At 44.5% G+C, this 144179-nt stretch overlaps 1 protein-coding gene across 5 annotated transcripts; it reads left to right on the top strand.

Annotated features, from left to right (window-relative positions):
• Positions 1-44885: 44885 nt before the first annotated feature.
• Positions 44886-105634, top strand: KCTD15 (potassium channel tetramerization domain containing 15). 5 transcript variants are annotated; one of them, XM_063313239.1, is made up of 5 exons: positions 44886-45049; positions 50620-50798; positions 74896-75040; positions 85265-85570; positions 104382-105634. In XM_063313239.1, exons 2-5 carry the CDS (start codon positions 50635-50637, stop codon positions 104535-104537), a joined length of 771 nt encoding a protein of 256 aa, XP_063169309.1. In that variant the 5' UTR covers positions 44886-45049; positions 50620-50634; the 3' UTR covers positions 104538-105634. The 5 variants fall into 5 exon arrangements, with proteins under 5 accessions (XP_063169309.1, XP_063169310.1, XP_063169307.1 ...); XM_063313240.1 differs by lacking the exon at positions 44886-45049 and adding an exon at positions 45444-45596; XM_063313237.1 differs by lacking the exon at positions 44886-45049 and adding an exon at positions 45920-46035.
• Positions 105635-144179: the final 38545 nt, after the last annotated feature.

Here is a 144179-nt window from a genome sequence, read left to right as displayed (position 1 = left end):
CATGGCCTGGGAGAACAAAACAAAGCAGGACATAGGCTGATAGAATTTTGCCAAGACAACTCACTCTGCATAACAAACACTCTCTTCCAACAACCTAAGAGACGGCTTTATACGTGGACTTGACCAGGTAGACAACAGTGAAATCAGATTGACTACATCCTTTGCAGCCAAAGGTGGCGGACATCTATACAGTCGGTAAAAAAAAGACCTAGAGCTGACTGTAGTTCAGATCATGAACTTCTTATTGCACAATTTAGGATCAGACTAAAGAGATTAGGGAAGACCCACAGATCAGCTAGATATGAGCTCACTAATATTCCTAAGGAATATGCACTGGAGGTGAAGAATAGATTTAAGGGACTGGACTTAGTAGATAGGGTCCTGGAAGAACTCTGGACAGAAGCTGGCAACATTGTCCAGGAGGCGGCAACAAAATACATCCCAAAGAAAGAGAAAACCAAGAAGGCAAAATGGCTGTCTGCTGAGACACTAGAAGTAGCCCAAGAAAGAAGGAAAGCAAAAGGCAACAGTGATAGGGGGAGATATGCCCAATTAAATGCAAAATTCCAGAGGTTAGCCAGAAGAGATAAGGAATTATTTTTAAACAAGCAATGCACGGAAGTGGAAGAAGACAATAGAATAGGAAGGACAAGAGACCTCTTCCAGAAAATTAGAACCATTGGAGGTAAATTCCAGGCCAAAATGGGTATGATCAAAAACAAAGATGGCAAGGACCTAACAGAAGAAGAAGAGATCAAGAAAAGGTGGCAAGAATATACGGAAGACCTGTATAGGAAGGATAACAATATTGGGGATAGCTTTGACGATGTGGTCAGTGAGCTAGAGCCAGACTTCCTGAAGAGTGAGGTTGAGTGGGCCTTAAGAAGCATTGCTAATAACAAGGCAGCAGGAGACGACAGCATCCCAGCTGAACTGTTCAAAATCTTGCAAGATGATGCTGTCAAGGTAATGCATGCTATATGCCAGCAAATTTGGAAAACACAAGAATGGCCATCAGACTGGAAAAAATCAACTTATATCCCCATACCAAAAAAGGGAAACACTAAAGAATGTTCAAACTATCAAACAGTGGCACTCATTTCATATGCCAGTAAGGTAATGCTCAAGATCATGCAAGGTAGACTTCAGCAATTCATGGAGCGAGAATTGCCAGAGGTACAAGCTGGGTTTAGAAAAGGCAGAGGAACTAGGACGAAATTGCCAATATCCGCTGGATAATGGAAATATCCAGGGAGTTTCAGAAAAACATCTATTTCTGTTTTATTAACTATTCTAAAGCCTTTGACTGTGGACCATAACAAATTGTGGCAAGTTCTTAGTGGTATGGGGATACCAAGTCATCTTGTCTGCCTCCTGGAGAATCTGTATAACGACCAAGTAGCAACAGTAAGAACAGACCACGGAACAACAGACTGGTTTAAGATTGGGAAAGGAGTACGGCAGGGCTGTATACTCTCACCCTACCTATTCAACTTGTATGCAGAACACATCATGCGACATGCTGGGCTTGAGGAATCCAAGGCTGGAGTTAAAATTGCTGGAAGAAACATTAACCATCTCAGATATGCAGATGATACCACTTTGATGGCTGAAAGCGAAGAGGAACTGAGGAGCCTTATGATGAAGGTGAAAGAAGAAAGTGCAAAAGCTGGCTTGCAGCTAAACCTGAAAAAAACCAAGATTATGGCAACCAGCTTGATTGATAACTGGCAAATAGAGGGAGAAAATGTAGAAGCAGTGAAAGACTTGTATTTCTAGGTGCGAAGATTACTGCAGATGCTGACTGCATTCAGGAAATCAGAAGACGCTTAATCCTTGGGAGAAGAGCAATGACCAATCTCGATAAAATAGTTAAGAGCAGAGACATCACACTGACAACAAAGGTCCGCATAGTTAAAGCAATGGTGTTCCCCGTAGTAACATATGGCTGCGAGAGCTGGACCATAAGGAAGGCTGAGAGAAGGAAGATCGATGCTTTTGAACTGTGGTGTTGGAGGAAAATTCTGAGAGTGCCTTGGACTGCAAGACGATCGAACCAGTCCATCCTCCAGGAAATAAAGCCAGACTGCTCACTTGAGGGAATGATATTAAAGGCAAAACTGAAATACTTTGGCCACATAATGAGAAGACAGGACACCCTGGAGAAGATGCTGATGCTAGGGAGAGTGGAAGGCAAAAGAAGAGGGGCCGACCAAGGGCAAGGTGGATGGATGATATTCTAGAGGTGATGGATTCGTCCCTGGGGGAGCTGGGGGTGTTGGCGACCGACAGGAAGCTCTGGCGTGGGCTGGTCCATGAAGTCACGAAGAGTCGGAAGCGACTAAACGAATAAACAACAAATCTTCCCAGAGAAAAATATCCCTCACTTCACAATCACGCCTTATTCATGACAACGCTTTTTGGCAGTATGTACATTTGTGAGCAACTATTTTCAAGGGTGAAACACGCGGAAAGTAAAATTAGAATTAAAATTTCTGACGAGCGCCTTGAGAACCCATTGAGAATTGCAACCCCTTTCATTGAACCAGACACTGATGCATTAGTTTCACAAAAACAAGGTCCCACTAGTTTTATGTTGCCCTCTTTTTTAAAAAACCTGTAATAAAAAACTGTATTAAAAATAAATGAAGTTTTATTAGTTATATACATTGACTACATTATGTATTTTATGTGTGGCCCAAGACAATCCCTCTTCACTCAGTGTGGCCCAGGGAAGCCAAAGGGTTGGACACCCGTGTCATAAGCCTCTTTATTGCCGTGGGAGATGTGGCTCCGTCCCAGAGTCCATGGTGCTTCCAGAGCCTCCGGGCTGAGGACCTGCAGTTGGAGGCGGCTCTTCCAGCTCTCAGACTGGGCTGAGTGTTGTGATTAGCAGGCCCTGCAGACTCTTCCCTCCCCTTCACGGTCTCCATGAAAGACGGTCGCACGCTTCTACGGTCTCCTTTTTCTCCATCACAAGACAATTGTAGACAGCTTCCATTAGAAATGAGCAAGCCAAGAAACAAAATAAAATGGCATGAGGGAGGGAGGAAGAGGGAGTATTTTTATTTTATTTATTTATTCAATTTATATAGCCGCCCATCTCAAACCAGTGAGTCTGGGTGGCTAACAGTCATAAACTGCTAAAGCATCTGTGCTTTGTGTCCGGGGGGGTGTTTTTGTCTGTGTGTGTTTAATCCGTTCAATCATGTCCAATTCTCAGAGACTGCATGGATAGGTCCTGGCAGTTTTCTTGGCAAGGTTTGCCACTGCCTCCTTCCCAGGGCTGAGAGAGAGTGACCAGCCCAAGGTCGCCCAGCTGGCTTCGTGCCTAAGGCGGGACTAGAGCGCACGGTCTCCCGGTTGCTAGCCCGGCGCCTTACCACCACACCAAACTGTCTGTCTGTAGCTGTTCACAAAATGTGAAGCTGTTCAAGTTGATGTGGCAAGGGAGGTAGTGCCCTATGTTGGTATTTCAGGGTATTTCTGCTTGGAGTGAGACTCAAAGACACCCTGGTTACCATGGTAACAAATCACTTAGGCAGGGTGAGAAGGTCAGACTTAACTGTCCTCAGGTTGGGGTGTGGAAAGGATGACCAAATAAGAAAAAGCTGCTACTTGCCTGGGGGGGCTTGCCTGGACTTGCCGCCAGAAGTTTCAGTTTCTGTTTGCAGGCTCTCTTCCAGCCCAGCTCAGCAGCCCTCCCTTCCTACTCTGCATGTGTGCAGGAGCTTGTAAAAAATGATTCTCTGTATTTAAGGACTTGCCTATCCAGGGCTCTGGATAAGGAAACTATTTGTGTTTTATGCATTCTTTAAATACACTTATTTTTATATAAATGCCTGGTGTGTTTTTTCTGATCTCTCAGGCCCAACGCTTTCCAGCACTCTGCAACGCCCTATTTCCACAACTTGGCCAAGTTAATTTGTTGGGCAGAGAACAAAAAGGGCTTTAACTGACTCAGTCAACTAAGCCCAAGGGGCCCAGTCATGCAGAGTTAAACTAATTCCAGCCAATCAGTCACGTCACTGATAATTGATAGATAAATTATATGTCATCAAGTCAGTGTCAACTCCTAGTGACCATACAGGTTTTCTCCAGGACCGTCTGTCCTCCAGGGCTTCCAATGGTGTACTCATTGCTGCTGTAATCAGATCCATCCACCTTGCTGCTGGTCATTCTCTTCTTCCCTTTTCTTCCGCCTTTCCCAGCATTACAAACATCTCAAGAGAATTATGTCTTAAAACTTGTCAGTTGACCTGACAAATACTACCAGCTTGGCCACACCTCCTGAAAACTGATTGGCTGCAGTGGCTGATTCATACCTATTGTTGCCTGACCAAGGAGGAAAGAGCTAGTGGTACTGTAATGCCTTCCTACCATCTTCTTGGAGCAAACATTAATGGGATGTCCGTTGTTTTCTGAAGAAAGTACCGTACACTGCACACTGTACTTTTCAGCCAGTAAAGTAGCTAGTTTCTGACCCATGAACCCCTTCTTTTAGAATTAAAATCCACTAAGCTAAAATGAAACCTACAGGATAATTTAATCTAGTTGATAAACCTTTATTGTCACTGTTATATCCTGAAGTGTTTATTACTGTGTTTATAAAGAAGGAATTGACACTCAACTTTCTATTTTTATTGTACATTTCTAGAATTCCAGTGTTGAATGGTGGTGGAAGGAAACTGTAGAAACTTTCTTGCATCTTTTCTATTATTTGCAGCAATACAGAATCACAATACAGTATTCTACCCTTCGCAGAAACTGTTCAAAATGCTTTAATTCCTTCCCCATCATTTTTTACCCTCTACAGCTGCATCCTTAACTGTGTCAACTGATGGCGGTTCATTCTCGCACCCAACTCCTTCCTCATTGCTTCACATTAGGAAAAGCTCTTCCACCTCTCCTCTTCCTTTTCCATCATGCTCATTTTTCCAACGGAAGAGACACAGATTTTGCTACAGGATCTCTTGCGGAAGATGAGGGAAGCAAAATATTTCTGGAGCTGTTCTCTCCTTTTTGGAAGAGAACGGGCATCCCTCTGTCACAGCGATTGCATTTTTCCACAATGTGCCTCAAGGACCCAGAGCTGGCTTGCAAACGCACATTGTATACATTGTCATGAGGCATTCCTCCCATTATTTTGTACATCTGGCTTTATTTTTTAATGATATATGGTTGATTTTTTGTTTGCTTGTCTAATGTTTATTTTGTTGTATGATGCCCAGAGTCACATTAGTTAAGTTGGATAGCTTTCTAAATGCTTAAAAAAAAAAGAATAAATAGTCTCTATCACAAAACTCCAAAGCAGTCCTTTCCCAAATCTCTTGTGGTGTTATGGATCAGGAAGAAAACCTGGGTATTTAATCAAAAATAAGGGAAGAAAAAATGTACTTCATATTACCAAGGCATTCTAGTGTTAAATCTGAAGCAAGAGTGGCATCCAGTGGCGCCTGTTTTTAATAAATACCATTGAAAGCAGTTTAAATGATTGCTCTCACTGGCTGCCTCCACACAACACCCTCCCCAAGTTGCTGAAATAACCCCCTTTTCACTTTGCACAATTTCGGAAGCACAACCTAAGCCGCCAGCCTTCCTGGCTCTCCATGGAGGGGGGTGCAGAGAAAGGTGTCAAAAATGTCAAGATTGTCTGCATGTAGAAACAGGCTGGGTCTCCAATCTTATGGTTGTGGCTGCCCTCTTGACCTTTTTGACGCCCCCCTTCCTGCAGACCCCCTGTCTCCATGCAAAGCCACTACCCAAGGTTAAAACTGTTTTTAACTGATCTGGTTCAATGTATTGTGTGAACACAGCCATTATGTCACTTCTGCTGGCATGGTGCTATTCTCAAAAGCCCTGAAGACTTTTTTGGACACATTTAAAGCTTGCAACTTTGCAGAGCAGGGACTTTAGTAAAATGCATGACCCAGGAGATGCCAATAACACCCAACCAAGTGCAGAGTTTGTGCAAATTCAAGGCAGCCCAAGTTTGATCCTGTCATTGCAGCTAATCATTGCAGCCAACCAGTCCTAAGATCCTGATTGGTTAACCACATGGCTCTGCTGCTTGCCTACTGCTATTGAAAGTGCAAGGCTTCAGGCTGCCGCCTTGGCATCAGAAACTGTGGGAGCCTCAAAAATCTTTACAGAGTTGTTTCCTATATTTGCATTAATGCATGCTGAGAGTTCAGTTCCCCTGCAGAGATCCCTGCTGAGACCAGTGTGGACAGATGGCTAGAAATCCTGGATTGTAAACAGCTGGGAGAGGCTTGGATAGCCAATCAGCCCGACGTGCAGCTTGGGCCTATCCTAGCATTTGAGAGAACGAATGGTCATTTGGATAGGTGTTGGCAGCAGGGGTGTCCATAAGTGAGAAAAAATCTAGGGCCATGGCCATCACACATACAAAAAGAGTGAGGCTTCAACTGTATGTCACAGCTGCCATCTTGACTCTTGTTTACCTCCCACCTACCCAACCACAAAGGCCCCTGGCTGAGAGGATATTTTGCCTGAAATATCCATTCATCCACTTCATTTATATCTTCCAGATGAAACCATAGTTTGCTCTAACCTAATATAACCTAATATTTCCTTATCATTATTTTGTCTTTCATTCCAGGGTTGGTGTGATAACAATCTGGGATTCTTATGTTGTTTTGGGAGAATATGAATTAAACGAAGGGAGGATGGGGAAAAGTATGGGTGAAAATCATCTATTTATCAATGGGGACTGTTTAAATTTTCTAAGCACCATTATTAAGTGCTTTAAACAACATCTCTGTTAATTCCATGTTGCCATTCTGATGCCATTCAGTGGAGCTAAAATGCTGGAGGTTATGTGCTTGTTAGTAGGAATCAGTTTGTTTTATTTCTTCATTTCAAGATTTATAAGGCTACCCAACTCAGTGTTACTCTGGGCAGCATACAACATAAGGGGAGACTCCCGGTTTTCCTTCACCCTCTTCCCCCCCCCCCCCAGCCTCACTTTTAGCTGGGGCCCTGGAGGAGACTCTTGAGGGTCCCTGGCCATTGTACCAGATGGGTTGGTGCTGGATGGAGCGGCGGAGGGCGATGGGCCTGGGTGAGTCCTGGTGGCACGGTGGGTCCCAAAGATTTGGCGGCATGACAGCAGTGCAGCAGACCCTGGGGGATCTCAGCGGCATGGAGAGTTTCAGCAGCGCAGCATGGGGAGCTTCAGCAGCACGACCCTCAGAGGCATTGGATGGTGGGCCTGGAGTGGTCAGGCAGCTTGGAGGCGCGGTGGAGCGGTTTGACGGCACAGCAGACCAGTGGCATGGCGAACCAGCTGACCAGCCTCAGAGGTCCAGCCCGGTGGAGTGGGTCGGCGGCACAGCAGACCAGAGGTGCAGTGGACCAGTGGACCAGCCTTGGAGGACTAGCCTGGCAGAGCGGGTGGGCAGTGCAGCAGACCAGCAGCCCAGAAAACTGACAGAATGGCTTTGGAGGGCTGGCCTGGTAGAGTGGGTTGACAGCCAGCAACGCAGCAAACTGGCAGACCAGCCTGGGAGAGCCTGGGAGAGCCGACCGGGCAATGCGACAGACCCAGGGGTACAGGCCTTGGCATGGCAGGCCTTGGTGATGTGGAGCAGTGAGCTTGGCATTGAGAACTTGGCCATCCCCTCCCAACCTGCCCAGAGGTGGTGGAGAGCTGTTGGGGCCCCTCCAGTATGAATGTGGACTCCCTCCTGGGGGTGAGAGATGAGGGGAGTCTCCAGGGGGTGCAGGGCGGGTTATACTATTGAGGTGGTGACGGGTAGGGGACGCTATGGTGGGAGCCAGAGGGCAGGCCATCTTCGGGGAAGACACCCCCGGTGTCTGTTACCGGTGGCGTGTTCCGGCCCTCCGAGTTCAGACCCAGGCCCTGGTCAGCAGACCCACAGGGGCCCTGGTCTCCGGCTGCTGCTGCTTAATGCCAGGTCAGTTAACAACAAAGCCCCCCTCATAAGTGACTTGATCACTGAGGAGGGGGCAGGCCTGGCATGTATTACCAAAACCTGGCTGGGCCCTGAAGGGGGGGTGCCCCTTTCAGAAATGTGCCCGGCCGGGTTTACAGCATGGCACCAGCCGAGACACCAGGGCAGGGGAGGAGGGGTGGCAGTTGTCATCCGGGAGTCTCTGGTGGCCTTCAGCGGCCCCGCACCACAAGTGGCCGGTTGTGAGACCCTGTTCTTTAAGTTGGGTGCCTGAGAGCAGTTGGGAGTGTTGCTGCTGTGCCAGCCTCCCTGCTGCGTGGCAACCTCCCTGCCTGAGCTGCTCGAGGCCGTCTCGGGGCTGGCAGTGGAGTTCCCCAGGCTTATGGTTCTGGGGGACTTCAACCTGCCGTCCCTGGTACATGCCTCGGAGGCAGCTCGGGAGTTCATGGCCACCATGGCAGCCGTGGGCCTGACTCAGATTATTCGGGACCCGACTCGAGACAGTGGCCTCACCCCGGACTTAGTTTTCTTGTCGGAGCAGTGGCAATGGGGCCTGAGGGAGAGTTACAGCTGTCCCCTTTGTCATGGTCAGATCTTGCCCTGGTAGCCCTGAGATTCTCTTATGTCACCCCCCCCCCTCCGCAGGGAGGCAGGACCCATTCGATTGGTCCGCCCCTGGTGACTGATGGACCCGGCAGGGTTTTAGAGGGATCTGGGGGTTATTCCTGAGGATCTGCTGCACGGTCCAGCGGAGGCCCTGGCCGCCACCTGGAATAGGGAGGTGGCTGGGGCTTTGGACAGGATAACGCCTGTGCCTCTCTTACCCGATTGACACTTCCCATGGTTTATGGAAGAGCTGAGGGTTCTGAAGAGGATTAAGAGACATCTATAGTGCCACTGGAGGAAGACAAAGATCAAATCCAACCGAACACCGGTTAGAGCCACTATTAAGGCCTACCTGGTGGCGATAAGAGTGGCGAAGCATCAATACTTCTCCACCCTTATCATGTCCGCAGAATGCCACCCAACAGCCCTGTTTAAAATCACTCAATCCCTTTTGGGGAAGGTGGACCCAGTGACCCACCTACAGGGCCATGCAGAGGAGTTTTCGGAGCATCTGCAGGATAAAATCACCCAGATCCACTCTAAGTTAGACTCCAAGCATGAGGCATGATCCGTGGAGATACCAAGGGAGCATACTCACCAAGTTATCTGGGAACAGTTTGATCCTGTTGGACCTGAGGAAGTAGAGAGGATCCTCCAGACAGTAAATGCCACAGTAAATGCCACCACTAGACCCATGTCCCTCCTGGCTGGTGAAAGCAGCTTGGAAGGTGACACGTGGTTGGGTCCAGGCGAAGGTTAACACCTCCTTGAGGAGGGGGGTGTTTCCAACTGCCTTTAAGGAGGTGCTGGTGCAGCTGCTCCTCAAGAAACCATTGCTGGACCCTACTGTACTGCACAATTTTCGTCCAGTGTCCCACCTCCCCTTTTTTGGGAAAGTGGTTAAGAAAGTGGCGGCATCACAGCTCCAGAGGGTTCTGGATGAAATGGATTATCTAGACCCCTTTCAGTCAGGATTCAGGCCCGGATATGGGACAGAAATGGCATTTGTCACACTTATGGATGATCTCTGGCAGGAGTGGTATGGTGGCAGTGCATCCATCCTAGCTCTTCTTGACCTCTCAGCTGCTTTCAATACCATCGACTGTGGTATCCTTTTGGGGTGGCTCAGGGAGTTGGGGGTAGGCAGCGTGGTTTTGCGCTGGTTCACCTCCTTCCTCTGGGGCCAGTCCCAATCGGTGTTGATAGGGAGCAAGAGATCCAACCCTCGACCCCTCCTTTGCAGGGTGCCGCAGGGTTCGGTTCTCTCTCCTCTCCTATTCAACATCTACATGAAACCACTGGGCTAGATTATCCATCACCACGGGATGAGGTATCATCAATATGTGGATGATACTCAATTGTATATCTCCATCCCGGGTGAGGTAAGTGATGCTATGACTGCCCTCTCCAGGTGCCTGGGGGCTGTGGGGGCCTGGATGGGGAACAACAGGCTTCAGCTGAACCCTGGCAAGACGGAGTGGCTGTGGGTTAAGGGCTCTTCCATATCTGGGATTTTGTCATCTTTGGTTCTGGATGGGGTTGCACTGCCCCAGACAGACCCAGTGCATAACTTGAGGGTCCTCCTGGACTCACGGCTCCTGCTGGAAGAGCAGGTGGCAGCCGTGGCCAGAAGGGCCTTTGCGCACCTGTGTGTTGTGCACCAGTTATGCCCTTTCCTGGATCGGGAGGCCCTTCGGACAGTCACTCATGCCCTGGTCATCTCCTGTATAGACTACTGCAATGCGCTCTACATGGGGCTACCCTTGAAGAGTATCCGGAAGCTTCAGCTGGTCCAGAATGCGGCTGCGCGGGCAATTTTTGGTGCCCCTAAAAGGGCGCATATAACACCTTTGCTTTGTGAGCTGCACTGGATACCAGTTTGCTTCCGGGTCCAATTCAAGGTGTTGGTTATCACCTCTAAAGCCCTACATGGCATGGGGCCAGGTTACCCGAGGGACCGCCTCTTCCCCATTACATCAACCTGTCCCACCTGATCTTGCAGAGAGGGCATGCTGCGGACCGCGACTGCAAGAGAATTCCATCTGGCGGGGTCCAGGAGGCAGGCCTTCTCTGCAGTGGTCCCCTTCCTCTGGAACATCTTGCCCCCAGAGGTGAGATCAGCCCCATCGCTCCTAACCTGCCGAAGGAATTTGAAGACCTGGCTCTGCCAGCTGGCCTGGAACGGGGAGGAGAACAGTCATGCCTGGGGTTGGCTAGTGCCCTAAAGTATCCCTTCCATGCAAGGACTGAATGAGATCGTAGCCATCTGGACTTTATTTTTATCTATACTTTTATCTATTTGTAATTGTTTCTTATAGTGCACTTTTATATTTTGCAATTTTATTATATATTTATTGTTTTACTGGCTGTTTCATTGTAAACTGCCCAGAGTCCCTCTGGTGGGAGGAGATGGGTGGTGACAAATTTGATTAATAAATAAATAAACAGATCATCATCATCGTCGTCGTCATCTAGCAACAAAGAACCAATATATAAATGCAAAAGCTAAAAGCTGCAATGCAAATGGCAACCAAGCACCGAACAAAACAAACCTCGGAGGGGGATTCCCACTCAACCAGCCCCTAATTCCTGGGGGAAGAGGCAGGCCTTCGGGGCTTTCCTAAAGGCAAGGACAGTTGGGGCCTGTCATATTCTGGGGCGGGGCGGGGGGTTCATCCCAGAGAGCAGAGGCAACCACAGAAAAGACATGCTTCCTAGGTCCTTTAAGATGATACGACTTAAAGGAAGGGACCTGAAGCATTCGCTCCCTGTGGGAGTGTTTGGGGCCGGCAGATGCTCTTGGGACAAGGGAGTCCCTCAAGTAACTTGGCCCTATACCATGTAGGGCTTTAAAATTAACCATCAGCACCTTGAATCACACTTGGAAGCCCAGAAGTCTTTCTTTCCCACTGATGGCCACAAGATGTCAGCAGACACATTATCTGTGTGTGGAAGATAAAAAATAAAAGTATAGTAGTTGCAAATCTGCCTGCAAAGAAGGAAAATATTTTCTCTTTAGTTTCGCACTCATATTGTACAAAGAAAGCCGTTAAGGAAACTGGCTGTGGCACATGCAGTGTAATCCTGGCAGCCTTCAGGCTCACTTGCAGTTATACGGTTAGAAACAAATAAATTTTTCCCTTCAAACAGTCAAAGGCTGTTCAACAGTCAAAGTTGTTCAACTTACATCTGGACTGAGTCTGAATTACAAACCACCTGCTTGATCCATAGAAACAAAAACAGAACTCCGTTAAGAGGTCTTGAGGAACTGCACACTTTTGAAGTATAAAGAGTTCTTAAAAGTCAAAAGTTGGCTTTGTGCAACTTGACTTGGTCAACTGGAAGTGTTGCCACCGTGGGTTTCAGAATTTTCTTGTGGCCAATGTGCTGCTTTATAGCCTTTCTGCTAAAGGCTACCTACAAGAAGGATATTGCACCAACCTGCTGAGATAGGAGGGTCCATTCTCTCCCTCAGCTTGTGTTGGTTTGACTTTGACTACCAAGAAAAGCAGCCCACATTATTCTCTCTTTCTACCAGCCCAGGAATCTGTGCATCTTTCTAGGCTAGGAACAGGTTTTAATTTAAAAGCTGGAATTTATACTATCAGAAATGCTGAGTTTACCAACTTTTGCTTAGATTTTTTTCCAGCAAACTTTGGAAGAACCCACATTGCAGCCTAAAACTACCCTTCATCATTTGTACGTCTGAAAGCTTCCTATCAAACCCTTTAGGGTTGCAGTGTAGCTGTCAGTGGGTTTTAAGCAAGTTGCTTTTTTCTTCTCCTCATAATCAGCTTGCTTGCTTCTTGCCTCTGTCCTGAAGAGAAGGAAGAGGACTTTTAAAAGGGTCACAAAGGAGAATGAAGGAGTGTGAAGGAGATGAGAGCTAAAGTAGCATTTTTCTCACTCCTTCCTGTTGAAGGATGTGACCCAGGAAGAGAGAGAAGAACACCGGAAGTCTCCAGCTGGTTATGCAGATGATCCCAAAGGGAACCATTCTGATCTTCTGATACTGAGGTGGGATTCCAAGTTGAGGGACTCCTTGCTAGAAGAGGGGAGCCCTTCACAGGACTGGGAAGATGGTGTTTGGAAGGTGTCTTTTTCCAAAGCTGATCTGGAGGGTTTTAAACTAAATCCTGTAGTGGGGAAAAGGGGACCTTAGAAAATAGGGTTAGAAAATAGTACTGAGAAGGGGCTATGGGGGGTATACAAGTTGAACGGGCACAGAATAATAAGCACTGGAATTCAGGAAGGAATGGGTCACACTACTTGTGCCTCTAAACAGATTCACAGGGCATGAGTACAAATAAGTGGAACTTAACACAGAAAGGTGAATAGGATTTAGCAGGTACCATTGAAACCTGCTAAGATGGAACTCCTGAGTAGAATGCAAGGGTTGAATGAAGTTACTCATTCAAAAGGCATAGGGGGGAGGGGGGGAGAGAAAGCGACCTTGTCAACTAGGGGTTGAAGTTATTACTAATGTTTTTATAAATGTTCAACATATTTATAAATGAATGAGGTTAAGAGAGATGATTACCATATGCAGATGATACAAAGATGGGAGGGGGACAAACAACTTAGAGAACAGTGTCAAGGTTTAGGAGGATCTGGACAAATTGGTAGATGCCAGAAAGATTAATTTCAACAGGGACAAATAGGTCACAGATTGAACATGACCCATCAGTGTGACATAGCTGCAACAAAAACAAATGCAATCCTCAGCTGCATCAGTAAAAGTATAGGGCCAAAATCAAGATAATTCATCATTCTTCTCTATCCAGCACTGGTCAGAGCACACCCAGAGTCCTGCATTGTATATGTTTAGCGTGAAGGACAGAAGACTCCAGAGAGACTTATCAGCCATCTTCAGGTATCTAAAAACTGGTCATGTAGAAGGGGCAGACGTTTTCAGGGTTGTTCCAGGACAAATTTCTTCATGGTCAGATCTGTTCAGCAATGGAGCAGACTGCCTCAGGAAGTACAAGAGCACATTTGGAAAGTGTAGTGTGGCTTTATGCCAAGCAAATGGCTTTTTCTTCAGAAAGTCCTTAAGAATGTAGGAATAGGAAGAAATTTTTTTTGTTTTGTTTTCTATTCCCAGTATCAACTGGGCTTTCCCTAGAACATGCTTCAATGCCCTTCCCTGTGCAATCATGGATGTTAGATATAATCAGACGCCCTTTTTGCAGAAAAGATGCCCCTTTACCTCTGATGAGATTGAAACCTTATAACATGTCTTCCTGAGGTATAGATTTTCTAAGGAATGGAGCTCTCAACGAATCCAACCCTTAACTGCTTGGCTCTTCAGACCAGTGGGGTCCCCTCGAATATAGCAGAGGGCATTTGTTGCATCCAGAGTTTCGTTAATGTTGATCAAAGAGAGGGGCTAGTGATATATTTTAAATATGGCTCACATTCCGCCGTTTTTTTATGATTGCATGTCAAGAGGCAACTTCGTTATTTGTAATTGTGCTTAGATGGGGGTTCCTCAACAAGGGTTCCGTGGCACCCTCGGGTTCCACAAGCAGGGCCGCAACTGGGTTAGGGTTAGAGCACTGGGGGGGCACCAAAATGAGCACTGGGGGGGCACCAAAATGGGCATGGAATCTATGTTTGCCCCAGGTGACACAGACCCTTGTTGCGGCCCTGTCCGCAAGAGGTCACTAGGGGTTCCCTGGGAGATCACAATTAATAAAAAAATTATTTCAAATTTGGGCAACTTCCACATTAAAGAAGTAAGTTTCATTCTTTTTATTTATTTATCATATTTCTTCACTGCCCATCTTGTGTCACAATGACAATTTTCAGTTTGAGAACACCGTTAATGTATATATACAGACCTAACAACAACAACCCGTGAAAGAATATAATAATTTTGTAACTTCTGGCCTATCTTTGAGCCTGAATGTGCAGGGCTTCCCTGAGGCCTGAAAAATATTTCCAGGTTTCCTCCAGGGTCAGAAAGTTGAGAAAGGCTGGCTTAGATCAACTTGTGTGCAAATATCTGTTTCCCTTTTCTTCAAGGACTGGCGAGCTATCGATTTGTCTTGCGAGCATGAACCTCTGGTGAGTATCTGCATGTGCAGATGTCCCCTCAGGCTTGTAAACCAGTAGGGCTGTTTCCTAGTGGTATGTTTCATTTGTTTGATCGAAGTGTGGGTAGCTGAAAATCTTCAAGATGCTTGAGCTTGACCCGATATTTAAAAGTTCGAAGGGTGTGAGAGATATTTAGGTAGGTTGAATGCCTGTCTCTGCTGGAGCAGGCTATGGGAGTGCCTTTGGGGACTGCCAAGATGGATCTTAAAAAATTATTTTGAAATTATTCAAGATTAAATACTGGAGAAGCTTCTAGCTTCTTTTTTTAGCTCCACCCCATATAGGAAAAAAGGGGGGGGACTTCATTTTAAGATGTGCTGAGGGAATTAAGCAACCACCAGCAGAGTGCTGTACCACCATCTGAATAATACATTTAATTGCTGAGCTGTCTTAATTTTGGGGGTGCGGTGATGGGTCTGCCAGCTGCCTGATGTCATAGATAAGAGACAGGGGTACCAATAGATGGTTACTGGCTCAACAGAAGGAGCGCCCACTGTCCACTTATGTCTGGGAAGATACTGGCTGAAGACTGTTCATTTTGTTTTTCTCAGGATAATGATCACAAAATTTTTTGAGGAGCATTGATCTCAACAAGACAGCAATCTACATAAGCCAATGTATGTAGTGGACAGCTTTTGATATGGTCAATTGACTGATCAATAAAGTTATATTCTATTCTAGTGGACAGCAAGATTAGATTGTCAACATAGAGGACAGCAGACAGTTCTCTGTCAGCAATTTTAACCGGGAAGAACTTTCAGGACAAAAATAATGCCATTAATAGACAGACTGAATAACAGTGGAGCTAGAACGCAACCCTGTTTAACACACTTAGTAGAAATAACGGAGTCAGTTAGAAAGTCTGTTGACAAGTATCTAACTTGAGTGAAGAAGGGATTTGTGTAGAATCTCATGCCTAAAGTTTTGAGTTGAAGCTATTGTTTGTTTCAGTCTATACTAGAATCAAAGGCTGAATAGAAGTCCAAATTTTTTTACTGTAAACTGCCCAGAGTTCCCCTTTTGGGAGAGATGGGCGGTAATAGAAATTTGATAAATAAATACATAAAATGCAGTATAGTTTTCTCTTGGCAGTGTTAATGTACTTATTAATCAGATGGAACAGTACAAAACAATGATAAAATATGCAGGGACATTTTTCTGCTTGATTATAATTTAAATCATTAAATCACCATACTCTAAAATTATCCAAATGCAGACTGGAATAGGGAATTCTTTACAGCTCTTTGGGATTTATTGAGGAGACAGTTAATCAGAAGCTGCTGATGCTTTCCTCTTCCTTTTCACTCTCGCTTCCTTCATGGGCTTCTTTTCCTGCTTATTATGGCAGTGGCCTATTTTTAGATACCCATCAGCATGACTGGGAACGTCACTTGATAGAATACCATCCAGAAGATTCAACTCCATCAGAAACGTGTACAGCAAACTGGTACCTAAACGTTGCCTCGAAGACCTGCTTTCCTGTCTGTTCCAGGATGAGAGAAATGAAAATAATTACAAATGAAGATCAGCTGGTCCCTGCTGCAGTTGTGAGGGAAGGCTGCATGAGGGAGAGAAAAAGAGACAGAGAGGTACAGGGCTTCCCCAAGTCCAGGTCTCTCGCTTAGCAGGAGGCGCTTCTTCCAGCTCCCAAGCGGAGTGAGTATGAAATGTCATCATATATATCCATGCGCACACACACACTACCACACAAACATTTCACTCTAAGGCTGCCCAAAAGATAAAGCAAATGCCTACTGGAAAATACTTTTCTTTTCTTTTCTTTTGTGCCTTTGAGTCAGTTTTTGACTCCTGGCAACTGCCTGAACCCTAACCCTGCAGTTTTCTTGGCAGGTTTTTCAGAAGTGGTTTGCCATTGCCTCTTTCCTAGGGCTGGGAGTGTGTGACTGGCCCAGGGTCACCCAGCTGGCTTTGTGCCTAAGGTGGGACTGGAACTCATGGTTTCTAACCCGGTCCCTTAACCACTGCTGTGACTCCCACTGTAACACTGGCACCTCCTATAATAATTCTCATATCCAAAGCAGGATTTTGTTATTTTACTGCCACTTACCGTTTGTCTTTCTCCACCTTGTTGGTTGCTTTCCAAGGCCAGTTTGCCAGAAGCTGCAGGAGTTATGACTTCAGCAACACTGTTTTCTGTCTGCTTCAAACACATTTCTTTAAATGTAGAAGACTTTGATATATCTGTTTTCAGCTCTAAAAAGATGATGCCAAGTCAGTTACTAATGTGCCCTGGATTGACTAAATTGCAGTCATTTGGGTAACAAGGTATGAGGTCTGCAAACCCTTATCTTCTCCTTGCTTCATACAGATGATTAGCACAGTTTGAAATTCACAAACTTGAGTCACCATTGGATCCCTGTTAACAGTGCTTATTTGGAAGGAAGACCTCAGGGGTGTCTACAGGGTATGGCGAAAAAGTCAAGATGGCAGCCGCAGTGGCGTGATTGAAGCAGCACACATAAAAAGTAGGCAGAGGTCTAAGGCTAAGGAGGGGCATTATAGTAATCTCCCAGTACTTGAAGGGATATCACAGGGAAGGGGGTGTGGATTTATTCTCCAGAGCCTCCAGAGGTAGGACAAGGACAAACAGGCGGAAGCTTTGTAGAGGGAGAGCCAAACTCAAAATAAGGAAAAATTTCCTGACCATGAGAGCTGTTAAGCCACAGAATAGCCTGCCTCTTGATTTATGGAGGCCCCATCACTTGTTTGATTTTCAAACAAAGGTTGGAAAGCCATTTGTCTGGAACATTCCGAGGATTCTTGTCCTGGACAGGAGTTGGAAGGTCTCCAAGGTACGTTCCAGTCATAGGATTCTATGATTTTATGTGGCAGCAGCACAGGTGCCCCAGTCAAATGGGGAGCAGCCATCTCTCACAGCTTCCCCGATGCCAGAAATATTTCTCAGAGCATTTTTAAAAAACTAATAAAAACTTAATGAAATCTGCAAAAGCCTGATCAGTGTCAGCACCATCTTAGATAGACTTGCTCATCCAACTCATCTTTCCCATTTTTCATTCTTCTTCACATGCAGCCAGGGAGGTGTGTAAAAAGTAAAACAGAAGGAGTGATGGAGTTTTTGTGAGCTATAGGATTTCATCTCTGTTCCAACAGTGGGACAGGATTAACCCTCCATAATCACTCTTGTCCCAGTATGGATGGCACAACCAAGAAAACTCAGTTCTAAACAAGCCTAGACGTGCTTTGATTACAACTCACTCTTGTAAGGACAAGATCAGATATGTGAGAAATGAAGAGCCTGAAACCAGACGGTGCTGTTAAAATAACAAACAGAGATGCCCAACCACTCTTTCTGCTGAAGAACAAATGGCTCTCGGGAGCCAGGTGAGAGACATAAAGAGACATCAACCTTAACCTTGGATTTACTGAGAGAAAGAGAGAGAGAGAGAGATGGTTTGAGTCTTACAGCTCAGCTTGCAGTTGCCAGTTTTCTACATTATTAACAGCCTTTCTACAATAAACCCATTTTATGAAGGGTGTGGTGCTCCTAGGTCACCTTGCCTGATGGCACCACCTCTTGTCGATGCAAAGATTTGCATGTTTAGCATGATTAGGATGGGGGAACGGCATTGGCATTCCCTAAATCTTCACACCCAAAGCCAGTGCCTCAGTATAAAGCTGGCCCTGCCGACTAGCAATAAAGATCTTTTTGGAAATCGAAGTGGTTCTCATTTTCTTAGTCTGCCAGCCGCACAAGACTTGATAATGCCAGAGCCCCACTAGAGAAAGGAGGTGGTGGCACCAAGGAAAAACTAGTTTTAATTCGATTTCCATTTACAAACCACAGCTGTGATTATACTTCCCCGCAATACAGATGTACACATAAGTAAGTTCCAATGGACCAAACAGGATTTACTTCTGGGTAGGCAGATGCCAGGTTTTGTGGCAAGGTGCTCTTCTAAACTGCCCAGTGTCAGGCTCGGCCTGCTACCCAATAAAACGCAGACGCTAATGTAGGCTTTAGGATCTGGCTTTAATCGAGTATAGAATGCATGCCTTAGGAAAAGCTGAGAGTGAGTGGAGCGCACCGGGACGGGATTTAAATAGCCCGCGCCGGTCAGCGCTCCACCCCTCCTTACTGTGGGTGTGCCCCGAGCCCCGATTGTCCCGTTGCCGGTGGGTGAGGAGTCGTGGAGCCCCCTCCTGTGCCTCGGGTGGTTTCTTGATCGGTTTCCCCGGCCGGTGATGGGTCATTGCCGGGCGATTAGGTTCGTGATTCTTTTTGACAGCTCGGGCATGCCTCGTGGTCAGGTGTTGTCAATTACCTTCTTTGCAACATTGTATCTCTTCCTTCCGCATCTCCGGCTAGAGTCATTACTTTGTTGCCAGCACCTGTTGCTCTCTTTTGTTAACCAGTTGCCTTTTCCCTTAATCCCCCGGCACCCATTTCCCTGTATTGTTATGTGAGTCGTTGCACTGTCACAAGCATCACAACGGTGATCATGACATACTGCCCCCCTTTTGGAAGTTTAAGCCGCGGGTTTTGCGGGGTAGGCGGTGTGGAATGTGCGGACCAGGTCAGGAGCCTGAACGTGACGGGCAGTGACCCATTCGGGGTGTGGAAAGTGTTTCCACTTTACGAGGTATTGGAGGGAGCCCCGCTGCTTGCGGGAGTCAAGCACCTCTTTTACCTCAAAGTGTTGCTGTCCGTCTATCATCACAGGCGGGGAGGGGGCGTGCGTGGGTGCCACCGGGAGGGATCACTTGCCGGCTTAAGTAAGCTGCAGTGAAATACCGGGTGCAGTCTCTTTAAATTATGTGGTAGGTCCAGGCGTACCATGACTGGGTTCACTATTTGTGTCACCCGGAATGGCCCAATGTACTTGGGGCCCAGCTTCTTTGACGGTTGCGGCGACTTTATGAATTTGGTAGACAGATAGACCATGTCTCCCACCTGAAATGTTGGTTGCTGTCGCCGGTGCTTGTCCGCTTGCGTTTTGTATGCTGTTTGTGCTTCTTTAAGCGCGTCCTTGATGACCGGCCAGGAGTCTGCGATTTTCTTACCCCAATCACAAGCGGCCATTGTTGGGGATGGAGGCTGAGGTAGTTCCGGGATGGGGGTGAACTCTCGACCCGACACCACCTCAAATGGGGTTTTTCCGGTGCTCTGGTGTATTGCGTTGTTGTATGTGACCTCTGCAAATGGGAGGAGGTCGACCCAGTTGTCTTGGTGATAGTTTATATAAGAGTGGAGGAATTGCTCCAGTGTGGCATTAAGGATCTCTGTGGATCCGTCCGTCTGGGGATGCCAGGCAGTTGACAGGGCTTGTTGGGTACCGATCAGTTTTAAAAAAGCCCACCAAAACCTCGAGGTGAATTGTGTGCCCCTATCGGTCACCAAGCGGGAGGGGCATCCGTGTAGGCGGTACACATGGACTAGGAACAGTTTCGCCAGCTGTTGGGCTGACGGAATCGAGGCGCAGGGGATGAAATGGGCTTGTTTAGAAAAGTAGTCTTTTACCACCCAAATGACCATTTTCTTTTGGCTGGGTGGTAAGTCAACTATGAAGTCCATTGAGATTTCCTCCCAAGGGCGGGAGGGCTCTGCTACGGGTTGCAGCAGCCCCTGGGGTTTGCTCGTCGGTCGTTTGGCCATCGTGCAGACTGGGCAGGATGCCACATACATCTTGACGTCCTTTCTCAGTGAGGGCCACCAAAACTGCCTCCGAGTCAGGTATAGGGTTTTCAAGAACCCGAAATGCCCAGCCTGTTTGCTGTCATGCGATCTATTGAGGATTGCCTGCCATTGTGAGTCGGGTACATATAGTCTACCCATGCTAGGTCCTGGTCCATAGTAACCTTGTTGGGGTTGGCGAGGAGCCAGGGGTCAGATTTCAATGCTGTTATGAGATCTGCCCGTATCCCACCTGGCAGTTGAGGTTGCCTGCATCTGGTGGCGGGTTGCATCGTAGTCGTTTGTGAGGGGGGGGCGGGCTGTCCCTGCGCGCGACCCCGGGTGATCGCCGCCATACCCAGCTGGGAATCGGAAAGCACCGTCCCTACAATGTCGGAGATGGGCTCCGTGTCCTGGGGCAGTCGGGAGAGCGCGTCTGCCAGGAAGTTCTTTTTGCCTGGTATGAACTTCAGCTGGAAGTTAAACTGGCTGAAGAACTGAGCCTGTCTTATTTGCTTAGGGCTGAGGCGTCGGGGCGTACGGAGCGCCTCGAGGTTGCGGTGGTCTGTCCAGACCTCAAATGGGCAGGTTGTCCCTTCCAGAAGGTGACGCCAAGCCTCCAGTGCCGCTTTAACCGCAAACGCCTCCTTTTCCCATACGTGCCATCGCCTCTCTGTCTCTGAGAATTTCTTCGAGAGGTAGGCGCATGGCTTAAGGATTCCTGCGGAATCCTTTTGCAGCAGGATGGTGCCTATTGAAAAGTCAGAGGCGTCCACCTGTACCACAAAAGGTCGTTCAGGGTCCGGGTGCGCAAGGATTGGCTCCGCTGTAAACAGCGTTTTCAGCCTGTCAAATGCCGTTTGACAGGCGGGAGTCCAATTAAGTACGGCCCCTGGGTTTTTTACCTTGCGCATCTCCCTGACGCCCTTGGTCTTGAGCAAATCCGTTAAGGTGAGGGCTATTTCCGCGAACCCCCTGGCGAAGGACCTATAGAAATTCGCGAACCCAAGGAAGCTTTGAAGTTGGCGCCTGGTGCGTGGGCGTTCCCAACTCAAAACTGCCTGGATCTTCGCGGGGTCCATTTCTACGCCTTTGTCAGAGATTCTGTACCCTAGGTAGTCCAAGCACAATTTGTGGAATTCGCACTTGGACAGCTTGGCGTAGAGTTTGGCTGTTCGTAGTTTAGTGAGGACTTGCCTCACCAACCTTTTGTGTTCCTTCTGCGTCCTCATGTAGATGAGGACATCATCTAGGTACACTAGCATGCCCTTGAATAGATGCTCATGCAGCACCTCGTTTATGAGTTGCATGAAGACCCCCAGAGCCCCTGCAAGGCCGAATGGCAGTACCTTATATTGAAAGGAGCCCAAGGGACAGTTGAATGCCATTTTCCACTCGTCCCCTTCCCTGATGCGGATTCTGTAATATGCTTCGTGGAGGTCGAGTTTGGAGAACACCCTGCCCTTTGACAGGTGTGCTAGCATGTCCTTCACGAGGGGTAGTGGGTATTTATTGGATAGGGAAGTGGAATTTAATCCGCGGTAATCGGTGCATAGTCTTAAGGTGCCATCCTTCTTTTCTCGAAATAGGATGGGTGCTCCAACCGGCGAGTTCGCTGGTTCTATGAAGCCCCTGGAAAGGTTCTTGTCCAAGAAGTCCCGCAGAGCCGCTAATTCTCTCTGGGTCATGGGGTAGATTTTGGGCTTGGGTAATGGGACATCTGGGAGCAGCTCAATTGTGCAATCCGTCTTGCGGTGGGGGGGTAGTTGGTCCACCTCCTCCTCTCCGAAGACATCTGCAAAGTCTGCATATTGCTCTGGCAGTCCTTCTGGGGGGGGGTCGTCGTGGGCGACAGTCTCTGCCCTCCCCACTGTCAGAGTAGGTGGTTTGTCTGGTGTCGGTGCCTGGTAGACGCCATCTTTGAACTTGATGGAGCGTGTCCTCCAGTCGATGTGTGGGTTATTGCGTGTTAGCCATGGGATCCCCAATACTATTATGGGTTTCCCTATCTGGGTCACCACAAAGTTTATTGATTCCTTGTGGGTGCCCATTGTCAGGGTGACCATTTCGGTCCTCTGGGCGGCTGGTCTCCCCCCCGCTGTGGAGCCGTCTAGTTGCTGGAACACCAGCAGTTTAGGGAGGGGGGAACAGGGCAGTTTGAGTGCGGTGACAATGTTAGGGTGGATCAGATTTCTGGAGCACCCAGAATCCACCAGAGCTTCGGCCGCAATGGCTCTGGGGCCATAAGCGAGTTTGATTGTCCCTGCCAGGATGGAGCAGTCGTCACTCACCCTGGGGTTGTTGCACCCCTTCTTCACCACCTGCCCATCGGCGCTGCTTAGAACAGGTGGGGAGCGTTTCCCGCTGGCTGTTCTTGGGCATCGCTCGCGTCCCCTGCGAGGTAAGCGCCTGCGTCCTCGTCTGGGGTTGCTAACGCTCCTGTCAGCCGTCGGGGGGGGGGGGTTAGATGGTTTGTGCGGCGTCTTCGGTGCGGGTCTGGGCAGGCGATCCGTTGCTCTGTTCGTGAAGCAATCTGCCACTCGGTGCCCCGTTTTCCTGCACTTAGTGCACTGCCCGCGGGCAAGCCTCCATTATTGGTCTGCGTGCCAGGTTGGCCCCGGCTGTGGGACTGGTCCTCTTGTGCTGGGCTGGATTTTGTCTTCTGCGGTTGCGAGCAGGAACGTGCATTGCGCGTGTTCTGCTTTGCCGGCTAGACAAATCCACCCGTGAAGGGAGGCTGGGTCGTCCCTGTAGAGTGCCCATTGGAGCACCTCCCGGTTGAGGCCACGTTTGAACATGTCGATCAGGGTGGCCTCTGACCATTCTGTGATTTTGCCCACAAGGACTTTGAATTCAAGGGCGTAGTCGGCCACCGTTCTTTTGCCCTGCCGCAGTGCTAGGAGTGTGCACTTTGCCCTTTCCTTCGCCAGGGGGTCCTCAAAGTAATGTTTCAGCTTGGCAAGGAAGTCATGAAAGTTGGTTAAGGCTGGGACTCCGGACTCGTACATCTGTACGTACCAGTCCGCAGCCCTATCCTGGAGTCTGGTGGCCACCGCCGAGATTTTGGCAGCTTCTGTGCTGAAGTAATGTTCGTATTGGGCCATGTAGTCCCTTGCGTTGGTCAAGAAGGACAGTTTCGTGGGGTTCCCGTCAAATTGCATGGTGAAGTCTTTTGCGAACCTCCCGTGTTGCGGGTCCCCCCCTCCCCCCCCCCCGTGGGTGTTGAAGGATGGCTCCCACTGGCCTGGGGGCGCGATCCCCTGAGGTGGAGTCTCGAGCTTGGCCCCTCCCGCTCGGGGTTGTAGATGGGGTGGGTATGTTGCCCCGGTCCCCTCTTACCCCCTGTGCTGCCTCGGTCTTGGAGCGCTCGCTGACGATTGTTGCCAGGGACTGGAGCATGTGTTCCAGGTCTCGTACCTTGGCTTTCAGGGTCATGTCCTCATCTGCTGCTGGCGGGGACAGGAGCAGGTGCTCAAGGTATCGTACCCGGGCTTCTAGGGCCGTGACCCTGTCTGCCGTGCCCTGGTCGTCTGACGTCGGTGCTGCCAGATGCTGTCCAGTACGTAGTCTTGCGCCTTCCTGCTCAGGTGTTTCGGGGTAGCGGAGCCTCCAGCTGGGGTAGGGTGTTCCTGTCCGGGATCCTATTCCGTCGGTCCAAGCGAGGAGTTGTTGGTCCACGACTTCGTCTTCCGTCAGGGTTCCCCCATCTGGGTTGGGGCTCCAGGTCTGGAACTGGGGTGCGGTGTGGGCAGGGAGGGTGTCCGCAGTTCCTGTGGGGTGTGCTGCCTCCAGCTGTCGTCGGGTCACCTCTGCCTCTTGCGGGCTGTCCTTCACGCCTCTGGTGCGAAGTGCTGGCTCCATTGCTGTCCCCGGTTCCATTTCTTGCCAGTTGGTTCCTCCCGCGGAAAAATTTTCGTCCGGTGGAGCTTGGCGATGTTGGTTTGGTGACTCTCAGCTTTATGTCAGGCTCTGCCTGCTATCCAATAAAACGCAGACGCTAATGTAGGCTTTAGGATCTGGCTTTAATCGAGTATAGAATGCATGCCTTAGGAAAAGCTGAGAGTGAGTGGAGCGCGCCGGAACAGGATTTAAATAGCCCGCGCTGGTCAGCGCTCCACCCCTCCTTACTGCGGGTGTGCCCCGAGCCCCGATTGTCCCGTTGCCGGTGGGTGAGGGGTCGTGGAGCCCCCTCCTGTGCCTCGGGTGGTTTCTTGATCGGTTTCCCCGGCCGGTGATGGGTCATTGCCAGGCGATTAGGTTCGTGATTCTTTTTGACAGCTCGGGCATGCCTCGTGGTCAGGTGTTGTCAATTACCTTCTTTGCAACATTGTATCTCTTCCTTCCGCATCTCCGGCTAGAGTCATTACTTTGTTGCCAGCACCTGTTGCTCTCTTTTGTTAACCAGTTGCCTTTTCCCTTAATTCCCCGGCACCCATTTCCCTGTATTGTTATGTGAGTCGTTGCGCTGTCACAAGCATCGCAACGGTGATCATGACACCCAGAAGGACAGACCAAACTCCTCTCTGCTCTCTGTGTAGCCCCTGAGACCATGATTTTACTCTCAGGCAAAGGCCGTTCTTGGCTCAGGCCTTTCTCTTCCACTGATAGTCAGTTGTTTTTATCTTGTTGTATTTCATATGCCCGCTAAGGATTGGTTTAATGACAAGTGTTTTTGAAAAAAAGAATTGTGTTTCTAAATTGTCAAACATATATTTTCTTTAACAATCCATTTTGCAAGGAGCTATCTTGCAGCAAAGGCCTCTCTTTTTTTCATCCTGCATACTGTGGGATATTATTGCAGTCGAAACAAACAATTCAGGTCTCGCTAGATAGGCAGGTAAAAGGAGGTGGAGGCTCACGGAGATTTCCTGAGTAATTGACTAGAGAGAACTCTGTGAGATCCCTTCCTCCTCCTCCACCAGGCATCCGATCTGAAAGCACGTGGATGTCTGAGCTCTGCAGCTCAGACTCCATTTTGGGCCTAGATGTTCTACTTTAGTAACTTGGTACTTTAAATCTGCCTTGACTTTACTACCGCAACTGCTGTTTCGAAACCTAGATTATGTGAGTAAATATTACTTTTACTTCTTCACAAAACTGTGTGATTGTTATTTTAAGAGGGATAAAAGGGGCAATACCAGGAAAATCCAGTTTGCCTAAAAGCATCCTGGATTATTGTTTTCTGGAAGGTCAGACCAACCTCGTCTTACGCTTGCAAGTCTATGCTGCAAAGGATGGTACTCTGCTAATCTCACTCATGTGACCAAGAGAGGATGATAACTAAATAATATATCCTCTCTTAGTATCAAAATCCATTCCTTCACATACCCCTCCAGGAAAAAAGAACTGAAGGCTGATGTGAGTCATGCAACACCAAAGACCGGGATGCTTTCCTTCCTGGTTTGCTTTGATGTTACAAACCTATTCCCAGTGCTTCTGACCTGCAAGTACCTTTCAGGGCTGCATCTTCACAGCCCTATTTTGGCCCTGCCAACACTGGCTCATGGAACCCCTAACTACCTCCACAAGGGAGGACCATCTGCTTTACCACTTTTGGGACATTCAGCTTCATGTTTGCAGAAAGCTCCTGACATTGTTACTTGGCCACCTGCAGTGTGAAGGACCTCTCTGCTTTCACCATCATCCTAGAAACCAGAAAAGCTGCAAAATCAAAGCTATTTTAATGGCTTTGGGTACAGCTACCATCCATTCTCAGTTAGTTATTGATTATATTTTGTGTCATATCCTTTCCATTTGGTTCCATTTCTTACTCCAATCTGTTTCTTAGGGCTTGTTACAGCTGCTACTGATGGATGGAGATTAGATAACTCCCTAAATATTTCATTACAGAGTCATCTAATCTCCATCCTTCAGAAGAGAGCCCTCCTCCCGCTGGAGAATCCAGACAGATTGTCCTGACCCTTCCACTCTCTCCCTCTTCTAATCTCCACTTATTTTCTTAAGAGGGAGCTTTTCAAGTTCCAGCTACCTCTGGTTAATGTTCTGGAGAGCTTTTGGTTCTGTTCCTTTCTTAGAGGAAGGCTGGTCTGTGGTTCAGACACCCCCTCCCTCCCTCCCTCCCTCCCAGTGTGTTCTTCTCTGGTACCTCTCATATGATTTGTGGCTGCCACCACAGCATTTGTCAGAGATGCATCAAGCCTGGAGTTGTGCTGATGAGACAAATGTAATTTCAGACTTTTGCCAATAATGTACACTGGAGGTATACAATCTGAGGCTTCAGAACCACATGTGATGCAACAGCATTCAAACCTGTTCAGAAAATGCCATCAAACTGTAATTTTAGATGACACACAGGGAAAGTGAAGAGTAATCATTAACTAAATTTAACTCTAAGTTTAAGCATAGTCTTTGTCCTGCGTCCACTTCTTTTTTTTAGTACTGTAGGTCTCTGGATTGCTTCTGAAACATCAGGTGCCTCAACATCAGGTGTGTCCCTCTTTTATAGTAGGCTTTGGTCATTTGGGCTTACACTCATCCATCCAGCTCCCTTCTCCGACAACCATCTATTTCACTTTCCTAGTGAAATTTTCACTTTTGCCAGCATGTCCCTTATGTGAAAATTGAGAAGGGTTTACTTATTTGTAACCAGAACCCTTTGGCAGATCATCTGCACAGGCTTACAGCCCTCTTGCCATGTCACTGCAAGTTGAGATCAACTCTCCCACTAAGTGGGAATTCCTGGATTTCCTTGTAATGGATATCTGCACTGGGCCTGGGCATAATCTGGGCAAAACCATATTTAATTACAGTTAAACATCTGTAAGCAAGAATGCAACAACTGCTGCCAATCCAGCAAGGGTCCAGAGACAGCTGGGAACTTTCTGTTTTCAATCCTCATCTTCTATGTGGCTTGCAGATTCTCTCTCTATATAAAACAGTCTTCCATTATTTGGACCCTACTGACTTGGCCGCCTGGAAGTACTGTCTCTTGACAGTCAGTGGGCACTACTAGAGGGCATGGGGCTTCCCACTACTATAGACTGGCCTCCTCTTTTTGTCCTTGAGGCCCAAGAATGAGCATCAGAGATAAGGCAGGCCGTAAGAGGTGATCAGAAAGGTTTTTAGGGGCCACAATCCACTTTGGGCTGACTTGGTGTAATACTGGTATTTGTAATACTCAAATGTGTAGAAACTCCTTCCTCTTCTTCTGAAGAGGCTTCCTTAGGTGGCTTTTTTAGCCTTACATTGGCAAAATTTGGAAGAAATGGGACACCAGGTGAGTATGCAGGGAAAAGAGAACCACACTGTTCCATTCTGGAAAATGTTCAGTGAATTCTTGCTTTCTTACCAGAATCCATCTCAAGTTTCCATGGTCACAATTCTGCCTTTCTACACAGCAGGATCCATTTGGTATCCTGGCCAGTCCAGGAACTTCCAGCAGGCAGCAACAGTGCGCATTTGCAGAGATTTTCTGTGTTTACAGGACCAACTGTTTCATTGCAGCAACAGGTTTTCTGTCTCCTATATGAAAAGGATGCTACTCTACAATGGGGGTCAAATGTCCTATAAGTTGCAAGGAAATTTCCTATAAGTGAGGTGTTTTTCCTACTATCCAAACTAAATCGGGTTGATGAAAAGAAGCTTCTCAGTTAAACGGATGGAAAGGTTTTCAACTCCACACTTCTGAGCAATTAGAGAGTGTTTGAAGAGGTTTTCATCCAACATTGTTTATGGTACAGACATTATGGCACTCCCTTCCTGGTGTACTTTCGAATTAATTAAACTCCAAAATTGAGCCAGTGCAGAATATTTTAATGAGAGGTCACAACCAGGTGACCCATTCTTCCGTGAACTCTCTCCGCCAGTACCACTACTTAAGCATTCCTTTTCCAACAGGTAATTTAATCTAAGCAAAGCCATTTGACCTGCAAGTCATCTGTGTCTCTAACTTTCCATGTTCTCTTGGCCCAGGAAACTGAGCTTTTGAGGCACAACAGTTGCCTGCTCTCAGTACCGCAACACAGTGGCTCCTAAAAAGTTGGCCTGAGGCTGAATTTAGCGCCAGAAGGGCTGCAGTTTGCGTTTTTCTGAGACACGCATGGGAGACAAATGGTCCTCAGGATTTCAGGAGAGAGATCCTCAGAATGGTACTGGCTGATTTACTTACAGCTCAGTTTGGAAACAGGCTCAGCAACTCACAATATGCAAAATTGGGGGGGAGAAGGCATTGTGCATTATAGAACAGAGTCTCTACGAACATTATTTTTTCAGCCAATAATACAGAGTGGGTTTGCATAACATGACAACAGTCTGGAAAAATAGCACAGCAGCAGAATTAAGCCTGAGGTGCTTAGTTTGTATTTTTACCAAGATAACCTATCAAGTCTTCCCGCCAGGCATGGCCATAAAATTCTCTCTCTCCTCTCTACATCCCTGAGCAGATGCAAGAAGGTGGGTTAAGTCGCTTTATTGCAGATATTTAGCAGCACACAGGAAGCCTAATACTTACATTAGTCTGTAGAAAGTCACTGGTTATAGTCCCCAAATGAATTTCCTGTGTGACTTGAACCTGAGTCAGTCTCTCTAATCTTGTTTCATCACATCAACCTAATATTTTGATTGGGTATCCCTCTTAGCTGATTGTTACAGGAAATCAGTTTTCATTCAAATGTTAAGGAAAATGTACACAGTAAAAGTAGTTTGATAGTTGAGCAAATAACCAAGATGCAGTGAACTCTCCTTTCCTGAATAAATTTAAGTAGACCGATACTAGACTGCCTTCAGTTGAGAATGTTTTAAACTGAATGTTTTAAACCTGCACTGACTAGCAGGTTACGCCTGATAACCAAAGGTTAGGTGTCCATGATTTTCTGGCCTTCCCCATTGCTCTTATGCCATACTGGGGTTCTGAACTTTGAACTGCAAATGAGCGTATTTGTGTGAAATACTCAATTTTTAAAAATCACAATATTAGCAATACAATCAGGTTGCAACTAAAGCATCTACCAGACTAGGGCATTTATTGAATTAAAATGACTTCAGAGTGACAACTAGATCACAGAATGCCAGTTTGTGCCAGGCCCTCAGCTTTACAGAGGCAATTCCATAACTGGAGCACCACAGTGTTATATAGTGACAGGTGACTACGTCCTAGTTCCAAAAAAATTATTCTTCAGCAAATTTACAAGTTTGTTAGGAAATGTCCAACTGGTAAATATCCAAAGGTGGAGAAAAACAGAATCTTCTACATCTAAATCAGTTCATTGGGCCTTTCTCTTCTGGGGGAAAGAGTCTTGAAGGTTGCTCTGCCATCACCTAGCCTTTTCTCATGGACAACTACAAGCTTTCATTAGCATGGGATATCTAGCACACTATTCACCTCAGCACCTCCACAAAGATGGAGAGAAAATTAAGGGTCACTGATGGAGAACAAGCAACATTCTAACAGGATACTTGGTCACTTTAAATCCACTTTATACATAAAGGAACATCTTTTATATCAGAAAAATCAATCTCCATTCCTATCCATCAGGAAATCAAAACTGTAAGAAGTTAAACTGCGCCACAGTTCACTTCATTTTAAATTTGGCCTCCATGCCATGTAGGAAGGAACTGGTATAATGTTGTTAGAATGGATGGAAATATTTCTGTAAAATGGTTACCATAAGCATTCTTCAAGCAAGTGCCTAATACAAGGAACAATGGAATACCAAATCATTTTTATTATAAACTGAATTTAACTGTACAGTTCATAGACTATTCCTGAGTTCCATAATTCAGACTATTACCCAGTTAAAATGGAATATGAGAATATTTTTGTTTGAATAAGCTACTACAGAAATGTTTTGATTGACAAGACTGCCCAAAAGATGACCTTATAGTAAAATATAAATATAAAGAGCTAGAAAGAGAGGCACTAACAAAAAAAATTATCTGCAAAACACAGTGACTTTTATTATTATTTTTTTCCTTTCTCAATGCTTTTCTCTCGAATGTTGAGCAAAGGCAGGTATATGGGGAAAGATTAGAATGCTTCATGCATATTTAGACTTAGGAAAATGAAGAAGTCTTTGATCTATTCTACGCTGTCTATGAAAAGTGTACATGGTTTGACATGCAAGGAACTGGAAAGAAAAGAGAAGGAGAAGAGAGGAAAAAAACTGACTGCACAAAAGCATATGCTAAAGGCCCATCGTGTTTCCAGTTAAAAACATCTCTAGGAGCATTATGTGTTGACAATTTAAATAGATATTATAAACATCTATTCAATGATAAAATAAAAGCTGTCTTTTGCATGTCTGCACACCACAGGAATGAAACAAACTATAAAGAAGAACCACAGAAACTTGGTATTTTAGTATAATAGGACAAGACATACAGGGACAAAATGCATTTACAGAAGAAGTGAACTATTTTCAGCTATGAAATTCAGCTATGTAATCCACAAAGGCAATACTTGGAAAATTGTTTCCCATTCTAATGTAACAAATACTCTTTATTTCTGGTATGAAAACCAAATCAAACAAGGTCCCATTGCTGAATCCTGGACAAGGCAGTCTGAGGGTTATGTCCTATGTCAAAGTAAGTGGACAGTTCAGCTTTTCCAAAGCTGGTACCTCCCAGATTTATTGGAGTTTCCTTCAATTTGGCCATGCCAGCTCAGAATGCTGGGAATTGTAGTCACAGCTCATTTATGAGTAAAGGCTTCTGCAGAGGTTAAGAAGGTGGTCAACTGGGGACAAATAAACAAACAAATAACAAGTGATGGGGACCAGGACTTCTCAGTGGTGGCACTCTCCAATCAATTCTTCCCTGAGCAATTACTGGATGTTCAAAAGTTTATCTTCTGAATCTGCTCTTGAAAAAAGCAGATGAAGCATTTCATTTAAAAACTGTTTATTGCTTTTCTTGAGAACTTCAGTGAGTTATAATCACATCTGTCTTTTACCCTTCGCTCTTTGATATTTTTGCTGCTACTTTCTTTTCTCTACAAGAGCCAGTCTGGCCTATTGGTTGAGGGGCCGAAAAAAGAGCATCACACAGCTGAGTTCTCTTCTGGGATTCAGCACAGGAGCCGGTGGGGCAACCTTGGGCCAGTCTGTCCAGGAAGAAGGCGAAAAGGTTCACACTTGTCCATGGAGGCACCGGAATCATGACCGACTCAAAGGCACTTGCTTTGTTCTGCAAAAGACTTGGACTTTTAATTGAGAAATGAATTCATTTCATACGCTGTACTATTCAGAACATGGTGTAGATTTTGGCTTAAGGTAACAGTTTGATTTCTCCCTTGGTGAGAGTTTAAATTCTTCATAAATTTGAACTTGAGAATAAAACAATTGAACTGAGAAAAAATTAAAGTTGTTCCTCCAGTAGTTGTTCATAGGCCCAGCCAGGAACCGTGCTGGTTGCCTTCCCCAACCTGGTGCCCTCCAGTTAGCTATAAGGGTTGGGAATTATGGGAATTGACTTCCCAAAGAGCTGGGAGAAACCAGGTTAGGGAAAGTTAAAAAGAAGGAATCACTGCACTCTGACCTATACTAAAAACAAAACAAAACAAAACAAAAGAGGCAGATCTAATTTTGAATATGCAAAAATGTTGATGTCTGATAGAAATTTCAGTGAAATATGCCCAGATTTTCAGTGGGGTTATTACACTAAGGATGGAACTTGTGGATTAATTTGGAAGGTATGGATTATTATTTCTGATATGTCATTATGAGTTATTATTGTTGAATATTTTATGGTTATAGTGCTCTGTGTAATTATGCTTGCAACATTTATATGTTGCTTAATTTTACATTGGAGGGGTTTGGCTGTGATAAACTTGCAGACAGATTGAATCACTTCACCAATGCCTGAGAGGTGATATTTTTCAGTCAAAATATAAAATATTATAAAAAGAATCCTAAAATTCTGGAAATGTCTAATAAGATTTACAGGGTTTTAAAAAAAAAATTCCTTCTGAAACTATTGCAACAGGAAGCAAAACATACAACCTCCTTCAGCTGGGAACTAGCACCTGGCTATATAGGATTTCACACATCGTATGTCAGCATCCCAAAGAGGCACTGGTGCTGCAAGGAAACTTTGTAGGTTTGTGAGAATCCCTTGAGAACCTCAGTGTCTCTAGCAAATAGAAGACTAGATCACACCCTCCATATTTGCCACTCTTCGATTGTGACTATATGCGTCTTTTGTCTTTGAATGTGTATCTGTATATCTATCTCTGTATATAAACAGAGCTGATATTAATTATCACAACTCTAATTTGATTAAAATGGTGTTCAAGCAAACTTCCCATTCAGTGCAATGCCTGCAGATTAGAGGAACAGTAGCACAGGAGCTGCTGCAACAATGGCGACTGGAAAAGTGGAATCTAGCTGTAACAATCCACACACGCTTGAGCATTCACTCAAAGACAGTTCTGAGACTTGGATCCTAGTAACTGTTTAATGAAACGAAGCGTCTGGTACAAAGCAATGCAAAGTTGCGAATGGCTCCTTTCCCGCACGGTCTACAATTTAAAATTCGCATTCTCTACTCCCCCACACCTTCTACCCATCAAAGCATGTATTCCGCCTTTGCCACCAGATGGTCCGGATGGTGCTCAGCTCGATGGCCTTGGCAATAAACACCTAGTCTAAACAACCAAATTCACACTCCAAAGCAACACCCCCTCCCTTCTGGTGCCTCTCTGTCTGTTGACACGGGTTCAATAAGAAATGGATGTGAGTCAGATCAGGATGTTCTGAGGACATTGTGATCGGGGAGTATGACACTAGCCTTTTTCAACCTGGGTCTCCCCAGATGTGGAGATTTGGAGGACTCAAGACTCACATATCTAGAAAAACTGTCCTAGTTTCCACTACATTCGCACATCACTTTGTATGTTGTATATTCCTTAGACTTCTTAGCTCTTTCTTTCTGAGGATCTCATAAACTACATCCAGTCAAATCTTCCTTGGTCTTCCACTTTCTAAAGTCCCTTCACTCTTTCCATACATTTGTAATCCAGTTCTCATTCATTATGGGACCAGACAGCCTCAGTATGTTTTTTCCTAATGGTCATTCACTTCTGTATTCAATCCACCTTCATTCATCAAACATTCATGCTTGACTCAATCCTCCTTTTTTTTACCATCTGCACTTCTTGATCACCCCAATCCTACTGTATTCAGCTCTCATTTCCATATAATAAAGGGGATGGAATCTTAGACAACCCATTTTGCTTATTCCAACAAACATTTGTTCTTATTTTATTATTTATTTTTCAAATTTCTATCACATCCTTCACAACCAACCACATATTACACAATACCTTTCTACCAGCATTTATACATTTATAAATTTTCTTTATCCATTTTTCCATATTTAGTAAATGCTCTACCAACATACACAAATTCACCTACCTGCTCAAGTTTTTCACCATTTATAGATAAACTGCAATTATTCCATTTTCCCTGTCAAGCACAACTACCTTGTCTTCAATATATTAATTTTAAATCCATGCTCCTCATTGCATCATACAATCTTCCTTATATATTGTAAAAACATTTAGAGTTTTCAGTGAACATGGCATTCTGCATACACATACATACATACATACATACACATTTATGTCCCAAATCAACGTATCTCTAACTTCATCACAAATATCCATAAATAAATTTTAAAAACCGAGAGAACATCACACACCATTGCCTTACTCCCTCTCAGTTTTGAACCAATCACTAAGTGCATCATTTATTCTTGTGCATATTTCCTTTCACCTTTGTGTGAAACACCTGCTTCAAGTCAACGTGGATGCCTGGCAACTGTCTGGACAAGCCCCTGCAGCTTTCTTGGCAAGATTTGAGAAGCGGGTTGCCATTGTCTCCTTCTGGGAGAAGGAGAGGCTGAGAGAGAGGGACTGGCCCAGGGTCACCCAGGTGGCTTTGTGCCTCAGGCAGGACTAGAACTCATGGTCTCCCAGCTTCGAGCCTGGGGCCTTTAACCACTACACCAAACTGGCTCTCACAACCTGTAGGTAAAGGTAAAGGTTTCCCTTGACATTAAGTCCAGTCGTGTCCGACTCTAGGGGGCGGTGCTCATCTCCGTTTCAAAGCCGAAGAGCCGGCGTTTGTCCGTGGACACTTCCGTGGTCATGTGGCCGGCATGACTAAACGGAACGCCGTTACCTGCCTGCCGAAGCGGTACCTATTCATCTACTCACATTGGCATGTTTTCGAACTGCTAGGTTGGCAGGAGCTGGGACTAGCAACGGGAGCTCACCCCGTCACGCGGATTCAAACCGCCAACCTTCCGATTGGCAAGCTCAGCAGCTCAGCGGTTTAACCCGCAGCGCCACCACGTCCCTCTGTCACAACCTGTACTACTCAAATATTGCTCATTTTCACCTCAGAATTTTGCCAAATGTCTTCCCAGGGCCACTTAACAAATGAACCCCCTACAATTTTTGCATTCACTCTTGCTGCCTTTCTCTTCCTGCAGGAGAACCGTTACAGCACAGCGTTCTTTCAGTCATCAAGCACAGATGCAACCTTGATGCATACATTAGACGAGTGAACAAGCAAGCCAACTGCTTCCACATAGCACCATTTCCACTTACAGCCTTATAGTTTTCTCACAGCATATCCTTTTCTTCCCTTTTTCTTGAACGTGAGCATCTATAGTATTTGTTTCAATTCCACTTTTCCATGTATATATAATCCCATATTAGTCTCTAAAGTGCTACTTCCTACTTCCTCTCACTGGGTTTATCTCAAATTATCTCATTGCTTTTATTTTTAATTCCATTCACTTTGCTAGAGGCTCCTTATTTAGCCCTCTTCACACACTTCCCAGGTTTTTTTTCCCATCAAAATCATTTTTTTTCTTTTAAACATTCCTTGATCTCCTTGACTACATTTCTCGCAACTTATCTTTTTCTGTATGTATGTACGTATGTATGTTTGTATGTATCACCTTGATTGACCAGACTGTCACTGGACAGAGTCCTGCTGGCTGCAACTCACTTTCCATTTGTCTCAAATCCTGGCTTTCCTTGTCTGTATTTGTGTGTGTGTGTGTGTGTACAGTATATATAGAGAAAGCACGCAATATCTTTCCCTGATCATTTTTGCAGCATTCTTTCTTCATTTTTTCTTTATCCACAGCTTATTTTACTTTAATGTACCACCAAGCAAGCATTCTTTTTCACACTTCCCATCAGTGTAACTCTGCACACTTCTGTGGCACTTTTTCCCTGTCTTCCCAGCAGCTTCCATATCCTCTTTCCTTACATCCAGTTCCCATTCAGTTGGGAAATTAAGCTATCTTCCAATATGTTTCATCTGGGATTCTTACTTTCTCTTCCTCTGTGCTCAGTTTTTGTTCTCCTTTTCTTCAAAATTTTCCTTTTCTTCCAGGTCTGTTTTTTTCCCTAAGGTTCACTCTTGACAGTATCAAAACATGTTCTCTCTCACACAACCTTCATGATCCATGTATCCCTCATTAATTGTCTCAATGTTTCCTCCTAAACCATTAATGAATCATGAACTGAACAGGTCCCATTCTCAATCAGTCTGAGGTTTCACAATGGCCTTTCTTTCTTTCTTTCTCTTTCTTTCTTTCTTTCTTTCTTTCTTTCATTGCCACATATCCCTTCATGTCAGCCAAAAGAAGAATTTCCCCCTAAAATTGTTGGGAATGTTGGCTGGCAGGGACCAGGAGATGTGCTTTTTCTGCCGTGGCACCTGCCCTCTGGAACATCCTCCCTCCTGAGATTAGGATGGCCTTGACCCTGCTGGCCTTTCAGAAGGCCTTGAAGACTGGCTGTGTGCCTGGGGCCCTGAGTGTGCAAAGGGCCCCTTTTCATAGTTGTGCTGACCCTGACGGATTTTAATATCTCTTAGCTGTATTTATATTTGTACTGTTTTAATTGTTTGACTGTTTTTTACTGTTAGCCACCCAGAGTCACTGGTCTGAGATGGGTGGCTATATAAATTGAATGAATACATACATACATACATACATACATACATACAGTAAATAGCCAGATATTGCATAATCCCCCCATCAACTCATCTCTGATTCATCCATTATCACCATTTATTCCTCAGGTTAGGAGCACCTTCATTCAGATCTTTCCCCCTTTTCTTAACTTCACAGGCACTCAACATCTCTCTTTGTTTCATTTGTCATTCCATGCTGTTCACCATTTATTCCTCTTCCATTCCGAGTCCCAGCCTTCCATATGGCACAGTTGTCACCAGATGGGCCTGCAGATTTCTTTTGCTGTCTTCCATTTTCCCCCCTCACTAGAATTGTTTGTAAATGTGCTTTTAATATGCTATTTCTGAAGAGCCCTGCCCATCTTGAGATCTTTGTCCTATTACCTTTTCCTGTCACAAACATTACTCTGAGTTTATTGAAATCCACTTTCTTGAAGTCCAAGACACACGTATGACCACGCCAAGCTGTAGATTTCCTGAAGGACAAGAACTTCAGTATTACATGTTCACTTTACAGTGTTCCTGCCACTTTTCCTTCTTCAGCTGTATCTTTCCTAGTGGTTGATACCAGGTCAAGGATGGTTGACTCTCCTATGTCCACCAGCCTCTGACAGAGAAAGCTGCCATCATGGTCTTCTGTAGGGAGGAAACCTTCTTCCTTGTGGCTGACTTCATGATCACTTGGGGGCATCCATGGTTGGATGTTCTTTTTATTGTTGCAATTTTTGCACTTCTTATTTCTACCATCCTGAGAATCGTGGGAACATTCATCTGAAGGAATGCATCTTTTCACATTTCATCTCCTAGTGGGCACCAAGATTGCCCAAGGTGGGCGGTTGCCCAGTATGTATCCATGACATGAGATGCTTTGACTGACAGTGGGCCATATCATCAGGGATTCTGAACTTGGAACTCAGTACACAGTATTTTTCACATGGGAGGTGACAACTCCCCACTTTCAACCACTTTTATATGGTTTTAAATTGGAATATTTTGTTGTTATTCCTCGTTAATATTTATTATTGCTTATTTTGCTTACTCAGAATCAAAGTTTATTCAGTTCAAAGGAACTTACTTCCAAGTAACTTTAGGAAGGAATTTACTTTCAAGCAATACACAGCTTATGTGTATCTCCCCTCTTTTGGGGGAGATGGGCAGTCATTAAATTTGAATAATAAATAAATAAATAAATAAAATAAACAGTCAAATAGTTAACATTAGGTATCCTTTGGATATCCTAGAGATTCCACAGAGTCTTTAAGTATTCTTAATGTTTTCTGAATTGTGAGACAAATTTGCTGTCAACCACATTTTTGTTATAATTTTCAGAACTTGGTTTAAGGAACAGATTTTGAGTGAAATGTTAGAATGCAATGAAATCTAAATTCAGGATTTAAATAACCTGGAATACTACATACAATCTGATTTTCATATTTGAAAAACAAAGAGTGTAAACTGACAATAGGTTCCTGACACTCTGAGGTGGGCAACTGTGGTGTGAGCCCCAAAACAGGCATTTCATTATTCAGATCATGTTTATTACAGCCCTATGGCCAGACACAATAAAACTATACAATAATAACAATCTTGCATTAATATATATATATATATATATATATATATATATATATATATATAAAGCAACTAATACTACAATCCAAAATTAATGAAGAATGAAAATACTAAAATGAATTGAAATAAAATACTATGTTAAGAAATTAAAAATCTAAGTGATGATGTGGCGTATTGTGCAGATGGTAGCACAAAGCTGGGCAACCTGGGAGGATATTTTTGGGGTCCTTGTCTGAAAGAAGTAACATTAGATAGAAGTCACTCTCCTTGCCTGGAAATTTCTTCAATAATGGATATATAAGGATCTGTCTAGAATCCTTATATAGGGAACAATGTGACAACGTATGGCTTACGGTTTCTACTGAGACGTCACCACGTGGACATAGTCGAAGGTGCACAGGAGCACCCTTGAAACGTCCAAGAAGGACTGCTGAGGGCAGTGCGTCCAGCCTGGCTAAAGTGAAAGCTTTACGAAATTTCAAAATTGTGATAGATGATAGATAAGAAGCTGGAGCTTCTTTTGTTTTATATATGTATAAAATATAATACATTAATATAATATAATATAATATAATATAATATAATATAATATAATATAATATATTAATATAAGATTGTTATTATTGTATCGTTTTATTGTGTCTGGCCTTAGGGCTGTAATAAACATGATCCGATCTGGCATTTCATTATTAAAAATGCAAAGCAAACTTCCAAACGCTTCCAAGGAACTTGCAAAAAACCAAAACCAACAGACAATCCTAGCCCCTTCTTTGCATCACCACCTCACCAGCTGCCGCCCTGAAGCCCAGGTAACAGCTAAGGATACATTTTGAAGTAAATGAAATCTGTAAGTGCCATCTAAAGAGAGGAAGCTCATAAGATCCTTAAGCTTACAGTCTAGAATTATCTAAATCTGCCACAGCGTGAATTTCCAAGCTGACCCTATTCTGATTTCTGAAATTATCGGATTGTAAGGGACTACTTTCAAGGTATGTCTTTATGTACTCAGGACCTTTGACCACGAGCCATTGAGAGCAATCCTAACGTGTTCCCCAATTTGTACAATTTTGGCTTAACAAGTTCTTCGTGCATCTTGTTCTTTATACTCGATCCTAATTGAAATGTTATCTGCACCATGAGAACAAATTCTGCAACAAAAGAGCCACTGGCAACTAAAATGTTGTCTTCAAACTAATCTAACCTAATATATACAGCTTTATACCTTTAAAATTCAATATTTTAGATAATCATGAATTAAATAATGTGTTACTCAATGAAATAAGAGACACGTAGTTAATGGATAAACATAAAAATAAGGCACCTCTTACATGAATTTTGTTCTGCCCTAATATCCTCATCAGTAATATTTTATTTGCACAATATTTTATTTCATGAATTTCGAAGTTTTTAAGGACATAAGAGTTGCATGCTGAAGATGAGTAACTCTCTTAATTCTTTTGTCTTCTTCTTGGTTTCAACACAATACTGAATGATACTTTCCCTTGTACAGTTTTAAATAGTTGAGCTTTTAACTGAAACTCAGGGAAAAATCCTATAGCAGTGGTGAAAGATGTTATTTTCAGGGTCACAAGTACCGTCCTGAGATTTCTTTCTTAAAACAATGACACTTTAGTATCTCAGTGGCTCTATGAATACTTTTGAAGTGTCATATTAAAATCCATCTCTTGGCCTTGAGGCAAAGAGAAGCAATTAGTCTTCGAGTTGTGAATAAATAAAAACCCATTTATAAACCTGTCCTTGACATGTACCTTGAAAATCTTGGAAACTTCCTCTAGTGGGAAAAGAAATGTTAGATTGAAAACACCAATACTTAATCATACTGCAATGCTTCTCCATGATACTGTTTAGATGGCATTATGTCTTTTAAGCATTAATTCATATGGATATATTCATCATGCTGACATGCAGGATCTGAAAACAACAGAAAGAAGAAAGAATCACAGCATAATAGAGGTCTGTAAAACAGAAAATATGTATTATGCCTGAACATTTTTGCCACTTTCAGTATGCACCCAGCTGATTCAGATAAACATAACAGACACCTTTTCTATGTGGTAAACATTTAAATTGAGCTATTATTATTTTTTTAAAACCTATTTTAGTCTACTCAGTTCAAAGTCTGATTAAGCAGAAGGTTAAAATGGTGTCTTTCATTCTTACTGTCTTGTTGAGAGAAATAGGATTACTGGAAGGGATTATGTCCTCCAGATTATTTGGACCACAGCTCCCACAACAACTAGCCATTTAGCTTTGAGCTGATGGAAACTAAAGCCCCAGATTCCTGATGGATATTAGGTGCCTTGGCCCTAATAAAGGCAGGAGGGTATGACTGTAGATGTGCCCCTGCTGTTTTGTGCTCATGTATGATGTTTAGTTTGGAGGACAACAGTCTGCAACGTTTTTTTACTGCTGCAACTTTATGCACTTATTTCTACCATCCTGAGAAAGGTGGGAACATTACTCTGAAGGGATGCATCTTTCCACAACCCCTCTGTCTTTCATCTGGACTGTTTATATGGCTAATCTGCATTCATCAAAGGTGGCCTTCATCCTGTGTCCCAATCCAGAATCCATCTAGTTTATGCTGCCTTTGGAACACAGGCAGACATCTTCCCCAGTCAGTGCCATTCAGGGAGGGACACTGAGACCAATGCAGAGATTGGAAAGGGTAAAGTTAGGTATGTGCGCACGCACACACCCACAGAGTATAGCTTCATCTATATAGTGACAGAAACTGGTGGGGATCTTGTATGGACGGCTGAGCGCACAGATGTAAACTTTTGGGAGCCAAGCCAACTGGTGTCATTACATTACCAACAAAGCGTGTTCAGTGTGATTGTATTCTAGCTGTGTGGCTGACAGTAGAACCACCAATAATGTCCTTACACCAATCTCTGGTGAGATCGTACAATCCAAGTCTTGCACTTTAGAAAGGATTTTACAGAGCTCCAGAAAAGAGGGCAAACCAAAGAGTTTTGGGTGCTGCAACTGCTTTGTTATAAGAAAAGATGGCAGTAATTGGGTTCTTTAACTTGGAACAAAGGAGAGTTAATGGGAGACATGACAGACATATAAAAACATGCATGGGATAAAGTGACAGAATGAGAGAGAAGCATTAGAAACTCAAAGTCATCTACTTAAACTAAATGCATGGAGATCAGGACCACAGACAGAAATGCATTTTTACACAATGCAGAGAGGGAATTCACTACCAGCAGAGTAACTAATATGGCTGGTTTAAAAAGGGCCCTGGTGGGGTTCATGCAGGATCCTGCCCTCAGGGCTACCAATACTGATGGCTGTTTACTTCCTTCTGAATCACAGAGACTTCCCCAGGGGCTGGGGAAGGAAAGCAGAAAAGTTGAAGGGTTTCATGCAGGTTGATGAGCTTCCCATTGGTCATCCAGAAGATGGGCTCAGATAGCCAGGGTCAATTTCGTAATCCCTTCTAGTCACTTTTACTTGAGGGACACTGCCCAACATTGTGAAATTGATAAGACGGGATTAGGAAATTGATTAACCCCAGTTCTCTGATCACATTGGCCTAGTAAATTGATTTGAGAAGGTCCAAAGAGCCAAAAGAACAAGGGGGAGAAGGGGGGAGCTCCTTGTCTCTGTTTCTCAATAGATTTCTTGTTTTAAAACCTACCTCAAATGTTGGTTACCGTGGCAAAATTACTATGTGCACAAAGATGGAAAGATTTGGCATTACCCACCATGGAGGAATGGTTGGTGAAATTGACAGAACTTGCCGAGATGGACAAACTGACTTCTCTGATTAGAGAAAGGACAATATCTACATTTATTGGTAACTGGAAACCCCCTATGAACTTTTTGTGTAAAAATGAACTTGTGATTTATGGTTACATCAGGGTTTCTCAACCAGGGTCCTGTGGAACCACAAGGTTCTGCAAAAGATCACTAGGAGTTCCCTGGGAGATCACAATTTATTTTAAAAAATTATTTCAAATTTGGGCAACTTTGCATTAAAGAGGTAAGTTTCATCCTTTATTTTAAGAACACTGTTAATGCATCTATACAGGCTTACCCATGAAAATACAATAATTTTGTAACTGCTGGCTTATATTTGAGCTTGCATGTGCAGGAGGTCCTGAGACCTGAAAAATATTTCAAGGGTTCCTCCAGGGTCAAAAGGTTGAAAAAGGCTGGGATAGATTATAGAAAGATGAGACTCATGCTATAACTTTAAAGAGACAGGTTAAAATGTAATTGGACTTATACAGTAACTGCTACGAAGAATATCAGAAGCTACTTCTTTATATCTATCTTTTTTTCTACTTTCTTCTTTTTCTTACTGCACTTTTAGCTTTTTGTTACTTTTCTTTTTCATTTTCTGTTCCAATTTAGTTTGCATTAGTTCTTATTATTGCTCTTAAAACTTCTAATAAAAATTATATTTTAAAAAATCTACCTCAAATGTGTGATAACCAGTGTGCATTTGCAGACAGCACAGTGGAGTATAAGATATAAATGAACATGGCGCCTACAACTAAAGCATTAATGGTTATCCGATACAAATGGCTTTCCCAGTACCTGCTACTTCCACAGATAAACACAGCAGGTAGTTCACGACACAGAGAAGGATCTGTGCTTTGTGCTATTCAACTGCCAAGTGCCTCATGCACGAAAGGTGTTGGATTGCTCTCTTGTCCTGCTCAGCATTGCTGAGGCAGAATGACCAGGACTCTCCAAATTTTCGGGCAATTCTTTCTTGAGGTGCCAAGGCAGAGGCAGACCTTCTGAAACTGAGTAACACACATTGCTACTGACCACCTCTTTCACCTCACCTCCTTTACCACCCATGGCTAAAGGAGTTTTGTCCCACTGACACAGAAACAGCTGTTTACAAATACAGTACAATCCTCTGCAGATCCAAACCTTCCCCAGGACTGTGTCTGGAAGCTCCCCTTGTCTGCTCCCAGGTGAATGGCAAAGAATGACTTAAAATCTCAAGTTGTTCTGATGGATGCAGGGATTCCTGACCTGGATAGATTGCTATCCACTGACCTACTTCCCTTTGTCTTCTTCTTCTTTTCCCTCCCAGTTCAGAAGCTGAGCTAAAAAAAAAAATCCATAAATTAAGGAAATTAACTGATGGAGCCTCTGGCATCTTTGTAAGCTATTTAAATCTTTAAATTTACAACATCTTCTGCATATATCAAGTAATTGAACTAACTGCAGGGATGTAACTTTAATGAGAAAATTTCCCTCTTCTCCTGCAGCTTGTGCTTGGGAAATAAATAAATAAACTCCCCTTGGGGGGAAAAAGTTACTGCTTTATTCTGTTACAGAACTTTTTCCAAACAGTTTTGAGTCTTGTGTTCAGTGTATTCCCCAGGATCGGGCAAATGTCAGAAAAACTAAGAGTGGCAGGTCCAAATGTAAAGGCCTTTCTTTTTTGTAATGAATGTTAGGAAAGGCCCTTCCCATTTTTTTTTTCTTCACCATGTGGGTGAATTGACCTTTTGCAACAATAGCGATCAAAGAATTACATAACTTTTCTGCAGTTACTCCTCTCTGTCGATAGTAGGCACTAAAGCTGTAAACTTACCTTGATGCTCACCCAAACATGCACCCAAAATATGTAGTTTAAAAGGATAGTAAAGGTGTAATTTAAAAATGCTTAAGTTCCCTAGAGAACAAACCCCTTTATCAGGACCTTTATCTTCAGGCTGATGATTTTCTACATAGCTTTTAAATCAAGGATATATAGATAACCTGGGAGGCTTAAAGTACCCATGTTAAAACAAGCATGCATGGAGAAGTCTTGTATCAATAAACCAGAACGATAAATGATTAGCAGGCAAGCATTTGCGACTGAAATAGCCAGAGAGAGAGAGTTGTGCTTAGCTATGCATGTCCAGCACTTCTGCCTCCCGGTCCTCACTGCAAGAACCAGGAGAAATGTGCTTGTGCTTGTTCTTCTCCATTTCCTAACTAGCGCACATTACAGCGGTGGCAACACTTCGCTCATTACGGTGCAAACCTTACTTTTAGGGCGCATCTTGACATGCTTAAGTGGAAAGGAGTCTAGGCTACACATGAAGCTTCTCCAAGGGGAAAACCGGTATGAGTCTAACATGCAAACGCGCGGCTAAGAGTTTGAAGCGGAAAGGGCGGACTCCTCCATCTGACCCACTTATCTCCAGTTCAAGTGCCCGGAGAAGGCAGGCCAACAACTGGGGCCCGTCAAGCAGCGAGCGCGGGAAGCCGGCGCTGGAGCCGAGCGCGCGCTGGAACGAGGGGGCAGCGGGCGGGCCAGGGCAAGGGAGGGAGGGAGATCCGAACCGACCCCTTTCCCTCCCTCTGCCACAGGCGGAGGAGAAGCTGGCGCTCGGCTCCGTCTTTGGAGCAAGTCCTGCGGGGCGCCGCAGCCTGAACCGCTGCTTGCGGCAAGGGAGGGCCGACAACCCGGAGGATTCCCAAGCAGGCGGCCTCTCGGGACGAGGCGCCGGCGCCCGAGCCCGAGCCTGAGCCTGGGAGAGCCGGCTGGCAGACCCCCCGAGGCAGCGCTCGCCAACCAGGCCGGGCCCGCCCCGAGCTGCGGCAGAGCTGGGGGCGCGGGGAGAGGCCGGGCAAGCCGAGGCGGGCCGGGCCCCCGGCGGCCCCATCCGCCGAGCCCCGTCTTTGAAACGGCGCCTCTGGCCCGCGGCGGCGGCGGCGGCGGCGGCCGGGCGCTTCTGTCCAATCGCGCGGTGCCCGGCCGCGCACGTCAGCGGAGCCTAGCCAGGGCCCGCGGCGCAGTCGGCGTTTCCAGCGCCGGTCGGGGTGAAAAGCGGGTGGGGGCGGGAGCGAAGGCACTCCGGGAAGCGGGGCGCAAAGGGGAGCCGGCTGAGCGCGCGCCGAAGCGCGTCTGCAGAAGCGCCGCGCGAAACTTGCTCCGGTCTGTCAACAAGTGCACCTCCGGCGCTGCCCTCCGCACGTCGCGGGGAGAAGGCCCGAGCCCGCGCTCCTTGCCCGAGGCCGGACACTGATGCCGGGCTGCAGCTGCGCGGGGAGCTGGCGCAGCGGACCGCACGGCGATGGCTCAACTCAGCCTGGCCGCCGCTTTCCCGCCGCCGCCCCCCCGTCGCTGGAGGGACGTGGCCGCCGCGGCCTGACGCTCCTTAGCCCGCGATCCCCGCAGCCGAGGAGCGGGAGGCGCCGGGACCGTTAGCGGGGAGCGCGCTGGTCCTGCGGGAAGGAAAGTAAGTGCCGCGGGAAGGGGAAGGGAGCGAGTCGGCGCCGGCTCTTCAGAAATAAGCGTAAGCCCACCGGGAAGAGTTATTTTTCAAGCGGTCCCAGCCCGGCAAGCCTGAGCGCGCGGTCCGCAGAGGAAAACCTAGAGGGGAGGCGAAGCTGCGATTTCCCGGGCGAGGGCGCGGGGGCCGAGCGCTGCACGCCCGGGAGGGGCTGGCCCAGCCCGGAGCAAGACTTGGCCGCCGCCGCCGCCGCGGCTTCCCCGCCCGCGCTCGCCCTCCCCGCGGCACTTCGGAGCGAGGAGGCGGCCGCCTCGGCTGCCGAGCCTCCCCCTCCCCTGCGCAGACCGAGCAGACAAAACAAACAGAAAGGCGGCGCGGAGCGGGAAGCCGGGGAGGGAGCGCTGGCAGCGGCGGGGGACAAAAGGCAGGCGAGCACCCGGCTCCCGGCATCTCCGGGCCGCGGGCCGAGCGGAGCAGCGCCGCGGAGAGCCCGCGGCCAGGGTGGGGGAGGCGGGGTGCGCATCGCCGGCTCGCCCCTTCTGCGGCGCACCAGGTAAGGCGAGCAGCCCAGCCGCCGCGGCTCCTCCGGCGTCTCCGCGTGCGCGCAGCCGGGCTCGGCTGTGCCGGCGGGCTCGGGCGGGCCGCCGGGGAAGCGCGCTCGGGCTCGCGGGGGCCTGCCTGGGCGGCGGGGGCGCCAGCGCCGCTCCTTCGGCCGCGCCGGCACAGCCTGCCTCTCGTCGCGGGCGCGCGGGGCTTGGGAGGCGCGCGCGCCGCCGCCGCTTCCCCCTGAGCCGGTCTTTCGGGAGGGGCAAAAGCCGCCGCAGCCGCCGCGGGAGGAGCGCAATGGCCGGCTCGGCCTCAGCCTCGCCGCCGCCGCCGCCGCCGCCCGGGGGGACCCGGCTCACCCCGGCCCCCTAGCCTGCAGCCCCGGCGAGGCGAGGGGGAAGGCGCGGGCGGGCAGGCGGCGGCGCCCGGCTCTGCAGCCTTGCATGGTACGGGCGGGGGCGGGGCGGGGCGGCCGGCCGGCCGGCGAGGCCCGCGCTCGAGGCCGGGAGGGATGACAATGGGAGGCGGCGGCCGCAGGCGGGCCGGGCCCAAGTCTGGCGCTGGGCGAGGAGGCGGCGGCCGGCTGGGGCCGCGGGCGCTGCTCGCCGGGCGGCTCTCCCTCGGGCGGGCGGTCCGTCCGTCCGTCCGTCCGTCCGTCCTCGGCCCTCCCCGCTCCGTCTCTGCCGGCAGCTCGTAAAGGCGCCATGTTGGGCTTTTCTTTGTGGGGGGGCTCGGCCGGCCTGGTCGACTGGCTGCTGCGGGGCCGCCCGGGGCTTCCCGAGAGCCAAGCCCCGAACTTTGGGGCGCTCCCCCGCCGCCTCCCGCCTGGGGCGCCGCGCTTGTTCCTGGCTGGACGGCGGCGGGGCCGCGCGACGAAGGCCACCCCCGTGCCGGTTTGGGGGCCGCGATGGCCGGCACTTGGTTGACAGGGCTGAGGCGGGAAGTTCGGCGCGTCGAGAAAGTTTCCGAAGGGAACCGCTCCGTGGGGAGAGCGGCGCCAGCGGAGACAAAAGCGCAGGGGAGGCGCTGCCTGGGAGCCCGGCGCCCTCCTCGGCCGCAGCCGCGACCGGACTGGGAGCGCTCTCGCGGCGAGGACCAGCCAGCCGTCGCCCCCCTCCGAACTCCGGGCTCTTGCCCCCCGGCCCGGTTGGGGCCAGGCTTGACACCCGGGCCGGGAAGCGGGGGAAGTCCGGCTCCCGATGCTCCGGGTGGGGGGCGAGGTCGGAGGGCCGGGCCGGGCCGGGCCTGTGGAAGGAGGGGGAGCCGAGCCGCGCACTTCCCCGCGGGATCGTGCCCAGGTTGGCCCGCGCGGTTGGGCACGTGGGGGGGGGGGGGCGGGAGTCTAAGGGTGGCTGGAAATGCGGGTTGCGCATGTTTGCGCAGTTTCATTTCGTGTTTTAAATGGGCACGAAGGAATTAAACTGCACGAGTGAATAACAGCATTAGTTTCAATTGTTGTTGTTGTTAATCCAGGCAACAATAAACTTTGGAAACAAAAGCGTTTTTATATCCTTAATTAGTCTTGCTTCCCATCTGTGAGCTTTTAAGACTCGAATGCCTTGATTTAAACTTTGTTCCTCCTTTGGCATGGCTTTGTGTTCCAGCCACTGCTTTTAGTTATTGATTTGATTCCCTTCCCTGCGTGGCTGCTGCTTCCTTGTCTGCCACCTTTATCCTTGCGCTCTCTCTCTCTCCCTCAACCAGCTCCCACTCCCCATAATGGCTCCTGTGTCCCCCAGCTGTGAGCAGATGGGAGAAAATTGCATCCAACCCAACTTCCTTTGCACTTTTGAAGTCTTTTTTTTAAAAGTAGGATTTCAGTCTGACAGTGTACTTATTGAAGAATAGCCATGTGGGCTTGGGGTGGGGGGGCAGCAGGCAGAGGCAGACAACACCCTGGAAATTTCTGCAGCCTTTCCTCCCCACTTTTTTCCCCCCAGGGTGATTGCCACAGGCATGGAGGAGAATGGAGCTCGCACAACTGCCTTCTGTTTACCTTTTATGGATAAAAAACAGAGTCCCAGAGAAGCAGCTACATGGAGAAACAATTTTGGTGAACTCATCTCAAGCTGTAGCAGCCTAGCTAGTTTAATCACCCCTGGAGAGCAGAACAACTGTGAGCTCAATGGGACACAAAATCATTTTGTGTGTAAATGAGCGTGGGATGGCGCTTATTTCACTTTCCACGGGCAAATGGGTTTTACAAGCAGTGCTTTGGCAGTTAGCATAGGGGAGCAGGGAGGGAGGGTCTGAAAGATCCCAGTGAGCCATGCCAGGCGCATACATGAGCTCGACTAATTTGAGGCATGATCCACTTGGAAATCTCCCCACACATAGCTCCATTAAGGAGATGTGCCCTCCAGAGCTGCACATTATTTTTGGCCTGGCTGATGTGGGGAGAGGCAATACACTCTGCCTTCAGCAGGTTGACATAGTCTCTTCTTCAGGGGCAGATAGTCCACGTGTATTATTTGAAACTTGGTGCTTGTTACCCATCACAATTGTCAATGTCTTCCTAACTGGATTTCTTAAATTGTTATTTTAAGAATTAGAATGCTTTTTCTAATAATACATAGTAATACGTAATGCTTGAGTAATACACCATTTTAAGGGCATGACATAATAAGTTGCATGTTTATAATTCAATGTATAATACCCATCTTCAGTGACAGAAGTGACGAGTGCTTTTGCAGTGTCGACATCTATCTTTTTAGGGTGTTTTTTCAAAATTTGGGTCTTAAGTTTTAGAATCGCGTTTGCTACATTTTATAGGCTCCCCTTTTCTTGACTTTTCTCCTGCTGTGAGAGAATTCCAAGACAGGTTTCAGGAAATCCTGCTAGGGATTAACACTTTTCTAGCTGTTTCTTGAAAGAGAAAATAATGGTGCAGCTCAGTGCAAAATTGCTTCCAAGTAAGCCCCATTGGACAGTATGGATTTACTTTCAGGTAAATAGGCTTCTGTAATGTTTGCAAACCTAATGCTATTTACCATGTGACAAATTTGATAATCTGGGAATTTGTTTCCAAGGAAGCCTCTTTGGCACAGCTAATACTTGTCTTCTAAACAGATGTTACATAGGATGCTCCTCCACTCATCAAAGAGAATCATAGCAGTAGGTTGAACCCTTGCTCTTGAGCTGGGGGGGGGGAGGCAGCAGACACATTTCAAGATAAATATACTAAAAATTATTGCAAGAGGCATCTTTGTTCTAAAATTTCATTCCAAAAACACTAGGAAGGGGAAAGCTTTCATTAAAGAAACAGCTTCAACTGACTGGACATTTTAAGCAAGAAATATCTTTTCTTGAGCCAGTCCAGCTAAGCTTTTAGCTGGATTTAATCCACAGAAAATAGTATGAACACAAGGATGTGGGTGTTAGGAAAAGACTAGATGTCAGTCCTTGCAGATGTGGTACATTTGCAAATGGAATTCGACCCCAGCAGACAATGGGTTATGGGTAGGCGTAACATGTAAAACTTGTATTTATAAAGACCATATTGTTCGAGTTACCACGTGAAATATTCCCTCAGCAAGAGCCACTGGAGAAACGCAAGATCCACCCAGCCCCCTAGAAAACGTAGCCCTTCTCTTTGAAGCCAGTATGGTGATCAAATTATTATCAACAGTTTCCTGTTAATTAGCTGAGGCTTTTACTCACAGTTTTGGGTCCTGCACAGGTTGAGTCTTCATGCTAAAAGGGAAAGATGGGGATCTAGCATGAGGTGATGCCAAAGACAGCATAAAGGAGTCTTTGCTCACCACATGGTTATATTTGTTCAAAAAGTCCAAAAATGGTTCTTTCCATATCAGAGAAAGTGCTTCCTAATGAGTCGTCATCTGCTTCATGGTGGGAATGGCATTGCCCAGGTGAACCCCTGGGATGCTGTTTCAAAGGAAAATGTGAAGATTCTGAGAAAGGAGACCAGTTTAATCGCTAAGAAAAGGAAATGTGCTGTGAAATACCACAGAGGAAGTACCTCCTCAAATCTTGGCAGAATATAGTCATGCAATATCAGAACATTAAATTATGCTCAGAAATTTCATCGCTATAATCGTTGGCATATTTTGCTTTAATACACAAGGGAAAGGATAGAAGTGGCGGGTCTGCTCTGCCTTTTGAAAGATTTTCTGCTGGCTACCTGTATGCCCTACATGATTATCTATGCCAGTGAAAACAATGGGAAGACTGTCAAACATTAAAAAGTTATCGTTGACAAAGTGCCTTAGTTTCTGCATAGACAAAAATTCCATAGCACTTGAATAAAAACCTTAATGCATACATTTCATTTAAAGATGTACCTGAGTTTCAAATGGGGGTGGGGGGCTTTAGGTATTAAATATAAGGGGATTGGTATATGTGTGTTTCAAAGGGAGGCTACAGGATAATTGGAAATTATGCATAGAAAAGACATTGCAGGGCAGTGGTAATTGTTTAAACCTTTAGTTTTGCCTGTCCTTCCATTCTCTCTTCTTCTGGATACCTTGTCCTGAAGATAACAAATAGATATCTGTTTTCTTGTGTGGTTAGTTATTTAAAAAGCCACAAAAATAGTTCTAAGTTTGATGTGAATTTTACTACATGTCTAAATGAAACGCCTTAGGTACTGAGGAAGTCACTAATTTAGAGGTGTCTTGTTACCGAGACAAACTTGCAAAAACCCCTGAATCCCAATTCACAAATTGGTTATTCGTTTGTCAGGGGATATTTCACATCTAACACATAAGCCTGCGACCTTTAATTAGAATTTTGCAGTTTGTTTTATGCCCCTTGAGGCTGACACCTTGAAAAAGATTTTTTTCCCCTTGATTTCTTATTGCTAATAAGCATCTTTTTCTTTGCCGCTGGTCCTTCGAAGACTATGATGCAAATACACTTAATTATGGAGGTGGCAATAATTTGTTAGCTGAATATGTGATCAGGCAGATGCAAAAGAGATCTTATTAGATCTGTGATCACACTGGAATCAAGGTAGCGCACAACTGCATTTAAGAGGAAATTGTTCTTTTCTGTCTGGGGTTTCTTTTTAGGAGGAAGGCAGAGCGATGTCCCGTCTCTCTCTGACACGGTCCCCAGTTTCTCCCATTGCTGCTCAAGGAATTCCTCTCCCTGCCCAGCTCACCAAATCCAACGCCCCGGTGCATATTGATGTAGGTGGTCACATGTACACCAGCAGCCTCGCGACCTTGACCAAATACCCGGATTCCAGGTAAGGCCGCCCTTGCTGAAGGGCCAGGGCCTCTGCATGTGTTGTTGTGGTTACTGCTCTAGCATGAGATAATTCAGAATAATTCAGTCTGAGGTTTGCTGTCATGGGAACATACCTGTTATTTCCAGACAACGATCTGATTTTGGGTGATGCTCTTGGTTCAGGGGAAGGAAATGTGCTATTTAAAGGTAATTTTAACTCAGGGGTCTGCGTGTTTTTGTCAGCCAACTATCAAATGACTTGCCATTTTTTAAAAATCAAGACTGAGTGGTGGAATTTTTGCTGTCCTTTCAACAACATAGTGTCTTGTTTTGTCAGTGGGATGTTCTGCCAAAGGAAAATTGCTTTTATCTGTAGCAGCCTTCCATAGAATGGCAAAACTGTGGGTCCTCCTTTAAGAAACTCTTGGTGTGTGTGTGTATGTTGTGTTAATTAATGGACAAAGACAACATAAGTCATTAATTTGCTAGTGCTGCATTGCTTGCCCCTTGCCTCTTCTGAATGATTAGGGAATAAGTCCCAATTTCAGCCATCTTGCCTTGCAAACACAACATATTCAATTGAAAGCATTTTCAGAGGTAAAATCAAATAAATGCATAAGTTCAAGTTGAGCAGTACCTACTAAGTGTCCAACAACAATCTGCTGCTGCCCGCAGTGACTTACACCGTTGTAACTGGTAGAAATCAAAGCCACATCTGTTTCATAGAGCAGGGGATTCTTTGGGGTTTTCTCTCCCGTTTCAGTGTTGAATTCTGTTGGAAGAATGTCTTCTTGGGAGAAGGTTAGATTCAGTTTTAAGGATCTCTCCAGCACCATTGCCAGTAAGGTGGAACAGATTTAATTCCAAGGAGTATCAGAATAAGTTAGCATTGAGTAGAAGTTGCAATTCCCATTGTACGTGATGGATAGTAATAACTGCTTAATACACTAGTTTCCCTAGCCGGAGTCTCTCGTTGCTTTGGGACTGTAGCTCCTAGCAGCCCAAGCCTCAATGGTCAGAAGATAGAACTGCAGCCCCAGCAAATGTGGAGGGCACCAAGTCAGGGAAGTCTACTGAACACTCAGTGGGGGAAGATCTCCTACACAAAACTCATGTGAAAGGAACTGATCTGCCCCATTGAGCCAACCTTGATTATTTAAAAAGTTATATAGTTTCCAAAGAGAACATTGGCTAGGAGTTCTTCCTAGGCTGCTGATGTAAATTGTGTAAATGTTTGAGTACAAATGCATGAAGCATCATATGCACTCCTTAGAGAGAGAAGTGTACTCCCTCTTACTATAAGAATATAGTAAAGAAAAAGAAAAGAAATATATAAAGAAGTTACTTCCTCCTCCTTCACAAATATAAACAATTTTAGTACCTTGTCACCTTCTCTTAAAATACAACTAATGATCTCTTTTTCCTGTATCCCATCTATAAACAAATCCATAAAAGCTCGTCATTTCAATCCTGAGGTCAGCAAAAGTCCATTAAGGGTTACCAGAGATAACAACATACCAATTTTAACCTTGGTCAAATAAACTGACATTATATTCCTTCCTTTTTCTTCTAACAATCTTGATCTTTAGTCCTTTTCAAATAATGTCCTAGAACTTGATTTCTTTTCATTTTTTCTTTGTCCCTTCTCACAAAATTATTCAAAGCTTTAACAAGCCTCTTTTGTAAATCCAATATAGGAAAGTTATCCAGGTCACACTCTGCATTTGTTATTTGTATATTAAATTTTAAAACATCAGCCGGTTTCTTTTGTATGTCCAGTGTAGCATCTTTTTCCATGTCATTCTTGTAGCCTGTCATTTTTAAATCCACTTTCAAATCAGTCTCAGTCTTGTCAGGTAAAACTTGTTCCTCTTTCACAACATCTTTTACAGAGTCTGCCTATAGAGGCAGACACTCTTAGAATCAACTTCTCCGTCCATTGTTCAAAAATATCCTTCAGTAAGTCCAATGTTAAAATACTTTGCTTCATTCTGTATTTGTAAGTCGAGTTTGAATGTTCTTCTCCTTTAACTATAATCTATTGTTCCTTCTAGTTCCCTCTAGTGTCCAATTTTTAAAATCTTATTTTATATTTTTTTTTTAAATCAAAACAGAAGCTTTTTCCCACAGGGAGGATTCTTTATAATTAATCCCAAGATCTTATTTCAGATTTCTCTGGACCCTTAATCTGTTTGTAACTTTCTAAAATCAAAGTTTTAATCACCCTTTTGCTGTTTATTAAAAAGAAATGTCCTTAAACTTGTAGTTAAAACTTCTTTCGCTAAGGATTGAAGGAAACTCCCCTGGTGCAGTAAAACTTGTCAATCCAAAGGTTCCTAACAGCTGAAAAGCAGTTAACAAGCAATTTCCAAAAGTGATTAGAAAAGGAAGTATGTGAACTCGGTGCCTTTTCAAAGGCGCCGACCACAGTTTGAGCAGGATGGCTATTCCTTTTCTCCCAGATCTCTAAACCTGCTGGAGTCTGCTGTCTTGTGCAGAGGAGCAACTGTCTGGAGTACTTGTGGGCGATCTCAAGTCCTCTTCTTGTTTGGAGAGGAATTACTGAAGAGCTGGTCTTCTCGCAGGCTCTTCATTCTGCTGCAGTCGTCAGCTCCGCTCTTCGCAGAGCTGTCTTCAGTCACCATTCTTCCCCAGAAATCACAATTTATTGACTTGTTTGTATTTGCATCAAACACAGAAGGACCCTTCCGTTGAGATTTTGTTGGGTGGCTGGAGGTATCTTCCTCTTCCTTGCTTTGATTTTAGGGGCTGGAACTCAAATGTGATGACCTTACAACAGCCCTTTTTTAGTTGTTTAGGACTGTGACTGAAATTTGGGATTTTTGTGGATGAATAATGCTTAAACAAACCCCCAAAGTAGGCCACTCTTGTTATCCTCCCAGGGTAGGATCAGTGCAGTGGCTCAGTTTGAACCTGTAGCCATAAACTCACTAGTTGCTTTGGGTCCCATCTAACCTCCTTTGTGGATTGTGAGAATCAAAGGAAAATTTGTAAAGTTCTTGGGATCTGAGTGTAGTAAATCAAGACTAGGTAGCCTGAAAATCCTCTGCCCTCTTTTTGCCAGCTCACAGCCAATTCCTTTAACTTCTGCTATGCAGACAACTGGCCTGGCCTCTGAGTTGCTCAGTTCAGTTCAGTACTTTATTATGGTCACTGATGAGAATTCAACAAGAGGGAATAAAACAGAATAAAACAGTATAATTTACGACTAGATCATTGAGGCAATCAAAGTGTGCCTGGTTTTACAAATAGTATTACAAAATGTGGCCATGTTCATAGAACTGAATCATACTGGTCTGATGATAATAGCTGTCCATAGAATAAATCAGAATTACCTGGGTACTTCGTTAAGTAAGAAGTAATAAGATGGACCTTTCCATCCTGATGAAAAATGCAGTTTTAGCTCTGGGTGGGGTGGGTATTTTATCTGCCTTCAAGAACTGACGCAACTGCCATACTGGGGACATTGGCACTCTTCGGAGTTTAGGGACAATTATATGTAGCAGATATCTTGCTGGCCTAAAGGAAGGGCCTGGCTACTCAGAAAAACATTCCTGGGGCGGGCACATTGATCCACTGGGCTTCCAGATCTTAGGCATATTACTTAAGTGCAACGAGAGCTTGGTCATAGCCTGTTATTAAAAAGGGGGTTCTTCCTAGAAAACCACAGTATTGTGGTTCTGGCAGAATCATCCTGTTCCATATTGATTCATAATTGTCTACAAAGAGGAGAGCCAGGCTGTCTGAAAAGAATAGCTATTTCCACCAATATGCAATAATGCAAATCCATGCACCTTTTCAACTTTGGTCAATCCTCCCTCCCCAATATTACATTAGAGACATTGTAGGAGAAGAGACGTGCTAAGTTTATTGTGGCAAAAAAAAATCAGAAGGAGCCTTTTTCCAACTAACAAATTTTACTAAAAGGCATAAGCTTTTCATGAAAATTAGACTCTTTCTGATTTTTTAAATATTATATTAAGAAAGCATGGGCAATTTGGAATATAGCCCTTAGAAATTTGGGCTGAACTCTTCTCACTGGGGCAAAGAACTGTAAAGTCTCAGTTGAGCTACAGACAATGATTGTGCGTGTGCTTTGGTGAAATAAAGCTTTAATGCTCCTGGGTTATGGTGTACACCTCTGGTAAAGTGGAAGGACTATGTAGCTGCCACTGTTTTCCATGCATTTAGAATGAGATTTTTACCTGCTCTATAATCTGGACATGCTGCTTTTGACGCGTGTGTGTGAGTGTGAGAAGTCTTGTGCTGGGTTGTAGCCCAGGGCAACTTGGCTTCCCGTTACCTGTAGCTCTGTAATGGGAGTACACAGGCAAAGCAGGGAAGGGCAGGAGTGACCTGCTGGCTCTCTGATGTCTCCCCACCAAATTTATTCAGTGGTTAATTTATTTGTTCAATTTGCATCCTGCATTTATAGTCCTAAGTGGCTAATGCTGCTTCCTCACAAGAATCTTTCATTTTGGTTCTAGAACTTCTCTCTGTCTCTGTCAAATGCAGAACAGCCTTGCGAACTGCAAAGTTACTCAAACACACACCTGTATCAAAGGCCTTTCTATTAAGTTTCTCAAAATCAGGAGAACACTGGCTTGGAGTGTTGCATCGCAAACTGAAGGCATAGAGGTCACTATAGATAACTTTATGATGCCAGCTCAGGAGCTGTTGGGTGAGAAGGCCTCCCCTTTCCAGCTTCTCCCATCTCAGCGGACTCCATTGCCTGTCCCTTTGCAGCAGCCAAGGTGAAGGGTTAGGGAATAACGGGATGCCGTGGGACTCTGTCACTGCCCCGGGCAGCACTTCTTCACAGTGAGCTCTGACTGGAGGCTTTTGAACAAATGCATCACAGAAATATGCCATGATAAACACAATATACAGAGTTTTAAAACCCACTAAGAATGAGAATGGTCTTGGAGTTAAAGGTATCAGGCTAGAAATTGGGAGACCGTGGGTTCGAGTCCTACCTTAGGCACAAGGCGTGTGACTCTGGGCCAGTCCTCCTCTCTCAGCCTGAAGAAAAAGGTCCTGGCAAAGCCATTTCTGGAAAGGTTGCCAAAAAAAAAATGCAGGGACTTGTTTCTGCAGTAATAGCATTGACTTGATGGACCATAATAACAACAAAGGACAGGAATGGTTTTGCCTGATATCCAAAGGTCATTAAAGTACAAATATTTAAGTTGTCATTAGGCGGAGGGCAAACATTACCCCTGCAGTATTAGTAATAACCTGCCTGGTGTGAACCTTGTTCAGTTGGGGGCGTTTTTGGAGCTGCCATAGAACCTTGGACACTGCAGAGTGCTTAGAGGTGTCTTTTGGGAGCGCCACACAGATCCAAGACACACAGCAGGAACTGAGACCATGCACTAAAACATCCACCCTTTCCTGCCTGTAGCACCTACAGATTTCACAGGAATTCCAGATTTCCTGGAAGAGAGTAGGAAATAGGGTGTTCCAAGCATCTCATCTGATTTCTGGCTCATAAAATGGAAGGAAAAGGAGGGTAGCTGTGCCTGAGGATCCTTTTGCCGATAACAGCAGCTTCACAGCCACACGTGTGGTTCCGTCATCACCAGTTGTGTGCACGCTCTTTCCTGGCTCCCTTTCCTCTTAGCCTCTTTTAAGCATTTTTAGAAGAAAGTATTCAAAGGTTTGTAATTCTTAGATTCTTCTATTCCATGGCTGATGCTACATTTTGGAAAGAAATGTCAGTTTCAGAACAGTTTCTTCTGGATTTCGCATTCATGATTTCATTCTTGCTAACATGGAAGAGGCCATGAAACACCGTGATCTTCAGGTAAAGATTTGCGTGACAGATTGTAATTATTTTGAAGGGAAAAAAACTGCAAAGGCATCCAAGATGTTGATGTTAAAAAAATACTACCCTGTGCATCAAGTCAATAAGCTCGTGCACATAATAATTCTGTTTGGGTATTTCACAGGCAGGAGATGTGAAAAACTTGCAGCCGTACTCTCGGTTTTCATACTGCCCACCATACAGTTAGAGGCCAAGCTGTAGCCTAATAAAAATCATTTCTCCACTCTTGCGTGTGGTACTGATTCACCTGTTGAGGTTGAAAGGCCTCCTCTTTTATAAAACAGGGCCACTGCTTCCTTCTCCCACTCGGTTGAGTGGCCTGGTTCCTACATCACACTGAGCTTTAGTGTTTATGTAACCTTGGTTTAAGGAAACCCACAATTTGCCGTAACAAGTTAAGCCCATACAAAAGAAGTACACTAGCATAGCTTAATGTTTTGTGTGAATTCCTTCTTGTTCAGTAAAGACCAGTTCCCTAACTGACACCTCCTAGAGCAGCCAAGTCCAGAACTGCAGGTCGACCAGTGGACAAAGAGCTGCAGATTGGAAGAGCCTTTAGTCCTGGAAAATCTGGGTTTGAGGAGCCAGCAGTTCCCAGTGGAAAATGGTCTGTTTCCTGTTGTATTTTTGATCCTCTTTGGAGGCGGTTTTTAAACCTATTCACACCTCTGATACACAGCTATTGTGACCCCTTCTAGCATAGCTTTACCCTGGCACCCACTTCTACAGAATGTTGGGAGTACTCCTGGTTGAACTGGAGAAGCATAAAGAGGGCTGGAGGCAGAATGGAAGAACAGACCCAGCGTAGGCGCTGGGATTCCTGGAGAGATTTGCTCTGACCTGGAAGGTCGTCATAAAAGCTTCCCTGCCCCCACCCCCCCCTCACTTTGCCTGCCACACCCTCTGCAGCGAAGTAAAATTCTGCAGTTACAAGTGAAGGCCAAAACACATCTCTACTGTGTGTTGAGGAGTTTCTTCAACTTCGTTAATTTGGGAAGGAGTGGTGCCTCTAATGTCTGCGTATGCTTTTTTACCACAGAAGCACAGCTCAGCCAGAGTATGCCTGGTTCCTATTGTGTGCTGCACTGTGCTGAGGTTTGCTTGTTTGCCACTTAGCCTATGTGTGAACCTAGATACTGTGGTGTATTCAGTGTTGTGTGGTTAAATAAACCATGACTTAGTGCAGTGAATGAACCAGTCTGTATGCTGTTTGCTTTTTCTCTTTGCTCCTCTTGCCCATGGATCACTGCAGGCATCTGCTGGAAGCCACAGTGACCTCACATACATCATGATGTCACTGTGCAGAGGATGCCTCTCCTCCTAACTCGAGCCAGTCCAGAAGGATACCATGACTGTTGGTATCGAAGGCAGCCAAGAGATCAAGGAAGTCCAGAATGGTTGCACTACCCCCATCCCAAGTCTGCCAGAATAATCAGCAAACACAATCAAGCTGTCTTGGTACCATGTCTCAGTCCGATTTCAGACTGAAAGGGGTATAGATAATCCATTTCTTCCAAGACCCTTTCGAGCAGCAAACCGACCACTTTCTCAACAACCTTCCCTAAAAAGGAGAAGTTGGAAGTAGGATGGAAGTTGTCTAAATCTGTTGGATCTAGCAATGGCTTCTTGAGAAGGGAGCGGACCACTGCCTCTTTCAAAACTGGTGGAACCATCCCCTCTCTCAAAGAAACATTTGCCACCTCGCAGATCCATCTGTGTGCCCCTTTCCTGGAGGCCTTGACCAACCAGAAAGGGCGTGGATCTAAAAGACAGGTGGTTATACCACAGCACCAAGGACCCCGTCCACTTCCTCAGAACTAACAGGATCAAGCTTCTTCCAGATAACAGCATAAGACCATGTTTTAGTCAACTCCATAGGACCTGCATAACTGGAGTCCAATTCAGTTTGAAGCCAAGCAGCTTTATCCACCAAGTATTGAGAATGCTTGGAAAGTGACCCTAGCCTGTAGTTAGTCAAGTTTTGTAATGATTCTGATGTTGGAGCTGAACTGAAGATTCCATGGCTGAAGACTTTATTCACTGACAGAAGTCATTAGAGGATCTCTTAGGTCAAATCGCCTAATAGGACTGTGGTGGTAGAATAAAAACTCTGCAGGCCACCTTGAGATTTGAGAGAAAAGCGAGGTAAACATGCTAATTCAACTAACAGAAGGATGTCATTTGAATCAGGTCAAATGCAAAGGTAGATATGTGGATTCAGGTATTTTGCTGTGTTATCTTTTGATGGATTGATAAAAGTGCTGAAAAGAGGGGACCTTATCCATTGAGGTAATAGGTGGGATTTGGTTATTTTTTCATCAATAGTGCCAGAGGTAAGTATCATACAGAGAGCCAATTTGGTGCAGTGGTTAGGGCACCCGGCTAGAAACCAGGAGACCGTGAGTTCTAGTCCTACCTTTGACAGGAAGCCAGCTGGGTGACCTTGGGCTGGTCACTCTCTCAGCCCCAGAAAGTAGGCAAGGGCAAACCACTTCTGAAATTTGTCAAGAAAACTGCAGGGACTAGTCCAGGCAGTCACCAGGAATCAAGACTAACTCGAAGGGACCAAATGTATATGTATATGTATGTACATTAAATGGAGATGTGCAGGATCTTGATTCCATAAACGACTTGATTTCATTTCACAAATCATAAAACCTTTTCAACATTTTACCCTGACTTAGCAACCATACTTCAGAAAAGTAAATGATGTCCCCATAATCAGCATCCATACTTTTAAGGAACCCCTGGAATTGGTGGTGATTCAGTCGCTTGGCCCTTATGAAATTCGCTGCTTTGATGACAATTTGCATGACGTTATCCATTTTTAAAGCTTTCATGCATAAATTTTCTTGATGTAGTATGCAGTGATACTTCATCAAACTTGAGTTGCCGGTGGCACTTGCATTGTCTTCTATCAATTTTGTAAGTCCGTCACTTTTACCCACCATCGCTGGGGTGCCATCAGTAGATATACCAGATATGTTGACAATGGTTAGAGAAGCTCTATTTAATGTCATTTTACTGCTTCGTAGAAATCAAGAGATTTAGTTGTGTCTTTTAATGGCACCAAAGAAGCCATTTCTTCAGTGACATTATATCCGTTATCAATACCTCTCATGAAAATGGCAAGTTGAGCCGTATCTGTAGCATCAGTACTTTCATTCAACGCCAAAGCATAAAATTTGAAATTTAGCAGCTTCACTCTTCAAACCTCTTTCAATAGATTTTCCTATTTCTTCAATTCGCCTGGCTATAGTCTGGTGAGACAAACTGATTTTAGAAAAATCGCTTTTTTTATCAGGACAAATTATATCTGCCACGCTTTCCATACATTGCTTAATAAACTCACCATCGGTAAATGGTTTTGATTTTTTTGCAATCAGATTTGCTACCAAATAACCAGCTTTTATAATAGAGTCCTTTTGAGTTGTGACTTTTTAAAAAAAAATACCGCTGAGATGACAGACATTTTTCGGTTCCGCTAATCTGTCTTTAGGACAAATTCCTTGATACGCTTCGAATTTGGCAGCATGCTTTTCCGTATAACGCCTTTTCGGTTTTCTTTGAAAACCGATAGATTTTCCCTACAAATTAAGCATAGTGCCTTACTATTTGTCTCAACAAAAAAGTACTCATCTATCCATTTTCTGCTGAATACTCTTGCCTCATCCGCGATTTTTCTTTTTTTGGTCCTGTTTTCTGTTGAAACGACGTTGAAGCCATGCTGGAATAAATTTATTTAGGAATAATACATATATATATATATATATATATATATATATATATATATATTAAGAAATAACACAACAAGCCCATCGTAACTTGTTAGGTAGGCAAATAAAGCAAAGTTTAATAATCCAGTGGGAGGAGATGGGCGTTGACAAATTTGATAGATAGATAAATAAATAATCAAATAAGAAAACTTACATGTCTACTTAATAATAATAACAGTAAACGCCTGTTGTCACAGAACACTTGTAGGTTGGTTGGAATATTATATATAACGCCGAGTCGCCACAAGCTGACGTGTGCACCGGCGGTGGCAGCGGTGTTAGCACTGCTCCGCCCCCTCCCCTACACAGCATTCCGTTGTTTCTACCTATGCAGTCCGCACTCGAGCACCACATGATCGAGTCACGAACAAAACTGCAAAATAACGTTACAAGTTTACCATATTGGGGGGCTGCATTACTAGCTGTTCCAGGCCGCACGCAGGCTGTGGGTTGGACACACCTGTAGAGCATCGTGCAGGGCTTTTGTGCGGATTGGTCATGCCCACCATTTTGCAAACAGACAGCTCTTTGCAAACAGGCACCTACCTGAAATTACACTCGGGCTCCTAAAGCATCACGATCACTGGGCCTGCCTGAAACAACTCCTGACCTCCAAGGTGATGTCCTTTCCAGGGAAAGCAGCAGAGACCCCACTGAGATGATCCTAGGAACAGAAGCCTTTTCTAACCAATATGCATCTGCATTGCAGGATGATTAATGTGTTGGTCTGAAGGGTTGAATGCAGATGTTTTGGGACTGTGGTTCCCATAATTTTGAGCTTTTGGCTCTGCTGGCTAGGAATTCCCACCTGTAGTTCCAGATATATCTGGAGGGTGATATTGACACCTCCAGTGCTGAAGACTCTCACATTCCTAGATTGAGAACAGTCAACAACTAGTGACAAGGTGGTACAGCCTGCTCAGGAAAGTCTGTTGTAAGAACATGGTCCTCTTGAGAATGAATCTTTTAAAATTGGTTCCTCTCCCTGATCCCCCACCTAGTACCCAGCTGGGTGGGGAATCAGGGAGAGGAACCAATTTTAAAAGATAGATATAATTCATTCTCAAGAGGTCAAAATTGGCCAACTCAAGGTCCAATTGAAAGGGGCTTGAAGCTCTTTATTCCTTAGAAGTCTCAGGCAGAAGGTGTTCACCCTACTAGGTAGACCAGTCTAAGAAACCAATACCACATGGGTCAGGACTAGTTTTATTGTAACAGCTATAGTAGCAAAATCTTGCAAGTCTGAATGTGCTTCATCATTTCCTTGTGTGAACAAGGGAGGGACCTGTCTGAGCCATTTTCTCAAACTAGAATGGACTTAAGCCACACTTGTCTGTTACCTTGGTAGTGGCTCTTCCTCCTGTTCTTCAAGGCCATCCCTTATGCCCTCTACCGAAGTACAGCCTGAGAAGTAGAAAAAAATCCTGGTAAAATGCAGTGGCAAAGCACTTCTGTAATACTTCCCAGAAAATGAGATACATGTCTCCAAGAAGTCACTAGGAGTTGAGCTTGATCTGAAGGACACTTTACCATCACCTTGCCCCACGCCCTCACCAGTAAGGCTTCCATTGAGACAGAGGTTCCTGAATCGCTTTCATGTCTGTCCTTGCCTAGTAGTCAAGCCCTGTAGGTTGTCCGCCGTTCAGGGGACTGTTATTACTGGGACAGGCACTCTGTGTCAGCTTTCTTCCATCTGTCTTTGACTGCTCAAGGGAATATTCTCATAAAAGTGGTCGGTTCTCAGGTGGACCCTCTGAGAATCTGTTTTCCCTGCCTGCTTTGCTTGAAAATCACATTTCAGAGCACAAACCTAGCATTCCTTGACAGCTCTCAATTCTTTGGACAACTGTTTCCATCTGAGAATGAGTTTCATCAGTATTTATAACCCCAGAAGAACACCCTAATGGTATTTATTATTCAAATTTGAAAGCTGGTGCTTCTCAATTCTCTTTCATCATCTGTTGTTACTGGAAAATATGCATCTAGAACTTTTAAAATAAATTCGTCTGCCACGGTACTTTTAATGCGCATTGGCCCTTCCTTGGCAGAAGGAATCCTCTCATCTCTGCAGATAAATGTTTATTAAATCTGGATGATCATAACTCCCTATGCCCTTTATAGTCACTAGATACAATTTTCATCTGCAAAGGTTTTTGGGACACTCTGGGAACAACATTTACAGGCAGGAACGCAGCCTTACTACAAAAGCCCAAAGCACTTGATCTTGTAGGATCAAGTGGAATAGGGCTGCATGTTGAAACTTGTTTGGTCGCTGGTGTCCATTAGACTTAATTGGCTACCAGTGTTTGAGGGAATAGCAGAGCGGAAACTTCGATCCCCTTTGGCCCATTGGCGTTATCAGACAAGCAAACAAGGCAACCCAAATTATGAAGTAGGCCTTAGAGCTGACGCTGCCCCCCACCTGTTCGTCTTGGTACGGGGATGGAGACTTGATTGATGCCCACATTGAAGACCATGGCTAAAGACAAAATAGGGGCATTTAGTCTGCACCTTAAATTGTGTTTTAAAAATAGAGAAGAAACTCTGCCACCTCACATTGCTATTTTTTGCCAAGTTTCAGCTGTGTAGTTCTGGGAGTCCTGGTAGATCTTCAGCATTCTTCACCTGCTTTTCTTCTCCAGCATTTTGATTTTTTGGGGTGGATATAGCCTCGAGCAAGTACAGAAGGAGAAGTGACCAATCCCACAATTCAGTCAGATGGTTGCATTTGATTGGAGTCTAAAATGATGTAAATGGTTCCTTGGAAGAATGTGTAACCTAGCTGTGGAGACAAAAGTGTGAAGTAATTTATTCAGTGGCAGAAAACACCATTAAATGCAGAGTTGGGGACCCAAGTGGAAGCAAATGTGAATGAAAGTCCACCACAACACAAGGGAATCCAGGAAACAAGGTTGTTTATATCCTATAATTAATTGAACACCACAACTAAAAGTCACTCACCATGGCTACATTCATGGCTTAAAACTGTCCATGTACTTTTCCAATTTCCTCTCCTGGATTCATTGCATGAACTTTAGGGATTCTGCATACAAATTATTTATTCACTAAAAAGTCACTATAGCATATATATATATATATATATATATATATATATATATATATATGTATGTTTGTTTGTTTGTTTGTTTGTTTGTTTGATTTTTATCCCTTTATTATTTTTATAAATAACTCAAGGCGGCGAACATACCTAATATGCCTTCCTCCTCCTCTTTTACTCACAACAACAACCCTGTGAGGTGGGTTGGGTTGAGAGAGAAGGAGGTCACCCAGCTGGCTTTCATGCCTAAGGCAAGACTAGAACTCTCAGTCTCCTGGTTTCTAGCCTGTTGCCTTAACCACTAGACCCCTGAGAAAGCCTCCTTGAGTTGTTTACCAATCAGTAAAAAAACAAGACAGTCCCTGCCTGCAAACTTATTATCTAAAACACATGTCACAAAAGGAAAAAGAGATTGGGAGGGAAGAGAAAATTGGTGTGCAGTTCCTGTGTTTGTTTAAAACAAGCCCCTCCATTTTTTTTAAAGCTTTCTGTCTGAAAGAGGCTTAAATCTATTTTGCTTGGCCAGTCTTACTATTTCTTTTATATAGTCTGCTGCATTCCTATGTTAAAACATCTTTAAAAAATGGAAAAGGCTCAGTTTTACAACCCATCTGTCTGGTGTATGGAGGCTAATGGCTGGTTGCCTTTGTAGGTCATCCTGTCTGCTGGAATCATGTAACTTTTTGGCTCACACAAACCACAAGGCAATTAACTTTTTTATTTGACAGGTGTCCTAAGGCTCTTCAAACCAGCTTTGTTCAAGAAGTTGCCCCGGGGAAGGAATAGTAAGGCTTGTAGCAACCAGTGGGTTATATTCATAGGACATCCTTAGCCTGGTGCTCAAATTACTGTAATTCATTTTGTACATTTGTGCAATGCATCAATTCACAAACCAATCCAGTGAGCCATAATGGTATAATCTGCTAATCCAGATCATAGGTTTAGCAACTTGTGTGAAAGCGGCCTTTGGGTCCTACCCAACCTTGGGGAAGGCAGGGCTTGAGACAAACCTGGAACCTGCTGCCAAAGGTGCTTTCCTGGACAGAAATGCTGCCTTGATCTGGATCAAAACTCACAAAGCGAAGTTTTTGGAAATAGGAAAATGGCCTTTGTGGGATTTGGGGTTGGTCTCTTCTATAATCCCTGCCATGCCAGTTGTAAAGTGAGTACATTAAAGGGGGGGTTGCGCTCCAGTCCACAGTGTGCACATTTCCTATCCAGTGCTTATTTACACTGAGATACGTATTTACCATGAGAGGTTACTTTGGGAGACTTTGGGTCAATCCCTCCCACTCAGCCCCAGAATCAGTGTGGGGTGGCGATGAAGGTGCTGGGCTGGGAGCAGGAAGACCCAGGCTCAAGTCCCCACTCAACCACGGAAGCTCCGTGGGGACTTTGGGCTAATCTCTCCCTCTTGGCCCAGCTGTCTCGCAGGGTTGTTGTAAGGAGAAATGGAAAGAGGGTTAGGGTTAGGGCACAGTCTATGCCACCTTGAGCTCCTGTACAAAAGGTGGGATAGAAATCAAGGAATAATAATTGGGGAATGAGTGGACATGAGACTCAATGACACCTATGCCATAAATCTGTTTCCCAGAGCGGTTATGTTTTCAGTTGGGTTCTTAACCAACCTTTGCTGTTTGTGAGCTTAATTATTGGTGGGGGGCAGGGTTGGAATGCCACAGATGTTAAGTAGCTTGTGTAGGTATGTTGTGTCTTGCTAGCTTGGTCTTAGGGGGTGTTAAACAAGGAAGCAAAACCATGTAAGGATTATAATGGAACAAACAAAATACAGATACCAGGTTCATCTTTCCCTGTTATATGGATATGGAGAATCCTGTCACCTAAATTAACAGCACATATATATATGACATTGGTGTTGGAGGAAAATTCTGAGAGTGCCTTGGACTGCAAGAAGATCAAACCAGTCCATCCTCCAGGAAATAAAGCCAGACTGCTCACTTGAGGGAACGATATTAAAGGCAAAACTGAAATACTTTGGCCACATAATGAGAAGACAGGACACCCTGGAGAAGATGCTGATGCTAGGGAGAGTGGAGGGCAAAAGGAAGAGGGGCCGACCAAGGGCCAGGTGGATGGATGATATTCTAGAGGTGATGGATTCGTCCCTGGGGGAGCTGGGGGTGTTGACAACCGACAGGAAGCTCTGGTGTGGGCTGGTCCATGAAGTCACGAAGGGTCGGAAGCGACTAAACGAATAAACAACAACAAATATATATGACATAACATCTGAAAGCCAGGGAAAGAAAAGATCTGGAAATGCATTTCAGAAAGAGCACAACTCCAGGAAATTTCAGCAAGTAAGTCTTCTCAGCCTTTCGGCTGAAAAGAGACTCACTTAGATATTGACCAACAAAATCCCTTGGCAACCCAGCACTCCAGATCAGGGCTAGATTTCTCTTTCAAAGGTTGTGTGGTAATTGTACAAAAAGCACCTCTCAACAAACTCATACAGTATTCCGCAAACACAGAAATGCAAGCTCCGCTTACTTCCCCCCACCCCTTTCTTATACCCTGTCTTAACATCACCCATATCCTGTCTGTTTAAGCCCAAGGGCACAAGATGGCTTGTTCTCTTATTTATCCTGATCTAACTTTGCCTACTTAGCAGAGGCTGCAAAATTGCCCGTCCTCTTTCCTGTTGGTGGGGGGGGGATTAAAAGGGAAAAGTGTTGTTCTGCTGAAGGGAGCCTTGCTAAGGATAGAAGAGGCAGTTCTTACTTTGCACTGGAATCTCTCTGCATTGCAAAGAAAAGAAGAAAGGATGCCACATTGCTTTAGCCAAGGGTCCAAAATCCAGTCTGGCTTAGGGGCACTTTTGGTTTGGGAGTACATGCTGAGGGTAGACCCAGGATCTCATCTAGACTAGGTTTAATGTTGTCATAACTAAATGAAACTACGGTGAGCATTCATTTCTGATTTATATCTGCCATAAGCTTGTGTGCTCTGGGATACACCCTGGTTTGGGAGGGCTTGAGCAAACAAACATTTTACTAGAGTCCAAGACTAGCTCATACAAATTAAAACAACATTAAAGCAATCTGAGAATACAACTACTTCTCATTAATTAATACTTCTGTTGTAGGCACTGACCATAGGGAAGCCTTGTGGCTTGGGCCAAAATTTAGCAATTCATGGTGCTTACATTTAGGGAAGACTCTTAACCCCATTGATCTGAACTGCCAGGCAGTCTGTCTGTCTGTCAAGGGTTGGATTCATTGAGAACATCATTCCAGGTCCAATGTGCATCTCAGGTTTGGGAGGGTGATCTTCTAACTCCGGGGTCCTGTACCTCTGAAGTAGATGGTCCTTTTTCCTTTTTCTTTTTGGTAGCTGTGCAGCCTTTGATTTGTATTTCCTGGGATTGGGCCAGCGTGCACGAGCTTGCAAAGGCTCTGGCCCATAAGGCTAGAGGGCCCCCTCCCACCGCCACCACCACCTCCTGGGGAAGCTTCTCTCTGGCTCGGCAGCACCACCATTTCCCTCCTCTGCCTCCTGAATGCCACATCTGAGCAAAGCGGAAATGGCAGACACTGCATTGAGGATACAGAAGAGCTGAGAGAACTTGTCAGCTTCACTCTGTCTCCTTGCGTCTCTGGGATAAGACAGCCTTCGTGCAGGGTGGGGAGGGGACCGGAGAAAGTGGCCCCTTGGGAGAAAGTCTTGCCCTCAGGGCAAATCAGAATCCAAAAAAGGATTCTTTTGAGCTTGTTTCCCATTAATGAACCATTCTAATGTGGCCGTTTGACTTGGGACAGGGAAAGTACCCCTGCAGTCCATTAAAGCAGATTAAGAGCATAGGTACGGCTGAAAAGTTAAAACATTAGTTGCATGATTTGCTGAAAATAATGTTTACAGAGCTCTCCTTGCAAGGGAGATTTAGGTCCTGCTGCGGCAGGGAAGGAAAGTGCCACCAGTACAGTAAATAACCACTCACGTCAAGGAGAAGCAGAAATGGTTTCAAGTCCTGAACTGCTAGAAATGTAAAGTCTGGGACTCTGAAGAACTTCGACCAAATTGATTTAGCACAATGCTGCACTCCCCTACATGTTAGGCTGAAGGAAATAATTCCCAATAAGCTATATTACAGCTTAATTGATGTCCTGATTCTCACAGCAGTGGGGTCCTGAGTGGGGCCCAAAAATCAAGTTGGTAACCACAACCACCATCATGGCTGCTGTCTTGACTCTTTTTGACCCACCCAGCCACGAAGATGCTGGGTCTCACAATAGTTTGAACCAGAAACCATCCAGTCCTCTAAAGTGGAATGTTGCATGAGCCTAGGTTGTGATAGAGAGGTGTATCAGCATTGAGGTAGTCACAGAAAGCCATAAAATTGGCTCAGTCCTTAATCTATGGAAAGGATAACAGCATCCCCAGATACCTGCCTGGGGAACCCAGGCCTAAGGGTGGGATAGCAAGCAGGTGTCCCATGATGGATTCCGCCCTCCTTGGACCAATGCTTGGCATATCGGGCAAAAAGCATGCTAAGCCATGTTTTCTCACTGTGACTTCATGCTCAGCCTAAACAAAGAAGCCATATTATGGAAACCCACAGCCTGTGAGCCCAGCCAGTAAATTAATTAGGTTTGGCCTGGAGCCCTTCAGAGCATCTTTGTTATTTATTTCAATAAATTTACATTGTACCTAAGAGCTTTCACGATGGAGTCAGTCCCTCAATTGTAACACACACCTCTCTCCTTGTGTGGACAACCCCTGCCCTTTGGAACAGGCTGCTTTAGGGGCAACCCCAGGGCCGCCATGGGATGGCAGCTGTGCCGTCGATACCCTGCCTTGGAAAACGCTCGTGGCAACTGCAGGGGGATCTTCTCAGTCACCCAAGACATACCACTTCACACAGACCACTCTGTTGGGCTGAGGGCTGATACTCTCTGCCGCTTGCTGGGTAATCTTTGATGCTCTTGTTTTTTAAAATATTATCTTAGATTTCATTATAATTTTATCAAGTGCCCTGCTGTTTTGGTAGGAAGTTCAGCATCCCAGCACATTTCTTTTTTAAAAAGTCCTCAGTCAAGCAGAAACTTATCTTTTTAGTGAGAACAAAACTTGCTGAGTTTGCTGATTACAGGAAAAAAGATGCTTCCTTCCTTCCGGCCCTGGGAAATCAGAACGGCTCTTGTGCCTTCGCATGGCCGCTGCCCCTGCCCCGGGCCCTGGATCCCCCTGAGCACCTCCTGCCTAAGAGGAGGCAGCATGTCTGTCAAGGGATCCCCCAGCCAGCCAGCTTAGCTTCTTTCTTTCCTCCTCTGTCAGCTGCCGCATGACTGCCTTTTTTCTCATCTTCGTTTTAAATGCATTCCCAATTCCTTTTCCTGCTCCGGGCCGGGCCGAGCCGAGCTGTTGAGACCTTCAGCCTTGTTTGGAGAATGGGTTGGAAGAGATGGCTGAGCTTAGAACAGCATGGGAGTTGCCACTCAAACACGTTCAGCCGCCTCACCTGCCTGGATAAGCCATGCCAGGAGGGTGTTGGAGGGGAACTCAAGGCACCCGATGTGGGAAGATTAGCCAAGGCTGTTTAAAGGCAGCTGAGCATCTCCCTGAAGGGCAGATTGGGGCCCGGCTGGGGCGTGTTTGCTCGAGGCAGGAACAGAGATGGGGAAAGGTTTTCTTGTAAAGAAGGAAGACTCGGCGCTGGTGGAAATGACTAGACCAGTTTTGGGGCGGGAGGAGGGTTGGAGTGGTCTGGGATGTTTTCAGGAACAAAAGGAATTTCTGCATGTTTAAATTTATTTATTTATTCACAACTTCATGGCACATGATGTTTCTCCAAATTTATGGGCACAAGAAACTTATAATTAAAAAGTCAACCTGGGAAATGGAAGGAGCTTCCCAAATTGGTGCCCTCCATAATGTGTTTGATTATAACTCCTTGCATCTATTCCCCTTTCTCTCTCTCTCCCTCTCACACACACTGACTAGGGCCTAGAGGAAATTATAAGCCCAGAGATCTGTAAGGCACCAGTTTAGCAGTCACCATTTAATAATAGGCTTGGCTGTAATTCCAAGGTTCCTACCTCACACACAGGACAGAACAATACAGGGGCTGGAAATGTTTGAAAAGAGTATAAAGAGCACATTTTTGAGGGATCACTTAAAAGAAATGTAAGGCTCATTGAAATCACACCATCAGTATAAGTGATGTAACACTAGATGTGATTTCCCGACTGGACTGGATAATGCTGTGCTGGGATGGGCCTTGTAGCATCTCCAAAGTTTTTCTTCTCCCACGAAAAAGGCTTTTGGCTTTCTACCTGATTTTCAGACCACTTGAGAATTCCTTTCAAGTTTCTCTTGGGACTGTTTTTGAGTGTTCTTGGAGCTGGTCAAAGAGGCTGCTGCTGGTGCAGTTTCCTGTTACAAACTCCTTGAGGACTTCCTGGCTGCCTGAAATCTGACAAAGCCCCCTGCTCTTTCTGTGTCTCCTTGGGGTTTGGCAAAGTGCAGGGAGCCTGTAGGCTGCTGTCCCCAGAGAAAGGACAGTAGGAAGAAAACCAGAACATCCCTGCCATCCCTTGGCCACCAAATAAATCTGTCCTAGAAGGGCTCCACACTTCAGCTGGGTGAAGTTCTTACAAATCCTTTCTCTTTTGAAAGCAGATTCCTTTCATCAACCTTGTTAACTTGGCAGGGAGTGGGGGCTATTTTTGTACAAGATTCTAATTCTTCCCCCATCTCCAGTGATGGTCCAAGTTCTGAACCTCTTCCCTGCAGGTGAATGGAACTTTGGGGAAAGTTGTTCTAAAAGTGCACAACTCGATTGCAGCCAAGTGAGGCCATGCAGCTGAGTCTGATGGTCAGGAGGGGTCAGTGCCAAAGCCCTTTGCTGTGACTGATTCCAGAGAAGGGGGAAAGCCCATTGCCAGGACCTCAAGGAAGTGGTGGATTGCAGAATAAAGGTGTGGGGTCAGGGCCAGGAAGGACCACGTGGAAGGCCATCCTCAGCTGTGGAAGCTCCCCGGGTTAGTGTGGGCCAGTGTCTCTCTCTCAGCCCACCCTCCCTTACAGGATCACTGTTGTGGGATCAAGTGAAAGGAGATTCCCAAAGGAAGTCAGCATGAGCTCTTGGGGAAAAGGTGGGATATAAATTTAACCTGGACAAGGGCTTTGCAGCTCCTCAGCCCGCGTATGAGTGAGATGGCATCACCTTCCCTGAAGAGGGACGTTTTGACATCAAAAAGCCCTGCTGGGAGGGGGCAGTGCTAGCAAGGGATCAGCTTCCCCAGACTCTCCTCAGACTGATCAGGACACCATCGGAGTTCTTGGGGGGCTGCAGATGGGATAATCTCAGTCCCTCTTTGGGCCTGATTTGGAGAAAGTCTCCCTGTCTACTTTCTCAGCCCAGCCCCCTTCCTGCTGGGCAAGCCCAGCCTGCCGGGCAAGCAGGCTACGCTGGTTGGGAGAGCAGCAAGGTTTCCAGTCATCCTCAGAGGGACTGGCTTGGTCTAAGGCGGGAGCCAAGTTGCTTTCTTGGATCTCAGGAAGACAAAGTCTGGAGGGGACACCCAGCCTTGGATTTCCCCCCTGGCTTTAGTACATGGAAGGAGGCAAGGGATGAGCTCTTCTGGGTTTGGCAGACATGGTCTTAGGGCTGGTACCATGACAGAAACCAGGAATTCTTATCCAGCTCAGATTTAAGCCTGCCGTTCATTCTCCAGGGGTTTGTGTCCAAGCCAAAGCACTTTGCCTCACTTCTGGAAAGTCCTCTCTGCCCAACCCCCAGTTTCAAGGCCTGTGCACTTTCCCTATGCCTTGGCTTCCAACTAGCATCCAAGCTGGGGTGGAGGAAATAGGTAAGTCTGGGGGTGGGGGGGGGGAGTTAACTTTTGTCAGCAGCACGGCTCTTGGGATGGGAAGGTTAGTCCAGACACCTGGAGAGCAGAAGTTTAGAGCAGCGCTAGGAATGGAGGATTTTCCAGCTGTTCTCCATGTCCTCGGAGGGAGAGAATCCCACAGCATCTGGGGCAGCAAATGTTGCTTCCCCTGCCTTCCGCAGCCAGGGGAATTCTGCTTTAAATCTTTAGGTAAAGACATCCTTCAGCAACCTCAGTTCCAGGGCCTTTTTTGCATCAGTGTCATTCTCTGTCTTAAAGGTTGTGCCAATGCTTCTGCGGGTACCAAGGGCAGCCATTTCCAGTAAAGGGGTGGGCAGTTTTCTCATGGTATGCTGCAGTATTGCCTAAACAGAATAAAAAGGGTCAAAGAAGCAGATGTCCAAGGCAGGACCTTTTCACTGGTGGCCCTACCTCTTGCCTTCTGAGTCTGAACTGAATTTTCTGTGCTGCCAAGTGTTCCCTCCCCCCACTTTTCTCTGCTTTAAATCGGATGCTCTTTTATAACGAGTCTCTTCTGCCCCCTCCCACCTCCCCATTTTTGGTTGCATTTTTAATCATTAAGGCAGCTAAAGAAACAGCTTCCTGAGCTACATAGATGATAATTTGGTTTTGCTCGATTCCTCTGCTCAGCACATGGTTTTCTGCCTTGTAGCAAGCATGCTTGCAAGGAAATAAAATCAAAAGTAAGTGGAGCCCAGGTTGGATCTCTGCTGTTTGGAAGTTTTCAGCCCAAAGTCCTTGTGGGGGCAAAACTTTTCACTTTGGGCGGTTGGCTTTGCCCATTTCTTGACCGGACTGGAAAACGCAAAGGCCTTAGGGAGATGGGTTTAAACAGAGAGCAACTCCACCAAAAAAAAGCCAAAAAGTCAGGCCAGGTGAAATACCTGCAAATCCTGGCAAAAGGGAGCAAGAAAGAGAAAGAAGGGGAGGCCTCCCCCCTTTCACATGAAAGGAAAATCTTCCTGTGAGTTCCAGCAAACTATATTAACACCATCACTGTTCTCCAAGCTGCAGCCTTGCTAAATTAATTCCATATAAAATTGAGGACAAGCCTTATCGCTTTATCCCCCTGCAAATTAATTCTGCTTTGAATCAAGAGGAGCCAAAAGCAGGTCGGACTCCAGCTGCAGTCATGGGCCTAAAGCAGAGAGGATTTAACCCTTCCTTGCCCAAAGCACTTTTGTAACTGGAAGTTCTGAGTCTTTGTGGGGGAGGGGGATAACCTTTCCCACATTGGGAGCTGCACTGATTTTAGAACATGTTGAGGGCCCCATTCCAAAAAATAATGTGTGAGGTCAGGACAAAAACGGAATTTGATCCATGTTTAAAACCATTAAACGTAATAAAGTAATACTCCTCTCTGTCTCATTAAACTATGATTTAGGAACAAGGTGGTCTTCAGGGAGCCTCAGGTGGCCATGAGCTCAAATAGAAGGAGGCTCTTCAGCTTGCCAAAAAAGGCAAATGCAAGCAGACAAGAGGTTTTGGACATGTTCTTGGTGAAGATCATCTCTTTGTTAGATTTGTTATTTTTTAATGAGCTGTTCTGAATGCCATTTGCTACTATAAATTGTATTATTGTAAATATTGTTGTTTTGATAATACTGATCCAAAACAACAGAGCTAAGGACCTTAGTTTACTCTTGGGCAATCCTGGGGGCAGATGGGGGTGGGGATGGCAGGCAAGGCATATTCTTGCATCCATCTTTGGCTCGAGGCTTTTTTCTCTGATCTGTAGATCAGGCAGAAAGCTCTCAAAACCCCACAAGGACCTCTCATTACTGCACACAACAGGCCTGGTTGCTGCAGGAAAAATTCCTGGTTCTCACCAGTAACACCTTCAGCATTGATGGTATCATCGGTATCTCTAAAAGTTGTTGATGCGTGTAGGCAACCCGACATTACCAGGATTCCCAGGGTGTTCAAAGAAGTGGGCGCGTCACCCTTGACTGCCGGTGTTGACATAAGCCAGCCCTCACAAACCACAGGATGGCCTAAGGATTTGGAGCCGGGCAAGTTTTGGCCCAGTTGCTGGAGCAGACAACGGATTGCCACCCAAACCTGCCTGCTTTTTTGGGAACCCATTGCATAATTAGTGGCTATGGGGCAAGGTAATAAACACATTGAGGCTTACTAAGACAATTTCCTAATTAACTCCAATCCCCAGTGATTTGGTGGCTGATGGGCCATAACCAAGAGTAGGAGGGAGAGAGGCACTCGCCACAAATCATGGCCACTGAGCGGGGAGCAGAGCCTTTCTCTGGCGTTTAACAGGGAATGGGGTGTTCCGCAATATTAAATATCTCTATAATTAATTCAGAGGAGAATAAGATGGAAGGTATACTAATGAAATCTGCAGATGATTACTAAATTAGAACTGGAAACTCCAGATTAAGGACTGATAGTGGAAAGAAAATTATACATGAAGTGGGAAGACAAGGCAGCATCAAACAGAGGCTTCGAACTGGGCCATCTGGGGAGGAGGGAGGCAGCAGCCTGTCCCCAAACTACCTGCGTTGAGTCAAAAATTGCACCCAAACGCCTGGGGGGGGGGGCTCTCTGCTTCTGGAGAGACTCAGACAAATGAGGAAAAAGGGAAGGAGCGGGAGCAGGAGCTTTCTGCAGGAAAGACAGGATGCTCGTAGGAGACTTTTAAAGATATTTTGCAGCCAGACCATTGGCAGGAAAACAAAATGTGTGGCTTTGTGGCTTTTCCAGCAGTGGATCATTTGGGGCTTTGGTTTTGAAACAGCAGCATTTGTGAACACCCAGATTGGAAATTGGGCTCCACAAGAGACGAGGTCCCGCCACACAGTTTTCTGCCCCCAGAAAGATGATATGACCGGGAAGTTTTAAAGAGGAAGGAAATCACAGAAATACCTGGTTTGGATGCCATGTATTCGATTTTATAAGCCATGTTACTGAGCCAAGAACAGAAGCTGGCTAGTGAGGCTTCCCCTCACGACCCCTTTTTCCCTGCAGGACTGACCTGCCCATCCCCACGGCTGCATCTGACTAAGCACGGGATGTCTTGTCCTGCTCTGATCCCAGCTCATCCCGGGATTTGTGAAGGTTGCATTTATGCTGAGGGCTTGCTACGTTGTGCAGTTCAAGGCCTGGCTTGGCCAGAACATCCTCACCTCTGAAGCAGAGCCACATCAGTGTATACTCAGAGCTCCTTTGCAGTCTCTCCAGAAAGGGGGGGTGGGGATAAGGTGCCTGCCATTGTGTAATAGGTGGTTTGGCTTACTTTCTAGTGTCATCTGGATTTCTTCTGTTCCTCAGCCGGTCCCGTGACTGGTCAGGAGTTTGTGGTTCTTGATCATATTCATGATAATGTGGCTTGACTGTTTGGGATGGGTGTGGTGTACTCTGCAGTGTAAACTTCATTTCTGCAGTCTCCTGTCCTGGAGATGGGTCTAGATGACCTTAACAAAAGTTCTTGGATCTTACAATGGGTGTGCTGCATTTCTATTTCCTCTTTAGTTCTGTGACTCCTGTAGCAGCCTCTGGCCTTCTGCTCCATGTTTTGCCCATGCTTTTCCTTTTCTCCCCCCCGCCAGAATAAGCCGCCTCTTTAATGGCACGGAGCCTATTGTCTTGGACAGTTTAAAACAACACTATTTCATTGATCGAGATGGTGAAATATTCAGATACATCTTGAGCTTCTTAAGAACTTCAAAACTGCTGCTCCCAGAGGACTTTAAGGTAAGACAGGCAAGAAACCTGTACTCAGTTTGTTTTTTTCTTACTAACTAATTGACATTTGTTTTAGAGCCCTCTCTGGCTTGAACACACCACTGTATGGAGGGGAAAAAGAGCTTGCAAGGCTCTCCTTTATCCACTTTCATTCTCCCATTTTCAAGCTCATGTCAGAGGGTGACAACATGCTTAGTTATTGTTTGCTTAGCTGTGGTTTGCTGAATAAACCACAGTTGTCTGAGTTCGTTTATTAATTTAAAAGTTATACTGTATATGGCTGCCCATCTTACGCAGCTCTGTGCAGCTCACAACAATAAAACCAGTGACTATAAAACAATCATAAAAAAACAAAAGCCCTGCACCTTAATTGTCCCCTTGGGATGCCCCACAACAAGGCTCCAGTGACCCTCATTCCATACTATCTAACTATACAATCCTACCATACAATCCTATCCCAGCGCCTCAGTAAACAGCCAGGTCTTGTTGGCCTTCCAAAAGGCTAAAGGGGGGCCCTGCCAAATTGCTGGTGAGGGGAAGGGTGTTCCACAAGGCAGGGGCAGCCGTGGAAAAGGCATGCTTCCGAGGTCCCACTAGATGACAGGATTTCAGGGAAGGACCTGGAGCGTGCCTACCCAGTCCAATCTGGTGGGACAGGCAAATATTCTTAGAGAGAGGCGGTCCTGCAGGTAACCAGGTCTTGTGCCATGTAGGGTTTTAAAGGTGATAACCAGCACTTAGAATTGCACCTGGAAGTGCAGCTGGCAACGTGAGCAAATATGAGCACCCAATACTGTTGTAACTTCCTAGTGGTCTTCAAGGGCAGCCCCATATACGGCGTATTGCAATAATCCCACTGGGAAGTGACTGAGGCATGAGTGACCGTGAGCAAGGCCTCCCAGTCCAGGAAAGGATGCAATTGGCACACAAGATGGATCTGTGCAAAGCCCCCCCCCACCCCCGCCATGGCTGCCACCTGCTCATCAAGCAGGAATCGTGAATCCAGGAGGACCCCCGGACTGCGCACCAACACAGTCCAGGGGAGCGTAACCCTGTGCAAAGTCAAAGATGACAAATCACCAGATCCCAAGGGTCCAAAGACCCACAACCACTCCATCTTGCCAGGCTTGAGCTGAAGCTGGTTCATCCCCATCCAGGCCCTTACAGCCTCCAGGCACCCAGACAGCACCACAACAGCATCACCAGGGGTAGAGATGTATAACTGGGCATCATCAGCATACTGATGATCCTGTACCCCCTGCCGTTGGACAAGCTCACCCAGCGGTTTCATGTAGATTTTAAAGACGAGAAGGGAGAGACCCGAACTCTGAGGCACCCCATGCTGCAGGGGCCCAGGGCTCGACCTCTCCTCACCCACCAACCCTGACTGGGACTGGCCATGGAGAAAGGAGAACCACCGCAAAATGGTGTGTCCCATTCCCAGCCCCCAAAGCCAGCCCGGAAGAACACCATGAAAGCAACTGAGAGACCCAGGAGAGCCAGGACAGTGGCATCACCCCTAAAGGCCATCAGCAAGTGTGACCAATGCTGTCTCAGTGCTGTCTCCTGGCCTGAACCCAACTGAAAAGGGTTTGGATTCACACAACATGCTAAGCGGGGGGATACAATGTTTTCCAGACTGTGCGACGTACTTTATTTTTGAGAGTTGTGGTGCAGGCTGCTTTCCAGAAGGAGATGGAGCCAAGACAAAAACTAGATTAAATGGAATTAAAGTAATTCCTGATAGTTAATTCCAGATAGTTGCATATATACTGAATAATATGTTTCTCAGTAAAAGTTATAATAGGGTACCCACTTTTGTAGTTGTGAAGTCAATTCTTTGATTTTCATTGCTGGGAACTGGGGTATCTACGGTGGGAGAGGACGGCCAAAAAAGTTGAGATGGTGTCCATAATCACACAGCCCATAGCTTGATTTTTGTTCTGTCTGCGGATGCCTCTGACTGGAAACCAGCTTGTACCACTCTGCCTGTAGCTTCAGGTGACGTGTGGCTTGGTTTAGTGTATTCTGTGGTCGTGGTGAGCTTGCTGGACACATCTGCACGAGCTCAGGAAGGCATTCGGCATTAGAATCATGCCCATGAAACAGTTACAGCAGCAAACGTGCCAACAGAAGGCTGGAGAGCATTGTGCCCACTGCCCACAGTGCCAATTTCTAGCCAAGCGCTCCTGCACTTCAGGAAGGGCACACTTGCCAAGCACGAGCCTGCTTTGCTTCTTTGAAGGCCCCCTGGTTGCAGGCAGGGCCTGTTGAGCCACTCATGGCCAGCACGGCCCCTCTCGTGCTTCCAAATACAGTATGTGTGTTCCCTTGCTGGAGGTGTCCCTGAATCCTCAGGTTCTGCTGCAGTTGTTGAAACAGGGATGAGGAATGAAGCACCAAAGTCAGAATAAGGAGCATGCCAGCTTCTCCAGTAGAAGTCCTGTTGGGCAAACATCAGTTGGCTACATCCAAGACAGCCTTCCCAACCAGGCATCCTCCAGATGAATTGGGAGGGCAACAAGTTGGCTGAAGAATCCTTGAAGCTGAAGCCCTGACCTCTCTGGAGGAGGCCGGCTACAGAACGTTGGTATATAAGTGTTTTCCAGGGGGAGCAAGCAGGGAGTTCTCTCCACCCAGTCTTATTTAATCCTGTATCCAAATGTTGCTTTTTCCAGACAATTGATTTGAGTTCCAGTGAGCTGGAAATAGTTACTGGTTGTCTTTGACCTACGACCATTCGTTCAGCAACCGTTCGAAGTTATGACAGCACTAAACAAATGATGGTTACAACCAGTCCTTGGAGTTCTGGCTGTCCCAGCACCCCTGCAGTAACGTGATCGCGATCTGGGCACTTGGTAACCAGTTCGCACTTATGACCAATTGCAGCGCCCTGCGACCATGTGATCACCGTTTGCAACCTTCCCTGCCAGCTTCCCCAGAAAGTCAGTGGGGAAGCCAGCAGGGAAGGTCGCAAATCACTGGGGTAAGTCTCCCCACCTGTGGCACACCTTCCCCCAGCCCCTCTGTGCTCACACCGCACTGGCCTGCACACTCTTTTCAACACTTACCACGCCTCCATTGCACCCTCATGCACCCTCCCTGACCTGCGCCACACATCTTGTGCGCCATCCCCAGCTCATGCTGTGCCTCATGCACACCTCCTCGCACCTAACCCATGCCACACTTCTCACACACCTGACCCATGCTGCATGTCTTGTGCATCCCCTCGCATCCTCGTGTACCCTCCCTGACCCATACTGTGCCTCTCATGCACCCTCGCACCCTTGTGCTTTGCCTCTCGCGTACCCTCCCCACAAAGCACCTCCCTCAAACCTGACCCACGCTGCACCTCTTGCACCCCCCCTTGCACCCCCCAACCCGTGCCGCACCTCACACACCCCAACACCTGACCCGTGCTGCACCTCTCATGCACCCTCACCATGCCTCTGGTGTACCCCCTCGCACCTGACCCAACCCACACCACGCCTCTCACGCACCCCCTCACCCCCTCCTCGACCTGTGCTGCACCTCTCACGCACCCCCTCTCACATTCTTCCCAACCCTCCCCTGCCCCCCCATGCACCCTCTTGCTCCCTCCCCCACCTGGCAGCAGCCACTTACCTGCCCGCCGGCCTGGGACTTAGAACTTCCTGCTGGCTTCCCCACTGACTTTGGTTGTGAGAAGCTGGCAGGGAGTTGCCTCTGTGGGATTCAGTTAATAACTGGGATTAACAACTGTGGGATTCAGTTAACAGTGACAACAGGACTGCAGGGATTGCCATTGCTGAGTGATGTGGTCATGCTTTACAACCGCGTCGCTCAGCTATGGAAATTCCAGTCCCAAGTGCTGTTGTAAGTCGAGGACTACCTGTATAGCTGCAATATATTTTTATTCTTTTTATTTATGTTAAAATTACATAGCCATCCTTCAGAACAAAAGCTTTCCATGAGTGACTTAAACCTCTTAAAACCACAATCCAAATATTTCAGCTAAATGGCAAATACACAACTGTGATAATTTCTAGTAAAGGCATAGAAAAGTGTCTGATTTTAAATATTTAGAATCCTAAATTTAGATCCTAAATGTTTGTTGAAACCTTTCTGACAGGTTGCTTCAATCACATTGGATATGTGACAACTGAACTCAAAATAGCATTTTGAGCTTAAAACACTTGATCGTTGAAGCCTCCTGTTTCAGACAAAGTGGAATGTTTGAAACTTGAGACATTTTGGATTCAAACCATTAATAGCAAAAAGTAAAGCAGCATAAATAAAATAAATTAAAAGGCTCTATTGCAGTATAGCATATTAAATTATTAACATATGCCAGGATATGGGCCTTTATTCCACTTGGGAAATAGAAATCTTTGATGAGAAATCACTGAGCCCAATTATGCCAGAAACTGTAAATGTCTTTAGTAATGTATTTTGGATGGTCAGAAGAAATGTGCTTTTCCTTTGTTTCTAGACTTGCAGAAATAGGGCGTGTCACATCACATCAAAATAGCAGGGAAATGTCGGTGTTGGACTTTTTAGAACGGAGCAGCCAGTCCTGCTAAGTGGCCAGCCTCTCTAGGCTTCTGAGCAACGGGAGCAGCTCTTGGGAAGTGATCAAAATCTGCCCCACTTTAATACTTTTTGCTATTATTATTTGAGATGCCCAGGAAAGGGTGTGAGCATTTAAGACACAGAGTATTTAAACAAGACTGTGGACATTCTTGCAGAGGAGAAGTAACTGTGTGACTCCTTTCAGAGCATCTCACGGAAATCAACAGAAGTTGTTGAAACAATTGCACAGGGAGGTGGATGCTGTCCCTTTTAAACAGCTCTCTCTATAAAATACAGCATCTCAGAAACGTTTGTGCTGGCTGCATAAAACATGGACATCAATGTACTTGCACTCAACTGCCAGGAATTACCCAGGTGCTTGGGTATTTCTGTTAATCAAAAAGACATTACAAAGAGAACATTTTGGGACTTGAAAATCGCAGTACGTAATAGGACTTGGCATTCCCCACTATCTCCTGCCTTCCAGAGAGTCTTCCATGTTTGCCAAAGTGGCTTGGAAGGTAGTGTTGGCATTTGGACCCTTCACATTGTGAGTTTGTTGATTACTGTAGCTTCCAAGGACGGATAAGCTTAGAAAAGAGCAGGTGGGCCAAACCGTTTCTTCAGGTTTTGGGAAGGCTTGACTTTCTCCTGAGCCACTCCGAGCACAGCTCAAGGAATCCACAGCTGTTACACACTAGTTTCTGGAACTGTTTTGCTCTAGGTGGATTTAGAAACTGATCCAGAGTATAGGGAGGAAAGCACAACAACAACAGAAAGCTGTCTGCAGGATGATGGCACTGATATTTTTTACCTTTGCTGGTAGACAGAGCAATGCAGGACGCACAGGAAGGTGCCAATCCTTGTACCTCTTACTCCAGGAGTTTTTCTACCAGTTGCAGCAGGGCTGCTTCTGGGTGTGTGCTCTCAAGAGTTCTGCACCTGTGGATTGCAGTTTCACGTACTGTTTTCAGACTAAGCCAGTGGCAAGCAACGGAGACAGTCATGCATCTGTGTTCCTAGCTAGCAGTTCTCTATTATCACATCTGGCTGGTGTGCTTACAGTGAATATTAACTACTGTTCCAGTTGCTAATAAGGCAAGGCTCAGAAGTACTCTCTACCTTTGACAGGTCCTCCTCTTAATTCCACGGCACACCGCAGCAAGCGACAGAAGGACTTTGAGTTAGCAGCTGTGACTTTTTTTAGAACTCACAGGCACGTGGAAACTGTATGTGCTATTGAGGGAAGGTTTCCTCAAGAGCAGGTTGTATGAGAGTTGGAGAACACATTGGAGTCAAAAGGGTTGCTCAGATCTTCAGAGCTTCCGGTTCCACCCTTCAGTGCCTTACGCAGCTCTGAGGGCTGAAATAGGGTCTATTTTTTTGTAGCCAGCCTTCCCCAACCTCATGTGCTTCAGCTGTGCTAGCTTGGGAGATGGAGTTCAAGCACATCTGAGGGCACCAGCTTGAAGGAGATTGTGGTAGCAACACTTAGGCCTGTTAGTTGCACTGTTCTGATCATTTAAGGCCTGAATAAGATATTGTTGTTAATATCACTTGAGAGTAACCATCTGTCTTGCCTTGGGGATTCCTCCAGAGTTGGATAGAGTTTGTTTTTTGGCCATTTCCCCTTGGCAGTGAGTACAAGAGGAGCTTATCTTGTCTTCCAGCACCCTGAAAAACCATTGTCAGCATTTTTCTATCTGGATTCCCCATTTTCTGTCCTGAGTCATCTGTACAAAATGGGAGTAAAGCCTCCCTCTGTCAGATGAGCAGTATCAGATTGGCAGCCTGTCGGGAGCCTCTCAGGTGCAGCCAGCAGCCAGACTGAGAAAGCAATTCCATCTCTGCCTTTGAAGTCTTTTGTGGGTGTTACCTTGTGGATTTGGGCTAAGTGGCCTCCTCTTGAGCAAGAGGACTAAAATTGAAGGGTGATGCTCGGGAATCAGCTTTGCTTTCGAGACTGCATACAAGATACTGAGCATGTGGGTCTCAGTGTTTGTGGTAGCCTTCCCTTGGAGATGCAGGACTTCTCTCAGAGGACTCAGAGAGAGACCAGATTTGGAAGAAACAGGTGGTCCTTGGGTAGAAGGAGAATGGGGAAAGAAGAATGTGCTAACTAAAAAAATGCCCTTTTCAGAAAACTCTGCATTGATGAGAAGGAAGCTAACAGCTTTCTTTCCTGTTGTGTTCCTCTCTCCATCCCTTTGACCATCTTCTCTACATCCTCTATAGGTGACAGTCTTTGGGAGGCATATTAAAGGAAGCAGGGAGAAGCAGGGAAGAATGGTCAGAAAATATTTCACCCTCAACACCCATCTCACAGGTGTATGAAAAAATAATAGTAATTCTCATTTTCTAGCCAGCTCACAAGAGAAGATTATTAGCAGGATCCTGAGATTTCTCCTGTTTGGCCATAGAATATACAAAATAATCCCAAATAGAAGTAATTTGTCATTGTTCTCCACCCAAATATATTGAAATGTTTTTAAAAGATCTTAAAACAAAGGCTATAATTAGAGGAGGCAGTCACAGGATGCCCTCTGGTAAAATCACTCCTGCCCTCCACAGCCTGTGGCTGTTTGGACTATGAGGACAGATCAGATGTTCCCTGTCCATCACCTTCCAAATGTGTCGGGTCTGCAACTCCTCTTGGCCCTGTTCACTGGGAAGTCTGGGAGTTGCTCCCAACACATCTGGAGGGCAAAGAATTGGAGCAGGCAGTGCAGAACAAGGCTGCAAATCTTAATATTCTTGCAAATAAGATGAGACTTCCTGTCTTCTGCAGGTGTGGCTCTCAAGTGCCATTCAAGTTCTTGTAGGGCTGAGGGCCAGATCCTTGAGGAGTATTTTGCAATGCCTTGCTTAAACAATATCCTGTGGTGGAGAGTTCTGCAGATTGCCTGCCAGATTTCTGTGAGAGGGTGAAAGAATTGTTTTCCTTAAAAGCCTATTTAACTTAGTGCTTGTGACAATGAGAGGAAGATTAGTATTGCTTGGAAATGAAGAGGCTATGAGCATAAGGAAATAAGGAAATATAATTAGTAAATAAATTCTGGGGTTAAATCCCCTCTCTTTCATGAACTTTGGGACAGTGTTAACTAGCTGCTGGTGCTCCTCACTTCAGCCTCCCTCTACAGCAGGTAGATCATGACCGTGTCCTTCCAGAAATCCTGTTCTCTCAGACATTCCCTTCTTTCAGTCACTCATGCCCTGGTCATCTTCCATATGGACTCCTGCAATGCGCTGTAGTAGATACTTGCAAGGGCTACCCTTGGAAGTATCCAAAAGCTGCAGCTGGTGCAGAATGCGGCGGCACAGGCAGTTATGTGTGCCTCTAGGGCTGCACAAGTAATACCTCTACTGTTCAAGCTGCACTGGGTGCAGTGTGCTTCCGGGTCCAATTCAAGGTGCTGTTTATGACCCTTAAAATCCTACATGGCATGGGGCTCGGTTGCCTGAGGAATCGTCTCGTCCCAGTCACATCGACCCATCCCACCTGGTCTGGCAGGAAGGGCATGTTGCGGACCCCATCGGCTAAAGAATTCCGATTGGTGGGGTCGAGGAGGAGAGCCTTTTCTGTCGTTGCCCCCGCCCTGTGGAACATCTTGCCCCCTGAGGTGAGGTTGGCCCCCACTCTTCCAGCCTTCAGGAAGAGCATCAAGACCTGGCTCCACCAGCTAGCTTGGGGATCCAAGAGGTAGGCAGCCCTGGGGGTGGGTGGTGGCTTAAAATGCTCTCTCTCTCCACCTTTTAGTTTTCCTCTTTTATCTTCTTCTCTCTTTTGTATTTTTTGTATTTTTATAATGGTTCTTATAACTTTTATTTGTAGGCCGCCCAGAGTCATTTTTATAGTGCGATGGGCAGTGTATAAATTTAATTAATTCCCTGACTGTGCAGCTGCTCTGGGAATTGAATGGTTTGCAGTCCAGCTTCTATTAGGGAAGGAAGAGTTGGCCCCTTAGCTGGGATTGGACTTTCATGGCCCACAGCATAAAGTGGTGGGAGGATCCAAGGAAACTGCAGTCCAGGGGCAAGGAGACCTACAGGAGCACATAAGGAGTGGGTCAAAGAAGAAATATCTAAAATTAGGATAGTTGGAATATGAAAGCTTTCCTTGGTGGAAAAGTCAGAGAAAGCAGGAAGTTAAGCAATTGCCTGAAGAGGAGCCAGGAAAAAGCAGCAAGATATTTCTATCAAAGTGAGGGAGGGTGAGAAGAGGGTTAGGGAGGCTGAATGGGGCAATTGAGGCAAAACCCTGAGCAATTCTGGGAAATGAATCCCACATGCCGCTGGACAGTGTCCAGTTGGAGAAGGCTAATCTGGACCTTGACTTTGAGTTAACTAGCCAAGTCTTGGTCTGCAGATTTCTGATGTCTTGCTCTGAACATTTAGTGTTGTGTAGGTACAACATTGTCATTATCTTTTCCTACTTGAGGGCTTTTTATAGATGCTTCTAAGCAGGGGAGTTAGACAAAGCAATCCCCTCCCTTCAAATATTTGTGGCCTGAACTGAAATAAATCTTCCTGATTCACCTTGACTCTGCAGGACATCCATGTAGGTCGCTGGGGCCCAGGGAAGAAATCTTCGAAGGAGGTTTTCCCTGCTTGAAGGAGATGTCATTTTTTTGCCAGAGATCAGTTGGACCTTTCTCATGGGAAAACTGCTCTGCTAGAGCCTAGTCAGGGCCAGATGCTCACTCACCTGCCCATCTCAGGTTAATTTTTTTTCCGCAGGGCTGAGAATGATTTTCAAGGGCCCTAAAATGCTTGCAGAAAGTGTTTGAACTGAACTCTTAAACCATGGTTGCCTGTAAGACTACAAGCAGGATGTCTTCATTTTTGCCTTGTTTCGTTTGCCATATGCAAATCTGGCAGGTTTTCTGAAAAATGCTCTCTGAATGATCCCCTTCTCAGAAGGAGAGGGAGGGTGTCATGTCCAGAGTTGCTTCATGAACAGGGTGGTCATCAAGGGTGGAGAAAACATCCCCAACCCAAGGCGCTCTGAGTTTGCCCCAACCAGAGAAGAGGAAGGAGGTGAGCTTGTCCTCTGCATTATATTCCACCCCTATAAAACAAGACTCTGGGCAAAGCTCTCCCTCCCCACACTTCACTTTTGCAAAGGCTTTTTCAGTTCAAGAGATTATGCAGGAGAATGGGTGGACCTGCTTGGCTGAACTTGAGTTTTGCTTGGCAAAAAGAGAAAGACTTTGTCCTTTATGTACAGCTCTGTTTTCGTGCAGATCCATCCTTTTTATACAGTACTTTTTCCAAAGTAAGTCGCGCTCAGTTCAGTGGAATAGGATTTCAGATTTAGGTTAGTATCCAATAAAGTCTCCTACCGGATAACAAGGAAAGGCAGGCAAATAAATACCTGCAATCACCCAGGGCAGAGTGAGCGAAAGCAGGGCACCCACACAGGGTCACAAAAGCTAAGATGGCAGTCACGACTGGGTAAGCCCCTCCCTGTTGTGTCGCGTGCAAAGAGGGCGGGGCTTCAGTCACACGGCTGCCGCCTTGACTTTTTGGCACCCCCCCCCCAAGCAAAAGGGAACGGACATATCAATTCCTGATGCTTTTTGGCATCAGTGGAATATTGACATTTTTAAAAAATCTCTATTTTGCAGGGGTGGGAATGATCCATAAATGTTTCTGGTCTGTTCCTCTCCCTTATTTAAAAAGGACTTCAGTCTTTTGTATGAAGAAGCCAAGTATTACCAGCTGCAGCCGATGATCAAGGAACTCGAGCGGTGGAAACAGGAGAAGGAGCAGAGGAAGCATTTCCAGCCCTGCGACTGCCTGGTGGTGAGGGTGACTCCCGACCTGGGTGAACGGATTGCCCTGAGCGGGGAGAAGGCGCTGATCGAGGAGATCTTTCCAGAGACGGGGGACGTGATGTGCAACTCGGTGAATGCTGGCTGGAACCAGGACCCCACCCACGTCATTCGGTTTCCCTTGAACGGGTACTGCCGGCTGAATTCAGTGCAGGTAATTCTGCTCACCATTTCGGTTCTTTCACCTGTGTTTCTAGGCAGAGAATTCACTCTGCCTGGGTCCCTCCATCAAACGCCCAACCTGCACGAAAACATGTTATGGTGTATGGTGAGCTCATGGAACTTTCAGGGTATTTTCCTCTCTCTCTCGCCTTCTCACCCCTCCCAAGTTCAAGCAGAAGAAAAAATAGATTTAGATTTTGTATATGTTAGCACCATGCTGATCTCATAATGGTGTTAGCCTGACAAATGCTAATTTTTTTTCATCAGCACATACCCCGCAGTCCTTTCTTCCTTCTAAGTTGCCCCTAGGAAGAAAAAAACCCTATCAAACTATAGTACATACAAAAGGAGAAAAGAAAAGAAAGGGGGGAGAGGAATGGTTTTGCATGCCACTTTGTAGAAAATGCAACAATGTGTAAATGCATAATTTATGTCCCGCTCATAATTAAATGATAGAGCCTGCAGGAGGGACTTTAAAAAATGATCTCTGCACTTTTTTTCCAAAAGGATGTACTGTAAAAATTGCCTAGAGTATTTAAAATAAAATGTGTTCCACTTTGTACTCAAAGGTTTTTGTAGGGATTGATTGAGGGTTTTTTTCCTTCTACCCTTTTTTTTAAGTTTTAAAATTAGGTCTTGAAACAAAGGTAGTTAAAGAGGCTGATCAGCAGGGTGCAGGAAAAAGCAAGAGAGGATGCATTTGGCCTTTGGACTCACCCTCTGAAGATTCTCTCGCCAGGATTAGTTGCCCCCAGGAGGGGGACCTCCCAGCAGGCCTTGATAGCTCCTCATTAATTAGGGAAGCCCAAGACAGCGCCCTCCTTGGATGATATACCTTCGTGTCATGCAAGAGGGAGAGAATTTCTGGTCAAGAAAAGAGGCTTTGGGCTGGTGGGAAATCAGGAGCAAAGTGAGACCCTGAGACCATTGTCGTTATCTTGAATGCCCAGTCCTAAAGGAGAGAAAGAGCAGCCTCAGAAGTCACCTCTGCTCCTTTTGGGTAATGCTGCTGGCTGAGGATAATAGGAGGAGAATTCCCACCCATTTTAATCCTTGAGATCCCAATGGAATTTCTTCCCACCGTTTTTTAATCAATTTCTTTATTAATAAAGTTTATTACATACTTGATTTCATTGCCATGATCATTGTATTCGTTCTGGAATACAGTGTAGGAATAAAAGATACAAAATTAAGACTATAAAATGGCAAGAATGGATTAAAATTATAAAACAGCAGTGACATTAAAATATTAGAAATAGATCAAGAATCCTTTGACTCTAAATTAGAGTTTGTGACAACCGAAATCCAGTCTGTGACTCGTTGGGAAATGGCTTAAGAAGTGACCCTAGCTCCCAAAGCAGAAAGGCCTCCTTTCTGGAGTGATAGCACAGAATTAGATTTTGGTTTGTTTTTACCCCCAGAATTGTATATCCAGTGAGGGAAAACTGTTGGTTGAGCAGCTGAACAAACCATCCATAAATCTAAAGCCCTTGCTTTAGATTGTGCTTCCAGAATTCAGCAACAACATGAATAGGTTTTAGCGGGACAGACTGGGGATGAACAATGGTAAAAAATAAGGGTGGGGAGGGAGTGGAAGGTTTCTGCTATGTGAAACATCCTGTCCAGTGTTTAAGTAACACTTAACCACAGATCCACCAGAAAACAGCCTCTAAGTGTTTGCTGTTTGGTACTGTGAATTGCTCTCCCAGCCAAAACAAAATTACCTCTAGTTATGTTGGGACTGCAACTCCCAGGGTGCAAAGACACTCTGCAGAAAGCTCAGGGTTAGGGTGTTGCGTTTGCTGTGACACCAGGAAATGTTTGCCTATTGAGATGGTGAAGTATTTAGTTCTGGTTTAGCTTATTTTATTTTGTTTTTTGGGGTTAAATATTTTACCTGTATTTTGAAATAAAAATAAGATTTGCAAATTATGTAAGCTTAGCTTACAATGCAGTTCCCTGTATTAATGTTACTTGCTGGGACAGCAAGTAACTTGGGTTAGTGGGACAGCCAATTGTGCACATGTATCTTGCTGCTGGAGGACTTCTCAGGAGCAGCTGGACTAGGTGGGTCTTTGGTCTCAAGCAGTAGAAATTCTTCCGAAGAGAGGAGATGTGTGTGATCTCCCTTTGTATCACGATTGATTGAATAAACCAACTCAGCGTTCATAAAACAATAGGGATGGGAGTTTCCAGAAGAAAGGACAATGAATGGGTTTTTTTTACCATGAACATTTTTTATGTGGACATCGCCACTTTTAAATCTAATGTGCGTTCCAGTTAATGTAGGTTTTATATTCAGATTACAAAAGCGAGAAATGCAAAAATGAGAAATAATTCTCTTGAGCATTGTTATGGCAGATTGCAAATTGAACTGTGGCTAAAAAGGCCAGGCCTCCTTCTCTAGTTCTGACAATAAGTATGCCATTTCCAAGACAGGAGTAATAATGATGATGCTCAGTTCAGCAGAGGACGTGTCTGCTTCAGAGCGATACCTTCTAGGCACCATACTTCAAGAAGGCCTTGAACAAATTGGAATGGATTCAAAGGAGAGCCAAGATCAGGAGGTTGAAGGGTCTTTCTTGAAAGCAGGTTCTATAAGGAGAGGCTGGCAGAGTTTTGGCTCCAGAAAGGACAAAGAAAGAGTAGAAGACAATAAATCTGAAGTTGCTCCTGTTGTTTCCAGGGAATGAAATACAGTTTGGGCTGCAGTCAGTTTAACTTGATTAAACATTCTCTGAAGCGTCCGGTATACTTGATGCAGAATATTCTTCTGTTTTCGTCTCATTTCAGATTATAGGAAACAAATTTCACATCATTTAAAACAACCTCTTTTGGTTAACCAGAACAAGACATTCAAGTTCATTATCTCAGAAGTTGAGTAAAGAGCTAAAATCAGTTTCATCAACTTGCAAAAAAGGGAGGGGAGGAAAAATTGATAGGTAGAAGCCAAAAACATCCAACCACAGTGGGACTTCAGAATCAGGAACAGTATCTGGTTCTAAATAAACCAAATAACAAATGCTTGAATTGTATATTTGAAAGTATGAATGAAGGCAGTCTTTCAACTTGTTTGATCGCAGAACATAACAAGGGGTCTACAAGCAACAGAGCATCATAGAACACTGGGAAGGGAAATGAAATTAATTATAGGCAACATCTAGCTCCCTCCTCAAATTTAGTGTGTGAGGTTTGGTTTTTTTGTTGGTTTTTTTTTTAGTTAATTAAAATGAGCCAGAGTTCTTATAAGATTGTGGCATTCTTGCAAGAGCTCCCACAAGATTTGAGCATCCGTACACAAGATCTCCAAAGATTTTGGCACTTTTTGCATAGACTAGATTCTTGTGACTCTTATGTGTGGGATTTAGAGTTTTCTTTTTTTAATAAAAGGGGAAATAAATATATGGAAAGGTGAATAAATGTAAGGAAAAACACTGACATTTTGGATTGAGCACAGGAATACAATCTAGTATTGCCTGACCTGACCGCATAATGGTCTTTTTAATATGGGCTGTTCAGAAACTGACATGGCATGTCATATATTAGAAGAGGTGGCAGCAAGTAAACTCCCTCTTCACAGATGGGCTTTTACAGAAAAACAGTTGTTTTAGTCATATGTAAATATATGTAGAGTTAATTAATTGTTGAAAACTAATTTGATCAATCAAGTGAAATATCTTTAATTGCCTTGTTGGCTGGCAGGCATTGTGAAGTTGCAGCATTTGCACTACATTAAGGAGCTCTGTGTATATCATTCAAGGCCCAGTTCTTATATCGTGTCAATCACTTCATGGAATATATCTGCCTTTGGCTGAGGAGATCTGAGAAACTTTGTGGCAAATAGCCAGCTTCTTCCTCTAGAGCAGTTGTTGCACAGAAGCCCTTTGAGCCTCAGTGTAGGGCCAGGTAGACCCTACTGTGGGACAAAACCAAACAGTCTCTAGATCCTATGTTAGTTGATCTGTATTAACATACCTGTGACGGGGTGGGATATAGGTTCATAGAGTCTGAGTCTTGGAAGAGCCCTCTGAGGCCATCAAGTCCAACATTCTCTGCAGTGTAATGTAGGAATCCAGATTAAAGCATCTCCAACAGATGATTGTCCAGCCTTCACTTGAACACCTCCAGAGGAAGGGAGCCCCCCAACCTCTATGGGTCCTTGATTCCTTTATCAAACTGAAGGAGCTGGCTTCATTTACTCTTGAGAAAAGATGACTAAGGGGATATATGGTAGCATTCTTTATATACTTGAAAGCATGCCAAAGTCAAAATTTGTCCTGTCGCATTCCAGAGTGCAGGACACAGAATAACAGAAGTAAGGCTAATACTGGCTCAATGTTAGGAAACATTTTCAGGCTATACTAGCAATTCAGCCATGGAACCACTGGCTCAGGTGATAGGCTCCCCTTCACCTGAAGTGTTTTAAGCAGAGGCTGGACAGCCATCTGTCCGAGATGCTTTAATCTGGATTCTTACACTGAACAGGAGTTTTGCTTTGTGACTTTTATGACCCCTTTCACCTCTAGGATTCCATATTATGATAGCATTATTCAAGTACTTGGAGAGATGATAAGCAGAAAAAGGTTAAGTCTTGTTCTCTCTCATTCTACAATGTAGGATGTAGAAGGTAGGATTTAAGTGACAGGAAGGGGGATTCTGACTGAATATTGAAAAATAGGCGACAAGTCATGATGCAATGTTTTTCTTTGTTTGCCATAGCATAGTGGGCAAACCAACACATTACAGCTTAGTGTTATCCATGAATGAGGCTAGTTTAACAAGCCATGGTTTAAAACTCCTGGCTTAGTATAATGTATGATCAGGAGTTTTAACCTATTTGGCACTGATAGGGACCTTCTGCAAGCAGATCTTCTGTTTCATCATGAACTTTTGGTTCTTGCCTGAACACTTTGGTCCAATTCCAGGAAAGTTCTCAGTAGATTGAGTTATGTTAGTGAAAGTCATCGCACTGGCATTGCCTGCAGAGCAATAGGTAAACAGTAAGGTGCAGAAGGCCCTGGCCTTCCTTTGGAAGCAGGATAACATAATGCTGTTGCAAAGCAGCAGCAGACCCAGCCAGAAGAGCTCAGGGCTCCGTGATGGGCAACCAAAACAGCCCATGGAAGGGATGCTTTTTGGCGCTCAATTATTCAATTATCTATTAATTAGATTTGCATTTTGTGTTTTGTGTGGGAACTCCAGCATATACTGCACTTCCTCCTGTTTTTCAACAAATCTGTGAGGTGGGCTGGGCTGAGAGAAGGGGGGCTGGCCTGAAGTCACCCAGACTGCTTCCATGACTGAGAAAGGACAACAGCCTTTCTCCTGCTTTTACTTTTCTGGCCTTCACCCTTTGGGTAATACTGCATATAAGGTGCCATGGCACAGTGCCAACATTTATCCAATGCTTTTTCTTTTTCTTTTTCACAAACATACAAAATGTATATTTACAGACATTACATTATATCAGTATAATGTAATTGGAGCCACAATTCATATATGACCAGTCTATCATTCTGTTGTTGTTTATTTGTTTAGTCGCTTCCAACTCTTCGTGACTTCATGAACCAGCCCACGCCAGAGCTTCCTGTCAGTCGTCAACACCCCCAGCTCCCCCAGGGACGAATCCATCACCTCTAGAATATCATCTATCCACCTTGCCCTTGGTCGGCCCCTCTTCCTTTTGCCTTCCACTCTCCCTAGCACCAGCATCTTCTCCAGGGTGTTCTGTCTTCTCATTATGTGGCCAAAGTACTTCAGTTTTGCCTTTAATATCATTCCCTCAAGTGAGCAGTCTGGCTTTATTTCCTGGAGTATGGACTGGTTGGATCTTCTTGCAGTCCAAGGCACCCTCAGAATTTTCCTCCAACACCACAGTTCAAAAGCATCAATCTTCCTTCTCTCAGCCTTCCTTATGGTCCAGCTCTCGCAGCCATATGTTACTACGGGGAACACCATTGCTTTAACTATGTGGACCTTTGTTGTCAGTGTGATGTCTCTGCTCTTAACTATTTGATCGAGATTGGTCATTGCTCTTCTCCCAAGGATTAAGCGTCTTCTGATTTCTTGACTGCAGTCAGCATCTGCAGTAATCTTTGCACCTAGAAATACAAAGTCTTTCACTGCCTCTACGTTTTCTCCCTCTATTTGCCAGTTATCAATCAAGCTGGTTGCCATAATCTTGGTTTTTTGAGGTTTAGCTGCAAGCCAGCTTTTGCACTTTCTTCTTTCACCTTCATCATAAGGCTCCTCAGTTCCTCTTCGCTTTCAGCCATCAAAATGGTATCATCTGCATATCTGAGATTGTTAATGTTTCTTCCAGCGATTTTAACTCCAGCCTTGGATTCCTCAAGCCCAGCATGTCTCATGATGTGTTCTGCGTACAAGTTGAATAGGTAGGGTGAGAGTATACAGCCCTGCCGTACTCCTTTCCCAATCTTAAACCAGTCCGTTGTTCCGTGGTCTGTTCTTACTGTTGCTACTTGGTCGTTATACAGATTCTTCAGGAGGCATACAAGATGACTTGGTATCCCCATACCGCTAAGAACTTGCCACAACTTGCCCTGAATTCGAATTGAGATCATTCTATCATTTTTTGGATTGTATCCAAGCACTGCTTTAGCCACTTTACTATTAGTTATGAAGGCTACTCCATTTCTTCTGTGGTCCTCTTGTCCACAGTAGTAGATCTGGTGGTCATTTGATGTGAAGTGGCCCATTCCAGTCCATCTCAGTTCACTGACGCCCAAAATGTCTATCTTTAATCTTGACATCTCACCAATAAGCACATCCAATTTGCCCTGGCTCATAGATCTTACATTCCAGGTTCCAGTGGTGTGTTGATCCTTAGAACATCGGATTCGCCGTTCACCACCAGCACCGTCGGCCGCTAGCCGTCCTTTCGGCTTTGAGCTAGCTGCGTCATCACGTCTGGGGCTAGTTGAACTCATCCTCTGTTCCTCCCCAGTAGCATTTTGACCATCTTCTGACCTGGGGGTCTCATCTTCCACTGGTATACTGACATATCTCTGGTTGTACTGATCCATTTAGTTTTCACGGCAAGAATACTGGGGTGGGTTGCCATTACCTTCCCCAGGGATCGCATTTAGTCTGACCTCTCTGTCATGACCTTCCCGTCTTGGGTGTCCCTTCACGGTTTAGCTCATGGCATCACTGAGGTGCTCAAGCTCCAGCACCACGACAAGGTAATGATCCTTTGCTGAAGAATCAATTCTACAAACTGCTGAATAGTTGGAGCCATATGTGTGTATTTCTGATGCTGAATAATAAGGTTTTTTATATTGTAAGTTCATTTTCTTTGTCCAGAAGTGAACTCCCATGCAGTTGAAAGAGAATGTAAATTTCTGAAAATATTAAAACTCAAGGTTGTTTTAATACATGTAATTGCTTCTTACCAAAATGGAACAATATATTTAAATAATGTGTTAATTTCATTGTATCTCCAACAACATAAATACAATAAGGTCATTTCTAAAATATCTCTTGTTGAAAAGGATGTAATCTAAAAATCTATTGAAATTTTTTCTTTGTTTGAATTTTTAATTACATTATAAAATACAAATAATAGCCAGGTACAGCCTATTAGGAACCGGAAGCTAGTAGTATCGTAATGATTAAAGTAAATTAAACCTTTCAAAATAGAATATTTATATCAAAGTTTAAATACGATTGCTGAGATATAAATGGACAGAGAGTTGCTTAGATTGTACAACTGATGCTGAATATAACATTAATAAGTCTTTTTTAACCTCTCTCCTTTTTTTATTGGTTAACGAGACAACCCACTGGGTCATCGTCTCAGAGATATTTCCTTACCAGACTCCTCAATGCCTTCAACAGTGGCAGCGTTTTGAATGTACTGCCTTCACTGGAAAAGTTCTTAAAAATTCAGGAAGATATTCAGAGATGTATCTGCCTTGAAAATAGCCCATGTCATTCATACTGAACTGTATAACACAGTCAAACATTAGGAGTTGACCACAGGAAATGTTTTATGACATTTTGTATTATGTCATAAAATGTTTTATGATATTTTTATGTCATAAAATGTTTTATAAAATTTGCCAAATTTATATGCCATGGGAGTCATGGATCCCGGATTTTGGACGCATTCTGTAAGTTAGCCCATTTGAGGTACGTTGGTTCAAAAAATTGTTGCCCTACAACATACCATTTTGCCATGTTAAAGGTTACAAACACAAGAGTTTTAGTATTGTGTAGATAATAAATATATTTAGCAATCTTTAAAATACAAGAGCATTGATTTGCTAAATTCTTCATTTCAGATTCTTGCAAGTGATTATTGGGTGTGTTGGGCTTACTCTTCAGCTGCAGACTTAGTCTTTGAAAATGCTTTCCAATACAACAAGAAATTAAGAAATTTCAGAAGTTGCTATGTGTCAGATCTAAATTGAGAATATTTTGAATACACTGCCATTCAGCAGTTTTAGGACATCCAAATTCTTATTGTATTACACTGTTTTTTGAAGAAATGATTCACAAACTGGTCTCAAGAATATAATCTAGTCTCTGTGTGTGTGTGTGTGTGTGTATGGAGATTCAATTCAATTTTTATCATCGCCCATCTCCCTTGAGGGGGAGATGGGTGGTGATAAAAATTTGATAAATAAATAAATAAAAGGTTTTTTTTTTTCATATCTAGTAAAGCCACCATTGCCAACTCAGGTTTCTCTAAATCTAAAATATCAATTAATAGTCTAATATTTGTTGCTCTTTTATAAAGCCAGATTGAGTTGGTTGTATTGTCACAGATTTTAGTCTCCATACCAGAGTTGCTGTTGAAATTTTTGGAAACATATTTAGCAAATAAATTTTGGTGATAAGTTGTACACTCTGCAAAATTAACTCTAACCGTCACCAGCTTTAATATTACTGAAAGAGGAAAAGCATAACTGCTCAGCTCCAACAGAATAGCAGCAAAAGGCTCCATGTATATCTTATCCACTTGCATAGGAAAACCAACTAGGCTGGGGGGCTTCCTAGTTTCCATGGATGTAATCGTAACTTTTATTTCCTATAACAATAATGGTGCTGCCAAATAACAAATCTAATTTTTAGCAATCTTTTGAAGATTTATTTTGATCAAAAAATCTTCAACTTCAGGAGCCATTGAATCAGCCTTTTAAAGTCTAGTATCACAGTTTAAATGTTGATTTATTTAATCAGAATCTTTGTATAGTGACAGAGGGTTCTTATGTAAAAATAACTCTTTATTGGTGCTGTTTTACCTAGAAGTCAGTATACCTGTTTCCCCTCCTTCCCATTAATTCTATTTTATATGATTTAATGACTACAAAATATCCATGCATACAGAAGACTGAGTTCCAATTTAGCAGATAGAAAAGTGTCGTACAACTCTTAAAGTAGGAATTCCCCCATGAAGCATTTGCAGCAAGCTGAACCTGATATAATGACTGAAATAGTCATTAAATTTGTGGATCATTTACCTAAAAATCTTGTTTTAAGTGGCTGACAAAAATACTGTATTTTATCAACAAAACAAGTTTTCCTGACAACAGTAGTAGTGTTATAGGGGCCTGGTTGGATATACCAGTAAGACCCGTATTACAGTTTTCTACCGCTTCAACTCAGGTTATTAAAAAAGAATTAAATCAAGGACAGGCCTGGTGGGTGGGTGGACAAAAAGGTGGACTCGCCTTGTAGTGGGCCACAAAGTTGCTTTCCATTGGAAATGCCTACCCTACAGCTCATCAAAGAACTGTTGCCCGTGTTGAAATGAGTAAAGAGCATTAAGAGCCCAATCTCAAGTATGAGTAGAAAAGGGCTCTCCTGAATTCCTGCCTTCCATCACACAACCGTTCATGATGGCCTCTGATTTTCTTACAAGTAGTCTTGTAAGGCCGAATTAATAGATGATGCGTGAATTCTTCCCTTTCTTCAGTTGCATTTCACCCCTTCAATGGCACTTCTTTGCTATTCTGGGTTGGTTATCTTGTTTTTAAACAACCCAGCTATCTAGAATACTATTGCTATGAAGTCTCACAGCTACCTCTGGTTGACCTCTGGGCACCACACTTTTCTGCCATTATGGAAAGATATTTTTGTTGTGACTGGCTCTTTCTCTTGGTTTGCCCCCTTTAACTGTTAAATGGATTGGTATGGCTTCCCTCAACCAGTCCATAAACATCCCATAGATAAGACTGAGGGGAGTTGTAAGGGGTGGGAATGTGAGCGGGCACCATTGTGCAATTTGGGAATGGGGGAGCTATACAAAAGGCCATTTGCTCTTGGCTGCTTGTCATGGCTGCCTTCTTATTGACTTCAACTCACAGAAATGTTCCTCATTTGCTTCCCTAGTTTTGGGGAAGGGGCTGCCAGTTCATTGGCTTTTTCCCTTTGGTTGGCAAGATGCACCTGGCAGCCAAAATACAACTTTTCCAGAGAGCAGAGCCTTGGAAAGTAGCTCCGAGGATGTCAAGGGAGGAAGTGAAGAGGTTCAGGGTCAGCCTTCCAAGAAGGCTTTCCAAGCTGTACACATACCCAGCTGTTGAAACAGGTACTTACGGCAGATCCCGCAGCTCAGTAGCATTGAGCAGATTACCCCTTGCCCCCAGCTGCCTGGCACAGCTCTCCTCCAGGGCAGAAGACGTCCCTTCTGCACAGGCTGGAGCTGAGAGAGAAGTAGGCAACTGGCTGAGAGGGGCCTTTGAACCCCTTTGAAGATCTGGAGGCCATTGCAAAAGGCCTTGGACTGGGTACCCAGACCAACCTAAAATTGAGGATGTGGCTGTGTTGAGAACTGGTGGAAATGAGAGCGCCATCAGGAAGACAAATCCATGCATGTTAATTGCAGACCTGCTCCCCTCCCCCCCCCCGAAACCACTTGCAAGGAAAAGATGTACACCATAAAGATGTTCGCAGAAGTTTGCATCTTTCCCCCACTTCCAACACTGCATGTTCACGATGAGTTACAGCCTCATTTTGTTATGACTGAAGCCCCAGTGTTGCTTTTCCTTAAGAGGTTGCATCAATATCACCACCAGCCAGTAAGTTACACCATAATGTACTGAACTGCCCTGCAGAGTGATTGTTTGTTTGATTAATATTTGGCTTTTCTGCAGAGGTTTGCTGTAAGCAAGACTTTAATCACACTGCAGTCATTTAGGAATAACTTAAAGAATTATTGCTGCATAATATGCTAGGAGATCCTGAAAGACCAAGATGTATCATGTAGCTCCTAGCCACCTCTCCTGGGCCCTTTTAACATCTTTGGAATCAAGTACTTTGCAGAGTAATTTATGCCCTGAATGAGTCCAGAAAAGTAAGGCAACGCTGAAAAAGTAAATCTACTCTGGCCAGTGGTCTAAATTCAGAAGACCCAGACTGAAATCCTTTTCCAGCCAAATCACATTGGATAAACTCTCCGCTTCGGTCTCTACACTCTTGTTCTGGGATGGAGTCTGAAATGAGGTGAATGGCAAACTTCTTTAAGGGAAGTGTTCCAGCCCTATATAAAGTAGCCTTTAGGCTGTTGCTTGTTTGCTGCCTTTGGCTGATCCACAATCCACGCCTGAGACATCTTGAAGGAGTCTTTGCCATTTTCTTCCGACAGCTTTTGCTGCAGATATGATCTGGGATGCTTCCCTGACCAATTGGTTGCTTGCTGATATTTGTCACTTTAGGCTGCTGTGGGCCCACCCGGTAGGCTCTGGGCTCTGCCTTCCATGGCCATTTTGGCTGGAGTGCAGGAGATTCCAGACCCTTGGTTCCCACAGAGGCATCTGTCTGTGTTACACTTGCCAGGAGCTTTTTAAAGTGCCTGTCAGGTCTTCTGCCAGCTTCTAATAGGTAGCGCTTAGGTTATGGCCATTTGTTCAGCAACAGTTCAAAGTTACAGCTGCACTGAACGAGGGGGACTTACAAGGGGTCCTTGGAGTTCTGGCCTTCGCAGTGTCCTGCAGTCACGTGATTGTGATTTCCCTGCCAGCTTCCCACGAGCAAAGTCAGTGGAGAAGCTGGCAGGAAGTTGGAAGTCTCAATCATGTGAGGTCCTCACTTAACAACCCACGCAGTCCTCAGGTTACGATGGCAACCAGGACTGCCAGAATTGTTTAGCGCTTAGCAATGGAAATTCCAATCCCAATTGCCATTGTATGAGGATTACCTGTATTTATTTTTACTTATATATTGCCAGACTCCCTGTGGACTCATAGCAGCATACAGTAAAAAAACAGAACAATCACCACAGCAAAACAGAAATAATAATTTTAAAGCTGTTGACAACTTTTATACGTTACTAAAACCAGAAATAAAGTAGTAATAGGCATACTGATGGGTTAAGTGCTGTTCTGAGTAGTTTAGTTTTTAAGGCTTTTCTAATGATTGGGAATGATGGAGCCATCCCGACTTCTGGTGGGAGAAATACCAACGTGGGTTTAGTGCTTGGGAAGGAGTCTTCCTGCTGTGCCTCACAGCAGGTCAGTTTAAACTAGGAAAGAGCCAGGTTTTCCAAGTTGCCTATCATTAGTCCTGCCACTGTTGAGTGCATTACAGGTTTTCCATTGCTTCTGCCATCAAGGAGTTTTGCGTGGTTGTAGTTTTTTACTGTTTTATTCCTATTATCTCTGAAGACTCATGCTGGAGCACTGCTGCTATTGTCTTGACCAAGCAAGTTTCTAGAACCAGTCTAATGCAGTTGCAATTTCAAATCCTTAAAATCATCCAAATACATTTTTTATTCTTAATAAATTTAATCCAGATCTTTCAAAGCAAATAACATCAATCAAACCCTTACAGCAAACCAGATAGATGTCAACCCTTATCCAACTTCAGAGTAGACCAGAGCCCCACAATATGCACAGAGCTTTTCTCTTGAAAGAATCAGCCCAACTGCCCCCCTCAAAAATTCCAGCTTCTTTTCATGGCATTCCACCAGAAAGCCAATTTCACTTGTGGCTTGCAGATCTCTCTCTCCCTTCTCCAAATTCACTATCCAATCTTCATCCAGCATCTCAATAAAAATCCCAAATTCACTCTGAAAAGAAACATTTCTATCACTGTTGAATTCCTCAATTTCATGCACCACATCCCCAACCTGATGGCTCATTTTAAATCTCATATTTTCCGTATGAGGGAGATGGGCGGTGATAAAAATATGATTGATTGATAGATAAATATTTTCCACGATGTCTTGAACATCTTGCATAAAAGTCAGAAGAAATCTGTTTAAAATCCTCCATGTCTCACACAGTAAATTATGGCGCTCCCTAGGAGCTTAACCAGCAAAAGTCAAGGATATGAAAAAGTTCCAAAATGTATTTACACAAGCAAAAGTGAGGCAAGCAGACAGTTCCCAAGGGAAAGTGAAAACAGAAAGCTGATGGTTCAAATCAGCCAATTCAACGTGTAGGAAAATGCTAATATCTTCAAATTTAGTACAAAAATAATAACAGGAAAACAATTGTTTACTTCAATCCTCCTCTATATTTGGAAGGAGAATGAAATCCAAAACTTAAAAAAAAAATCAAAGAAGTAATACCAAAAATAACAATAAGCACCAAGAGAGTCAGCTTCTCCTTGCTATAGAAAGCCTCTCTTGAGGTACATTTACTTTTAAAAAAAAAACAAATTTGGTGATCTAGGAATGGGGTGGCCGGTCTTAGTGTCCCTTTAAGGCTACAGCACAGCTTGGAAAGTGATGATGTCCCCACCTCCCAGCTAGCTCTTACCAGTCGAACACAAAACACTGTTTATGATCTTCTGGCTGCAAGCAGCCATCCAGAAGACAGATGGGATGATTCCAGGTGTTTCCTTTATCCAGAGAACATTTCTGGGCTTCAGGAGAACCTGCCCGAGCCCGAAAATGTTACCGCGTTGTCAGCTCCGCCTGCTAAGCCGCGGGCACAGCCACTCAGTCCACCATTCCCCACCGGAAGCCCATAAAAGCTACAGAGCAACTATATCACCGGGTAAGTGATCCTTTGAGCAGGATTAAAGGTTAAAGCTAAAAGCAAAGAAAGATAAGGACTTAAACATAATTAAAAGCAAAAAGCTGGCTAAGAGTCTGAAGTAAGAAAGTTTAAAACAAATTAAGGGGAGAGTTGAATTTGGAATTACTTACTTTAAAGTGCCTTTTAAATAAACAAACAAATAAATATCATTTTCTTTGGCAAATCTAAACAGTCCTCTTTCCCAGGAGGTATGCTATATATATTAAACAAACTAAAGATAAAATGGAAACGTTACCTGTTAAGAGAGATTTGATTACATTTGATGAGAGAATGGAGGGAAGATCTACAAATATGGAAGAAAAGATTAATAAAAAATTTGAAGAAACTGCAGTACAAATGAGTGAGACAGAAACATTAAGCCAAGAGATGAAAAAAGATTTAGATAATGTGATATTACTGGATTTAAAAGAGAGAGTTTTGCTTGGGATTGATAGTAGCTGCTGAACAACCTGGTGAAGATAGTAAGGTGAGGATTGCTGAAGCCTTAAAAGAAATTAGAATGGGAGGAAGAAGACACGGATGCAGAAGGTGTACAAGATCAATACAGGAAATGAAAAGAAATGGACCAAGAAATAAATGTGTGCACCTTGTCAGGAAGAGGACAAGAGACCAGGCCCTATGACTATATCTTAACACCAAGCTAAGGATTAATACTGCATAAGAGAAAAGAATATACAGTCACGACCAGAAATATTGGAACAAGGATAACTGTTTTGGCATTTGGCCTCTGTACACCACCCCACTGAAGTTGAAAGGAAACACACCCAGATGGGAGCGAAGTCAGGACTTTCAGCTGGATTCAAGGGGTCTGACAAAAGTGGGGCACTAACCATTCAGGAAGTACAGCCTGTGGCATACACACACACACACATCACTGGTGTCTCATAAGTAATGGAACAAACCAACTTCATTACAAACAAGCATCATCTTTAATACCTGGATGAAAATTCTGTGCAGTCAATGACTGCCTGAAGTCTGGAACCCATGGACATGACCAAATGCTGAGTTTCCTCCCTCAAGATGCTTTGCCCGGCCTTTTCTGCAGCTGCCTTCAGCTGCTGCTTGATTGTGGGTCTTTCTGCCTTCAGTCTTGTCTTCAGTACGTGAAAAGCATGCTCTGTTGGGTTGAGATCAGGTGACTGACTTGGCCATTGAAGAACATCTTAGCCTTGAGAAACTCTTGAGTAGCTTTTGCTGTATGTTTTGGGTCATTATCCATCTGCAAGAAGAAGTGGCGTCCTATCAGTTTGGCAGCATTTGGCTGAATCTGAGCAGAAAGTATAGCCCTATACACGTCAGAATTCATCCTGCTGCTTTTATCAGCAGTCAGGTCATCAAGAAACACCAGTGACCTGGCTCCATTGGCAGCCATACATGCCCACTGCCTTCACCATGTTTGACAGATGATGTGGTATGCTTTGGATCATGAGCTGTTCCTTTCCTTCTCCATACTTTTCTCTTCCCATCATTCTGGTGCAAGTTAATCTTGGTTTCATCAGTCCAAAGAATCTTATTCCAGAACTGGGCAGGCTTTTTTAGGTGTTTGTCTAATCTGGCCTTTCTGTTCTTGAGCGTTACCAACGGTTTGCACCTTGTTGTGAAGCCACTGTATTTACATTCATAAAGCCGTCTCTTGACTGTAGATGTTGACAGTGACACGCCTACCTCCTCAAGAGCGTTCTTGACCTGGCTAGATGTTGTGAAAGGGTTCCTCTTCACCATGAGAAGAATTCTGCAGTCATCCACTTTAGTGGTCTTCCGTGGTCTTCCAGGCCTTTCGCTGTTGCTGAGCTTGCCAGTTAATCCCTTTTCTTTTTCATGTTCAAACTGTTGTATTGGCTACTTCCAATGTCTTTGCTATCTCTCTGATGGGTTTGTTTTCTCAGCCTAATGATGGCCTCCTTCGCTTGCATGGACACCTCTTTGGACCTCATGTGGAGAGTTCCAGTGAACAGCTACCAACTGCAGATGTAACACTCGGAACCACCTCCAGGCCTTTTATCTGCTTGACTGGTCATGGGGTACCCAGGAACCAGGCCACACCTGGCCATGCAGCTGCTTGTCAGCCACTCGTTCCATTACTTACGAGCCACCAACGATGGGTGTGTGTGTGTATGCCACTGGCTGTACTTCCTGAATGGTTGGTGCCCCACTTTTGTCAGACCCCTTGAATCCAGCTGAAAGTCCTGACTTCGCTCCCGTTTGGGTGTGTTTCCTTTCAACTTCAGTGGGGTGGTGTGTTGTTGTTGTTGTTGTTTATTCGTTTAGTCGCTTCCGACTCTTCGTGACTTCATGGACCAGCCCACGCCAGAGCTTCCTGTCGGTCGTCAACACCCCCAGCTCCCCCAGGGACGAGTCCGTCACCTCTAGAATATCATCCATCCATCTTGCCCTTGGTCGGCCCCTCTTCCTTTTGCCTTCCACTCTCCCTAGCATCAGCATCTTCTCCAGGGTGTCCTGTCTTCTCATTATGTGGCCAAAGTATTTCAGTTTTGCCTTTAATATCATTCCCTCAAGTGAGCAGTCTGGCTTTATTTCCTGGAGGATGGACTGGTTGGATCTTCTTGCAGTCCAAGGCACTCTCAGAATTTTCCTCCAACACCACAGTTCAAAAGCATCGATCTTCCTTCGCTCAGCCTTCCTTATGGTCCAGCTCTCACAGCCATATGTTACTACAGGGAACACCATTGCTTTAACTATGCGGGCCTTTGTTGTCAGTGTGATGTCTCTGCTCTTAACTATTTTATCGAGATTTGTCATTGCTCTTCTCCCAAGGATTAAGCGTCTTCTGATTTCCTGACTGCAGTCAGCATCTGCAGTAATCTTTGCACCTAGGAATACAAAGTCTTTCACTGCTTCTACATTTTCTCCCTCTATTTGCCAGTTATCAATCAAGCTGGTTGCCATAATCTTGGTTTTTTTGAGGTTTAGCTGCAAGCCAGCTTTTGCACTTTCTTCTTTCACCTTCATCATAAGGCTCCTCAGTTCCTCTTCGCTTTCAGCCATCAAAGTGGTATCATCTGCATATCTGAGATTGTTAATGTTTCTTCCAGAGATTTTAACTCCAGCCTTGGATTCCTCAAGCCCAGCTTGTCGCATGATGTGTTCTGCATACAAGTTGAATAGGTAGGGTGAGAGTATACAGCCCTGCCATACTCCTTTCCCAATCTTAAACCAGTTCGTTGTTCCGTGGTCTGTTCTTACTGTTGCTACTTGGTCGTTATACAGATTCTTCAGGAGGCAGACAAGATGACTTGGTATCCCCATACCGCTAAGAACTTGCCACAATTTGTTATGGTCCACACAGTCAAATTTGTTATGGTCCACACAGGGTGGTGTACAGAGGCCAAATGCCAAAACAGTTATCCTTGTTCCAATATTTCTGGTCCTGGCTGTAAAATTGACTTGTTTGATCAGGGATAAGACATAAGTACTTTTATACACTACTGGAAACCCTTTATTGACCTTCTGTTTAAAATGGACAAAAATTAGTTGATTATTTTTGGACTTGCCAATTGAAAAGGGTTGGACATGGGAAGAAGTAAACTATGTAATATAATTTTAAAGGGGGAGGTGTCATGCTACGTTTTTGTAACTGCTGTAAAGAAGATTGGAAGTCGTTTCTTTAAATATCTTATTTTTTATTTTCTGCACTTGCTAGCTTTCCTTTCTCAATTTCATTTTCTGTATTTTCGTGTGTTTATCTTTCACTTGTTTAAAAATCTTTAATAAAAATTATATTTTAAAAAAAGAGCACTAGACCCACCTAGAGAAACAGCACAACTGACAGCCACAGGGATGGAGGAGGAATCAGGAGGTTCATTGGAAAGAGCCGCCTCTCACTTCTCCCCTGGACCCCCATCCTTATGCAACTCCAGAGCTCAGCAGCACTGATGTTCTCCGGAGCAGTTTTGCCTTTGACACCATACTAGATATAGTCAACTTTAGTAGTGACCACTGAGAGCCTTATCAAAGGAATTTCTCATTTATTAAATTCATATTGTTTCAGTTTATGTACCTCTATACCTATAGCACTCTCAAGGTGGTTAACAAAACATATAGAACAGTGTTATAACCCAGGAAAAAAAGAGTTGCAATCATTGTTAATCCACTCAGAAAGCCTGGCTGAAGAGGAAGAAGTTGACTCTTTTCCTGAAGAGATGAGAGGGAAACATCACTCCTGAGGGAGCACATTACATAACTTGCAACTAACCAAGGTTAGCCTGACAAGCCAGACTTGGAAAGTGAAGGCATCTTGAAGACATTCCTGTTGAGATAGATGGTCTTATAGATAGAGTAGTGAAGCCCTAAGCTGCTTAGGGTTTCATTGGTTAAAACCAACACTTTAAACTGTTCCTGGGAAGGGATTGGTGGCAAAACTTTACACAAGATGCAGTAGATAACTCCATTAGGGTCTACTATTAATGTTAACTTTAATGCATCATCCACTGCCTAAAATTCTAGGCATGGATCTTTTTAGCTGGAGAGTGTTACAGTTGAACCCAGGATTCTCTGTACATCAAGCACAAATTCTAAACAAATGAACCTACTTCTCTGGGGTCCTCCAGGAGCCTCAGGTGGCTCCCATTTGTGCCTTATCAAAGAATGTGGGCCAGGCAATTAATTAAAATCTTCCAAATATCGTGAAGTGGCAATTTTATGTTTCTGCCTGCTTACCAGAAAATAAGTCTTATTGGAGTCAGAGGAATGTCTTTGGATCTTTCAGGGGCACCTTTTGTATGAAATCTTGTCCTAATGCTAACATTTCTTTTTTTCCAAAACCTCCAACAGGTTCTTGAACGGTTGTTCCAGAAGGGATTTAACATGGCGGCATCCTGTGGTGGAGGCGTGGATTCCTCCCAGTTCAGTGAATATGTGCTGTGTCGTGAGGACAGGAGACCACAGCCCAATGCCACAATCAGAATAAAGCAAGAACCCTTAGATTAAGGGCCTACCCCCTCCCTCCTTTGAGACAGGAGATGTGTTCAGAAGTCCCTTGGGTGGAAACACTCAGGACAATACAAGCAGTATTACGCAGGAGCAGCCAGCCTGTTTCTGAAACGACCCTGCTGCAGTGGCCAGCCATGTACTCTCACTTGGAAACCAAGACAATGACACAATATAGGGTTGGTTGTTTTATTACTCAAGTCATCAAGGTGCACTTGGAAGCCTGACATGGGATTGTGTGCTTCTGGCACAAGGAAAGAAGTGATGCTTCTGTAAAGAACTGACTTTGGACTGCATTTGGTGGAAAAGACCAATTTATGTAATTAAAGTATGTTGTATTGAAGGAATAGGCCCACCAGCTTTCTTGAGGATGGCTCCTCTTATGAGTGTGTCAAGACCTTGACAGTTGCCACAAGGAAGCTGGTGGTATGCTGAGTGTCTTCCCTGTATCCCCAGCCAAGTGCTATCTCTGGCCTGTCAGTCATACTTTCATATTTCCATTTGTTACTCATTACCTTTCTCATTTCTTTGATTCATTGCAATTATGGCATATTTTTCTACGACACCTACAGTTGTCTTAGAGAAGCCACTTCAGATAGGGACCAAAGCTGTTAACGGTGCTGAACATGATTTCATTCTTTTCAGTCCCACAAAGCTGTTATGGTGCTGAACATGATTTCATTCTTTTCAGCCCCACTCCCCCATACACATATTCATCTCACACAGCTGCAAATTCTCAAAAATGGAGGTTCAAATCAAGTCCTTTTGCAAAGTTGCACGACTTTAAATAGGTCCTGAGATGGACCCAAGTTAAGGTTGTGCCATTCTTTTATTGTAGTCATTAAGAATGGAAACTGGCTAAACATGTCTTAGTTACCTTTCATTCTTCATTTGAATTCAGTCTCCATATTGTGTTGACCCATGGAAATAGATGATGCCAACACTGATTGGATGTTGTGTGTCATCTTTTTAAATGGCACCCACAAAGGTATGGTGCATTTCTTCTTTAAGCAAATACTTTAAATGCTTTGCTTCCATTCTCAAGCCCTTTGGCATCAGCATTCTTTGAGAAAATAAACTTGGCTTTCTATCTCTGAGCAGTCATGACGGTTCAGATGATCCAGGAAAATCTGCCTATTATGCTATGTCATAAATAGGTTTGGGCTTCATGTGTTGTACGAACCATTCTCAAGGTTGTATACCTTGATTGATAGGTTAGTGCATCCTTCCTAACCAACAGACCTTCAGGTGTGTTGGGGCTGCCATTTCCCGAAATCTAAGCCACTGGAGGTAACACATAGGAAGAGGAATGACGAACACAATGTGTGAACCTAATTGCTAGCGCTATTTACTAACAATGTCCAGTCAATGTGGAAGAATGATGTGGTCTGACAACTATTGGCTTCACCTGCTCATTGTGCAAAACTCAAGAATCCAAGCCTCGGTCAACATGCAGATGGTGGGCTGCATTTCTATGCCATGCTAGGCTCAAACATTGATGGCCTTTAGGGCTTTGTGGGATGGCTTGGTTCATGTAACTTGCCAAGGTAAACAGTTGGGTTCCTAGAATGCACTGAATCACAAACACAAAGCCTTTGTGTCATGTGGGCAGTCCCAGTGCAAGGTTCCACTCACAAGGCTTAAGAAATAAGGGCAGAGAACGGGGGGTACCCAGCTTTTCACCACTGATGCCTTTGCAGGACAGGAACTGCTGCAGACCATGCTTTGTCTAAGCCTGGAGTGCAGATCAAATTAATGCTGCGCCAATTCAAAACATTTAGGAGAAAAGTCAATTTTCTTGAATCTGTAAACCTGATAAAACAGGTTGATATCTCATTCCTTGAAGTCCAAGGAAAAGATTTGGCAGGAGGACGTGGAATGAAACGGCACAGCGCCAAACAATTGTCCCATTGGTTTTGGTGCCACTTGTGAATCTCGTTAAGGAGACTTTGGATCCTGCCAAGCTGCCGGTCTGAGCAGAATTGCCAGTTGTTGAGCTGACCCAGACATGCTTTTTTATATCATTCCATCAGCAAGAAGAGTAATAATAGAATTGGGCATGAATAGAAATTCCCCACCAAACTTGTGGGCAGAGGGGAATTTCTGCAGTGTACAGAAGTTCTCCAACAATCCTTTAAGGACAAAACTTCACTCAGCTGTGACCGTAGGGGGGAGAGTCACGATTTTTAAGATGGCAGCCACAGTACTGCGATTTGCAAGATGCTGCCCCTGCAGTTCTGCAGAGCTTGCTACACCCTGCAGATGCCGCTGACTGTGGCGGTAGCACATGGCTGAGAAAGGGCCCAGGAGGCGTTCCTTCGGGGTCCCCTGGGCTTTAACGGAGACCCAGGACAGAGAGCCAGGAGAGGATGCTGCTACCAAGAAAAACAGGACGTCCCCACACACCCCTTAGCTTCCTCAGAGCTAAGTGCAAAATCACCACGATACACCACTTTTTTCATTAAAATTCTCTTTTCCAAAGTAAGTACAGCAAAAAATTGAGAATTTCTCCATCTGTCCCCCCAAAGCAACTGGTCTAGGATTATCTATGCAGAGCAATTGCTGCATTAGCAGATTTTGTGCCATCAAGTTAGTTTAATATATTTTCTAAATAAAATTGTTAGGTCTTAACGCCATCCCTTTTGTATGTAAGATACCTAATTAAATCGTACTGTACTGTACATGCTTAATATTGTACCTCCTCAGCATTCCTCTTGCCCTTCACAAAACAGACCGTGTGATGTGTCCATCAACCATTCTTTGGTGTTTGACATTCCGATAAAGTCAAAAACCAAATACGCAGAATTTTACTTTATTTCAGTGTTTGAGGACAGAATTTGGATATTCAAGTTAATTCTCCTCAAACACTCTTTCTGGGTAATGTGCTTGAATCAGAGTAGAATGGTGCTCTTTCACAATTCCCATTTATCTAACTGGCACTGGCATTTCATGGTGGATCATGTAGTTTGACCTTCTGCACCAACAAAGCTGACGTTCTGCTAAATTTCTTTCCCCAGATTTTTTTTTTAATACATCAGTATTTCAGTTGGAAAGGCTCACAGAAGTTATCCTGTGCATGTTCTGTTTTAGGGAACATGTGCAAGGGTTGAACTTCTTGGGTCTAGTTGAGCACAGAAAAGTTTTAAAAATTAATAAGTTATTTCACCTATAGAATGATGACAGTTGAAATATGACTTAGAACTTTGGTACATTTAGGTAACATCAGGTGGTCTTCAACCTTCCAAAGCCGTTTCTTTATGGAACAAATCAGGCCCACTAAAAATACATAAGCTTTCCCAGACTCCAGTTTAGAAATGTTTTTGCCATCTAGGTTGGTTGATTCACCTGTGAGTCTCTTTGCCTATATCTACAGTGACCACTGTACCTATATTCAATCTTGATGCATTCATTGTTTTTATGGCACTTTATCATGTCTCTGTTCCCCCCCGAAAAAAACAGGAAAAAACAAAATCCCAAACCTCTCAGGTCAGAATGTTCATGCTGAGCTGGTTTCTGTGTTAACATTTGCTGTTTCAGCAGCTGTGGAAACTGATAGGCAAATTGTGTGCCAATCAAAATGGCTTCACTCTTTGTGATTCATTACCAAGATGCCAAGTCTTGCTGAAAATACTGGCCAAGCAGGGGTGTCTACAGAGGATGTGGTCCAAAAGCCATGCGCAAGTCATATAAAAAATGGGTGGAACTGTTGTTGCCATCTTAACTTTTTTATGATATCCTGTGAGGAAGCCCTAGGAAAGATAAGAAATTAAAGTAAAATCTTGTATGAGGGATATCCGAGATACTGCATACTTCCCTTTTCTGTGTAGACATTTGCAAGGCATTTCTACTTCCATAAGTCAGCTTCAAAGCTTGTTAAGCCTCTTGGGAAGGTGCTACTATGAAAGGTTCCAGCAAATGGGAAACTGAGTCATGACTCCAGAGCACGTCCTGCAAAACAGCAGTGAAATGGGAAGGAGGTGGAAACGATCGCCCCATTAGGAGGAGACACCTCCTCTTTAAAGCAAGACACAATGCTGGGCTAACAGACTTCAGGTTGCAGAATGAAAGGTTTTCTAATTTCATACACAAGCGTGTTTTCCAATACTTGCATCTTCAAACCACAACGTTAATGACAGCTGTGTCTTATTTATTTCTCCCCTGTTACACACAGCAGATTGTATCACCTAAAACAAAGGGGGAAACAACAATAACAACAAACTCCATTTCTGATCCAACTGGTGCACGGAAAGAAAAGGGATCCAATTTGAAAGCAAAATGCCTGGCAATTGGGTTAATTCAAATGACCGTTTTTGAATAGAGCTTTTCTACAGCTGCACAAATGTCTTCTGGAGTGGTGGTAACACTGGAGTGTGCTTCAGGATCTTCCAACAGCCCAAAGGGTCCGAGGATACCTTTGCTCCATGCATTTCTTTGATCCACTTCTACCCACCTTTTGATTTGACCCTCACAGCCATCTTGGCAGGTAGATAAGATTGCAGGTCTCTAGCATGGTGCCCACTCACCCCAATAGGCTCAGTGGGTCTTGCCTTGAAATCTGTTAGGCTTCTTCCCCACATCTGCATTTCTCTGAGGTCCTTTTCATTAGAAATAAATAAAAGGAAGCTGCAAAGTGAAGTCCTAGTCTCAAGCATTCTCTCTCCTTCCACATATATCCCAGAGACTGTCTTCAAAAGTAAAAATGGCAAGGGGCTTCATACTGAAATGAGTTCCTTTGTGTATAGGGCATAGGGAATGGCCGTGAAGGGCAGTGGGAAGATCTGTAACCAGGGCAACGATCAGACAAGCATGGCTTAAGTTCATTCCAAGAAAAAAACTTAAGAAAACACCTCAGGCTGGCCCCTCCCTAATTCACATGAAGGTAAAGTGAGGGAGGAGCACATTCAGACCTGCAAGTTTCTGTTGCTATAGCTGTTCCAATAAAAGCAGTTTTAGACCTAAATGGCATTGGTTTTCTTACAGGGCTGACATCTTGCTCCAGAAAAGAAAATGTCTGAAGTCAAGGGAGGTAGAGGATGATGGGGAGCATTCTGATAAAAGGGAATTTTGTGACTTGCTATGCTTGTGTGTGGCAACCATTTTCTCATCCAGATTCTAAATATGTCCTTGAATTAAAAAAAGGGACAAAAAAGAAATATGAACCTGGGTCTTTCAGAGCCTAACTGCTTTATGCCTCTTTACCACAGCTGGCTAAGTTAAACCAGAAGCAAAACATTTGGCACCGAACCCTGAATAATGGTGTTATTTTGTAGGTACCCTGGGAAAGGATTAGCGCCTGGTCCAAATTCTGGTTTTGCAGCATCAGGGAGGGAAGGTGCTGTACATAAATGAAGAGGTTTTGATTGTGCTTGATGTAATAGCTTGGATGGTTGCGTTTATGAACCAGAAGAAAGTCTGCTTCCACCCTCAGGGCTGCATAGACAAAACCTTAATGTGATGCCAGATTAAAGCAATCTAGCTGGAGGGCACATAACAATCCACAGCTGGTAGATGGAGAGAATATAAAGAGGGAGGGAGGGAGGGAGAGAGGGAGGGAGGGAGGGAGGGAGGGAGGGAGGGAGAAATCAAGCAGGGGTGGAAAGCCTTGCGCCCAGGCAGAAGCTAGATGGGTTTAATCTGATTGCTAAAGGTACACATGCTTCCGGTCACACCACCCTGGGCAGACGGATAGCCGCAGAGTGCTTACAGAAAAGAAGCCTGCTCTTGGCCATCTTCAAGATCCAGCTTCATTATTTTCCTGATTGATTTATTATAATCCTAGTCTTCCAAGTGAATGTCAGTGTCCAATCAACTGTGTATTTGGGTGCTAGTCGAGGACTCATGGAGGTATCTTATTCATCTTCCAGTCACTCTGCAGTTCTTTGGCCTGGTTGCTAAGCAGAGGGAACTGAGCCCTGTAGCCCACTTATCATTTGATGCCCAGGAAGATGCTGCCCTCGTTTACCTGGGCAATGGTTGATCCAAGATGGAAACTGACTTTATTAGTCTGGGTTGTCAGCTGAGATCTTTCTGGCATGGGTGACTTTTGGACCAGCATGACATGGTGGGGGATGATGATGATGATGATGATTTCCAATCTGAGCAATAAACAAAGTTGTCTAATTGCATTACAGATGTGCTTTAAAAACTGAAACAGTAAAATGTTAAAAATATAAATAGAATGCATTAAATAGCACAGGATATTAAAAACAAATAAAAGCCACTTTCTGCATATAACTCCTAGCACGTATTACTGAAATCTGGCTGGATACAGCGGGACTGGCGACAGCTCTGACTCCCAAGCAAGGGTGGTAGAACAACTATTATCATCTGAGAGACTCTTGTGGCTTTCAGCGGTGTCGCCCCACAGATACCCTGGTGTGAGACCCTATCAATAAAATTAAATTCTAGGTTTCAGTTGGGGTTGCTGCTACCATACCAGCCTCCGTGCTGCATAATGGCTTCCCTCCCTGAGTTGCTTAATGCTGTGGCCAGGTTGGCAGAGGCGTTCCCCAGACTTACAGTATTGGAGGACTTCAACCTGCTCTCTCTGGGTACAGGATTGGATGTGGTTCAGATGTTCATAGCCACCATGGACCTGACCCAGACTATTAACGGACTGACTCCCAGCAGTGGTCACACATTAGACCTGTTTTTTGGCTCAGGGCAGTGGTGACATGGTCTGGATTTGGGGGATGCTACCATCAGTCCCTTGTCATGATCAGGTCATTCTTTCTTAGACTTGGAGTTCTCTACAATCACTCCCCAACATAAGGAGAAAGGATCTATTCAGTCAGTCCACCCCAGGAACCTGACTGATCCTGTCCTGGGGCTCCAATGTATAGTTTGCAAGAGGCCTTGGTTGTTGCTGGAATGAGTGGGGCATGACAGCATTGGGTCAGACTGTTACTGTATGGACTTCCTCTGTTCATGGATCCTGGAAAGCTCAGTAATTTGCAGAGGTGATGTGAGAGATATGGCAGAAGAGAGTCTAGAGTGCCACTGGAAGAAAACAAAGCAAATCCAATTAAGCACACATAAGAGCCTTTATTAAGGATTGCCTCATGGTGATAAAAGTGGCAAAATGTGATTATTTCTCAAATCTTATTGTGTCCCCAGATAGCTAGCCAAGATAACCCAGCCCCTCTTGGGTAGAGATGGGCCTGAGAATCATCTGCAGGGCCTTTGTGAAGGCCATTTGAGGCATCTATTGGACAAAGTTGCTTGGACTCCAACTTGCAAATCCTTTGGAGTTGGCCAAGATATGCTCTAGAATAATTATCTGGGAAGAGTTAAGCTGTTGGTACTAAGGAAGTGGACAAGGTCCTTGGGGCTGTCAATGCAGCCACCTATGTACTGTACTAGATCCATGCCTCAAAGCTAATCTCTCCTGGGAGATAACACAGTTGTATCCAGACAGTGGATGAATGAATCTATGAGGGATTGGCTAGTTGTGGTAGCCTGCCGTCTCCTCAAAAAGCTACCCCTGGACCCTGTATGGAAGAATAATGAAATTCCCACAGTGGAGGAATGGATTGTGAAAATGTCAGAACTTGAAGAAATAGAGAAACTGACCTGTTAAAGACTGGAAACCTTATATGGAGTTTTTGCTGAAAGAAGAAAAAAATGAATTGGTGATTTATGAATTTGAAGATTAAGAAAGACATGGACTAAATGAGGTGGTGAGGGGATTGTGAAATATTTAAGAGGGAGGAGGAACTATAAGAATGTAATTATCTGTTGCAAAGAAGGTTGGAAGTCACTTATATGTTTCTTAACTTTAGTTTCCTTTTTCTTTTTTCTTGCACTTTTCTGTTTTTCTGCTTTTCTTTCTTTTTTTTTTCCTTTCTTTTGGTTTGTCTTTCATCATATGAAAACTCTTAACAAATTATACACACACACACACACACACAGTACATATATAAGCTATCCCTGGATCCTATGGTTCTGGACAATTTTTTGTCCTGTCTCTAACCTTCTCTTTTTAGGAAAGGTTGTTGAGAAGGTTGCAGCTCCAGAGGGTTCTGTAGGAAATGGATTTTATGGACTCATTTCAACTGGGCTTCAGATTGGGATATAGCACTGAGAAAAAATTGATTACACTAATAGATCTCTTGTGGTGGGACCAGGGTGGGGGTAGCTCGCTCTCCTTCATCTGTTAGTGGCTTTCAGTACCATAGATCATAGAATTCTTCTGAATCTGCTTCAGCAGTTGGGAGTTGAGGGGGCAGCATGGTGGTTCTCCTCCTTCCCCCAAGGTTGGTTCCAGTCAGTATTGTAGAGGGGAAGAAGTCTAGCTGTAGAACCCTGCTTTGCTAAGGTTCCTCAAGTTTCTACTCTCTCACTCCTCCTATTTAATGTCTACATGAAACTGCTAGGTGAGGTCATCGGTCAGCACAGGGTTAAGTACCATGCAGATGACAGTCAGTTGTACATCTCTGCCCCTGGTTAACCAAGTGATGCTGTCAAATTTCTTTCCCAGTGCCTGGACGCTATGGGCAAGAACAGACTTTGGCTCAAGCCAAACATGATTGAGTAGCTGTTGACTTTAGGGGGGGGCATTTTGGAGATTTTCTATCTTTAGCACTGGATGTAGGTTGCACTCCCCTGGACAGAATGAGTGCACAATTTATGCACCCTCTTTGATTCATGGTTATTGCATGAAAAGCAGGTGACATGTATGGCCAAGAGGGCATTTGCACAACTCCATCTTGAGTGACAATTGTGCCCATTCCTCAATTAGGAAGCCCTGTTCATGCTCATTCATGCCTCAGTCACCTTCCACTTGGATTATTGCACTATGCTCTACATGGGGCTGTCACTGAAGATCATCTGGAAGCTACAATTGGTCCAGAATACAGGTAGTTATGAGCATACCATGGTACCCATGTAACACCCCAACTTTGCAATCTGTATGTTTTTAGGAACAATTCAAGGTGCTGGTTAAAATCTGCTTATGTCTCTCTATAAGATCTGATAGAATGGGCACACTTCAAGTCTCTTCCATGAAACAATAATACTGAATGAGAATATGGAATAGGATGATGTAGTTCCTGCCCTTTGGAACTGTATACCACCCCCTTCCCCCACCAGATTCAGATGGCCCTGACCCTGACAGCTTTGAAAACCCTTTTTCCTTCCAAGCACTAGGTTAGGACAATGGGCAAGTCCATCTGGAAAATTGGTTTAGAGTTTTGAACATACTGTGTTTTGGGCTTCTCTTTGTGTTGCTTTTTATTGTATTGTTGTGGCTTCTTTATGTTTATTGTTTACCTTGTTTTGTTTTTAATCCTACATTAGCTGCCCAGAGCTACATTTTGTGAGTTGAGTAGCCTTACTAATTGTTTAAATAAATAAAATAATAAGAACAACAGATTAATATTGAAGGTGGCTCCAAAGGAGCTTCACTTCATTCAGTCTATTGATCCTTTACGTACCTTCAAAGAGTCTTGGAAGATTTCTCAGGTACCAGAAGCAAAGTCGTCAAGGGTGCACACAACATCCAAGGATGTACGCATGTTCAACTCCATGAGAAAAAAAAATAATTCTCCACTCCACCTTTGTTTTGTGGAAGCTGTGACCTGTAGGTGCGGAGTCTGCTAGGAGGAAAAAGACAAGAAACTGGAAAGACTCCCAAGTTTATCCATGAAACTACCTTGGAATGCTCTGCCTCTTTGATCAATAGCTTGCAAAAGGCAGTGCTGCCAAGAGGTTTATGCCCAGGCAGTATTTCTCAGAATCTATGGCAATGATAACAAGTAGTAATTAAGGACTGCAAACAGAAAATAATCTGCAAAAATGTTTATGTTCTAAAAGCTTGAGTGAACACTTTTAGCCACCCATTCCTAACAGCTGGGTCCAGTGGTTGAGCAGTCATAAGGACACAGGAAACCAATCCTACTGAGTCAGCTTTTGGTCCAGGTTGGCCAGGAATGGTGACTTTGATCAGCAGAACTTTCACACAGGAGTTTTTCTAGCCCTACATAGGAGATGCTGCAAGAGAATGAACCTGGGACTTCCTGTGCACATGGTTTGTAGTGGTCTGCTAGGGACATACAACAGTGGTAGGGTACAGCTCAGGTGGAATTCTCAGAAGAATCTGACCATCAGTGGAGACCAACTAGTGGGTGATACAGATCTTAGCCCTGGTCTAACAAAGCTGTTTTCATTTGCCCTGCAGAACAGGCCTGTGCTGTTTTCAGAGCAACTAAAAAGCACCTCTATAAATCACAAGCAAGTTTCATTGCAGCTAATTTAGAAAAAGGAGTTGTTAAAATCTAGTCTTGCATCTGTGTTACAGATACAGTGAAGATAAAGCTGATGCTGGAAGGAAAAACAATATAAACCTAGGGGGAGAAGGGTGATTTGTTATCCTTTGTTATTTATATATTTTATCTAAAATATTGCATTGTATTGAGTGCTGTTATCTCAATAAAGTAATAAAACTAATCCTCAAACAAAACCAAAAGCAATGGCCAGTCTAGAAAAAAAATGAAAGCCTATCTGGCATGGAAAAGACTGTGTTGTTGGCATCAGCCAGTCCCCTTTGAGGAGGACATGTTAGGAACCAGTAGCTGTAGCTAGGAGAGAAACCTCTCTCAGATAGGGCTCAAGAGACATCCCAAGCCAGGTTTAGAAGTCAGTCTTAACCTCAAGGAAGATTGAGAGGAAAGTCAACACGCCTTCGTCCACTTTGGTCCCAAGACATTTAAAGCTTAGAGGAATGAAGACACCTGGAACTAGTCCCAGAAGAACAGACTCAGCCAGTGACAATCTTTCATAAAGATTTAATAAAGGTTTTGTTGTTCATTTCTTTGCAAATTGGAATTAATTCCTGGAAGTGTAGGCAGCGGAATACTGCTTGAAGGCTCAGCAATCCGACACAGTTCTTCTTCAAAGGAAGAAATCAGCAGGGGTGGGGGGGACTTAGCCTCCAGCTACAAGAAGCAGATCCGTGGCCAAGGAAAGAAGCAGATCCGTGGCTTGTGTGGGCTGGCTGCAGGTTTAATTCTTTGCCTCTGATTCTGTGATTCTAAGGCAAGCAAGTTCAGAGATCTGAAAAACCATACTTCAGGTTCAGGTTAGCGACCTCTTTGAGGCAGTGAACACATGGAGGATTTTGAGAGCATTCTGTGGATACTCAACCTCGCTAGCCACCATGGACAAAGGTTGCCCAATTTGGGAGTGCCACAGTGAGTGAGGCCACACACACGTCTTTTCCCAGAAAGCAAACTGATCGGTTGCTCAGCAGCACTCACTGTAGCTCTCAGGATGTTCCCTATTGTCTTGGCCTTGAACTGAAGCAAGTTCCAGGCTGTGGTCACTCACCAAAAGCATCGTTAAAATAAAAGCAGCCTGGGCACTGGGGAGTGTTGATAGCAGAGAGTGCCCATTCCAATGTCCCTCAGCTACAGTGATGCCTAAATGACAAAACTTCCATCACTGAGTCCCACAGTGGAAGCTCCAGCAGCGTTGTGATCCACCTTTCATCATTCTGGTCCATTGTGGTGTGGTACAGATGTCCAGGCACCGGCCTGTTCTGGCTCATGGGCAGCAGGTTTCCAGTCCTGCTCTGTGCAACAAAGTGAATGTGAGGAAAGTCTCCTGCCTGGATCTTCAGACAAGATAGGAAGAGGGATGGAAGAAGTGTGCTTAACCCTTTTTATACGCTCCACCCAGCATCCCCGTCATGCTAGTCTCTTTCAGGGTAAGTAATTTTATAAAAAGCAAAATGTATTAAAGGCATGACATAATAAAAAGAAAAGGAAACCTATACAGTAGCTTAAAAAAAAGGCAATCCCCAGGTTTTGCAAGCCCTTTACATAAGTAAACACAGCGGGGGCAAAAATGGTGGTTAGGTTTTGGTGCTTGCATGATCTGGAAGCATTCAGCTTGCACCAGGGTTCCTGGAATGGAATTTTGACGTTGCTCAGATACCGTGTATAGTTTAGAGCAAGGCAATTTAGATGCTGTACAACGTAGCATCCTTATTAGCCATCCTTGCTTCCACCAGGCCCATACACCGATTCACACATTGCCTTTTGTTTTTTGACTATCTCACCTCTCTCTTTTGGAGGATCTCATCAACTTCATCCAGCCATGACTTCCTCTGTCCTCCCTTCCACTTGACCCATTCAATTCTTCTTTCGCAGACTGTTGTTGCAATCAGCTCTGCATTCATTCTCTCCATGGGACCAAACTGCCTTAATATACTAATTTCATAGTGGTCATTCATTTTTGCATTCAGTCCACATTTATTCAGCACCCATTCATTTTGTACCCTCTCTCTTCTTTTTTCTTTTCTTTTTTCTACACTTATTTCTGAAGTGTCCCATTCCCAGTGCATTCAACTTACATTTTTCCTGACAGACCCAGCTCTCACCTCCATAAACCATGTGTGAGTTGGGCCTTTTAAATTTGTTTAATAAATAAATTAAATTAATAAATAAAACAAAGAGGGCAGAAGCACACTTTTCCATTTCTTTCAACATTCATTCCTTGCAACAGGCCACATATTCCCCATCACCTTTCTATGAGCATTTGAATGTCTCTACCCAGGCTCCTTTCTTTAGTAAATATTCAACCAAGGTCACAAATTCATCTAGTTGCTTATGTGTATGTATGCATATGCATAGGGGTGTGTTTGTGTGCGTGTGTTTTCCTGGCAAACATCACTACCTTGATCTTTCATACCTAAACTGTCAGATCCATGTTCCTTGTTGCATCATACAACATGGGTAACATCTACTGCAAATTATTCAGGCCCTCAGCCAATATGACTATAATACATACATTATTATCCCCAACCAATGCAACTGTATTATCATAAAAGCATCCCTTATACATGTGTTCTATTAATCACATTGTTTTCAGGAGTAACTTTCTCTTCCTGCAATCATGTTACTTTCACTTTTTTCACTTCTGTCTTTTTCTTCTATTTTCTCCTAAGACCCACTATGAAAAGGAGGTCTGTCTCACATTCAGAGCCTCTTATCATCATCCTTGTATCCTTCATAAACAGTTTTTCATTAAAACTAATCAAATCAGATTCATATTCATTCCTTGGATCCCTTGGATCACATTAATTCAGACTACTTTCCAGTTTCCCCCAAAATTAATCTTTGGTTTTCCATTATCACTATTCAGTTTCCCAGACATATAACCTATCTAGTTTTCCTTCTTTCCTTACTTTCATTTCTTAATTCATACTCTTTACCATTTACTCTTCCTACATTTTGAGTCACAGTTTTCCCTATGTCAAGATCATAGTACCATGTTCACTGATTCAATGTAGTTTATACATCGTAACGTTTCACATGCCATGGCGCTGACGCACGTTTCTGTTTGGGAGGGGGCTGCTGTGAGACCTTGTGCCAAGCTCTGTATCTGTGTTCATTACAATGGAATGTGTCTGGGTTATGTGCTCGGCTCAAGGACTTTTCCCGCAGACCATCAGAAGCCGTTAGGAGCACCTGGGATTGTGAGCCTGGGAAGATTCTACCGGGGGAGGGGTTTCGTTTGCACCGAGGGTTTTTAGTTTGCATTTGGCGCGCTTTCATCATTCTCAGCTTTCTCTGTGATCCTGCACACTGTTCTTTAATAAATCAGATATCTTTGAATTCATACTCATGAGTCGGGTGGTGTTTTAGAATAGGCAACCATTACATAGTAGGATAGAGAAAGTGTAGACTAGGTTCTCAGCTTTATTTGTGCCCATGCCCCATGCAGCTTACCATCCTAATGGGTAGGGACCGTACCAGTCAGTTTTGGTTCACTGGGCATGTGCCCCAAACACAACCAAGGCTCAGTTTTACAGCACGCATGCTCATGCTACCCTATGCAAGCTAGGATCTTTAACCTAGAGGCCATCTTGCAAGTCAACATATTACTGCCTGAATCCCACTGCCTAGGGGTACACGCAGTGTCTTGAAACACTCTCACAGATGCGGTTCTACACCTCCACTGAAAATCAGACCAGCTGATTTTCCAGCTGTTTGGGGAGGGGGTGGACCAGTCTCACACATCTGTTTCCCCAGTTGGTAAAAATGTGCACTGCTCTGGGAGATGGCTTTGGGATCCCAAGGAAAAGCTTGAACACACACACACACACACACATCACAATCTCCACCCTTACTCCAATCAGTTTGGAGGCCTTTCTGAGCAGCGCTATCATAGAAGAAAAGTGTCGAGCTCTGCAGTGCTCATATCTACCACTTAACATTTAAGTTTGTGAAAGAATGTGAGAAGCAGCTTTGAAGATAAGATTAGACCATGGTGGTCTAATGGCTGGAGTCCATTTAAGGCCAAGACTATATATTGGTCTTCCTTCCAATTAGACAACAAAAGGGCAGGACATAGCTAATCAATCTTATAAGATCTTGCATTTTCACTCCCGAGAAGAGATGCGGGGAGAATTTTCTGCCCTGGTGCCTAAAGAACTTGGCTCAGTTTGGTGGTAGACCTTCTCTCATTTGCATCTAACCACAGCATAAGCCTGCCCTGGCAACCTCTTTTTCCTGCCACATACTCCCAAATTGCCTGCATCTCTTTCCCAGCCCACAGTGAAGGCTAGTGGAAGTCATTCTTAATAATAGTATTTACCCATCGTCCAAGGACAGCCTCAAAGCACGTGAAACCTCTTAGACTTTGTGACCTTGGAGGGAAGTCAGGGGGCTTCAAGGCCTGGGAAGAGAGGCAATGGAGGCAGCAGGGGGACCACCAGTGGGGGTAGCTGATTTCATACCAGTCTAGTGTTCTCCCAGTTCAGGGGCGGGTAGAGAGCATTTCAGAGAGGCAGCAAGGCAAGGTCCTGTGGCTCTTTACTCTCAGCAAAAGCTCTTGCCCACACATAGAGGTTTCTGGGATGCCAGACTTCTGCCTCTCAACCTGACTTGAGGATAGGAAAAAACTGTATTTGAAGAAAATAATATGATGGTTTGTTGAAATACTAATAATCCACAAAGTTCCTCAGGTAGATGGGTGGCCACATAAACTTGCTTAATAAGTAAATTTAATAAATAAATTTAATTTTAAAAAAAATCATAGAAGCAAAAAAATCAAAGCTTATCTCCAAAAACCCACAAAACACTAACAGCTGCTCAGTATGGTAATCATAGTTTAAACTACGCATTTGCAAACGTTTCCTCTCTACACTAGTGTCCTTCTTGTAATGTGTGAAGCATGGCACGTGAAACTGAAGGAAGATTCAACCATACAAAAGCTTTACAAAACCTTGGGTTTTCTATAACCTTAGCAGGAGTAAGACAAAAGCTCTAATCAAAATTCTTTCAAAGCTGAGGAATATTTGCGTCTCACTATTCCATTTCATATTTGTGGAACCAGATACAGAGAATAGCAAAAAGTATTCTTTCAAAGCCTTAAAAAAACTGTGTTGTAGGATGCGATTCTGAGAGGGTCCAGTCCTACCCATCCCTCCTCCATGCCATCCTTACAAATGTCTGTTCAGTTCCAGGGACTTTCCCAGAAAAACTTCCCAGCAGGTTGGAGGTATCAAGCCCAAAGGGTACAAACACTCAAAAACATGGAGCAAAGAGCCAGAGAGGCACGATTCAAGCTACTTGAAGAGGAATAGAAATGAAGACTCCATCAAATTTTCATAGGCCTTAGAAGGCATCCCTTGGCTTCAAAAGTATGAATACTTACCAATACGTTTTATTGGCAAGAGGAAAAAAAATATTTTAGCTTAAAATTTAACCTGAATCATCAAAAGGTGTTGCTGCTTTTCAGAAGGTAAATTATCTAACTGCTACGTGTTAGGACACACAATTTAAGCAATTAAAGCATGCCTTTATTTTTATTTTTCCAGGAAAAAGAGAGAAAAAGCCTGTGCTTTTAAGAAGAAAAAATACATTAGAGAACTGAAGAAATCTGCTGCAAGATTCTTTGGACAGGAAGAAACAAAGGTGAGGGAAACACAAAACTGCAGTTAATATTTTATCCAACCATCCTTTACCAGAAAGAATGTCAGTCTTGACATCCACCCTTTGAACAGAAAATGAACTGGGGCTATTGTTTCTTGGTGACCCAGAGAGACAAAGCAATGACGATAAAACAGACATACTTGTTTCTTCCCAGGCTACATAGCTCATTTCTCATGCAGGCTTTCCATTTCCAAAGTAACAAGCATGAGACCAAGATACAGAGATACAGTACCTCCCTGGGACCTGAGGGTTTGCTGGTTGTCATGAAGGCAAATGTGAGAAGAGTCGAAGTACAGCCATATGCACAAGGCTGAATGGGTTGGGTGATGGGGGGCGTGGAGGCCAATAAATGTTCTTGAAACATAGACATCGCAAGGGGAAAGGGAAATGCCTGAAAGTTACAGCAAACATTATCACTTCCTCTCTTGCACGCTCATATGAAAAGAAAAAAATCTTGTTTGGAGGCCTAAGGAATAAGTACAGGTAGGCAGAGAAAGCTTACATGAATTAAAGCAGCCCACCATCTAGGCTCTTCAGCGAAGGATCGTTACCTTGTCGTGGTGCTGGAGCTTGAGCACCTCAATGATGCCATGAGCTAAACCATGAAGGGACACGCAAGACGGGAAGGTCATGACAGAGAGGTCAGACTAAACGCGATCCCTGGGGAAGGTAATGGCAACCCACCCCAGTATACTTGCTGTGAAAACCCAATGGATCAGTACAACCAGAGATATGTCGGTATACCATCGGAAGATGAGACCCCCAAGTCGGAAGATGGTCAAAATGCTACTGGGGAGGAACGGAGGATGAGTTCAGCTAGCCCCAGACGTGACGACGCAGCTAGCTAAAAGCTAAAAGGATGGCTAGTAGCCGGTGGTGCTGGTGGTGAATGGCGAATCCGATGTTCTAAGGATCAACACTCAACATTGGAACCTGGAATGTAAGATCTATGAGCCAGGGCAAATTGGATGTGGTTATTGGTGAGATGTCAAGATTAAAGATAGACATTTTGGGCATCAGTGAACTGAAATGGACTGGAATGGGCCACTTCACATCAAATGACCACCAGATCTACTACTGTGGACAAGAGGACCACAGAAGAAATAGAGTAGCCTTCGTAATTAATCGTAAAGTGGCAAAAGCAGTGCTTGGATACAATCCAAAAAATGATAGAATGATCTCAATTCGAATTCAGGGCAAGCCATCTAACATCACAGTGATCCAAATATACGCCCCAACCACAGATGCTGAAGAAGCTGAAGTAGACCAGTTCTATGAGGATCTGCAGCACCTACTGGACAACATGCCTAAAAGAGATGTTATTTTCATCACAGGGGACTGGAATACTAAGGTGGGCAGTCAAATGACACCTGGAATTACAGGTAAGCATGGCCTGGGAGAACAAAATGAAGCAGGACATAGGCTGATAGAATTTTGCCAAGACAACTCACTCTGCATAACAAACACTCTCTTCCAACAACCTAAGAGACGGCTTTATACATGGAACACTGAAATCAGATTGACTACATCCTTTGCAGCCAAAGGTGGTGGACATCTATACGGTAAAAAACAAGTCCTTGAGCTGACTGTAGTTCCGATCACGAACTTCTTCTTGCACAATTTAGGATCAGACTAAAGAGATTAGGGAAGACCCTAGTGAGCTAGATATGAGCTCACTAATATTCCTAAGGAATATGCAGTGGAGGTGAAGAACAGATTTAAGGGACTGGACTTAGTAGATAGGGTCCTGGAAGAACTCTGGACAGAAGTCCGCAACATTGTTCAGGAGGCGGCAACAAAATACATCCCAAAGAAAGAGAAAACCAAGAAGGCAAAATGGCTGTCTGCTGAGACACTAGAAGTAGCCCAAGAAAGAAGGAAAGCAAAAGGCAACAGTGATAGGCGGAGATATGCCCAATTAAATGCAAAATTCCAGAGGTTAGCCAGAAGAGATAAGGAATTATTTTTAAACAAGCACTGTGCGGAAGTGGAAGAAGACAATAGAATAGGAAGGACAAGAGACCTCTTCTGGAAAATTAGAAACATTGGAGGTAAATTCCAGGCAAAAATGGGTATGATCAAAAACAAAGATGGCAAGGATCTAACAGAAGAAGAAGAGATCAAGAAAAGGTGGCAAGAATATACAGAAGACCTGTATAGGAAGGATAACAATATCGGGGATAGCTTTGATGGTGTGGTCAGTGAGCTAGAGCCAGACATCCTGAAGAGTGAGGTTGAATGGGCCTTAAGAAGCATTGCTAATAACAAGGCAGCAGGAGACGACGGCATCCCAGCTGAACTGTTCAAAATCTTGCGAATTGATGCTCTCAAGGTAATGCATGCTATATGCCAGCAAATTTGGAAAACACAAGAATGGCCATCAGATTGGAAAAAATCAACTTATATCCCCATACCAAAAAAAGGGAAACACTAAAGAATGTTCAAACTATCGAACAGTGGCACTCATTTCACGTGCCAGTAAGGTAATGCTCAAGATCCTGCAAGGTAGACTTCAGCAATTCATGGGCCGAGAATTGCCAGATGTACAAGCTGGGTTTAGAAAAGGCAGAGGAACTAGGGACCAAATTGCCAATATCCGCTGGATAATGGAAAAAGCCAGGGAGTTTCAGAAAAACATCTATTTCTGTTTTATTGACTATTCTAAAGCCTTTGACTGTGTGGACCATAACAAATTGGGGCAAGTTCTTAGTGGTATGGGGATACCAAGTCATCTTGTCTGCCTCCTGAAGAATCTGTATAACGACCAAGTAGCAACAGTAAGAACAGACCACGGAACAACTGGCTGGTTTAAGATTGGGAAAGGAGTACGGCAGGGCTGTATACTCTCACCCTACCTATTCAACTTGTACGCAGAACACATCATGCGACAAGCTGGGCTTGAGGAATCCAAGGCTGGAGTTAAAATCGCTGGAAGAAACATTAACAATCTCAGATATGCAGATGATACCACTTTGATGGCTGAAAGCAAAGAGGAACTGAGGAGCCTTCTGATGAAGGTGAAAGAAGAAAGTGCAAAAGCTGGCTTGCAGCTAAACCTCAAAAAAACCAAGATTATGGCAACCAGCTTGATTGAGAACTGGCAAATAGAGGGAGAAAACGTAGAAGCAGTGAAAGACTTTGTATTTCTAGGTGTGAAGATTACTGCAGATGCTGACTGCAGTCAGGAAATCAGAAGACACTTAATCCTTGGGAGAAGAGCAATGACAAATCTCGATCAAATAGTTAAGAGCAGAGACATCACACTGACAACAAAGGTCTGCATTGTTAAAGCAATGGTTTTCCCAGTAGTAACATATGGCTGCAAGAGCTGGACCATAAGGAAGGCTGAGAGAAGGAAGATCGATGCTTTTGAACTGTGGTGTTGGAGGAAAATTCTGAGAGTGCCTTGGACTGCAAGATCAAACCAGTCCATCCTCCAGGAAATAAAGCCAGACTGCTCACTTGAGGGAATGATATTAAAGGCAAAACTGAAATACTTTGGCCACATAATGAGAAGACAGGACACCCTGGAGCAGATGCTGATGCTAGGGAGGGTGGAGGGCAAAAGGAAGAGGGGCCGACCAAGGGCAAGGTGGATGGATGATATTCTAGAGGTGATGGATTCGTCCCTGGGGGAGCTGGGGGTGTTGGCGACCGACAGGAAGCTCTGGCATGGGCTGGTCCATGAAGTCACGAAGAGTCAGAAGCGACTGAAGGAATAAACAACAAACCATCTAGGATGCTGCAGTTCTATAAAAGAAAGGGGAGAAGTAAGGATGGAGGGAGCTTCTGCAATGGGTCATTCATTTATCCATTGAGTTTGCAGTTAAATATTTCCAAGAATTTCTTTTGGAACTTCAGATGACAGAAGTTATCACCACTCTGGTGCCTTCCAGAACTTGAGTTGAACAGGAGCTGTAGTCAGCATGCTGGTTGAGGATTCTGGGGTTGAGGCTGGTTGAGGTAGGAACCAGCTAATCCCACAAGTCAAGACCCTGACAACAGCTCACTACCAAATAAGCAAGATTGTCACAGATTCTGAGTATACAGGTTTATTGCCAAAAAAAAAAAAAGGGTTAGGCTACAGAATCTTGGAAACTGGATATGTATATCTTGATCTGGAGATCAGTGAGTATGATAAGGCAGGGGCTCCTTAATGCCTTTTATCTTCTTTCTCACATAGTCTTAGTTTAATGGAGAACATAGTAATTGCTTATTTGATACCGCAAAATTGTCCATCTGTTCTTGTTCTGTAATATTTTCATTCTGTTTCTATTCCCAGAGCAGGAAATTCCATCATATCAGATTACAGATAATTGTTAGTAAATATATTACAACCATTGAACTTCAAGGCTACCAAATTACACACCAAGTATCCATTAACTTGGAAGAGTTGGAGGAAAAAGCCTGGAGTCTGAGCCTGTAAGAATATATAAAAGTCCTTGACATCCTTGCACTGAGCGGGACACCAACTGTTGCTCATGGGGCTTTGTTCTCGTCAACAGTAAATATTCTAATCTAGCTGACTGTGTCCACAAGTCTTCTGTCAAGCCAGCCTGAGTTAAGGGTAAACTAAGATTCAGGGGATCAGTGTTTTACTGCCAAACCTGGTGTGGAGCCTGACATTGAGATGTCCTCAGGGCACCAGGTTCTGGAAGGCTGGATGGATTATTGGCAAGATTTAGGCAACTCGTTCACTTGATGCTCTGGCTAGGATCCTCTGTCTGTTGAGGATATGTAAATGATTATTACATATGTATTGGAACAGATCTATTGCTCCAGTGGGCAGGACCTTAACTAACTGGTTCAAAATGCTAGAAAGGAAATTGCAACTAAATGTAAGAACTTCCTCAGAATATGAGCCATTCATAAGGTTCATAAAGAAAAGGAGATCTTGAGGTTCCTTTCAACCAAATAATTCTGGGTCAATAAACAGTGGGAATCCTTTCCATGAGATATATGTACTGAAAAGGATTCCTGATATTTTCATCCAGGCTGGCTAGCTCTCTTAGTCGCTGAATAGGCCCCAGACTCCTTTACCTCTGTCATTAGAGAAGATGCTTAGTGACTGCATGAAGGTTAGTGAGTTTCAGAGAAATGTTTCCAAAGGTTCGGTATAATACAACTTGAAAACATTTAATCACAGCCAAAAATTTTCCAGAATGCAGCTTCTTCAGTGGGGTAGACAGCACATTGAGTTTCCAAGTTATTCTGAGAACCTTCAACTCTGTAATGATTACGTGGCCTGGAGTGCATTTTGGCACCATTATTGGTGTTGTTGTTGTTTATTCGTTTAGTCGCTTCCGACTCTTCGTGACTTCATGGACCAGCCCACGCCAGAGCTTCCTGTCGGTCGTCAACACCCCCAGCTCCCCCAGGGACGAGTCCGTCACCTCTAGAATATATTATTGGTGTAGTGATGTTTTTTTCCATTAGAAGAATCTATCATTCACATTATTATTACACTTACATTGGCCTGCTGTAGACCTCTTGAAAAACCATCAGCTGCCTGATTCTAATCCCAAATCAGAGTGATGGGTGATTGTTTGCCCATTAAAAAAGAAAATAAATTGGGTCCTATAACCCTAACCCTTAAGGAATGGCCTCCAACTATATGACCTGTTTTTTTAAAATGTGTTTTTGTAAGAATTTTCAAAGAGAAAAGAAAAGGAAATAATACTGATAGAAATACACATATAAAAAGAATCTATATACAGAGAGAGAAAGAGAGACATGTACCCAATACAGGCAGTAAAATATGAGTGGGTAAGCAACAAATCTGGAATAACCAACAAATCTAAAACATCGTATGGCCAATACATTCCAATACACCGTTAACAACTGAGAGTACTCTAGAACATTTCATACTGAATTTCCAGTCCAAACATGTCTCTGTTGAACTGCAAAAATATTTAGCTAACACAATTAAAATCAGTAAGAGGAAAACCATATAACCTGTTTTTTTAAGAAAGGTAGAAATGTTTTTGAACACATTAGGAACTAGACAACACTGTCTGGAAACAATGCAGTTGAGAACATTTTGTTGGGCTGTATTTCTTTTTTACTGTTTTTCTGACTGCAAGCTTTTAGGCAGGCTAAACATTAAAAAATAAATTAGTAAATTGTAATGCCTGATTAGCTAAGTTATTTATAACTGCAACTGTTGTTAGTCACGTCAGCTCTGTAGTACCCAAATTACGAAATGCTTCTGAAAGCTGTAGGCGGCGGTATGTTAATCAGCAAGCATAGTATAGACGTCTGAGATGATTCCAGATATATAGCATAAAAAAAAGAAACGAAAATTTCAATTAGCAATATTTATATACAAAACTGGTTCTATCTGCAAGCTGTGCTTTGCCCTGGCCTTACCCCTCCCCCAGTACGCAACTGCTCCCGATGATTCTATTTTGGCACTGGTTCGCTTACTACACCCTCTTGGTGCCACCTCACCTCCTCCAGGCGTAGGAACACGCCCAGCACCCTGCAGTCAAACATCAGGGGGAAAGAGCCAATTTCCATGAGCACCTATGAGTGCCTCAAATACCAGAACCCTTGCAACATTCCACAGACATCCTGTGGCTCATTTTCAAGTTAGGAACTAGCAAGAAGGCCAGGCACACTGGAGCCACTGAGACGGAGGGGAGACAATTCGCTCTGGAGAACTTTTCTGTTGATGTCACATGAGGTAACGCATGCAGACTGGGTAAAAGAAGGAAGTGTTATGGCTGTTGCTTGTAGGGGAGAGATACATGCAAAACAGGAGCACAAAGAGACCCTGCATTTTGCAGAGCTACTCACCTCAGCGAATCTGCACCTGGAACAATCTCCTTCATTTCACCCTGTTTTTTGCAACAGGGTCAAGGAAAAAAAATGCAAAAACTGACTAGTGTTCTAAAACCATAAGTAAAACTAGACAAACAAATCTTTATTACGGTCAAAGACCAATATAATGAGGGTGGGATACAGTCGGTTAAAAGCATAGAAGTTACATTACAATATAATCTAAAAAGCTAAAACACAAAGTACATTAAAATCTGATATAAAAGCTAAAACAGAGAAATAAAAAATACATTAAAAACTAATAATAAAAAGCTAAAACACAGAAGTCTAAAGAAAAAGGGAAAAGAAAAAAAAATCTGGAGGGAGGGGTAGGCAGGGCCGCAGCTAGGGTCTGTGTCACCTGGGGCAAACATGGATTCTACGCCCATTTTGGCGCCCCCCAGTGCTCATTTCAGTGCCCCCCCCAGTGCGGCGCCCGGGGCACATGCCCCATCCCCCTCCCAGTTGCAGCCCTGGGGGTAGAAACATTAGAAGGGCATAGGGGAGCATAAAGGTTAGTATATCTGTAAATACAGTACTGCTAGTTTGTGGCACCGGTCATCATCTGGCGAATTTTAAGGGCTACTGCGCAGAACCTGGCAACATTGCATGTTGTAGCAGGGTTGGTATCTGATGGCAGCAAGGAGGTGTAAAATGGTCCTGAGTGCCCTGATCCAAGTCTCTGAGCCAGGGATTGTCTCAAAGAGGGGAAGGGGCATGTCTTCACTACCCTGAAATGGCCAGTAGGTGCTGGGCTGATCCCACCCACAAGGTCTATTGACGTGACACACTAACAGAATGGCGCATCCAATGGTTGCTGTTGTTTATTCGTTCAGTCGCTTCCGACTCTTCGTGACTTCATGGACCAGCCCACGCCAGAGCTTCCTGTCGGTCGTCAACACCCCCAGCTCCCCCAGGGACGAGTCCGTCACCTCTAGAATATCATCCATCCATCTTGCCCTTGGTCGGCCCCTCTTCCTTTTGCCCTCCACTCTCCCTAGCATCAGCATCTTCTCCAGGGTGTCCTGTCTTCTCATTATGTGGCCAAAGTATTTCATTTTGGCCTTTAATATCATTCCCTCAAGTGAGCAGTCTGGCTTTATTTCCTGGAGGATGGACTGGTTTGATCTTCTTGCAGTCCAAGGCACTCTCAGAATTTTCCTCCAACACCACAGTTCAAAAGCATCGATCTTCCTTCTCTCAGCCTTCCTTATGGTCCAGCTCTCGCAGCCATATGTTACTATGGGGAACACCATTGCTTTAACTATACGGACCTTTGTTGTCAGTGTGATGTCTCTGCTCTTAGCTATTTTATCAAGATTTGTCATTGCTCTTCTCCCAAGGATTAAGTGTCTTCTGATTTCCTGACTGCAGTCAGCATCTGCAGTAATCTTCGCACCTAGGAATACAAAGTCTTTCACTGCTTCTACATTTTCTCCCTCTATTTGCCAGTTCTCAATCAAGCTGGTTGCCATAATCTTGGTTTTTTTGAGGTTTAGCTGCAAGCCAGCTTTTGCACTTTCTTCTTTCACCTTCATCATAAGGCTCCTCAGTTCCTCTTCGCTTTCAGCCATCAAAGTGGTATCATCTGCATATCTGAGATTGTTAATGTTTCTTCCAGCGATTTTAACTCCAGCCTTGGATTCCTCAAGCCCAGCATGTCGCATGATTTGTTCTGCGTACAAGTTGAATAGGTAGGGTGAGAGTATACAGCCCTGCCGTACTCCTTTCCCAATCTTAAACCAGCCGGTTGTTCCGTGGTCTGTTCTTACTGTTGCTACTTGGTCGTTATACAGATTCTTCAGGAGGCAGACAAGATGACTTGGTATCCCCATACCACTAAGAACTTGCCCCAATTTGTTATGGTCCACACAGTCAAAGGCTTTAGAATAGTCAATAAAACAGAAATAGATGTTTTTCTGAAACTCCCTGGCTTTTTCCATTATCCAGCGGATATTGGCAATTTGGTCCCTAGTTCCTCTGCCTTTTCTAAACCCAGCTTGTACATCTGGCAATTCTCGGCCCATGAATTGCTGAAGTCTACCTTGCAGGATCTTGAGCATTACCTTACTGGCATGCGAAATGAGTGCCACTGTTCGATAGTTTGGACATTCTTTAGTGTTTCCCTTTTTTGGTATGGGGATATAAGTTGATTTTTTCCAATCTGATGGCCATTCTTGTGTTTTCCAAATTTGCTGGCATATAGCATGCATTACCTTGACAGCATCATCTCGCAAGATTTTGAACAATTCAGCTGGGATACCGTCATCTCCTGCTGCCTTGTTATTAGCGATGCTTCTCAAGGCCCACTCAACTTCACTCTTCAGGATGTCTGGCTCTAGCTCACTGACCACACCGTCAAAGCTATCCCCAATACAGTTATCCTTCCTATACAGGTCTTCTGTATATTCTTGCCACCTTTTCTTGATCTCTTCTTCTTCTGTTAGGTCCTTGCCATCTTTGTTTTTGATCATACCCATTTTTCCCTGGAATTTACCTCCAATGTTTCTAATTTTCTGGAAGAGGTCTCTTGTCCTTCCTATTCTATTGTCTTCTTCCACTTCCGCGCAGTGCTTGTTTAAAAATAATTCCTTATCTCTTCTGGCTAACCTCTGGAATTTTATATTTAATTGGGCATATCTCCCCCTATCACTGTTGCCTTTTGCTTTCCTTCTTTCTTGGGCTACTTCTAGTGTCTCAGCAGACAGCCATTTTGCCTTCTTGGTTTTCTCTTTCTTCGGGATGTATTTTGTTGCTGCCTCCTAAACAATGTTGCAAACTTCTGTCCATAGTTCTTCCGGGAGCCTATCTACTAAGTCCAGTCCCTTAAATCTGTTCTTCACCTCCACTGCATATTCCTTAGGAATATTAGTGAGCTCATATCTAGCTCACTAGGGTCTTCCCTAATCTCTTTAGTCTGATCCTAAATTGTGCAATAAGAAGTTCGTGATCAGAACTACAGTCAGCTCCAGGACTTGTTTTTACCGACTGTATAGATGTCCGCCACCTTTGGCTGCAAAGGATGTAGTCAATCTGATTTCGGTGTTGTCCATCTGGTGAAGTCCATGTATAAGTCCATCTGGTGAAGTCCACGTCTCTTAGGTTGCTGGAAGAGGGTGTTTGTTATGCACATTGAGTTGTCTTGGCAAAATTCTATCAGCCTGTGTCCTGCTTCGTTTTGTTCTCCCAGGCCATGCTTACCTGTAATTCCAGGTGTCATTTGACTGCCCACCTTAGCATTCCAGTCTCCCGTGATGAAAATAACATCTCTTTTAGGCGTGTTGTCCAGTAGGTGCTGCAGATCCTCATAGAACTGCTCTACTTCAGCTTCTTCAGCATCTGTGGTTGGGGCGTATATTTGGATCACTGTGATGTTCGATGGCTTGTCCTGAATTCGAATTGAGATCATTCTATCGTTTTTTGGATGTACCCAAGCACTGCCTTAGCCACTTTACTATTAATTATGAAGGCTACTCCATTTCTTCTGTGGTCCTCTTGTCCACAGTAGTAGATCTGGTGGTCATTTGATGTGAAGTGGCCCATTCCAGTCCATTTCAGTTCACTGACGCCCAAAATGTCTATCTTTAATCTTGACATCTCACCAATAAGCACATCCAATTTGCCCTGGCTCATAGATCTTACATTCCAGGTTCCAGTGGTGTGTTGATCCTTAGAACATCGGATTCGTCGTTCACCGCCAGCACCGTCAGCCGCTAGCCGTCCTTTCGGCTTTGAGCTAGCTGCGTCATCACGTCTTGGGCTAGTTGAACTCATCCTCTGTTCCTCCCCAGTAGCATTTTGACCATCTTCCGACCTGGGGGTCTCATCTTCCACTGGTATACCAACATATCTCTGGTTGTACTGATCCATTTAGTTTTCACGGCAAGAATACTGGGGTGGGTTGCCATTACCTTCCCCAGGGATCGCATTTAGTCTGACCTCTCTGTCATGACCTTCCCGTCTTGGGTGTCCCTTCACAGTTTAGCTCATGGCATCATTGAGGTGCTCAAGCTCCAGCACCATGACAAGGTAACGATCCTTTGCTGAAGGCATCCAACGGTAGCCACGAGAAAATTGTTTTGGCTCGTTAGCTGCTTAAGAGGGGAAGCTATCTTTAAGCTACCTCCAATGTGGGTTAGGAATACAATGAAGGCAATGTCTTATAAATGAGCATTTCCAATTTGCAATTGCTTGTTTGGGAGTCGAGGATCCAGTTTGGGGCTGCTGCTGCAGAGATGCTTGTGTAAAACAACAAAGTCTGGGTGTTTTGTGGAGTAAAGACTTTATTCAAGACCAGTAACAGGGGCAATTGGGTCAAACAGTTTAAGAACCACTCCTCCAGACAGATCCAACAAGCCACCTTTGCCATCTTCGTATGTTCTGTGATGACCATTTGTTCCAAAAGGTTTCCTGGGAGTAAAATGGGCTGCTTTTAAAACTTTTCTGTTGATGTACTCTGATAATTCTTTTAATTGTTGTTTACCATTATTTCTTATTTCATAGAGCTTAGAAAAATATTATCTTAAAAGATAAGTCACAAATCAATAAAACAAGTAAGTACCTATATATTCACAGTAGCATGGAAGGTAGTGCACAACACAAGGATGTCACAGTCTGAAAGGATTCCACCAGGTAGTTATGTTGCCACCAGCTGTTCTTGACCACCTGTTGCTCATCTGAAATTGGGTAGGCTGGAACAGGAGGACACCCAGTTCCCCAGGAATAGACTTTTAAATAAATGGCTGCAGTTTTTCTTTTTAACTCAAGTTAATTTTGGAATGTGTGTTGCTACTATAAATCCAACAATGAAGTAGTAAATAATAAAGGATTTTTATTTTAAGAAAAGCAAAAAAAAAAAAGTGGGGGGGGGATTTAGCTGTATTAGGTTAGCAAAAACAAGGCCTAGGTCTGCACACCAAGGTTTGCAATCATTATTTTGGAAGCAAATGAGGAGAAAGTAGAAAGAATGAAAGCCAGCATAAACTATATAGCTAAGCAAAGCAGCAATGAAAAGAAATAAAACACCCTTTTTAAATAAGAATTTTATTAAGTTTGAAACAAAGATAAAAACTACAAAAAAGAAAAAAACTACAAAGAGAAAAGAGAAAACTAGAAAGGTATGAAACACAAGAAAAAAATTTAAAGATTACATACAGAGGTGACTTCCGATTTTCAACAGCAGGAATATACAGCCATTTCCACAATCAATCCCTCACTCTATATCAAACCAAGATCACATTATTTCTATAAATCCTTCCGTTAGCACATATATAAATCACTAATGCAGCTGCTCCTCCCCCTTATATAAAAAAGATACACACACACACACACACATATTTCTAAATCAACTTCCCTCCCACATAAGACATCATCCATTTAATTATTTCCTTCCTACCACTATTCTATATATTTCTGTCCAATATAATAAAAATCAAATTATAAAAACATATAAATTGTCTGCTTTTGTAATTAATAATACCACAACAATCTCAACCCTATTAAACCTAAAAACCAAAGAATTATTATTACATCTTATAGATACCTTATAAATCTTACAAATCAATCAAATCTTTTAAACAGTCTAGTAAATCTTAATCCAAGTCATTAGAAAAAAATGATATCATAATAGCCTCATTATCAATCCAGTTACGCATTCTTAGTTTTTTACCCCACCTCAAAATATACTGGGGATTTACAAATCTCCCTATTACACACAAGGCATTTTTCTTACAAAAATCAAACAGCCCAACTGCCCCTCTTAAAAACTCAGAGTTCTCAGCAAAAAAAACTCCCACAAAACAAATTCTCTTCCCTCCATAACAATCCTTCAGAAAGCCATAACTATCCCCTGGAAAACTACTCTCCTTGTCATCTGCAGCTCAGACTGTCGCTTTAACCCCCTTCAACACCAAAATATCATCTTCACCTGGCATTACTTCGATCTCACTGTCAGTAAAAACATCATCTTCATCAAAATCCTCATCTTCTTCCACAACATCTTCAGCCAGGTGACACAGTTTAGAAATAATATCTTCCCCAACGTCCCGAATATTCTGCAGAATAGCTTGATGGCACTCTGAAAAAGATCTCTTTGAAGGACTGCTCGGGCTCACAACAGAACTCTGAAAAATCCTCTTTGAAATCTTCCATGTTTCAGGCAGTAGATTATGGCACCCCCTAGATACTTGACTAGCGTAGATAAGAGTTAATGAGTTAATGCAACACTTCCGAATGAAACTGGAGCAATGTACTAACAAGCAGGTCCTAGGGAAAGCGAACAGAGAACTGAAAATTTAAAATGACAAATCCAACGTGTAGGGAAATATTCAATCCTTCAAATTCAGTACAAAATTAGTTACAGGAAGGCAATTATATATTCTCAGTCCTCTGTAATCTTTACATGGGGAAACAAGCCAAAACTTTATAAAATTTAAAAAATTTAATCCAGAAATAACAATAAGCACCAAAAGATTCCACTTCTTCTTACTGTAGAAAGCTTCTCTTGGGGTACAAAACTTTTTAAAAAAAAGTAAATTGGGTGTTTTAGAAATGTGGTGGCTGGACTTACTGTCCCTTTAAAGGGCTGCAGCATGGCTCAGAAATGGTGAAATCCAAGCCTCCAGGAGAAGTCTTACCTGTCAATCATACACACTGTCCACAATCTCCTGGCTGCAACTCTCCAGAGGAGAATGGGTTGATTCCAAGCTTTTTCCTTAATCCAGAAAAAAGCTCTATAGGCTATAGGAGAAGCCAGCCTGAGCCCAGAAAAACTGCCATGATGCCAGTTCTGCTCATGGAGCTTGCAGGCACAGCTGCTCAGTCTGCCATATTCCCATCAGAAGTCCCAGAAATAAAACACCCTTGATGCTTCTGCCTTTACTTTCCCTGCTAACTTTATCCCATGGCTGCTGGGCAGAGGATCTAAATCCTAAGCCCAGTTGGGAACAAAGTTTTCTACAGACCTTACTGCTTTCAGGATCTTGCAGCCCATCAGACTCTCTAAAAGAGAAACTTGGAGGTGCTTCTCCCCCGCCTCTCACAGTTTAGCATTATAAAATACTGAAGACTTACAAGGTACCCTGAAGATCCTTAAATCCATTGCACTAAATATCTAGAAAAGTTTGAAAGCAAAGTAAAACAAACCAGGAAGAAAATAAGGTCCAAGACAAGGAATCTCAGGGAGATCATGCATTTTCAAAAAGATGGCATTTATTTATTTATTTATCATTTCAATGGCCACCAACTCAAATACACGACTCTGGGTGGCTAACAATAGAACAACTGTATATATATATATAAAAAAAAAAGATGCGGTGGTGCTGCGGGTTAAACTGCTGAGCTGCTGAGCTTGCCGATCGGAAGGTCGGCGGTTCGAATCTGCGTGACGGGGTGAGCTCCCATTGCTAGTCCCAGCTCCTGCCAACCTAGCAGTTCGAAAACATGCAAATGCAAGTAGATTAATAGGCACCGCTTCAGTGGGCAGGTAACGGCATTCCGTTTAGTCATGCCGGCCACATGACCACGGAAGTGTCTACGGACAAGTGTCACCTCCATAGGACCATCTCCAAGGCTGGAGTCCAACTTGAATCTGAGTGATTATGTCCAGCGGTTCACCAGCATATTCCTCACAGTGGCCTTGCAGGTAGACCTCCAAACCCACCCTACGCAAGAGAGACACGGTCACCCTAAACAGGCTACTGGACAGCTATCTGCAGAAGCAATAAGGTTGCATGATGCTATTTTGGTCATTTTTATGAAAACATTACTCAGTACATCCAGGTAAGATTAGAGATTGAACAACTGCTGTTCTACTAACAGTCGTATTAGGTTGCCCAATAAGTAGTCTTGCCCAAGTCAAGAAGAGGAACTTTGGATGTGGCACCACCATTCACATATTTGCCATCCATCTTGCAGCTGTAATTCTGGCCATGAAGAGTAAAAATTGCTCAGCTCTCATGTTCTTAATGGGGAAAAAAAAATATTTTCAGAATAATTCTTCTACTACATTTGACCTTGTTTCAATCCCATTGAGCTCCTCTGCATTTTTTAATGGTAGAACTGTTCACTTTCGATTGGAAGGTATAAAATGTCACCTCCTCTTGGAATAAATACACTGTGAGTCATTCCTTCCTTGCTCCCTCTTTCACAAATATTCCATTTCTGTGAGAGGGGCATGCTGGGAAAGCAATGGGAGGAATATTAGACACAAACTACCAAGCACTAAGAGCCCAGGCCCATGCCAGCACTAGAAGGATGCAGAACCGACTGCTTCCTCTGCTGAGATACTGTGGAAGGGTAACACTGTCAACCCTTTGAGGTAGGCAAGGCCAGGAAACAGGAGACACACAGAGAAAAGAGCTTTAATGTGGTTAGGTCTATCAAAGCCACTCTGCACTTCAACTTACCTAATGCAATCAGGGCAGAGTCATTTTGAGTGCCTTTTTCATACTTTCCACTTTCCCAGGCCTCAAACAGCTTTTCTATAATGGTTTGGCATTCCCCTCCCCCTTTTCTGACTCAATCCAACACAGAGACTGGATTGCTTATTCAAAATCACCATCAGACTCACACAGGGCTTCCATGGATATCTGATTTAATAATGAATAGTATGCAAGATCACAAGCAAAGCTGAGAATAGTAAAAGCCCGGGATGTCTCCCAATAAAAGCCTAGGCAGTTCCCAATCCCTCCCGCCAGAGTCAGAGTCAGTACAAGTCCATTCCTTGCAGATGCCCCCAACGGTTCCTGCCGGTCTGCCGATCTGCGTGTCCACATACACACAACTCAGCTGGAGCTCTGGCAGGGCTTCTTCTCTCCTCGGACAGGTAATTCTGAGCGCTTTCCCTGCCTGGAGAACTGTAAAGGTTGCCTATTCTAGAACACCATGACTCATGAGCAGGAATGCAAAGATATCTGATTTATTAAAGAACAGTGTGCAGGATCACAAAGAAAGCTGAGAATGGGAAAAGCGCGCCAAATGCAAACTAAAAACCCTCGGTACAAATGAGATCCCTCCCCCCGTAGAATCTTCCCAAGTTCACAATCCCAGGTGCTCCTAACGGCTTCTGATGGTCCGCGGGAAAAGTCCTTGAGCGGAGCACATAACCCAAACACATTCCATTGTAAGGAATTCAGATACAGAGCTTGGTACAAGGTTTCACAGCAGCCCCCTCCCAAACAGAAATGCGCATCAGCGCCATGGCATGTGAAACGTTACGATGTACAGTGCACATTGAAACAGTGAACATGACAAGAACAGGCTGCAAGCAGGTATGAACTATTTCCTCCCCAGCAGCTTCCACAACCTGGCTAAGAACCTCTACCTTTCCCCCCTCTATTTCATAGTTTTTGCAAGATTCTTGTTTTGAATATTCAGTGTACCACTCCCCTTCTGGATGGGCGGGGAGGGGGGAGAAGTGAAAGCTCCAAGTGGAGAGGTTGAGACATATTTTGTATGTGTAAAAACAGATCCGCATGAATCAGCTGCAGTGAAATGCACAGACACCCTTTCACACACTTGCGCCGGCTGAACTGTTGATAACAGGTAGAAGGATAATTAAATTTGTCTGGCATTGCTTTCACCTACAAAGTCATTCTTAGCTTGAAAACAGTCCAAGACTGGCTGTTGCTGTGCAGTTAATGCAACAGATGGCATAGCAGCAGAGCCCCGAGACAGAGGTCAGCTGGGTCAGCAGCAAGAAAAGAGACGGCAGCCCCGTCCCTTACTTTCGCCATTCTTGGGAAACACTTTATATCCGCTCTTCAGAAGCTCAAGGCATTGCACTCTGCATTCCATCCTCCAGTTTCATCCTACACCACCACCCTGCTAGGTTCCCGGAATGGAATCAAGAGGCAGATGAGGAAGACCCTCTGTCACTCTGCTGACAACCCTGCATTGGTTTCAAGACGAAAGGCCACGAGGAAAATGCAGGTCCAGTTTTCCTCGTGAGCACGAATGTGTATGGAGAGAGAGAGAGAGAGAGAGATTGGGAGAAAAGGGTTCCCCTACTCAGTGTGTGGTTGCCCCACCTACAGGCTTAAGAGCACCCAGTTGCATGCTGGCTTCTTACTAATCCATCCACAGCCCTCCACCAGAGCTTCCACCCATTTGTACCGTGTCCACCGATCCATCTATTTCCAGGCTGTTTAAATTACGTGGAGAGCCTTTCCAGAAAGACCTCCTCTGCAGACCTTCTACAGGGAGGGGACAATGAGAATGGAGGGGAACAGCTAGGCCTTCATATTCATCCCTGTCTCCACCCTTTCTACAGACAAGGGACATTAGTTGACTAGGATGCAGGTGGATTACACTATCTTGGAATAATAATTATAATCGTAAGTAGTAGTAGTAGTAGTAGAAGATCCGTGTGTGTGGGGGGGGGGTGTCCTTGCCTGCTTCCTAGGGCTGAGAGGGACTGGCCCAAGGTCACCCGGCTGGCCTTTTTGTGCCCAAGGCAGGACTCCTGGTCTCCCGGTTTCCAGCCTGATGCCTTCACCACAACACCAGATGGGCTCTCCATTTCTTTGATGTGGTGGGCTTTGCAAGGGGTCCTCTTCCGCATGGTGAGAAATTATTCTTGCCTTTTCTTTTGCAACCTAATGATAAGTTCTTGCTTAAGTGCCCATTTGGCCTCCCAGTAGGATCTTGCTGCTGCCATTGACCAACTCCTGGCAACAGCCTGGAAAAGCTTGACCCAGGGGGAATTTTGCAAGGACACCATCACTTTATTTGCACATGCGCATGCAGATGAGCAAAGTTCATGCACTCAGTTATGAGGTGGGTAAGAAGCATGCAGGGATGCTTTATGTTTCACTGCACCATCACTGTTCCCAGGGTCTGCACTCCCTGACTTCCCTGCTTCCTTTAAATCCCAAGGAAAGCTGTCAGGAGAAACTCCTGTGGAAGTTTCAGGCTGGGAAATGTGGGCAGCCAGGAGGGCTGCAGAGGGACACGAGGGCATGGAGAGAAAATATCAAGCCCACTGGTAGCTCTCTCGCACTCTCCAACACTAAAATTAGCTCAAAAACAGCCAAGTGAATTTTGGAAAAAAATGTTCAAGCCCCCTGAGAATAAAGTAGAAAAGGAGAAGCCTCTTTTGCAGTGGAAAAATCATCTGAGGACTTGCAAGACAACTTTGCCAGCGCACTCTGAAGTTCCAGAGAGGCAGAAGCAGCCCTTTCCCAACTGCCAATGAGAGAGCGTCTGTGCCTTTCTGATGAACTCTGAGGAAAAGTCAGTCAGGCCAGGAGCTCCAGATTCTGAAGCGAAAGTGTCCAGAACAATGGGAGATTTGTGGAATGAGGTTCCGAAGGTGCAGCTGCAAACAATTCCTGTAAGAAGCAAAAACGAGAGACATCTAAATAGATCAGCAGAACATACACTAAAGAAATTCACCAAACTAATCGCTTTTAAACTATGCATACCACCTGAATTATTAGTGGGAAGGATAACTGAATCCAGAAGAAGGTAATCCAGGAATCAATCTAGGAATTTTCTGCAGCAAATGTGTAAAGGGTTTATGAGGAAAAGAACCATACTGGGGCCAAGCAGGAAGGCAGATTGCAATGAAGGGTCCAAAGCACAGACAGACGGTACAGTAGACTCTCAGTTAACCCGAACTCAAGCAACCAGCACAAAAATTGAACTGGAAAAAAACCAGCACTCTCTAGCGACCGGCAAAAAAATATGTCTCTCTCTGCTGCCTCTAGTGGGTATTGGGGTTTAACGGTAACTCTCAGGCAACCAGAAACTACATTTATCCGGCATCTACCAATCCCCATGGGTGCCGGTTAACTGAGAGTCTGCTGTATTCAGCAAACTGTCCTCTTTCCGACTCCCCTCCCCGCTTCCTTTGCCTGCAACACTGCAAGGAGGAGCTTTAGCCTTAGCCTCACTTTTCCCAGCAACCTTCATCCAGATTGCTGCTCCCAACTGCTACTGGCATGGGAAAAGAGCAGTTCTTCACAACGGTACCGGGGCAGTGGTGTGTTCAAGCCTTTTCCCCAGCAATGATAATCAAGGTCACTGTTCTTCCACTGCAATAGCAACCTTGCCCAGGGAGGCAGTGGGGGGGAGAACATTAACACTTGCACTACCACCTCACGTCTGGCAGCCATCCTGATCAAGGCTGTTCTCTCATAATAATAAAAGTGGGGAAATAGCTAACTTAATTCTGCTCGCTGAGCTGACCACTGATCAGCTGGACACAGAAGAAAAAGGACCACCACCATCCCAGGAGTAAGTCAAGTGTCTCTTGCAACTTGAAAGAGATCAAGAGATAAGAAAAAATCTACATGAGATTGATTATATGCTGTTAAATCAGTGTTGATTCTTAGATTGTGATAGATTTTCTCCATCACAATCTGTCCCTAACCTCATCCTTCAGGTCTCCCAACAGTGCACCCATCACCACTGTACTGAAGTCCATCCACCTTGTTGCTGGTCTTCCTCTTCTCTTTCCTCCCACCTTCCCCGTATTATAGACTTTTCCAGAGAGCTGGGTCTTCACATAATGTATCCAAAGTAGGATAATTTGAACTAGTCAACTGTGCTTCAAGGGAGATTTGTTCAATGATCCATTGGTTTCTTTTCTTGGCTGTCCATGGTATTCTCAGGAGTCTTCTCCACACCAATGTTCAAAAGCATCGATCCTCTTCCTATCCTGCTTCTTCAAAGACCAACTTTCACTTAATAGTCATAGGGAACACCATTACCTGCACAGTTCTGAACTTGGGCATCCTGGCATCTGATTGTCTTTTCCAGGGCCTTCATGGCTGCTCTACCAAGCACCAGTCTGCGACATATTTCTTGACTGCTGGTTCCTTTATGTTGACAGTTGATTCTAAAAGGCAGAAGCTATCCGCAACTCCAACATCTTTGTTGTCAGTTCTAAGGATGTTTGTTCTGTCTGTTGTAATTGGGTCTTCTTTATTTTTAGTCCCATTTTTAGTCCCATTTTTTCACTGTGCTCCTTGACTTTTATTACTGACCATTCGTTTAACAATGGTTCAGAGATACAACAGGGCTAAAAAGTTACTTAACGATCTGTCCTCAAAGTTACGACTGTCGCACCACCTCCATGGTCACGTGATCATGATTTGCAACCTTTCCAGCCAGCTTCCAACCCGAAAAATCAATTGGAAACAATTGATTCACTTTATGACCATTGTGATTCACTTTATGACCATGGTGACTCGCTTTACAACTGTGCAAAAAATGGTAGTAAAATCAGGTCCAGTCATGTGGTGCCTTGCTTAGCGACCAAAATCCCAGTCCCGATTGTGGTCATTAAGCAAGGACTACCTGTAGTATCATCAGCATAGCTCAGGTTACTGATGTTTCTTCCTCCAGTTTTAAAACAACGCCCATCTTTCCCCAAAACTCTACATGTAAACATACATAATTTTACTGGATATTCAGAACAGGTCTTTAGCCATGCATGTATTACTTTCACCCTTTATGTATTAAACAAGCTCTACTGCAACTGCCACAGAACCCTAGAGTTGGAGGGCCTTTGGGGCCATCGGGTCCAGCCTGGATCCCAGACCAGCAGCTGCCCAGCTGCTGCTGGAACTCAGCCAAAGAACTCAGCCCACCATCTCTCTGGGTTACTGATTCTACCCTGGAGTTACTCTCACTGTCAGGAAGTTCCCCCACCCCAACACTCAGTGGGAACCTGCCTTCATGTAACTTATTCTGTTTCCTGTATTTTGGAACGAGAGAGAAATCTCGCCCTTCAGGTAGGACCTTCGTTTACTTACTTCTTCAACCTGTCTCCAGAAGAAGTTTTACTCTCTGGATTATCCTTCTCTGAAACTGTTCCAATTTCTCTCAATCCTTCTTAGTGGGATATCTAGTACTCAAGGTGGGATCTGACCAAACCAGGAGAAAGTGGAACTATTACATCCTATGAATTGCATCTGCCTTTTCTGCAGCTACCCCATACCACTTTATAATTTATTTATTTTTTATTTATTTACAAGAGTTCTAAAGCGACTCTGGGTGGCTTACACTAAAAATCGAAAACAACTTAAAAATTACTTATTTTCGTTTTGCAATCAATTACTTTCCTAGTATTCATTGTCAAGACAGCTACCCTCATCCTATACCTGTGCATTTAACTCTTGCTTTCAAAGTTTGTTTAAATTTAATTCTCTTATTGTCAAGTCAGTATTCCCTGGAGTTCATATTTTTATAACATTTCAACCTTTCATTTCTGTGTATTAGTTAACTTCAACTGTGGATTAGTCTACTTTAGCTCAGTACCCAGGAATTGCAACAAATGGCTGACAGTCTCCCTCTAAGCCCTTCCATGCCGTCCTGAACCCAGAGTCATTCCAGAGGGGAAGGCATACGTATATGCATGCGGAAGAGGAATATCTGTTATTATTAGATTTATATTCTGCTTTTCTCCCAGCACATGTATCGATTCCTCCTCTCATTTCTCCTGTAACGCTACCCCTCTGGGCAGAGAGTGGTTGGCCCCAGAGCCACCTGGGAATTTCCATGGTAAACGGTGGAGCTGAACCTGTATCTCCCCAGAACTAGTCCAACACCATAATCACTACACTATCTGACAAGTATAGGTATTTGCAGGGAGAAGGGGTGTTTGGAGGCAGCTTCCGGAAACGTTATGAAAAGCAACTTTTAATGAAGTATTTGTTTCCAGCAGCTCTCTTGGTCATGGAGATTTCTCTGAAAGCAAGAGAAATGAAGAGCCTGCAGGCAAGCAGAATAAGACCAAGTATCCTGAGTTTTCACATTTCCAGATTTTCAAGCTCTGCTCATGGTTCAAGAGAGTTCACTCAAAACCATGATACTACAAGGTTCTTGTGATCATGATGGAGGAAATACTCTCATAGGTCCTTCTTTCAAGGAGGAACCATTTGCTGATACACGTTGCAAATAAGCCTTAAGGACCATGTGCAACTCCAACCCTTAAAAAGCAACCCAATTAAGAAGCTTGACATAATATATCTCTAACTATTCAATAGCACCCCCAGGAATGGTCACATCCTGAAAAAGAATCCTCAGCATGCAGGACTGTTTCCATCCCTACAGCAGTGAATTTTTAATCCTACTCACAAGGATGCACTCAATAAAAGCTGAGGAGTTGAGATCACCCTGGTTCCAAATTGCTATGGATCAGCTCTTCCTGAAGATGTAGGTTTCCTCTTCCTAAATGCACCAGCCCCATCTGTAGTTTGGCTTTGCTACCTCTGAAAAGCAAAGCCTCCAGACTTGTTATCAAAAGAGAGGCATCCATACCATGAATTGGCAAGAAATACTAGAACTGGAGCCATGTTCCCTATGCGGACATATTTCAGGGTCTGTTAAGTTGCCTTGTTCACTTTCGCTTAGATGCTGCCTCTGAAACTGTGAGTGAAAAGCTGTTTCAAAGGTTGCTTTCAAGGATGGGATCCTATGGGAAGCTGTTGGCTGAAGGGTGTCAGCCACAAATTCAACTTGTAGATCAAGTGCACCACTCACAAAGCTCAGCCTTTTGCCCTGGGATTTCAAGACCTTTGGGGATGTTTTAGGTCCTATTCTCACCTGGGGTCAGCACCAGGACTGAGAAAGGGGGAGTCAAAGAAGCAAACATAGAAACTAGAACTCTGTGACAAATTATTACTATTGCTGTTTTGCTCCCCAAAGAACCCAAGAACTGTAAAAACAGTATTTGGCGAAAGCTCTTAAATAATCAATAATAAAGCCACCAACCCTGAACAATTTTGATGGTGCACAAAGAGGCCCACGCAATTTAAAATGAACATTTTGAAAAGGCGGTAGAAAAGGCCTGGAACAGATATTACTTCAGAACTGCCTGGGTGAGTGTCTTCCAGACCATGCAGATCTTCTAAAGGGTGCTTCACCACGTTGACAAATCAAGCAAACAATCCATCTGATATGGTGCTGCCGACATTACACAATCCCTATATTGAACAGCACAAATCAGGAGGTCTGCCCTGGACTTTTAAAATTTTTCCAGTCGAGTTCTGTGCTGGGCTACCGACTCAGAGGCCTACTTTTGATGGCTACAGACAGTTTTAGCCAGGGCAGAGTCAAGGGCAAGTCAATGAAAACATAAAACAAGAAAGTTAGAAAACACATGGAAATGGAAGCAGTGATTATTCCAATATTGGGACCTGCTCCACTCCGCCTCAAGGATGAGACCCCAGATCTGATTAAAGACTTAAAACCCTCCAACCTGATGTTTTCCAAAGGCACCACTGGACTTCAACCTCCATCACTCCCAGCCAGCATGGTAGTCACCAGAAGTGAGAGAGACAGACAGACAGGCAACTTTTCTACAAATATTCTACAAATATTCTCTCTGATGGTGTCTGAAGGAAGAGATTTAAATTTTACCAATGTGTGAAGAAATCAGCTCAAGAGTTACAATTTTAGTTTTTCACACATGAATTGTTTAAATATGTTATTCAGTGTTATCTTGAGGCAGCAACATAAAGCATGCAGGTTAGAAAAATCAGAACAGCTGCCCAAAATACTCCCTGTTCCCAAGTAGTTTTGTTCTCATGCAAATCGTGTACTGCAGCCCTTGACATTAACGTAAGTTAAGGTGACCCAGGTTTCAAAGGTCGTCATGCTGGATCATGCTGGATCTGCGCACAACCGCACCCCGGGCAATCTGCGACCCTAGTCTGGGGCTGAAAACGTGGTGGGGAGGGGCGACAGCACTCACCTCTGCTCCAGCAACTCTGCCCATCCAGCTCCTTGGGAAACCTCTGCGCCTTCAGCATTGCAGCCCTGCAGGCAGAGATGCTGACAAGAGGCAGGCACACCCTGCCCAGAGCTGTCTCTGGAACAGAGGCAAGCGGCCGCTTTGAAGAGGGGACCTGCACTGAAAAAGTTCTGCCTGCGCGGC

Source organism: Candoia aspera, chromosome 11 (genome assembly GCF_035149785.1).
Source record: "Candoia aspera isolate rCanAsp1 chromosome 11, rCanAsp1.hap2, whole genome shotgun sequence".
Classification (NCBI taxonomy): Eukaryota; Metazoa; Chordata; class Lepidosauria; order Squamata; family Boidae; genus Candoia; species Candoia aspera.
This window is presented reverse-complemented; position numbering and strand designations above follow the sequence as displayed.

What these genes read in the sequence shown, in the direction of transcription:
- KCTD15 (XM_063313236.1), top strand. Translation starts at nt 48,471, where the DNA reads ATGGTGCAGCTCAGTGCAAAATTGCTTCCAAGTAAGCCCCATTGGACA. An exon ending in ACCAAATACCCGGATTCCAG is followed by an intron (nt 50,799 to 74,895) that starts GTAAGGCCGCCC and finishes CCCCCCCGCCAG; the next exon opens with AATAAGCCGCCTCTTTAATG. An exon ending in GCCGGCTGAATTCAGTGCAG is followed by an intron (nt 85,571 to 104,381) that starts GTAATTCTGCTC and finishes AACCTCCAACAG; the next exon opens with GTTCTTGAACGGTTGTTCCA.